This window comes from Megalops cyprinoides, chromosome 4 (assembly GCF_013368585.1).
Source record: "Megalops cyprinoides isolate fMegCyp1 chromosome 4, fMegCyp1.pri, whole genome shotgun sequence".
Classification (NCBI taxonomy): Eukaryota; Metazoa; Chordata; class Actinopteri; order Elopiformes; family Megalopidae; genus Megalops; species Megalops cyprinoides.
Window position 1 is genome coordinate 10,628,217 of NC_050586.1, and position 144,179 is coordinate 10,772,395.

The window sequence follows — 144,179 nt, forward strand, 5'->3', positions numbered from 1 at the left end:
CTTATGTTCTGTTTTTCTTATGTGGAATAATAAACAAATGTATACAATGCCAAATTCCGATTTCAGATCCCTTGTGATCACTGAAGTTCCACACGAAAACTCTGAAGGAGAATTTGCAGACAATCCCTATGCAATTAACAAAAACTAGACAGACGGGACACGATTATAAAAAAATTGTACTTTTGACTTCCTTTCTGCGTTAGCTGTTTTATGGCATCCCTCCTCCACCCCATCTACCCCTTTGTTTTCCCTATTTCTGATGTCCACACACAGAGGGTCAACAACCGCAGCCCACACCCAGGTCCAACCCCTTCACTGGATTACAAGCCAAATAATGTTCCACTATAGCCACATCTACCGCGACCTTCATACTTTGATTGTATGGAAATTTGTGTCTTCTGAATAAACAATTTTCTGTTGTTTTATTTTTTTTCTTTTTGTGGGGGGTGGGGGGGTGTTTTTTATCAGAAGCCCTGAATGCGGGGAACAAAGAGTAAGTATTGATGCACTTATCACTATGTAGCGAGCTGAAAATCAAAAATCTTTCTCTGCCAGAGTCTAATAGGCCTAGTCAGGCCTACCACAGCTGTTCCGAACTGATTATTTTCCCTCTGGTTGAGATTGGTTTCCCACTGAGCTCAAGGCAGGTAGTTACTGACAATTTTGTTTTATGGAGAAAAAAAGATAACCATCCCCTCTCTCCAGGACAACTCACTGTCTGATACTACAGTTATTTCCCTATCACTTGTGCTGCACCTCATCATAGCTCCGTGACCAGTTAAGGAGGCAAATGTACTGTCACCATTAAGTTATATAAAATATGATCATGATATTATTTATTGATAGGCAGGCTGGGCAGACTTGCAGTCTACAGGAATGTGGCTGTTAGATTTTGTACAGTCACCATATTTTATAATTGATTTAAGACACTGATCTTCCCTCATACTCTGCACAGAGCATAATGAATCCACTTGTCACATCCACACTCTCTGTAGACATCATCTTACTGTCTTATTTTGTTGAACCGTGGAGCAAAAGTTTCATCCCCAAATGTCTCCTTTGAAAGGAAAGCCTTATACAAGGCTTTTTCCCTATTTGTTCTGTAACAGGTAGTGTCAGTGTTTTCATTTGCTTTTCATTTTCCATCAGTAATAGATCACTGTTGCTATCTAATTACTATTTGATTTGATTCTGTTCATTTTATGTTAAAATTCCTTTCGCATCCGTGCAGAACTATTCAATTTTTCAGTGGAAAATAACCCTCAATAAATGACTGTTATTGAAACTGTATTGGAGAGAGGTCGATCAATAATACTGTCATGATTTCAGATACTTTTATGCATGATTGTTTCTTCTTTTAATCAATACAAATGATTGAATAAAGGAATAACTATTTTAATCTGTAACATTTATTTGAAGTTAATAATTTGCTGACTGTTACAGGCAACCAATGTCCATCATTTTCCTGATGTGCCTCCCTGAAAGCTTTATGATTCAGAGCAGACCTTTGTCTTTTTTTATTTGGAAAAGCCAGATGTGTGTGCAAAGAAACAGTTGGAGAAGACTTTTAGATTCAAACAGCTTGCTCAGCCAGTGGCCCAGTCGTGAACAAAAAGCTTGCGCTAACCACCATTTGCCAAGAATACACACATGGAGGAAGACATGTAAGAATTGCCCATGTGACAGGCACAAACGGGCAGGTTAATAGCTGTTTGTTTGTGTGTGAAGGAAAGGGGGGGGGTGAGGGGGGGGGAGGTGGGGGTGACAGGTGCCAGCAGTGAGATCTGGCTAATGCTGGGTGCTGTCAGGAGATGGCTGAGATGAGATGTCAGCCCCTGGGGGGGGGGGGGGGTGGTTCTTCTACTTGACTGCCTTGTCACAGTGATATAAAAAGCTTTCCAGAGAGCCCGCCCCCGCACCTTTCTCCCAGGAAGTGTGTCCCGTCTATGGGGGCCAGGAGCAGTCTGTGTTCCATCAGCTCAGAGGGTCCTGGCTGCCCTGTCAGCTCTGGTAAGCAGAGAGAGAGATTCCAGGTGTCTGTCAGCCCAGAGCAATGACTCTCCAGACTGTCTGTTCATCCTCTTTAGACAGCCCCTGCCCCGACCCACTTTAATTACCGCTCTTATCCATTATATTTCTGGATAGTGCCTAACATAACCTGGCAGGTTTTTCAATTGAGTAGTGCGCTACACGGCTGAAAGACACCAAACCCAAACTCGGCCCAGCACCACAGCATGTGGACGCCCTAAAGGGAGTCAGGAATAGAATGCTGTCCCATGACAATCAGGCCACTGTAACTCCCAAGGGCTCATTGTAAGATGTACACAATGCTTTTTTTTTTTTAAAGGCATTTGCTTTGCAACGTAAGCAGTTCATATCCCCAGACTGTCTGTATCACTTTTATACAGGTGTTCCCCCACTTTTACCATGCAATGCGTTCCTGGGCTTCCTGTCATAAAACAGATGGTGCGAATTGAATCCTATTTTCCCATAGCTGCAAAATTAGAAGAGGGGTTTGTATTCCTGAACACAGGCTGCAAATCTAATTTTTCATGAAAAAGGTTAGGAAAATATTGGATTAAATCAACAATTCATAAGATATAAATAGTGTACAAATATGTGTATTTTAAACTGAAGTGTATTTGCACATATTGTATATCAAGTACAGTATAAATACTCAAGATTTTGATAAAAACTGCATGACAATTTGAAAATGACAGGACACTGAACGATAACAAGAAAAAAACACAGTCTTCAAACTAGTGTGTATTTACAGCGCAACTGAGCAAGCATGCACACATATAAAAGAAAAAATCTCCAGCTTCCCTCCACAGGCTCACTGAATGAAAATAACAGATTAAGAGAGACAATGCAAGCCGAATTCCTTTCATCTGTCATTTTACCAGGTTTATTTCATATATAAGATTAAGTTAAAAGAGAGAATTAGAGAATTATCTTATAAGACAGCAATGTCAAGATGAAGTTCAGTCTAATCTGAATGACTGCAAAACTTATTCAGACTTCCATTAAAAGATGTGTCATGCTTGTATGTGTTATGTATGGCATTTGCATTGTACATGTTGACATATATTTCATTGACATGAGATCAATACTCTGGATGGCAAAAGCATAGACAGAGCTAGTATATTCTTTTCTAAACAGTACCAGGATTATATACCTGCAAGTGAACTCATAAATGTGTGTGTGTGTATGCGTGCGTGCGTGTGTGCGTGTGTGTGCATGCAGATGTAATAGATGAGCAGACCACTCCAGCAAATAAACAAATGAAAACAACTTTTCCAGGGAAGATTTTTTTTTTCTTTATCATTATTGTAACGACTTGAGAGTCAAAAAGAGACCATACTGCATGAGTTCAAAGCTGCAAAGCCAGCTCAAGGTATTGCATGACTAATTTTATGTGCTAAGATTCAATTTCTGCAAAATACTGTTTTATCAATAATCTGCAGTGGAGACATCTTCAGATTGATTGTGGCAATTTGCAGGCTGAAAGTTTTCAAAGCCCGAAACAAAAAGGGCAGCCGTTTCGCAGCCGTTTGTGTAATACCAGTCAAAAACAATATGCAGCTGCAAACGCACCTCACCCAGCACGGTATACGAGGACAAGCGGCCTTGAAAGCGTTGACTCAGCTCTTTAGAACAATGTTTTCTGGGGAGGCAGCCAGGTTATGAATGTAAGTCACTTCCACTTCGTCAAGCTGCACCACTGAGGTATTGACAAGGTGAAAGGCTTGGACCCACTTTTGACGAAATGAAAGAAAATTGTTGATCGTCCTTTCAGAAAATATGACTTTTATGCATTCAGCCCAGCAGCCTGGTTATTAATCTTTTATCCAAGGAAGGCTCACACAGCTTGTACCACAGAAAGTTGTCTGGTCACCTCCATTCTTTTTCTGTTTGTTTCTTTTAACATTTTGAAGTATCTTTTCCTTTCCTATGGGTTCTGGAAAACGCTGAAAGGGGCACTGTGCCAATTCAGAAAAGAAGGGGAGAACACTGATACATAAAAAACATAGGAGCATCTGTGAATAAATGTTTCAAAGGAGCAAAGGAAGTGATGGACAAAAAGAATGCAGCCAAACCAAGAAGTTTAGGATAGCTCTTATCCCATAAATCCGATGCAGGTAAGAATGGCTGGGGTCATGAGGGGACTCATTTCCAATACAGTTACAGTGTCAATCTGAAAAATGCTTCATGGACAGCGGCTACAGCAATGAAAACACAGTGAGTGAAAATGTGATTTTAATAATTCGATCAGTTGTATTTCTGGGGAAAGAAAATACCTTGTGTGTTTAATGAGCAGAGCTCCAAAATGTTCCAACTTTTTTTACTACTGCTTTCAAGGTGTAATTTCAGGGGTCCAAATGCTGCATCGTGAAAAATCTACAGTTAACCCCAGTTTTATGATTGACACAGAATGGATGGCAACATTTAATCAGAGCGCAGGGTGTGATGGAGGAACATTGTCAGCTGTGCAGGAGTCGCAGAGAGGGCTGTAAATCTCTGCAGTGCACCGCGGCTCTGTCTGGCAGGCCAGCTGGAGGGAAGTGGAGTCAGTGGGCAATCAATGCAGCACAGATGCAGAATGAATCCGGTGTCAGTGTGGAATCAATTCAGAGTGGATGTGAACGGAGCGCTGGGTGAGACAGAGAGGGAAACGTGCAGGAATCTACTATGCTCAATTTGTGTCGCCTGCTCAGATTTAGGAGATTGTGTTGTGTCTGCAGTTCAGCATCATCATGGCAGACATTCTTGTTATAGTTCTTGTTATAGACTCCCTCCTGATATAAATGGTTCAAATATTCAAATGCCATTAATTTACAGATTATTTGATGCTTTTTTCACAGGTGCCAAACCAAGAACAAGCTGTGAGCTTGCCAGAAATTGAAATGTGTTTTTCTTATGAAATGTAGTTTAGAACAGATAAGACCATGATGTAGCTTCAACTGCAAAACAAGTACTCATGGGGAATTCTAACAGTGCTAAAAAGTTAATTACTCATAAGACAATCTCAGCAACACTATGACAGTAGTACTTCACTTATGTGTTTCAAAGACTGCATTAATGAAGGGCATGGTGGCACTTTTTATGGTCTTTTTATCTTGTTTATGGCAGGTGAGATGGCTGGCTGCATTTATGAGTTCAGTGTCATAAATGGACAGTTCTGAAGTCCTGGAGAGTGGATGGTTGGCCCACATTCTGAGGAGATTAACTGAGATTAAAAATGCTTAGTCTCTGGCAGTTCTTTGTTGGGCTCCTAGCCACAAAGGATGGGGGGAGGGGGTGGCACAAAAGGTCACCTTGAGTGAAAGTGTATTGCTGTCTGGACTTTTGTCATCTGTGAGTACTTTTCTCTACGTAACAAGCAATCATTGATAAGACCAGACACTCAGTCCTTTCTGTTACCTGCCACTAATGGAGCACTTTATTCCCACAAAAAATGACTGTGAAAATTATTACCTTGTACCTCTGTACCTCTTGTTGAAAAATTGAGCTCCTGAAACAAACTGCAGGAGATGTTATCTGCCATCAACTGATCTCCAAAATTTTTTGTCATGGAGAAACATAACCAAGTTGCTTGTCTGGCTGTTTTGGACAAACTCTGTTCAGTCCATTTTGAAAATGTGAGGAAAAATATCAAACCATCTTGAAAAAAACAAATAAATAAAGCTTTTGATGCTTTAGAAGTTGTACAGTAACAGCAAAGTTTCTGTACACTTCTAAGTGATTTCTTGAAAGAGAGGGAAAAAATCAATAGTATTCCTCTTGTGTTTCCTCCGAGCTGATGAAGGTAGCGGGAGAACAAATACGCAGATAGATCAAGTTTGAAATCAGTCGAATCAAATCCGATCCAATCCATCCGAGGTGATTGAAACTGGAGCACAAATCCTGCTCGAAAGTTCATCTTAAATGTCAGGAAAAACCCAAAAGTGCACTGAGGTTAGATAAGGCATATTTTGCAGTTGTAGCCATTCTGCAAATTCTTTGCACAGTTCTGGTATTGTTATTTTTCAGTGCTTTGGAGGATGATTCCAGTTGCCAAGGCAATGCCATGAAATGAATCATTTCCCTTAACTGAAGTTACTAAGTTATCTCTGAGCCATTTACTACAATGTCATGTTGAGATATGTGACTCTAGAGTGCACAGCCAGTGCCCTCAACAAGAAGTCCTATGAGTGATGTGGGATAAGTAAATAATATTGTTTAAACAAATAATACAGGTAATTGACATCAAGCCAATATTTTAATAGAATACACCTTCTGGTAAAATATTGTGCATTCATGTTAAAAATGCAATATTGCTCCCACTTACAGCTGTCATTTTGACTTTAAATATTTGGTGTAATGGCACCAAGCATCAACCAGGAACCCAGGCTCCCTATTAAAATCTATGAGAAAGATGGATTTCAATTGAAGTCAATGAGATGATTTGTTTGGTTCTGACAGGACGATAACAACATTATGGCAAGAAAATAGCCCCTTCTTCTCTATTTGTACAGAGCTCATCCTGCTGGGGCCTCAGGACCCTATGATGACCAGTGGATTGTAGTTCAGACACCTTATAGACAACCAATCATTTTTTATAAATACTAGCCCCATCACTTAACCCCTAGTGCCTTGTATGTGTATGGTGAATTGAGGCAACCACTGGCAGCTGGTTTGTGATAGGACAGCAGTATGGCGTAGTGATACAGAGTAGGGCCCATTATCAAAGGCTGCAGGTTCAATTTCCTGCTAGGGCACTGCTGTTGTACCCTTGGGGTGGGTACTAACCCCAAAATTACCTCAGTAAATATCCAGGTGTACACATGGATAATGTGTAAAATTGTAACCTATGTAAGTCACTCTGGATAAGAGCATCTGCTACGTGACAATTTTTGAGAGTTGGTCTTGAATAATTTTTTTAAGTTTTATTCATGTTATATTGGAAGATCAACAAATTAGTATGTATTGTCTAGGGTTTGATTTTTCCTTATTTTTTGTACTGTTGCATTTATCAAGATAACTTAACTGCTGGTTTTGTTACTTATTGCCTTATAGCTATTTTGGTTAGCAGACTAATGACAGTTACATGACTGAAAAAGGATTGTGGGTTGGATTTTATGTGAACTGTTTGAATCCACTGGTTACAGAGAGAAAATCGTATTAAATCAGGGAGCAGCCCAAAATCTGTTATTCATTTAATTCAAAGCCCGGGTGTAGAAATTGGTCTTTTCATTCTTGTTGGGGTAAAAAGGTGGAGTAGTTTACTGGTGGAATGGCTGCTAAGCAAATGTACTGTTGGCCCACTCAGCTGAAAAGGTCAAGAACAGGATTTCAGCATGCAGTAGCATTGCCAAAGGTGATTATCTCTAAGCAGCAAAACACCACTGAAGGCGAGGAAGAATAGTGCTGTTTTGAAACATTTGATCAGTGCATCCTACTTGTCACTCTCTTAGAGAGTACGATGAGGGCATAGATCTTAACAATAAAGACAACTACAAGGAGTTATTCAAAGTAATTGCCCAGTATGATGAAGTTGTGGCAGGGCATTTTTGAATTTTGTAAATTGTTGGTTTACGGTATGTCCAAACAACTCAGAATGATCTAATTGGCTCTACTTTGCTACGGTGAAAGAGAGGCCAAAGTTATTGCAGTTCCTTTTTGTCCTTTTGACAGATAGATGAAATTACTGGCATGGCCTGTCATGCCCAGCTCTCCATTATCCTACATTTTTGTAGACAGGAATCGTTAAAGGAATCATTCAAGAATGTTTTTTCATGTTTCAGATGGTCATGATGCTTATTCATTTTCATGCCTTTTTTGTGGTATTTGTTTTCACAGGCAGCGGACAGTTGGCAGCGAGAGGGAAGCATTCAGTTCAGGAGAGAGACAATACACAGGAGCATGAGACAGACAGTTTTTCCATATCAAGAGCACAACATGGGGGACTCCAGAAAGCTACATTGTCCTCAGATGGTAAAAACTTTGAATTCTTATCAAATTATCTGATTGCAGCAGTTAAGGAATATGAGATATGTTGTGTTCAATTGAAGTGTTCTACTGTCCTCCTCCGTCCTTGTTTTAATGCCTCTATTGCATTGACAGTAAGGATTTCATTAAGTATGGGATGATGTTTATGGATTTTTTTTAATTGAGGCAATTTGCCTGTATTACGTCATTTGTCATGGCAGTAAAGTCAGATGGATCATATAAACACTGGCATTTTCCCTGCAACTCAATAAACTCAATGTTTCTGTCCAATGTGTGTTTTTACCTCTGTGTTTATGTCTTGTAGCCACTGTGTCTTTCTACTTCCACAACTTTCTCACTGCATCTTGAGATAAACGGCGGCTGCTGCTGAATGGTTAAATGCTATTGGTTGTGGCAAGTCCATCTTTTCAGTTTTGCTCATAAAACTCGACAGTAACCTGATTCTGGTGTAAATTTCTAAAAGTGAAAGAAAGTAGCTATGCTGATATCCATAGTTATTATCCTGAATATAAATAAGAATAGCAATGAGGTGTGCTAAAATGTGAAATATGATATTGTATATAAATGATTTCAAATTCCTGTAGAAATACAGTTACCTAGGTGAGGCTATAAACTGTTCATTCTGTCCTTGTTATGTAAATTGATAAGTAGGTATGCCAATAAGGCATGTCACAGAAAATTGCTTTGTTTAGTGTAGTTGTATTGTATGTTGGGGCCCAGTCTCACAAATTGACGAAAACCTCCTGTTGCATTTGGATTTTATAAAAACATGGCCAGTGAGTTTTGTTCTGTGGCTGGTAACAAGGTCTAGCTCTACCCCCCCCCCCCCCCCCCCCCCCCCCCCAGCCACAGCTGTGACCTATGGTCTGTGCTGCCGACCCTCAATGATGCTGCTACCAGATGGGTCCCCCCCCCCCCCACCATAATGCACTCCGAAACCTGTGTCAGAGAGCAGCCCCCGTTGCCAGGAGTCCGCCGCCAGCTCCGCTTAAACAGGCACAGCACGAGAGAAATGAAGGGCTGTGGCCGCCCGTGGACGTAATTGCGTGGATACACGCCATTACCTGTTCTTCCCAGGTCAGCTCTCATTATTAACCTAATGGTCTTGAACAAACGAGCTGAACAACATGCCTGGGCCATGACTGAGCACACTATAGCCTGATTACGCCACACATCACTGTGGCAGTTACCTGCAGGCAATTGGGGCCTGAAGTGCAGGGTTTCCTGAACTGTACAGATTTACGATTGACCAAGGAACTAATATACTTTTTGTGACCTGGTAGTCATAATTGTATGCCTTTTTTCCCTAAAATCATTAAGAACAACATGGTCACGTCACCCACTTGTAAATATGACCATGGTCACCTCAAAAATATTGTTCCCTTTCAGTTCTGACACTGATGTTAAATGTATTTTCCGTAAATGTTGAATGTTTTATAATATCAGGGCTTGTATCCCAAAGCATTCCTGGTTCAATTCCCAGGTGGGCCACTACTATTGTACCCCTAGGCAAGCTTCCAAGGGTCAGTTAATTAAATTATTTTAATTAAATGCAAGGTTCAATGAATATTGTGTCTTAGCAATGTAAGTACTGGAATCAAAGCACATTGTAAAACATATCCAAGTATTATTTAAGTAAGAAATGAAAACGCCTCCAATAAAAACATAATAATACTGCGATTTTGATCATCATAGACAAATTATTCAAATATGTGACATTTACCACCTTATTTATTTATCCATGCTGTCAAGGTGCACCTGGTAGTTACATTGGCTGTGATGCTCTGATGACTCATCTGGATTTCACTATGGATTGGCTACAAACAGAGTTATATCTCTGGTCCTTTTTTCCTGAGAAACTCACAAGTCTTGTACATGCAATTCATCATCATCATCATCATCATCCTCTTACAGTTTTATTACTTATACATTCAGTAACTCATTTAGACAGGTTTTCAGGGCTACCGAGGCGCAGTACATGTGGTATGTAATCACATGTAAGTGTAGTTTCCCATTTGAGTCATTTGAAATGTATAACAAACGCCCAAGGTGAAACCGATTCCTTACACTTTCATCCCTTGCACAGTAATCACCAGCAGTTCCCACCTTTGGGCCCAACACACTAATCACCCTTTTTTCACTATGAAGCTGGAAGCAGGTAATACTTCTACCTAGTTCTGGTGGTTTGCTGTGAGTGGAAATGAGGCTTAGAGTCTGGTGCTGACTCCGACCAATGTAATTATTCTGACTCAGTTGTTTGTTGTCAGTAATTAGTTATCCTAAGGTGTCTGAGCTCACACAGATCATCAAGGTAAAAAAAAAAGATCATGGAAACCACCTGAATCAGTCTGGCTCCAGTTCTACAGTGGTAACTGGAGTGGCCTGTGCAGGATAACTGGTCCACCTTCTGATGCCGCAGCTGTTGCACTGGGAAACGTATCTCAATGTTCAGACACTGCAGTGCTAGAGATGTGATGCGCCCTTCAGGTTTTTTTTTTTTTTCCACCACCTGTGTTTCTGCACGTGGCCCTTGCTCCCAATGATCTCACAATAAATGCAACTGCTTAAAAGCAGACCTGCTGCATTTGCGGCAGCTCTAAATGGCCCAACCGGGCCTCGCTCTTTTTTTTAAAAGGTGTCCAATTTAATTTGCTGCCACCGTTGTTAGATTTGGGTGCATCCCAGCGTATAGGAACACATTAACCCACCTGGCATCTCCCAGACAGAGGAATGTGTTTTATTTGTATTAAACAATGCAATTTCTTTTGATGCATCAGCCCAGGATGTCTCGGTGCTTTTAAATCCTTTTAATAGCTTTGCGGTGCTTCCTGTTGAGGAGGGAGATGCATCCAGGATGACTTGAACTTGTCAGTGTGGAGTACCACTTTGTTAGTTCAATGCTGTGAACAATTATAACCATTAGTCTAATAGCACTGTGCTCATCTGGTATGAAAGATACTTGTGCTGTATAGTGTCCTCACATTCACATGTCTCAGATGTATCAGTGTTTGTGTTGTACCCTGACACTCTGAATGTAAATTGGTCCAACACTAATGCAGACACTCAGACACTACAGAACTGGCAGCCGTGATGGTCTGATGTCTGTATTCTCTCTCACAGACTGAAAACAGCAGGACAGCAAGCTTAATCAACTCAGTTGTCAAATTGCTCCTCAATGCAAGCCGCAAACCTTCCAGATCCAGCTACACTCACCCCCTTTACTTACAGGATAAAAACTCCATTTCACTCGCTCTCTCTTTCTCTCTCTCTCTCGCTCTCCCTCACTTCCCATCCATAACTGGCTGATTAAAACACCCACTGTCCAGCAACCTGATTGCAGCACAGGGGAATGCAGACGCTGGGGGAGAGCAAACCCTCACAGCTGCATAGCTGAAGGGACCGTTTCCCATCTCCCGGGCAAAGGCTCATTAGGCCGCAGGAGCATCTGGGTACCCATCCGGAGGGCATACTCCCCCCTCATCCTCTCCCTCTTCTGCAATTCCAGCCCTTCTGAGCTCACTCTCTGCACATACACAAACAATGGACTCGACCCTGGCTGCTAGCGCCAAAGTCTCTGTCGTGTCTTCTCCTCATAAGTGCTCAGACTACTGGAGGAATGAATGTGGAATGGTTTACATGTGCACAGCTGGTGACATGACACATCCAGATGCCCTGATACTTCAAACTGGGATGACAGAAATCCCATTGCACAGCTCTTTGGGTCCATTTCAGGCTTTATTGGGCACACAGAAACCCCTGACGATGTGCGAAAAAAAGCAGCGGTTGTATACGGTAGTTCTTTGATACCACACACATCTTATTCGCCACCAAAATAAGTGCAAAGGAATAATCTCACACCTGCCACAGGCTGGTGCACAGGAGGCTGCAGCTGGCAAACGCGAGATGGATCGCAAGTGCCGCTGCAGGCATGCCAGGCACAGAGGCGCACTTTTCTGCCTTCTGGCCACCTGGGATAACTGCTTGTGGAAGGGTCTTCATTTATTTTGTTATTAGCCTTCCCCCAAACATCTCTATTCAAGGCGGGGGTGGTGGTGGTGGGGTGTGGGGGAGCTGCAGGTTGGGGTGGGGGGGGGGGGGGGGGATGATGGGGGGGTGGAGTGAGATGTTCTTCACGCGGAAGCAGCAGCACATGAAATATGCAGCTGTCCCAGTTTTTCGGAGCCCACAATTAATATAATGTTCCCCGACAATCCTGTTAGCTCCTTCTAATCCGGCTCAGAGTGGCAGACTTCCCAGATCAGCCTCAGCGACAGGCCGAGGATTACCGCACCACAGAAGATATAGCTGCGCCCCGACTACCCTGCCTCACCCACCTCCGGGCCTCTGTCCCCATCCAGCCTGGAGACGGAGGGAATTGACCCCACAAACTTCTGGTGTGGTGGCGTATACTCTGACCCTCTGGTCCCTGACAGTCTCCGTGGGCTAATTACTCCATGTGATGGAGACCCTATGTGCGTATCCCATGATAAGTGACTGGAATTAGTTCATTGAAGTCAATGTATCACATGTACTGATAAGTCAGTTGAAAGCCACTGCTAGGGGTTCAGTCAAATTTTGCAATTAAACTCCTGTCACACTCATGTTTCATTGGCATATTTAGATTTTTTGCCCGGTGACCTGAACAGCAAGGAAATCTTGGATGAAATTAGCAACACAGTGCTGCCCTTTGTCTACATTCCTATGTGTATGTAGCCCATTTGGCACTCAGTACACACCCTGGGTTTTACCTGGCACGGCACCCACTGTGATGTGCCCTCACGCTAAACGTAGGTGAAATATAACGTATGTGACGTGTTGCAGATAAGCTGTGTTGCCCTGCTTTGCATTAGCACCATAGGGGTGAGAGGGCTGTGGGCTGTGTGGATATGCACTGCTGTGTCCAATGGTGTCTTTATCAGCTGCCCACAGCTGAACTGTGCATGCTGAGACTCGGCTGTTGTGCCCTGAATGGGCGAAGAGTTCTGTGCTTTAGTTCGGCACAAGAAAGAGAGGCACCCAGACGCAAGGACTCACAGGCTAACAGAAGCAGGGCTCTGTGGCACACAATCCCCGATAACCCTGTCTGGAGGTCTGCAGTCACAAATGGTGAAAAAAAAATAAATCTTCCAGTGCCTTTTTTTTTTATTTTATTTTATTATTTATTATTAGATTCACATCTGTTGGGGAGATGTATACGCGCTGGAACTTTTTCCGTCTGGCTGCTGTTCCTGTCTTCATCTGTTTTGCTTTGTTGGCGGTTCCTGCTTTTATGCCTTACACAGCCATTCCCCAGGGGCTGCTTCAACTGTTCCAGACCATCCATCTAACTGTCCACGGCTGATGCAGACACCAACAAAAAAGGTACATATTTATATTACAAAAGCAAAGGAGTTGCGGGAGGAAAAATAATGGACAATACTACCGGAAAAAAAGCCCATTGTAACCTAACAGGTTATTGTGTACCTGTGAAGTGAATATTCACCACACGTATGCCGGGGAATGCAGCGCGTACAATTAAAGCTAACTGTACAAATTGGCCATTTAGGCAGTGCCGACCTTACGCCCGATGACCATATTAACTGCATGCACTTTGCCTGATACCCTACTCGATTCAAAAGTGCTTGGGGAGCTTTTAGTGAGCTCTTAGCCGCACTAGGGCTCACCTGAGAGTCGTTGCAAATGTGTGTGTAGGTGGTTCGGGTTGAAGTCACAGCAAAGGGCGTTCGTCGCTGCGAGCACCTCGCTTGACAGCCGACTGATGGATTTGTCACTTAATTTATTTTTTAGTAATGTCTGTACCCTTTGGGGTGTGGGGGGGGCGGGGGGGGCGGGGGTGGTGGTGTTCGGCCACCAACCCAGGGACACCTCTTTGTGCCATCACACGCATAATAGAAAAGCACAGGATAAAGGAGCAGAGTCTGTCTTATCCGGGGAATTAGGTTTTTTATTTTATTATTTTTTTTTAAGGGCTGGGGCACACAAGCAGACCAGACTCATTGCATGTATCCCTCTTCTCCTTACCTCTGACTTCAGACTCCCTTCTCTGTATCCCATCTGCCCCCTTATTTCTCCCTCCTTGCTCTCCCTCTTCGGCAGTTTCTCCGCTTGCACTTTAAATGCAGGCAGAGGCAGCCCTGGGAATAAAAATGCAGATTTCTGTCTCTTTCCCTCCTTTTTTCACTCGCTCATGCTCGCTTATATGCAGTGCAGTGCTTGTAAGATGACAGCAGTGCTTAATTTTAACATAAAGGTATTTGCCAGAGTATTCAAGAAATGAGTTATAGATTTTTCCTTGCGTGAAGTGGTAAAGTGCTAATAAGGCAACTGGTTTCTGAGTTTATTAAGGGGGGCTGGTAAATGCCGGGTCTGAAACATGAGGGCCATCTTCTCATGCGGTGCTTCAATTTAGAGGAAAAAAAGGTGAAATTGCTTTGATTTAGTCTGGAGGGGGAGACGGGAAACTGACATAATTTAGATGGATTAACCAGAAGTTGCCGGGCTTGATATTGTGGTGTTTTATCCATCTCTGTCACTTCTCATATAATTGATGAACTTATCAAAGTCACCAAAGGTGATGTAACATAATGAAAAAAACTGAGCTGAGGGACGTTTAGTACCGCGTGAGGATAGTGTTCACTTAAAGAAACGCAGTGTTCTTTTTCTCCTGCCCAAGATGATTCATTCACTGTGGTGGGGGGGATTGTGCAAGGTTTAAAGTACATTTTCCCCACCAATTCTGCACGCCTCTGGGAATTCAATAGCTGTTTGACAGTATGTGACAGAGTGTATGGGCATTCTGATGCAGATCTAAGCCTCTGCCACAATTTGGCACCCTTCAGAATGCGTGACAAAATGCGTTTCGTGAAAAGGTCCGCTGGCACGGGGGGACTTAATCATGTAGAATGCTAACCCCCCTAGTGGGTTGCAATCAATATCACTGGAACTGGAAGTCCTCTCGTGTTATTACAAGTCTAGATTCCTCTAAAGTTTATTTTTTTTCGGAGCACACATAAAGGTTGTGAGTGTAGGTATTTCTGTAGGCTTATTAGCATTGGCTGCTATCAGGTCTGCATGGACTTTCTCTGGTGTTGCTTTCTGTCTCGCTGGGCCTGTACTCCTTGGGGGACGGGATTCGAGGCAGCTGAATTGCTGGCATTCTGAGCGATCGCTGGTTTCCCCTGGGATGCAACGGCAAAGGCTCATTTTCAGCTTTAGAGAGCACCTTGCCTCCTTCGGCATCAGTCCATGCCCACCTACTCCTCTCCCCTTCCCTCAGTGCATCTCTCTGGTGTCTGTCCTTTTCATATTTTCTGCCTCTATATTCCTTTTGTTTCTCCCTGCTTGAGCGCGGCTGGTGAGAATGAATCAGCTTAGTGGTTTGCAGTTTGTGATTGACACAGCTTTGGCCTTTGACTTTAATCTAAACCTGCCTCTAGTGGTCATTGTTGCTCTAAAACACCATTTCTGAGCCATCGCCTGTGGATTTCATGAGTGCAATAATTTCCAGTGGTTTCCAGGCTTACTTTTCTTGATAAAACACAGTACCTCTCACCCCCATGTTTTTTATTTTTACTTTTCTTGATAATTAGCCTATAGAATTCAGCGCCTTGGGGAGAAGTGTTTTTTCTTGTTTTTCCGGGGGGGGGGGGGGGCGGGGGGGGGGGGGGGGGGGGCTTCCCCTAGTTTCAAAAAACCCTGCAGGCAAATTAAGCAACCAAAAAGAACAAATAAAAAAACATCCCAATAAATTCAAGGCACAAAAGAGTGACACTCAACAGAGATATAACCTTGAAAAAATCCCATGGCTGTGATGGCAACGGTAGTCATGGTAGCACGCTGGAATTGAGGGAGGTCTTCTGAATTTCCATGGCAGGGTTTCTGTCTTCGCTGAACTTAAATAAGAAAACTCCCAAAAAAATCTGTGGAGCGCAGTTGAGGATCAGCCCAGGAGAGCCCTCAGCTTCTGTTGGAAGTAGGTCACTATAACCCAGATAACATTCCCCTCAAGACATGCATCTTAATTAAACCACACTGCGCTTAGCAACAACTGGATGAGCTTGGTCTCCAGACGCCAATAAAGGCGGATGAACGCCAGCGCTTTGGAGAGCGAGGCAAAGTTGCGGCACTTAACCCCACCCCTTCGCCGTTCCCGCCTCCCCCACCTGAGGGGTCACGTGCCTCTCGCCTTGCGTCCATTCGAACACTCATTCCTTAGAGAGCACAATTAAAGGGGATGGATGGCTTTGTTAGCCATGTTAATGTGGCCAATTAAACACTCCAAGTTAAAAAGGCAGCCGTGGCGCTCTTCAGGCCAAGCGCTCGAGCAAGTTGCCCACAGAGAGAGAGAGAGATGGGAGAGAGATCGAGCACAGGAACAGAGTAGACCTGTGAGTCCACTCCACTGCAGGCAGAGGCCCTCTGTCTCTCTGCTCTACAGACCTACTATGGATGATACGGCATGGATGGTATGGATGATTATTGCACTTGTCTTGTATGATGGTGAATCTGCTGGTTAACTGCTATTTTGTTCAACCTTCATGGCGGCGCAAGAGAGGGTGGAAGTCTTTTTGTTGACTCATTAGCTTTCACAGGTTAACTATCATCTATTTTCACACACAAGACGGCAGAACTGCAAATAAGAGCCAGCAATTAAATGACTTCCAGATACTCCCCTGAGTGTCCCAGGCGGAGCTGACTGGAGACAATGTAAATGACCATCCCCAAAGCTGTCTGGAAATTGAATCTTGACCTGCCAGTTATCGGGAACTGTACAGCTGCTTCGCAAACATTCATTTCCCAGTCAAAATACATTCATTTTGAAGAAATTTGTTCAGCCACATGATGTGAATGTAGTCACAATAAATTTAGGTCCTCATCTCCAGACTAATAAAGTATATTGCTTTGAACATAAGGATGCTAAATTGACTATCATAAACTATAAAACAGCTTCTGATTCATTTCTGATTGATTATCAGATAACTAACAGACAGCAGCAAAACCTGAAACCAATTACCTTGTGTTCATCAAGGTGTGACCATGCCGTTGAACACCCTCTCTTCCCTTATACTGTTGTGGTGGATAAATTAGCACCAGTTCACCCATGCAGCCGAACTGCAAAGATTGTGTTTTAAAACTCCATTAAGGAGCAGCATATTGCTAATTTTCTCCAATTTGAATACTCTCACTCTCTCTGTTTCCTTTGACAATGAGCACGGCGAAAATAGCTGACTTCTCCTAACCAGCATGCAAAGTCATTAACATTGCTCTGTCGAGCCAGTATGAGATATTTCATGCAGCTTGCCACAGTTCCTTCCCATTAGTATTCAGACAGACGTAAAGAACAAATGAATACGTATTCTCTTCAACGGAAGCCCTTTGTTTACACATGTAAAATTTGAGATAGATTAAAGGTGTAATAGAGTGTGAGTGTCTCCATGCCTGAGCTGGGATTCCTTGCTATGCCGCTTAAAGATCTAAACAGAAACTATAATATGAATCCCTCATGATCAAACCCTTACACAGTGGGAGCCTACCCTCCTTCAATCAAGCCCCCCTGACATCTTTGCTCCAGTGTGCGCATTCATCATTTATCTGGATGTGGCTGAAGGATATGTGTCATCTGCCTGACTGCTCCATTCTGCACCCACCGGTGCATCCGCAGAAGCATCACTGCGGTTCGTTGTGAGAAATCCGTTGCCTATTGTCATGCCAAAATCCAGGCCAATCCTTGTTTAGTGCAAGTGGGTGGAACGCTAATCAATCACGTCTGCTCGTCAGCAGGAGTTGACATGCCTTGAGTTCAGCTTCACATGGCCAAACGCAACCAGTCTGAAGGGTCTGGATCCTTAAACATACAGCGACAGCATGGGTTAAAGTCCCAGTTTTACTTTTCTCTTGCTCTCCTGGGACATTACAGCACAGCTTGTTAAGATTTCTAATAAGCACGAACAGACTCCGTTTGGCCATTAAACACACTTTGCTCAGTGCAAGGATGCCTGGAGTCAATCATGCCCATCAAAGTTGAAAGATTAATTTAATTTAAAAGAAATGTTTAAAAAGAGATACAAAGAAACACTGTATTCAGTTTTTCAAAAAAAAAAATCATTTTACAGCTAGAGAACCCAAAAGCTTTGCCAGTGTCATCCTAAAATTAGAAGGCCTGCAGAAGATCTCAGTGCTCCTGTTGTCCTATGACAGGGGACCAGTACAGGGGACCAGTTTTAGCCAGATGTTGGATATATTTAGGTCTACAGCTGTTGATGCCATTAATATGTCTCTAGACGATGCCCATTAATTATAGCGATTGTTTGGGCCATGCTGTATTAGCAGGTGCTCATCCTCTTTGTGTTCATCAAGGTTGAAGCAAAATGAAAGTGTTGATGCAAGGGCAGAAACTTTAAAATTATCTGTTTTATACAGCAGGTGTCATAATAATGGGTCTTTCAGATATGTACTGGAGTATAATGACATATGAAAACTGCAAGGTAGCGATTAACTGGTAATATACATGTCAGATTTAATCTTGAGATAGAAGGATAATCTGTGTGATTGACAAACTATACATCCTTTGTGATTTGTGAAACTCCACACAAAAATCCTACAAGCAGAACAAGTGTTTTAGAAGTATTGTGATGATTGGGTGTGATTCAGAGGGTATGTAGCCAATCAGGCATCAGCATTGATTAATGTTTAGTCTTTTTGTATGTCTGCATTGTCCCAGATATTGCCAAGCTAGCCATGCACTGTATGCTCTTATGAACTTGGTGTAAATTATTACTGTGGAATACAGTATAAACCTTCAGTTGGAGTTCAAGCAGCCAGTGAAAGCTCAAGCAGCCAGTGAAATAATGATAAATTATGAATACATGTATATGCCATTATAAATGAAATATTCCCATAAAGTAGTCACCCAGAACAAAATTCAGAGGTGAATGAAAATAAGTCCCTTAGCGGTTCTGACATCACAAACAAAACAAGTTTTTTGACAGTATTTAAGATTCTACTTCCAGTTGGCATTTGCTTTGGCTAAAATAATTTCCTTTGTAATTACAGAACCACACACAGCCTGAACATCTGAAAATAGTCTGAAACCAATGATGTAATCACAACAGTGCACACGCTTCCTGCAGTGTCACAGTGCTTAGCAGCTAAACTACTGCAGGGAAATCTGGACTCTGTGGAGATGCGCCTAATTTGGAGGGGCTGATGGCTTCTGTTGGATAGGGTTCTGTTTGGATCTTCTCCTGTTTCTCATCGCCTAAGGAAAATAGGCTCTCTCTCGGTCTCTCTCCCTCTCTCTCTCTGTCTCTCTCTCTCCCTCTCTCGTTTGATTTCTCTCCTGTTGATATGGCTGTCTTGTGAGCCCCATCAATTTGACAGTCTTACCTGAGTGAGCAGAACATTTTGGTATGTGTATGTCAGTGTTCCCGCCCCCTAGCCGTTGTGTTTTGGGTTTTTTTCCCATGTGCTTTTGTTTTTCCCCTTGTATTTCAGCCCTGCCCTGCTCTCCGCCCTGTCTCCGCCTGATTACCTGCACACCTGCATCTCATCCCCTCATCAGACTGTCCCTATATATACCCTGTTTCTTGTGTAGTTGTTGCTAGTTCGTAGCAGTAGTTTCCAACTGTTTCGTCCCCGCCGTTTTTCGTCTTTTGCTGTTTTCCGATTTCGACCTGCCTGTTTTTTGATCTGTTTTTGCCTGCCGCTCTGTTTTGTTCGCCCAATTGTGCCTGCCCGTTGTCCGACCCTGCCTATTCCGACTTTCCCGTACCTGGATTTTCCCTTGGACTGCCTCTCTGGTTTTGACCCTGCCTGTGAACTGGTTTTTCGATCTGCCTTGTGATTTCGTTAAATCTGCCCGGAAACCAACGCACTTTTGGGTCTGCGATTGAGTCCTAGCCTGAGCTCCCTGACAGTGTAACTGTGTGTTGAATCATGTGATAATACAATAACCCTTTTCCAATTTCACAGACTAATGACAGGTATTAAATACTTGAATTTAATAATTACATTTATCTAACTGAATATAGCATTTTGCTTTCATAGTCTGACAGATTACTAAATTCAAAAGAATAAAAATGCAATTCCATTGGGGCTCACTTTCATTTGACAGCAATATTATTATTATTAATTAATTATTATTTATTATTAATTATTATTTGGACAGCATATAATTAGTACTCGGTACAGTGGAAATTTCCCAGAAAGAAACTCAGATTCAGTCTCCCTGCAATTTTATTCTACAAGTGCTACCTCTTTTCTTTTGTTTTACACTTTTGTTGGCTTCATTCACTGACAAACTCATGATATTGTATAAGTACAAGCCTGGTACATGCTTAAATTTGCTCTCAATGTTCAGGACATAGCACACCTGTACACATAGCATAAAAATTTTAATGGCTGAATTTGGGCCTGAATAAAAACATGAGAGAGACTTGAGGTGTGTGGTGGTCAATGTGTGAACTTCTCTAGGCCTTGTGATGTACTGGATGTATATTGCAAACAGCAAAATTTCTGGTGAGATCATGTACTCTGCTTGAATAAAGTGAAACATATTTCTTCTGGTGTGGAGAATGAAAACATTCTCCCTGACCTTGTCCTCTGCTTCTATACTTCACTTCAACCTCTTTGCAATTGGTGGAGTCACCCCACCTGTTTCCTTGTTATTATTCCTATACTATAAACAGTAACCTTGTTGCTTTTCTGAAGGCCCTGTATTATGTTGGTCCACTATTTGGCATGGTCCAGATCATGTTATGAGTTATACACTCACAGCAGTGCTGGACTGAAAATAAAGTTAAACAGAGGAAGATCATGTTTGCCTAAATGCCAGAGTATATATATACATAGGTTTGTATGTTGGACCAATGGATTTGCAATATAATCACATTGCTATACCCATTGTCAATCATAACCAATTTAACTGAAAAAATTAAAGACTGGTCTGGCAAGCATAAAAAGGTAAAAGTCACAAAACTTTTACATTCATAAAATTGCTGAAATGTAGATATATAGTGATCTTCATCCAAGAATAACAAAGATCAGACTATTCCATATTGTGATTAGCACCATCTATGAGTGTGGGGACACTCATTTAGTAATGAAGGTATTGGAAAATATTAAATATTTAGCAGTTGTTCAGCTTTTGGATTGCTTACCATAACAAAGGCATCCAATCTTTATGTTGATCACTCAAATGAAAGTTTATTTATAGGCAAACAGAAGTAAAATAATTAGCTCTGGTGGTTGTCAAATATTTAAAAATGATGCTGGAGTGTTTATTTCATTGTTAATGGCATTTCAGTTAACCAAGCATCCACGATACAATCAAAACTAATTTCTGCAGTCCCTAGAAAGACCAAGATTTTGTCAAAAGGCAAATTAAGTTAGAATTGTGTATTATGTGTTGAAGATCTGGCTGATGAAAGCAGACATTCCTTTTTTAAGAGATAATAATGTGTTAAAAACTGAATAGTATATATTTTGATATATGTCTTAAGATGTACCATAGGCCATACTGATAATGTGTATTTTAAGCCATTAAAATCACAAAAGACTTTCAAAAAATTCTGAACATGTAATTTATTAGAGAAAAAAATTGACTGCAGATATTTTTGGAACACTTAGCGTTCAAACCCATATTCAAATTGAAATAGTTTAACCATTAAGGCAGCCCATTTTCTGCGATTAGTTCAAATCACATGTGCCTTCAACTTGCAGCTAGTAATGCTCACACCCAACATGACAACTCTCAGAGAAATCATCTTCCACTCAACAACAAGTGCTGGATGCAACTCAGCAAATATGCATTTCTGATATTTCACAATTGCCTATAATGGTTTCAATACACCATCCATTCCTCATTTGTTTGAGAAACAGGCAAAAATATCATTACATGCAAATGGAGATGAGGTGTGGTATTGTTTACGTATATTAGCATGACCAAAGGAAATTATAAAGAATTACAATTAATTGCAATTTAAATTAGAACATAATGGTCATTGATGCTAAAATTCACAGTGAGTACATCAGTCTGGACAAAAGATTTCCTAGAATAGTCATTGAGTAACCTGTCCCCACCCCCATGCTATTGAAGTGCTAAATGACTCTTTGTGCGTGTGTGTGCATGTGTGTGTGTGTGTGTGTGTGTGTGTGTGTGTGTGTGACAGAGAGAGAGAGAGTAAGATTTTGTGTTGTTTTGGTGCACAGAGGCTGGATAGAAGGACTCTCTGAAGCATAGGCGTCATTTACGCTGGAGACGCTGGGGACATGTCCCCATCACTTTTTGTCATGGCCCATTTCGTCCCCACCACTTTTTGAAAGCCTTTAGTTAGTTGAAGTTAATCTGTCCCCAGTACTTTTCAAAACAAACTGACACCCTTGCTCTGAAGCCCTGGTTTATGCTGCTATCACAATAAGTTATGCCAAAACCAAAAACTGAAAACCACCGAGAGCTGGCAGTCTCTTCTGGATTGGAGACATTAATGTGATGTGCTCCTCCCTCCAGCTGAGTTCTCAATTGCTTCTCAACCCTTCAATGAACTATATCCATCTGACAACTACCCTAGCAAACAGGATCTAATTAAGAAATTGAGCACTCATTAAGGCTTCTCTTCAGTAATTGAAAACTTGGTAGGAACTGAAATCGGCAAGAGGCAGGGGTCCATCTTCATCTTTGAGTTCCCTGCTGTTAACTTTAGACAGTACAGGAAACAGGCTCTTTGTGTTGTTAGATGTGAAGGTCCCAGCCTCCCACACAAACAGCAGAATTTAGAAACCTGAGAGATTCCAAGACCCCTTTATTAATTTTGTCTCGATGGAAAACAACAAGTAATTATTGGTTAAAACTTCTATGCAGAGTTTTACTAACTTACATTGTGTATTCAGTGATATGCACAATAAGCACAGGAGGATTCGAATGCCTTTTCATTTATTTTAAATTATGTCCATCAGGGCTGATCATTTCATGCAAATTATCATCATTAGGTCGCAAGAATGGTTTAAGTGTATTGTCATCTTATGAGGATGAATATTTTGAAAATATAAATACTTTAGAAGATGAAACTGCATTATAACCATGGCCATTATTTGTGGGAATAGCTGGTTTGATTGAAAGGAGCTCTTTCAAGGGGAGACATAGCAAAGTGGAAGGGGTGGCCAGTATGCCAGTCAGTAATTAGACAACAAAGGCAACCAGCAGAAGGTTGACTCAGCCAAAGGTGGTGAATTTGACCTGGTCGGGGGTAAAGGGACCTGTGAAACTAAATACAATTTATCAAACCAAAAAGGCAAACCCAAGACCGTTGGCATAGCAATGAGCCATGCAATGGTTGCATTTCCAGCCCTCTTCCAAAAGTCAATGGAGCCCTCATACAGGTAAATTTACCCTTTCGTGGGTACAGTGGCATCGGTGTGATTAGCCCTTTAGCATGTCCGGTCAAACCCGTGTGATAATAATGCTAATAACACGCACGCTACATAGCATAAAATAAGTCACATATGAAAGGTTTAAAGGTCTTGATTATTAGCAATCAGTATCTAAGTTATCAGTGAAGAGCTACCGCTGCTGGCATGCTTGTGAGCAGTGTTGGCACTGTCCATGGTCCTGCAGCACCCCTGTGAGTAGGCCGCCACATTCCATGGTCCTGAAGTGCAATGGGTGTGCCCTAGATACAGACATCTCTCCTCAGTGTTCCCAAGGCACCCCCTCCTGGTGTCATGAAAGGGTGAATGGATGAAGTAATGTGTTACTGAACAGGGTCATGTGTACACTGAATGCAAACATTGAAAATGAGATCATTTTGGGAGCAAAATGTAATTTCAACATTGTAATCAGCTTCTTTATGACACAGACAAGTAAAATAATATGGGGAGAGTTTATTGGCTTGGAAAGCATTCTATCGTTTTGATCATTTTTTCATAATTTCCTCTACTCACACCTTTAGAATACACTGATAAGACCTCATGTCATCATTTCTTAGATGTGTTGCCAGTGGATCCACACAAAATGTTTCATCAGACAGCTTTTTTGTCATTTCAGCTTAAAAGTTGAGCAAAGGAAATTAAACACACCGTGGGTGCAAAGGGGTGTTTGCAGGGAAGACAGTTCTATTACTGAATTGAAGTTTCTTTATATGGGTTCGTCTGTAGTTTCTGTTTAGGATTTTTTTTATCATTTTCTACCAAATGGCATGCTGTAAATATGAATTCCTAAACACACAAAATTATGTTAATCCAAAATATGTTTCAGTAATGTTTTCACTGATGTTCCATTTTAATGTTCTATTTCCTTTCCCTTAACTTGCCTACAAAATTAATAAAACATCTTAAATTACATTTAAATCAGAGATTTATGAATCTAGTTTAGGTTCGTCCGTGAAAAGTACTGTTTACACTAATAGAAAAAAATGAAGGGCACACTTATACCAGATGTTTGGATGTATTCCTATGTCATAAGAAGTTGTTGTTTCTGTGACTGTTGCTAAAAGAAAACCACTTCATACAACAAACATTACCATACAAAAGCCCTTTACCAGTGTATAAATATAGCCACTTGGACATTTTGTTTTTGCTATCAGCCTCAAGGCCCTACCCTTGAGGTAATCTGCATTGTGCTGTGATTACTTGGACACACACACACACACATACCTGACACAGACAAAGTCAAAGCATGTACATACAAATTTGGATAAAAATTTTGTCTTTATCTTAAATGTTTTTCTGTTGTTAAAATGGAATTCATGCTTAGGAAAGACATCCCTTTTATTACTTGGAAATTCAATCATATATACTGTAGAATGCAAAGAAATACCACTTCAGCTTAGGAGTTGCAGTTGCTTCTGATGTATTTATCATTATTGTTTGCCGTAAACATTTTAAACTATTTTTAGACCTATGTAAAAACCTATGATTAATGTGCATACAGGTTTTTGTTGAGATTTTTAGACGTTAATGTCTGTGTGCCAGGTTGCAATAAATCTTATTGGATTCTTGCACCTTTTGAATCTTAACCTTGTTGTAATTGCATTCACTTGACAGCACCTCATCAAATAACATCAAATCAGAGATGATGTATTCTAAATACAGGAGTTCAGCATGGTTTCATTCACTATTCAGGCAGGCTATCTCGGTGAGTCTAGTCCCCATCATATCAGTATTCCTTTATTTAAATTATATTGTCATGTACTGTATGCGTGCCTGCGTGCGTGTGTGCACGCGTGCGTGTGCGTGTTGAAAAACAGTCAAATGCTTTTGGGGACGTTCCTCCTGGGGAGAGATGTGACAGTTGCTCTGCGCTGCGGCAAACAGAAGGCGAGAGTGGGTGACGGTACCCCACGGTTATTAATCATTGAGAGGCTGCTCGTCCTCAAGGCCTGCTTACCGTGCGTGGCGGAGAGAAGGAGGCTGGGGCGCATCGTACCCCTGCAGCGTTGGACAGAGCCAGCACTTTTTAAATGTAGTTAAAAATCCCCTCTACAGAGTCGAGGGAACATACAGGCAGTGTACAAAAAAAAAAAAAAAACAAGCCGCCCTTCTGTCTTTTACGGTGGCGGCAAGCTGACTTGCGCCATGCCCAGCGGGAGGCGCACTGTTTAATGATGCTTAGCGCGAGACAGCCGTATACCATAATCACTTGATCTGTGACCATTGCTGTGTCCCGCTCGCAACCTCTCTCTAATGATTAAGCTTCACCCCTGTAAGGTGTCGCGGAAGGGGGAAAAGGCCTCGCACTCACCGCCCGCCCCAGGAACTCACCTTGGCTGAGTTGAAATCCACTCACGTTCCCCTGCCTCTGTCTTCTGGCAAAGTGCCGTTTCCGAAACCTCTAGATATTCAGTCTCTCGCTGTGTGGAAACAGCAGTTTAAAAAAAAAAAAAAGAGGCGCCTGTTGAGCAAACCAGCGCTGCCTCTGCGCTTTTGGGAGGCATTGTTAATTCTGCGCTCTTTTTGTGTTTTTGACTAATGAAGACTAATGAATGCCTAATACGTCAGCAGCATGGAGCGATTGCGATAAAAAGCCTGCCGTGTTGTGATCAGACGCTCCCAGCAGGCTCCACAAGGAAACCCGCCAGGCCGCGTAAGCCCTGAGCGAGCTCAGTTGACGTTTCACAGCTTGTCAACACCATTTTGACCTGCTTATTTCCTAGGTGATTCCTAAAAAAAAACATTCACTGTGCATTGTTCACATTGCTGGGTTTTGTGACATTTCGGCAGTCCTCAGCAGTCTTGCTTTGGAGCTATGACCATTTCCAGCACAGGTCCAACAATTAGATTATGTAGTGTGATGGCAATATGATTCAGATAGCATTTTTCAAATAATCTACGCATGAGTTAAAAAAAGGCCATATTGCTATAGCCATAGCCCAGGTACATCTTGGACATTCTGTACTGTGCCCTCAACCTAGTTTGTGGTTTAGTAATGGTTTGTAATAGCCCCCACATAAAGCCATCATTTGAGTCAAGGTCTCAGAGTGTATTTGTGTGGGTGTTGTGCATTTGTATATGAATATGCCCCTCTTTGCATCACCCTCCCATTGGCTGGTGATTCAGAGACAGTAGCCACAGAAACGGATTAGTGCAACTGGAAAGAGACCTCATTTGTTATTTGCAGGAAGTGTGGGTGGGGGTTATTTTAGATATCTAGCTATCAACAGTTGTTTCATTTTGTACGTTACAATGCAGACTGTCCCTTTAGTCAATCAAAGCAGTCTTGAAATACTGAGAGCCAGAATTACATATGAACCACCCCGGAGCCAGTGGAAAACCACTCATATGTTACCTCATAATTGCCACAGTAGAGTGCCACAGGAAAAACCCAGAGTATTCTGAGATTCTGAGAAATCTAGTCTAACACTGCCGAGGATGAGTCATTTTTATTGTGCACTTTCAAGTGCTCCTTTGACCTCAGGATGTTATTAGCTGCCTGAGTTCTTCACTTGTACGGCTTGTTGAAGCCCTGCCAGGCCTCCTCCAAACAGCTTATTTAAGCATGCTATTGGACAAATGCAGGTATCTCAGGGGTCTGTTTACAATCCTAAAATGTCTGGCCAATAAATCATGATGGTCATGAGGAAATGATTGATTTGATTTGTAGCGTAACGAGGACATGGCCTCTGGGAAAAGAGACTGAAGGCGTGATTCAATTCTCCTGCTTAGAGTTTACCGCTAGTGGCTCATTGCTCTTTGCTGCTGCCATGTTGTTTTATAAGGAATGCAGAATGTTCCTGAAAATCAAGCAAAGGAAATCAGTGAAGTGATGCTACGACTGAAGAGGAAAGACACCTGCCCAACTGCCACAAGCTCATGGAGCAGAACCATATCAAAATGTACCAAAAAGAGAGACTGGTGAGAGAGTCAGGAAAGAATTCACGTTTTACTCCCAGACTTAAAGCTGGACTCACTTTCAGGATGGTTTGAGAGTTGGAATTTTGTTGTTGGTTTTACGGTTAGGGAACACATACTAATTGTGCATTTGTTGTTAAGTAGTTTAGGCTTAAGAGTTGTTAAGTATTTAGGCTGGGTCAGTTGATATGAATTCCTTCTCACTGCCCATCTGTTAGCCCAAGACCTTATTTAAGCCCCCATAGTTGGTGCCAGCAATAAATAGCTATGTTACAATGCATTCACCATAACAGGTTTGAAGTACTCCCATAGGTATTCATATACAATGTCACGCAATTCACTCTCAAACACGCACACATCATTACTGACTGAGTTTGGCAGTGTCTCTTTCAAAAACCAATTGTCTTGGGCCTCTTTGGAAGTGGAAGTGCCCCATTAATTTTCCTTTGGAAACGACAACCTTTCTGTTGGCAGAGCAAGTTAATTATCGATAATTAGCCATGTAGTTCAAGCCACTCTACTGACTGCTTGGAAGAGTTTTTGATAGTGAGGGGAGGAGCTGTTGTTAGTGCATGAATCCAGTCTGTGCTGACATGTAGCTCTGTCTACTGAAGTATTGTTTTAAGTTTTTTTTTTTTTTTTATTATTAAATTGGACCCAGTCTGATGAGGTCCTCATGGGATATGTAGTTCTTCCGGGCAATAGGAGTGTAATGTACACACAAGTAAATTACACTGTCCAGAGTGCATTACAAGATCTGTGTGCATAAGAGTGTGCATAATTGTGCATCAGCAAAAAAGTGGAACCTTATCCAGTTTTTCATGTAAAATTATAAGCTCATTTTATGCATCTTACTGGCTAGATTAGATTTAAATAAAATTTATGTGACTACGTACGTGACTACTTAAAAAAAAAAAATCAACATGAATGACTATTCTCCAGCAAAAAAGTACACATAATTCTCAAATTTAAAATAAATTCTACTTTGGTCCTTAAAATAATTCTCCTCAAAGAGAAAAGCATTTTGTCTCAGTGTTCACAAATACAGTATACTGTTTGTATTTTGAAAGCGAGGGTTCCAGTGGTCAATTTGCTTGCATTTGAAACCACTTTCCTGCCAAAACCATCTGCCGTGTTCTGAGCTGATCTCTGCTGGGAAAGAAGACAATTCCATTAACTCCACAATGCTGCTTGTTCTGCTGTAGGGCATAATGCAAATTTCTGACACACATACGGCAGAATTCCTGGAATATGTCAGACATTTACATTTAGATTCAATTACAGAACCCAGCCCAGTAAAAGATGATATTATAATTGTCATGCTAAATTTGTCTCTTCCGAGGCAGGTGCCTTCAATTTTTAAATCCACCTCAAGTAGGAAAAAAAAACAACATTGGGGAAGAAGGCTTCAGAAACAGGTAAAAGTGAAGGCTTTGTGGGAATGCAGTTGCTAACTATAAATACCTCAGAGAACAGCAAGTCTGGGCTGTGCATCCTTTGTTATTTCTCCCCAGGTCTGTCTGCTGAGAGGAGGGAAACCCAGAAGTGCTTTTTTTTTTTTTACAGGCAATTTTATTAACCGTCAAGATTCAGCCGGACATCCTGTTGTTTAATGACATGTGGGAGAAAGTCCATCAGAGCAGGCCTTTTAGTAGTGGGGACTGCAGAAGCCAAATTGGGTGAGTAATAACAGTGTAGGGGGTGGAAATAAATGAGGGCTTTGTGTGAGGCATGCAGTAAGTGATGCCATTTACTTTTCAAAGTCAAACAATGGAAGGAAAATTGAAAGTTGTACTTTCAGGGGTTTATTTTTATCGGGAATGGTTGATTTTGTGGTTGTGAGTGCATGCATTTGTGTGTGTGTATTCCAGACAGCCCTGACAAGCTGTTTTGAAGGCTGAGCTGATCGCCTTCACCTGCATATAAGCAACATTCAGCGCCTGTGACAAACAAATAGAGGTATTCTGTTCTTGAGCCTGTCTTTGAGGGCGAGTTTGCTTGTCCCAAATTGATTTTGTGGCTTTTGTCTGCTAATGCGAATGCATGAAGGCCTTCTCCTGTGGGAGTGTTATTGGAGTACAAGTGATGATGAACAGTTTATCCCATGGCATTATCAATCAATCAATCAATACACTGTTATTTGTTACAGCACATTTTTACAGTCAAGGTTGTCACAAAGCCTACTGTACATAGCGCATTTTCCAGAGGGAATAAAAAGAAAACAGAAAACCCAGGCTAATTGGCAAAAAAACAGGGAAATGATTCCCTGACCCCAGGAAAAGGTGGTCAAGAGACATTTACATTTATTCATTTGGCAGACGCTTTTATCCAAAGCGACTTACATAGGTTATAGTTCTTTACAATGTTATCCATTTATACAGCTGGATATTTACTGAGGCAACTGTGGGTTAAGTACGTTGCCCAAGGGTACAGCAGCAGTGTCCCAGCAGGGATCGAACCGGCAACGAGTCCTGCTCCTTAACCACTATGCTACACTGCCGCCCTGAGACTCCTGAATAATAATAATAATAGAAGAAGGTAACATTTGTGTATCACAAGGCATCAGTTCATCTCAACACTTCATCAGAATAGTTCCATTCTATAGGTAATGAGGTGGACGGGGATAGAAATATTGGCCTCAGGCGGGTTATGAGTTAGGAACCCTTCTTTTTTGAGTGGATAGTGCAGCAATGGTCCTGGCATCCTACTCAGTATGGCCGGTCAACATGCACTATATGGACAAAAGTATTTGGCCACACCTGCTAATTATTGAATTCAGGTGTTTCAATCAGACCCGTTGCCACAGGTGTATAAAATCAAGCACCTAGCCATGCAGTCTCCATTTGCAAACATTTGTGATACAAAATGGGTCTTTTGTGAAGAGCTCAGTGACTTCAAGCGTGGTACTGTGATAGGATGACACCTTTGCAATAAGACGGTCCGTGAAATTTCATCCCTGCTGGATATTCCACGGTCAACTGTAAGTGATATTATTAGAAAGTGGAAGCGTTTAGGAACAACAGCAACTCAGCCACGAAGCGGAAGACCACGTAAAATCACAGAGCAGGGTCAACAACTGCTAAGGCACATGGTGCGTAAAAGTCACCAACGCTCTGCTGATTCCATAGCTGAAGAGTTCCGAACTTCCACTGGCATTAATGTAAGCACAAAAACTGTGCGGCAGGAGCTTCATGGAATGGGTTTCCATGGCCGAGCAGCTGCATGCAAGCCTCACATCACCAAGTCCAATGCCAAGCGTCAGATGGAGTGGTGTAAAGCACACCGACACTGCACTGTGGAGCAGTGGAAACGTGTTCTGTGGAGTGACGAATCATGCTTCTCTGTTTGGCAGTCAGATGGGCAAGTCTGGGTTTGGCGGATGCCGGGAGAACGTTACCTGCCTGACTGCATTGTGCCAACTGTGAAGTTTGGTGGAGGAGGGATAATGGTATGGGGCTGTTTTTCAGGGTTACCTAGGCCCCTTATCTCCCGTGAAGGGCAATCTTAATGCTTCAGCATACCAAGACATTTTGGACAATGCTATGCTTCCAACTTTGTGGCAACAGTTTGAGGAAGGCCCTTTTCTATTCCAACATGACTGTGCACAAAGCAAGGACATGGTTTGATGAGTTGGGTGTGGAAGAACTTGACTACCGCACAGAGCCCAGACCTCAACCCCATCGAGCACCTTTGGGATGAACTGGAACGGAGATTGTGAGCCAGGCCTTCTCGTCCAAAATCAGGGCCTGACCTCATAAATGCTCTACAGAATGAATGGGCACAAATTCCCACAGAAACACTCCAAAATCTTGGGGAAAGCCTTCCAAGAACAGTGGAAGCTGTTATAGCTGCAAAAGGGGGACCAACTCCATATTAAAGTATATGTATTTGAATAAAATGTCATTACAGTCCCTGTTGGTGTAATGGTCAAGCGTCCGAATACTTTTGTCCATATAGTGTAGCTATTAGTGGTGCTGTAGAGGTGCTTGTTGCTCAGATGGGTGGAGGAGAGAAAAAGGGGGAGGGAGAGAGAGGGAGAGAATGTAGTGGTTAGAATGGGAAAACCAGTGAATTTGGGTGAGGAAAGTTATGTTCAGCAGACATAAACTACAGCAGTGTGCAAAGGAGTGGCAAGCAGAAAGGTAAGGACCCATGGCCATGAAGCTGATTTGAGAGTGTCCCACCCCTTTGAGAGCAGGAACCAGATCGGTACATTCTAGCTCAAAATGTGGTGATAGCAAAGACAAGTTCACAACACCAAGTTTTCTATAGCTACAGGCCACCCTCCTCCACAGTACCCAGATGACTAGAAGACTTACTTTAAAGGTAAGATTTCATTAGGGATTCACATTTAAGGGAGGAGCTTCCTTTGCCAATAGTGTCCACCAGCAGATAGAGGGGGGGTGAGCTGTGGTGCGGCGTTCTTTCTGATCCTTAAGCCCAGTTCATGCTGGCAGACTGACCCCTCCCCCAACCCTCGGTATGAAGACCTGTTGCAAACCATTGCAAAACTGCCAATGTGACTTCTAGTGGTTCGGTATGTAGGACAGAGTCAGCAATGGAAGAGACCCTGGGCATCATGGGCCATGTTTTCTTTCCCTGGGTATGACGTGACAAGGTCATTTCATCTCCTGTGTGAGGGTGCGGCAAAACGGAGGCAAACATTTCATTATTCGGGCCCTGCAGGAACGATTGAATTAAAAAATAAAAAGATGAAATGACTCGCCGAAGATTTTTTTTTTTTTTTTTGCAGTACCACGCTGAGGTGAATTTCCATTAGTGGCTGAGGAGGCGGATTAGGACAGGAAAAGAGCCCAGGGTGATACGGCAATGAAGCTGTCTCCTCAACTCTGACAGCCTGACAGCAAATCTCTCTCCAACAGCCGTTGTTCTTTACCACTCATTTTTGCAATGTCACGCAAAGGGGTCGCCGTTCTGTTCAAAGAGCCAGCCCCAAAACTGATAGCAAGCTCCTGTTTCTAAGGGACACAATGTCGCAACATGGATTGGAACTTTCTTTTTCCACCAGCAGTCTGGTAGCTGTACTCATTTAAACTCTTAAACAGCAAATAAATGATATCATCTCTTTTTCCTTTGAAGCAGTCCTGTGAGCATTAAACTGAATGGCATTTAAAGCACCATTTTTTTCCTTTTGAGTTGCTTGGCTGTTGCACTGTTTTGCACAACTGCATATTGCTGTGTAATATTGTAAGGGGTCCTCTGCTTATGTGCCGTTATTATTTCAGATGACTTCCATTAATTCGTCAGCTGAATGAATGGATGATAAAAATGCTTTTGCTGCTGATAATGACGGTAAGAGATGCTGGCACAGCGGAAAAAAAAGCCTCCCAATCAAAGCCATGCAATGGAGAATGAAAGCCAAGTGGTATCTCACATTCACCACGTAATTGCATTTAGTAGCTTGTGATGAGACAAAATAAAGCTGTTTGCCTGAAGGAGAATGTGGGAAAGCCATTGTAAGAAACATAGAGTAACGCTTTTGCCTGATCAGTTGGCATAACACTGATGGCTTCTCGCTGCAACCAAATTACCCTGTGTCTGTCTGTTTTTGTGTGTGTGTGTGTTTGTGTGTGTGTGAGAAAGAGAGTGAGAGAGAGAGTGTGCATGTGTGAATGCATAATTTGTGACTATTTCTGTGTGTGGGAGAATACATATATGTGCGTGTGTGTTTTTGTGTGTGTGTGCACATACATTTTGCACATGCATGTACATGTGTGTGCGTATGCATATGCACATGTATGTGTGTGTGTTTTGGTAGTGTTAATGAATGGGTTGCAGGATCTTGGTGTCAGACAGACCTGTGCTCAGTGATGGGGCTGTCAGCTGAATAGGTAGGGGGGATGGGATGATGTATGGCCATTGCAGTAATCACCCACTCAGTGACATCAATTACACTCACTAGTGACAAGCAATACTTCAGTCACCCCTAATGGTTTTTTAAATGAGTGAAGTTGAGATAAACTCCACCATTCTGCCGTAACAAAATTCTAGCAAGGAGCAAAAAGGATGATTGATTGACTATTGAATTCCTCATGACCCAACAGCACTTGTTTAGTGGCTTTGTTTTAATAAATCCCCTGAAGTTTAAGAAAATTTCCTCCCTCTGTGCTGGAAGCATTAATTCATTTTCTGTGGCTCCACAAATCACCACCAGGCGCTTTAGCATGACTGCCGTCAAGTGGTTTGAGTAAGACCACATAAAGGATGGAAATGTATTGTAGGATGTCTGTGGTCACCCAGCCTACCTTTGTCCTTCGTCTAAGGCTGCTGTGTCTGAAACATTTCTCACTAACAAGGAAATGGCAGCAGGAGTCCAGCATTCATCTGAGTCCAGCCTCCTTGTCATGTTCCCCTTGCAGTTCAAAAGCCCTGGGATCAGTCTGGCTGGAAGGCAGGTTCAGAGGGCCCGCGAAACAGCTAAAAAGATAAACAGATCTGCATAGTTAGGACAGCGGCCCAGCTGGGCAATGAGCGGGAATGAAGAAATGAAAATGCATTGAAATGCAAATGCAAATGGGAGCAATGCCTTCGCCATAGTCAGGGAAACAAGAGGGACCAAGAAGTGTGCCGTTGCAGAGCCTGTCCTAATCTGCAGTCTTGACTGATGCACGGTATGACTGCAGGGGACTTTGCGGCTTTGTGTGCTGATTACTGACTGTCAAAAAGTGTGTGTGTGTGTGTGTGTGTGTGCGCGCAACAGATCAAGACACGTGTGTACATCCTGCCTTTATGACAGTAGCAGGATTATATATATATATATATTTTAAAAATAATCAAAAATGCACAACCCGTATACAGCACATTGTCCTCTGAGCCTTGTCACAAAATTCCGTGCCAACAATTTCTCAGTGTCCGGGAAAGGAAAAGGACATGATCTGAGAGAACAGGCCCTGCAGTGATCACGTGTGAATCCACGCCAACCTTGACGCTTTGTTCTGACCACCTACCGGAGAGGAGGAGGGGAGCAGGGAACCCTGGGATGTGGGGACATCACTCTTCTGTCACTGGGCACATGAGTTGCAAAGTGCCAGCTTTTCCCCCCCATAATGCAAAGGGATGGGGATTTTGCCGACAATGATTTATTGCAACACGATGTACCCTTAGAGCGCAGCATGTGTGAGAGGCTGTGGCAAGGTCTACAGTTGACCTGAACCTCTACTCCCCCTTTCTGCCAATCTTTGTTGCATTCTCTTCAGGTTCTGGTCCTTACTTCAAAGAAAAGGCGTAGGCTTGCATAGTGCCGAATGGCTTTGAATTCAGTGGTCCAGCATGCGGCAAGCATTAAATAAGTGAAATGATGAAACTCCACAGGGCATGGGTGGATTTTAAAAGGACTTCAAAGCTGTCTTCTGATTTTCATCCCACCTCCTCTCTAAATTAACAGTCAATTAAGGATTCCCTTAATTGGGCATCATTAACCCTCTCTTCATTTGTCTTAAGCTCCCAGTGACTTCAGAAAGACCTTTGAAAACACTCTGGGTGGTTAAACCCCTGAGCAATTTCTCTCAGGAAGTTTGGCCTGGGTCAAAGATATATGAAAGTGTATTTTTAATGTTTCCTCCTCAAATTCACTCTGAAATTTATTTATTCATGTATTTATTTTCCCCCAATTTAAATCAAAATCCCATTTAATTGAAAAACTAATTAATCAAAGTCAAGAATTGCTTGTTAGGTAGAATGTCTCTCACTCTGTCTCACTCACACACATACACTCACTTGTCCTCAAACAAAGCAAGGCAACCACCAATGAAACCGTGTGTGTAATTGCTGTGCAGAAACTATGTTTACAGGGACAAAAGTGGAATTATCCACATAACTGTATGCATAAATGTATCAGGACATTGAATTACACACTGCCAGCACCCCCTGCAGTGATTGTTACCGCAGCATAAAATACCAGAGCAAAAATCTTGCTCCGTTGTGCATTGTCGACAGTGACACATGCTGTCTGTTTAACATGCAGCGTACCTATCGCATTGTAATTTGTGCTCTGCAATCTCCTTTAAGCGGTCGGCCCCGATCCCCAGCTGTTCCATAGGACCAATTTGTCTGAAATGACCAGGTCTCTCATTAAACTCCCATGATGGATCGATCTGGGACGTCTCGCTGTTGCGCTGTAATTTCCGGGGTGGCGGCTGGGGGTCCGAAGGACTCCTTTTCATCGTCTGCATCCCATCTTCACGCCGCCAGAGGCAAGGAGTGCGAGGAGCCGATCTGAAGGAGCGGCCATCAGTTTGGGCCCTGTTTAATTTGCATAAAGACGCCTCGGCTCCTAATGAATCTCGCGGCTTCAGCTCCCTGCTTTGTTCCTGTCACTTCCCAAAAATGAAACATGGCTGGTAATTTGTTAAATCAATTATTCCAGAGAGGGGAGAGGGCCACTGAGAGGCAAGAGGGGAAGGCGAAAAAGAAAAGGGGGGTGAGAGACAGGGAGGAGGGTGGAACGACACAGGGAGCGAGAGAGTAGGAGTGTAGGAGGAATGGGCGTCCCTGGGGCTTTTTTCTTTTTTTTAACAAAATGAACACAAAAACAAGCGTTGAAAAAACAAAGAGAGCAGCAAGCTCAGGTACACTAAGTCTCTCCCAGCTTTGCTCCACTCTTCCATATTACCTGTGCTCCCCGGGAGGCAGAGAGGCCGTGTCCTTTACCACTCTTTGCTGAACCGCAGAATGGCTTCCTGTGTATCGGTTTCAACTTCTTCGAGCCTCCTTTTCTTTTACGTACATCACAGAGGCCAGCAATTAGTTTGTTTTGAGGAACGTTTTTCTCTATCCATTTGTTTTCAAGTGAGCAACCTGAGAGGGAGCCATTTTTCTCAGATTTGATTGACATGTGCCTATAGCGAGGGAGCCCTTCCGTCCGTCCCTTCCGTTAACAACACACACGCTGCTTTGCGGGCCAGAGAGCTAAAGAGAACCAGCAAGTGGGGAGGAATATGTAAACAGGGGATTTCACCAAACAAAACGCTCCTCTGGTGGCAAGTTCAGAACTTTCATGGCTTGTTTCAACCCAGAATTCTCGAAACTGTGCAGTATTCGTAGACTGAAATCAATACGGTTGCTCTGTTATCTGTCAATATTGAACTCAGTTATGCTTTTAGATCAATCAACATATTTAAAATATGTAAATTATTACCATTTTGGTACTGTGCATTTATATATAAATTCCAATATATATTTTTGATTTGCATTAATATATTTTAATTACATTCACATTCTTGGGATTCACAATATATTATATTATAATATATTTCATTACTTCATATGGGCGGCAACCCAGGCAAGAGAGGATGTGAGCTCACTTGAACATATCAGTGCACACCTTTGAGGGAGAGTATCCTGACTTTACCTGGCTTTTCGAGACCTGTCACGCAGCCCAAAAAAACCTATTCTAAGCTGTTTGAACACTGTGCTAACAATTGGTGCCCTGTAACAACTGCTACAACAGCTTGTAGCTAGTCCCATCTCAAAGAGATCCTTGGCAAAAGGGAGCATCCCTCTGTGGTTTGTCTGAGACAGCACTAATCCAAATTACAGCCAGGACAGGGGGGAGCTGGGGTGAAGGTGGGGAGGGGGGGAGTGCAAGGTTGGGGATATGAGGGTTATGAAAGAAAAGCACAAATATTTCGGAATCTTTCTTATTTTACTCCAGGTGGGGTTAATGACATGCATGGAGGGAAAGAGCCAGCTCCATTTAAATTTGCCTGTGCGATCTTGTAGCGAAGCATATTTCTCATTAAGTTGAGCAGCTGGAGTGGTGGCTTCGTATAACCACTCATTCATCACACAGCCATATCAGTGGTCTCTCTTGCTCTCCCTCTTTCCCTCTCTCTTCTCATTCTCTCTCTTATTTCTTGACGAAGAGTGCAAAGTAATTCCAGCCACGGTTTAGCTGCTGTCCTCCCAGTTCTGGCCCTGCTGTTGAGCAGATTGATTCTCCGCTCTCCGATACACCCTTTCCTCTCAGGTTGCCTCCCTTTTAACTGTCTTATTATTTTTTATCACCTTCATTTCTCTCCATTAATGAAAGCTACCCACGGCTTTTGTAGCTGTTTAATGTTGGCGTTATTGATATTGGAGGGAAGCAAGGACCAATTAAGGCTTTAAAGCCTTATTTTGATCTGCAGGGGTGAAAGATCGAGGGGGGAAGAGAGAAAGAGAGAGAAGGAAAAGAGGGGAATACAAAAGCAAGTGTGATTGAATAATTGTGATATGGCATCATTAGGAGAGCCGTCCTGCAACTTCGGGCTGAAATATTCTCATTATTAGCCACCCGATGCTTAGTGTCAGCCACAGCAGGGATCTGATTCGCTATGCCAACACTGAAGTCGTTCCACTGTAGATTGCAAAACCTGTGTAATGTAAGTTCCCAGCTCACATGTACAGTATCCTCCCGTCACCAATCAACGGAAGTTCATGTCCCTACTGTGTCCACCAGGGGGAGCAGTGTACCCATGTTCATGCCCATGCCCATCAAAGGGTGAAGTATGGCATAAGTATTATATAACTGAGCTTTTTAATCAGTAGGCTGTAAGTTTGTATCCCCTGGAGAGTACTGGTATTATGCCTCCTGTTCTCTTCTCAAATTGCTTCAGTAAATATTCAACTGTAAAAATGCATAATATGTGAGATGCGTGGATAAGGCTGTCTGCCAAGCAAATGAATGCAATGTGATAATGTAATGTGAAAATAAATACATTATTCTCGCTTCATTCTGTCTGAGCCGATTCAATTACATTCAAGGGAGCAACAGTTTGTATTGTAATGATTGCCGGACTCACCATCCCTCACCAAAACAAGGGATGGGGAGAGAAAGGGAACCAGGCGAGGGAAAGAAACAGAAAGAGGGAGGGAGGGAGGGAGAGAAAGTGAAAGAGATAGAAGGCAAAAGTAAATGCGTAATTTAATCTGGAGGGAGAGCGGTGTCATGAACAAGGAGGAGGCATGGAAGGAGATGAGAAGGAATGAAATTGAAGTAAATCCCTGCTCTGTCTGGCCTGGCAATGGTCAACCGTCTCTGGCTGGATATTAAAACTCTGAGACGTTCCGCTGTCCAGCTGACATATTAATCCGTTTAGAGCCGTCGAGCGAAGAATTACATTGAACTGCGCCTGGGTCAGTGTGTGGAAAGAGCTTTCCCACACGCCGCAATAGTCTCAGTGATACACAATTGAGGCTTGATCTTTGCGGACATGTAATCCCTTTTTTATCATTCTTCTGTTTCAGGTGGTCAAGATCTCCTTCGGGGCTTCGGCTGTGACGCCTTTGTGGTGGTGCCAGATCGATAGAGAAGAGATGCGCTGCAAACCAAACCTGCACAGCAGGTGTCATTTGGCAACATGCATGTTTTTCACACTGTTACAAGTGGGCCTGAAGGACCTGGTCTGGACAGAGTTGGAATAAAACTGTAATGAGACAAAACAAAGTTGTTTGCCTGAAGGGATGGCCATTGGAGAAAACAAACAGAAAAAAAAAAATCTTTGATGTGATGAGTTGATACCCCTGTGATGGTCAAAGGACTATTTGTGTGTGTGTGTGTGTGTGTGTGTGTGTAACAGTAGGCATACACACACACACTGCAAATGCATGACAGCCTGTTGTTTTTTGTTTTGTTTTGTTCTGGTTTTTCCCCTAAAAAACGTATATTCCTGTATACATATGGATCATGGAACATGGAATGGGCTTGTCTTGTCCAAATACTATGCAGATTATGGTATATGGACAGATAGATTATTAAACAGAGACTGCATCAGGAACCTTTTATTTACTTCATAAAACAGATTGTGGCTTCTGATGACTACAGCAGTCTTCAGGGAGAATAAACTAAAGAGATAACAGTGGGAATAGCCCACATCACAAGTGGCAGTTTCAGTCATGCAAAGAGGCAAATCCCTTTTTAAATTGGGTTGCTACGGCAAGGTTGCATTTACTCTCGCAATTGTCTCGCAATAATCTGGATATCACCCACTCCTTGAGTCTGCATGAATCCCTCCGACTGTGCATTTCTCAGACTCCGAAACAACCTTGCAGCTCTTTACTCTCAGAATACGTGACTGTAACTGAATAATTCAGGCATTGCCAAATGGCCTATTTTACTCTTTTTTACCTCATTGTAAGAATTCGCTGTCATACTGCTCTGGGTGTGATCTCTCTGTAGGCCTCAGTGTTGAGTCTTGAGTGTTAAGATTAGATTTGTATTTATGGACAGATTGAAACTTGTCAGATTGCTACTGGAACAGTTTAATCCCACGTTCAGACACTGATTGATTTGCTGAATGAGAGTGAGGAGATAAGGCGCTGACAGACTTAATGCTGAGGTGACCTTCACAAATGTTGAACGGAATATTTGATTCTGAAGTATCAAAACTGATATAATTGCTATTCGAATATTGCCTCAGTGACTTGTTTGCATCACTTTGGCCGAGGTATTACTGCAGATGTAAATGATGGAGTCTCAGTTGTAGAGTTCTGATGGAAGGTAGCATCCTGATTTGTTTTAAAATAATTCTTAAATTTGTATCCATTGCTTTGGAGGGAAAAAAAAGTTTCTGCAGCAGGGCAAAACCTGTGTAGGAGAAAAGGGAACAATTCTACATCAGACAGACAAAGAAACAAAGGACATCATTTATGAGAAATGGAGGAATCCAATTTCGATGTGAATGAAACAGAGGTTGTACGGATCTAGATGAAAGTTTGGCAACTCCGAAGAGTGATCGAAGACTTTTTAGCATTTTATTTGCATAGAGATTGGCACGTCTGTCCTGAAAAATGGATAGTACCACCCCTGCAAAGCTGGGGCGGGGGGGACGTTTGCTGCAGGCTGTATCTTTTCAAGGAGTGCCAGTTCGACTCTGCAGTTTCGAATAAATCCACCCACTTTTGTTCTGAAGCTATGGATGGAAAAGAATTTACAATGACCATGTGATTTTACTGGATTCTTGTAAACAGCTACTCCTCGGCAGCTGTATACAGCATAGCTTGAGCCTTGATGTTGTGAAATAGCCTCCATAAATTGAGAGTAAAAAAAAAATTTCAGTCCATTTTAGGCTGTCTTCTCCGAGCAATAACAGAGGTCATCTAACGACCCCCCCTCCCATCCTCCCCATTTCCCCCATCCCCCTTACGAGTCTGAAATACTCTGCAAAGGAAAGTTCTCTGGAGAAAGGGACAGAGGAGGATCAGATTTGAAAGACGGAATGTTTAAATAGGGTAATTAAAGAGGACGCATTTTAATGTCGGACATGGAGGATTGGCTGGGGGCAAGGGATGTCTCAGTGACACTGAGAATCTTTGAAGACAAGAAAGGTGACTTTGCTCCAGCTAGTTAGTGCCTCGCGTCCGCATTAAGCCAGCAAAGGAGGACTGCTCGACAGCTAACTTAATGGCAGGCAATTTAGAGCCAAAGCCGCCTCCCTTCAGGAGAGAAGTGTTTGCATCCCGCTGTTTTCATACACAGAAAGCCCGCAGTCTGACTTTCACCAGGGCAGTCTGGTAAACACTCTCCCAAGGAACAGTCTTTTCCTTTCCTTTCAGCACCCATCATCTTCCACTCATGGTTCCCTGTGCCTGTGATTTTACTCTCGAACTGAGGTTTCTATTTTTGGAGCACTGAAAAAGACTTGTCGACCACCTTAAAGAAGTTTCTTTCGCTCCTCAATAATTTCAAGAGCTGTGCCACTCAGTCAGTCTTTGCTCCATGTAGCATCTAAGGTCAAAGATTCAAAATGTTACAACCTCACACTTGCATGAATTAGTTAGTGCTATTATTATTATGTGTTATTCTTTCTTTCGTGTAATGAGATCATTCTGTCTTGTTTCATTAGTGTGCATCTATCACAACTGCATGGCAGTGTTATGCATGAAACGGATACATGAACGGATTTCTAGGTGTGTTTGCAGAACCATGCTAAACCATGTGGCCATCTGTGGAGTTTTTACACGGTGATAAGAGAAGCCAGGACAGCCAACATGACTTTCTTGTCATTGCAAGGATCCTTGTTCCAATGTGAACATTTTTTTGAATTTCCTGCGGTTCTGCCTCTTAAAGGAGCCTCAAATCTCCAGAGCAGCTGACAGCTCAGAAAACAGCTGGTGTCATTGCATTTCATCATTTAGTCCACTTAGACTCTGTCTGTTATCACTGGCAGAAGACAACAAGGTTACTCTTCTGTAGATCTTCATTTTCAGCTCCATAATGTGCTCGTACAGTGTTAATTAAATTGTTAATATTGAGTGTATCAACGAGAATTAAAACTGAACGCACAAAACCTGATAGCTTTTATATGGGCATCCCCTTGAGATCTATTCCATTATAATTAGTTCTGAAGCAATTACTTGAGTTTTAAGGCCAGGCTTGATATCTGTCATGCTTTTATTGAGCTCTGTTTTTTGTTTTATGATTTTTTTGTTTGTCATCCCTGAGAAACACTGCTAATGCCATTAAGCACGCTTCTGACCTTAGCCGAAGTCAGAGATTACTTTATTCCCCTTTTAATTTTTTTTTAATCAAAGCATCTTTTTATGTAATTCTTTTTTTCATTATGGAGAGAAGACGGCTTCATTCTGAGAGTCTGGAGGTAGACTGAGAGCCCTTGAAATTACTGTTGCAGATGGAAGAGCAGGAGCCTTGGGGCGACCAGAATGAGTTGAAATGTCTGTGGGAAGCAAGAATTTGTGAGGTTTTTTTTTTTTTGGTCCCGAAACACCCGCCCAACAGGCATCCCTACCCTTTTCTCTGCTGCGTAGCAATGATTAAAATTCAGTTGCGGAAAAGCCACTTAATTGAATAAGCCAAACAGCAGCTATCAATACAGAGTGTTCTAAGAGAACTCCTTCACAGTGCAGTGCAGTGAAGTGGTTTGGGGAACTGTCCTTGTAACGAGAAGACTGCACATTCAAATCATTATCTGGGCACTGGTGTTGCAGCTATTGAGAAGTAACCTGCTTCACGTAGTGTAACTAGCTGCCTGAATGGATAATACATAACCTGTTATCTATGGACATTGATGTGATTCAGGGCACCTGATGTGATTCAGCTACTAAGCAAATAATGAACATAAATGACAGCACAGATATTAGAAACACAATTTTCATAACAGTAAAATGAATCTTTAGGGGCATCATCATCCTTTAGTAAAAAATCAAATACTGTTTACAGTTTTCTGTTTTGTAAAACCAATCATGAGCTGATTAGTTTAACGTATTACAAAACCCATTCACACAATATATATTTTGAGCCACATGGCTGTGATTACACATCAACAATTTTAGCTCTAATTATGTTTGCGTTCTCAGCATTCAGTACTTTCATTATTTTCCCCACTGTGTTTCAGCAAATGGAGAGGTCTATGAGACACTGATTCGGTGGGTGTTTAAGGCATGGCATTGTGAGAAATGAGAAACAGGTGGCACTGATGAACAACACCCAGCCATGTCAACGCATGGCGTCTTATTAGCCCACGCTTTTTTCCACCTGTAGCCCGCTGTAGCCAGGCATGACGTCTTCTGAAAAGGAAGCAAGAGGCAGGAAATTGGATGAAAATGTACATCCGGCCTTGCCAGCTGTACATTTCTCCTTTACCGAGTGCCGTTTCAGTGAGGATAATTTGCAGTGATGTCATCCCCTTCAAAAATGTCAAAATTACCGCTTGCTTTCTTGTGACAGGGGTGGCATGCTGCAATCAGCATTAAAAAAGTAGGAAAAACAGCCAGTGACTCACACATGAAATGAAGACCATATCTCTCCTTCTTTATTTTTTCCTTTTCTTTTCTCTTTCGTTCCTCATGGTCTTAAAGTTTGCCATTGACAGGTTACATCCAGCCACATCAATTATATATATATATTATATTCTCATTCTTTGCACCCCACAGAGTTACATTCTAACTGAGTTTCTTAGCTAAACAGCACAAAAACCCCATGCCAGGTATGATTCAATAGTGATTAATTATGGCAAAATTCAGTGTCAGTTTATGGCTTCAATATAGTTCAATGCACTGTGTGGCCTTTCTGTTAAGCACAGATCTGTATATATACATTTACTTACTTTACTGTCATTTGTTTTGCATCACAACAGACAGGCTGGTATATAAAAGACAGGCAGATGTACACAGTACACCTGTGCATTTAAAAAAAAAACCTTCCCTTTCTTGTGCTCTGTATGACCACCCCTACAATATTAAGAACTGAATTATTTAAAATGAGGAATTAGATTTTTTATTTTTGATGGGATTTTCCAAAGTCAATTTCAAGCAGGAGGTCCTGACAGTTTTTTGGCAATTTTGGGTTGATCAAATATTTATGGAGGGCTCAAATGTTAAGACATTAGTGTTTTTGCAAGGAAGTTCAACTGATGCTAATGCTACAGTAATGAAAAGGTGAGGTGAGTGATTTTCCAAGTGCCCATGCTCATTGTATTCTTCTTGAAATTACCCGTCAATAATGTTTTCTGCAACATTATTATAGACAGAAAATATACAAAATAATGGAAACACCAAAGAATATATGAATATTCATTAACTATTATTAAGTAAGGAGTTGGGCTGCTCTTGAAATGTTGTTATAGAAGAATTGAATTGTTCTTAGTGCAGTATTGGACTATTTCTCGAGAAGGAATGCCTCCAGATCTTTGAGAAATGAAGGAGATACTTCGCAGTCTATGTTCCAGGAATTCCTACAGAGGTTCGATGATGTTTAGATCTGATGGTTGGGGGCAGCCATGGAAGGCGTTTGACTACATCCTGGTGTTCATGAAACCACTCTTGAATCAGTTTAGCAGTGTGTACAGGGCTGTTATTGTCTTGGAATATGGGAATGTCCTGAGGACATGTTTACAGCTTGGGGTGCACGCAGTCGCCTAAAATGGTCTTGTGTTTCTTGGCAGTAATCTTATCATGCAGAGTAATAATGGGACCCAATGACTCCCACGAGATGGCCACACACAGCATAACAGATCCACCACCATGTTTAACAGTTAGGAACAGGAAATGTGCCTTTCTCGAAATCTAAAACCATCCCCATAAACCCAGCCCAGGGAAAAGAGTAAAGGATGACTCATCAGAATATATATTTGTTTCACTGCTCAGAAGTCCAGGTTTTGTGGTTATTATACCAAGTTATGTATTGTTGCACATTGGCCTTGGTTACAATTGCTTTCAGAATGGCAGTCCTTCCATAACTATCAGATTTATGAAGCTTATGATGTACATGATGTTTTTGTTGAGTCTAGGCTATTGAGGTGTAGAATCAGCTCTGTGGCAGTTTTTGAGGCTGTTATTGTGTGGAGTTCAGCAACTATTCTGTTAAGTGTGCATCTATCCCTTTGACTTGTGACCACTATCCCTCTCTCCTGATGTAGTTTTTCCTTGTTTGGTGTATGCCGTCATGATTTTTGACTCAGTCCCCCTTGACACATTAAGTAATTCTGCCATTTCTGTGACTGATGCACCTGCAATTCAGGCACTTGAACTATCTAACCTTTTTCAAAATCCTCAAAATCTAGATGTCTCATGTTGTTTTAGATTTCAAACATCTTTTATAGCAAAAACATACTGGTAATTAGTACTGATGTTAATATGAAACATGTGTCGACTCCTTTTTAATTATGATGTAGTTACCTCAAATCGATCACACAAAAAATGCTGAGGTTTACTGTAGATAAAAGTATAAGTAACATAACCAATTATTACATTTACATTTAGTCATTTGGCAAATGCTATTATTCAAAGTAACAAAAGTTACAAAAACTTACATTATTATATGACAGCAAAGCACAACACTTTGGGTGCAGAGAAACATACTTTACAAAGCCTTTTATATTTACAGAGTCTGTGGAGTAACAAGGTTCTAACTCATCCAATCAAACAACTGGTTATTTTATTCCATAATTAGGCAATTAAGGGCCTAGGCTGGTTGAGCTCTTCTGGCTTCTTCTGACCTTTTGCCACTGGATCTGAGCAGAAGAGATATGCCTTTTTATTACAAGACTGTTTGAAGCAGAGCGCATGCACAACCATAATCTGGGCACATTGTGCATAAACGTAATGAACAAATCCATTGTTTTGCTTTTTAAAATTGACTCTACACTGTAGAAAAATGAAATAGTTGTTAATTAAATAAGAAATTAAACACTAAGGAACTGAATACACATTTCCAGTACTGATATTTTGTAATGCTGTGCATTTCAATGTACATCAGAGACTAGTATTAAGCAAGAACAAGATTTTGTCAGTGAGGTACGCAAAACTATTTTAGGAAATAAAATGCTTTAAATCAAGCTTTAAATAAGCATGGCATAATTTTTATGCCCATCTTTGCTACAGTAGCATTCTACCCTGAAAGCTATTGACAGGCATTGTCCAATAAAGATTGTTAATACTAATTACAAAGAGACAAAATATAAAGCTGAGTTTCACTGAAAAACTTTCCATTTGAAATAAGAAGTCAGCCCACTTCAATAGTGCAGGGCAGCTGGTTGACTGACTCACCTCCCCCCATTATTGAATCATGTCTTTATTATTAGCAAACAAGGCCAGAATATAGCATTCCCTTTCAACTGCCAGCTGCAGGATGGAACGGGCCTGTTTAAAGGGATCAAAGTCCGGTCTTAATTTCTTCAGAGATTCCAGAAGTCAGACCCTGAGAAATAAAAATAGAAAATCAAACAATGAATTAGCAGTGATCGGGAGATGGAGATTTGATTTCCCAATACACTGCTGGGGAGCTGCCTAATGAACAGTCCCCCCGGATGAAGGGTCAGTTTAGGTCGTGCTTTGTGTTTCTTAAGGGCCAGGCTTGGAATTAGTAAAAAAAAAAAAAAATCAAATTAACTGAATTGTGAAACAATGAATACAATTCCACAAAATTTTCAGGCTTCAAACCATTCTCTCTCTCTCCCCCACTCCTTGCGCTGGAATGCGTTTTGCGAGTTACGCAACGTGAAAAGACGGAGCAATTGATCCAGTCGGTTTAAATCTTTCATCCAAAAAGACTTGTGACTGACACACTGGGCAGAGTACTGTGTCACCCCAACAGCGACATCTGAGCATGACCCTGAGAAGTTCATGAACTGCGGCTCAGCTCCGGTTGATGCTTCTCGCCGATGGGGAACATCATTGCTCAGTTCAGAGGCATCAGCCATTTCTCTCTAGCCCAGGCTAGGCATTTAACGCAGGGCACAATCAGCACTGAACACAACACACTGCTTTGTTGTACCTGCTTCATCCCAGGCTTCCAGCTTTGGAGGGGAAACTGTACAGGTTTCACATAGTTTCCGCATTTAGGAGTCTGTTTATTATTATTATTATTATTATTATTATTATTATTATTATTATTATTATTATTTCTCTCCCGCTATTTCTATCCCCTCTCTCTTAACGTTAATCTTTTGGTCTGATTTAGTGTAAACTTTCACCCTCACCACAATTAGAACCTAAACGTAGATACATATTATCCTTTTCTGTTCATTGTACCATCTGTTCCATGTTAAAGGGCTTTAACAGTTATTTTTTATGTGTATGTATGGGGGAGGGGGGGGGGAGTTAGATTTGTCCGTGTCTCAGTCAGGCTATCAATTCATCAAGTTTCTTCTACCTGTTTCTATATGTCTGCATTTGAGTCACTTATTTCCCAATTTCTTCATTTACGTTTCCCGCCTGACTCCTTCTGTATCAACCTTGATGAAATTGAATCCACGGCCAGCGCATACATTATGATTTATATTTTAATCAGGTGAAAGCATGCTGAGTTTATATTTAAGATCGTATGACATATGGATACACACTGGCAGTCGTCCACGTTGGCACAGAGCTGCAATTTTATTTACCAAGGGAAAGCAGAACTGCAGACATCTGTTTCCCTGTGTCAATTCTGCAGCTCACCAACGAGCACACTGAGCACTGCAGCGTAATACCAAAATTAGTTATATTACAGCGCCATCTTGTGGTTATTTTGGGGTTTACTAATATTTTTCAGCCTGATCTGGAGGTAGTCTGCCCAGCAGACGGGGTTCACAGAACAGGATGCTTCACTTTCAGTCTGGAGAGGGTCACCTTATTTCAGCTTTGCCAACTATGTCATGAATTAAATATTCATGCTTCAGCCAGAGGGTGTTCCTTACTCTTGATAAGATGACAAAACACACACTCATAAAAAGGAATGCATTTCTGCTGCAAAGCTATTGCCTAGAGGTGTGTGTGACTGACAGGAAAGCAAGCAGTAAGAAACCTCCCTCAAACTTTGTATCATCTATTGGTGACCTGTGTGTGTGTGTGTGTGTGTGTGTGTGTGTTGGGGGGGTGGGGGGGGGGGGGGGGGGCACAGCAGCAAAATAACCACTAGGGGTCAGGGTTTACTCAAAATGAGAAGGGTCCGCAACCTGAAATTGCTGGTGTTTACATGTCATTAGTGGCCAAATTCCCTTGTTGAATCTTGATATACTCTCTTGTTCTGCTCTGCTTAACTGAGTCTTTTATTCTTATAACATTAAGCAAAAAAATATGTTTTTTTAACAAGTCTTGTCTAATATTTTAAAATCTTAATTCATACTTGTTTGTTCATTGCATGTATTTTAGAGAAATTAGCTGAAACTGGTGCTAGGCAAATTGCCCTATATTTTTGGAAAAGTCCGAGTTTCTGCTCGTGAATTTGACATGTGGCACCATGGGCTAAAATAACAGCACTGAATGGAGTATGATTTCAGCAGCTGCAGTATGCAGCCAGTACAGTAGGAAAATGGATGAGCAGTGACCATATCAAAAAAGTGGATATAAATCTTGGCAAGTACCCCTGGGATTGAGAATAATATCTGATGGCATCAAACAACTGTTGGGGATGCTCAAAAATATAGTGTCATGTTTTGAGAAATTCTATGGCACTTTTTTGCAGTTTATAAGGCAAATTGACCTTATATTTTTGAAAACACGTAAACCATTTTTGCAGCACATATCAGACACAAGCTCTGCCAAAATTTCACCCATTGATGGTTAAATTTGTATTATGTTATTGGTTTGATTAAGTGACATTCTGTCATTCTTTTATTCTCTTAATTGAAAAGGGGGTGGGGGTGCCTAATATTTAGTTCCATGTTATATTAAGAACAATGTGTACAGTGTGAAAAACTGTAAGAATTTACTTACCTATATACAGCTCAAATTTTACTGGATCAGAACAGAGTGATACATTTTAGTTTTTTACCTTATTTATCTTACCCTACGAATCAGTTGAAGCTCTGCGTGAAATTATTTTGCCAGTCAATAAATCATATGCTGGTTTTATCCACTTTCTCCCGTGGCCTGGCATTATTTAGAATTCATGAAAGCTAGAGATCTAAGGTGTTTGTTGAACAGCGGCCACGAGATTGGAGTTCAGGAAAGGATGAAGTGAAAACAAACCTCATAAAGACATAAAGAAGGGGAAATTGTTGGTGTTAAGAATCAACAGCTCGGTGCGAAGCTAAGAATAGAAACATAAATGTTATAAAATCGCAAGGCACCAAGTGGCTGGCACAAACGCAGCTGAAACTGTTGGTTTCCTGAGCAGCAAACACGTTCGCCTCCTACAAGCAACAAGCAGTTCACAAGCGGAGCTAAATGAAAAGGCGAGTTCTACAATGAAAAGAGATGAGTCGCCGGGGTTCTCTCGTTCACTTTATTAACTTAGACCCTTAGCCCCTCACGAAATGTGAACTGAGATTTATCGTTGCATATTTCTACCACTAGAGGTCAGCCAACACCATAAAATCCAAATTGCGCAGCAGCACTGTAAGTTGAAAAGGAGAAAAAGTCAGATTTTAATAACATGGTTTTATTTCATTGATTTGTGTAATTATTTGTTTATTTGTAAATCATCCAAACCTTTACAAGTTACAATAAAAATACTGCCATACAACAATCTGTCAGAGTTAATCACCCATTATTCAGTTGTGCTTTTCTCCTTAATTCAGCTGAAAAAGTGAAATAAAGGCAGCTCCACTCATAAAAACGTTTTTCCCCCTTTAAAATGTTGTCATTTTAGAATTTATTCGAATCTGTAAAACGTTCAGTTCATGTGTGACGGAAAGTTTGGAATTAAAGAACTCTATTTCCTCTCATTGAACACATTGAAAACTGACAAAACCAGCGAATCCTACTGTTCAGCTGGTACGCCCCGCCCCCCCCCCCCCCCCCCCCCCCCCCCCCCCCCCCCCCCCCCCCCCCCCCCCCCCCCCCCCCCCCCCCCCCCCCCCCCCCCCCCTCCTCCCATAAATGTATCTCTGTAGATAGAGAGATAGATAGATAGATAGATAGATAGATAGATAGATAGATAGATAGATAGATAGATAGATATCTGTGGGATGTGTGGGTTAATACACCATAGCCTGTCAGTAGAACAACTGGTACAACTGTTGGTGTGTAGGCTGGCCTCACTGAAGGTAGCTACTAAATTGTCACCTGTCCTACGGTAAAGCAATTCTATAAATTATGTCTGCATTACCGTAGGTCGGATATATTCTGACAACAAAGTTCCTGCGCATCTATGTGGCGCTATAAGGTCGGTACGTATTTAAAATGCGTCAATATTTGTTGACGAGAAAAGAGGGAACGATATTCAAAGTCCACTCAACGCACTGGGATTTGTTTGGACCAGATCCATTACGGTCGAGTTGGAAGCCATGCTCAAACGTATTGAGGCTGCGTGAGAAAATAATAGTAATAATTGCTATCTTTGCCATAGCTTCCCTCCTCCCTCCCATGGGGGTACGTCGATCTTACTGACGTCAGTGCGGGAGGAGGTTGCGCCATTTTGAAAGTGTTGGGGAGAGAGAGAGGAATTGAGAGGGAGAGTGCTGAGAGGGTAAGCGAGCGAGAAAGAGTGTGAGAGGAGGTAGCCAGTCAAGCAGAGAGCCCCATACTTTTTTAAACTTCACGATCCACCTCCATCCTCAGCGAGCGTCCGCTTGCATACACTGAAGGCCGGCAAAATTGACAAGACCAGGGCCCGAGCCCGCGACAGAGATTCCCTCTCACCATGGCAGGTAAACCGTAAAAAAATGAAAAGGGCAAGTCTGTCGCTGCTGAAAGAGGTGGCCGGTCTTTTTCCGGTGTTGCTAACTAGCTAGCTAGCTAGCTTCCCAGCTAGCCACAGTTTAACCTCCCCTTTTAACGATGGGTTAAGGAAACAGTGTGAGAAATCGATCGCTCTCTGTGTAAAAGTCGCCTTCATGTCTTCCAGTCATCCGCCTCCCGGTCTCCCCCACCTTTCCTTCCGTAGCTCCCCACGTGAAATCTGGGCGAGATGGTGCTAAAACCTCTAGCTGTTAGCTAGCTACTTACTCTTGGAGCGTGTGCTTACACAGCTCGGAAGAACTAGCAGTATGTCTATTTAGAATCGATGTGAAAGAATTTAATTGCACCGCTTTCTTCACAACTACCTATTATGTCCATCATAATTACCTAGAGTTAATTCGGTGCAGTATTTTAATAACGTTTGTGCGCTTATGAATTACCTTACCACCTCGTTGCATTTTTGGATTCCGGCTGCATAAAGTTTTTCTCCATTCGTTTCAGCTAGCTAGCTTGTTTTATGTCATTGGTCTGATTACATTAGTAACAGATTTCCATGATGGTAAACTACTGGTACTCGCTAGTATGGTTTGGGGAAAATAATTCGCTCAAAGTTAGCTAATGCATTTTATTTCAGTGATGGGTACTTGGCTAACTTCTGGCTAACGTGATAATGTAGCACGCTAGCAGGGTTTGCTGCTTATCTGTCCTAGAATTTAAATGCATGACATAATATTTAAATATTTTGGGCGAATGCAGGAAAAGGAGGATTTAGAAGTGAAGTCGGGGCTGGCTGAACTCACCAAGAGACAAGAGGACCATTTTAACTGGAGAGACAGTTACACCTTACGCCCTGAAGCTAGTTAGCATGCTAGCCTCTTGCGATGGCGATCTTTTTTCCTCATGTCCCCAAGTGCACGCTTGGGGGCTAGCTCCCTGGCTAGTTTAGGCGGGGTGTGCTTTGATCTCTTCATTTGTTGCTCACGTATAAAGCATCTGGCATGAAGGTGCTTAGGTACTTAATTGAGCTGAAAGTTTTACGCTTTCCTATCATAAATTCCTACACCATCTGACGACAAACAGCCAGCTAACGCTAGCTGCTTACTTATTTTTGTTGTATCACTGTATTTACCATATTTGAGGTCACAATTTAGTATTAGGGAAAAGCTTTACCTCTTTGGTCTTGTGCCGTTAAAACAAGACCTAATGAAAATATTATAAAGAGGCTGTAGGCATGATCGTGGCTGGACATGGTGAGATTATAACACCATTCTCCGTAAGCCTTCAGCAGAGCTGCTCTCAGTGCCATAATTTTATACCTTAAAATACATTTGCATGATTTATTTTTTTCCACTAGATTTACATGTTTACTTTTTAATTTGATTTGCCTGGTTCATAATTTAGTTCTCTTCTGCACAAGTTGCTTCTTTAAAATGAGAGGAACTGTTATTTTCCATTGTAGAATTTAAGACAATCGCTTGGGCCTCCCAGGTTCAACTAACCTGTTGTATTGTGCCGCGTGAAAACAATCCGTTGGTTGAGTCAACAGGGCGTGGACTTACGTCTATACTGCAGGTATTAAAAATATGCAACGGTATTGTGCCCACAGTGCACGTCACGTGTCCAAACTGTTCATTGACAAAGCATTGAACGGTAGTGTCACGAAATTTAGTTCTTGTTGCTTCTGTTGTTGCAGATGTACTCATTCGAGCTAATATGTGAAGAATGGCTCATAGCCGTAATGGCACAGAACAAGTAAGATCTAGCCGAAGTGAATATTGGAGCATTTTGCTTGCAGGAACATGTTCTTGTCACGACAAGTTAATATTTGGGTCATATGTGCATACTTTTTCCTGATGTGGACTTCACTTTTGTTAAATTTGCCGGGAGATATGAGCCAATGAAACAAAAATGAGAGGAGTGAATGTGTGGAATGGAATTCTGTACTCTTTTTTTTCCTGAGTGTGCAACTGTTACATTTGTATAATAATTGTGTTGGTTCAGTGCGTGGGATCACTTGTTGCAGAGAGTGGAAGATATCAGTTTTTATACTGTTGCTGGTGATAGTTGTGAAATCGCCATCTTCTCCATTAAATTTTCGTGCCAGCTAGTCAGAGGACAGTGAGTGGGGTTTGGTGTTCTGGGATTATTATTTTTTTTTTCATTCTTAGCTCAGTGTCCTTACCCTCCATTAGTCTAAAAACCGCAAATCATACAAGGGTTAGAGCACTCCCTAAACAACTGACTCGCATGCCATTTAAAATATGTTCAACATGAAGACTTGTACCAGGGAATGCCCTCATCTAAGCCATGTGGTGTCATGTTTTTAAATGGGGAGCGTTAATCGCCTTGAAAGTTAAAGCTATTTTTTATGGTTTCAGGAGCCGGAGGTGGGAGCAACGATGTGCAGTGGTGCTTCTCTCAAGTCAAAGGAGCCATCGACGACGAAGTCGCTGAAGGTAAGCGTTCACCTCGGCGCTGAGGTCGCAGACTTTAACACAGTCACTGTTTGGCATTACTCCCTTCCTGTACTGTCCACTCATGACCCAAATGCACAGCAGAATGGTTACAAACTAGAAAGGTTTTTATTACGATCACCTTCGTAAACAAGCTTTAAAGATGGGCGTGCCTCAACGTCTGAAAATGCCATCCTCCCAGAACAGGCCTGTGAAGGTACTCTGACACAGGTAATCGCAGCTCCAGCAGGGTGTCGCGGGGGAGGTGCGCTTGAATTTTTTTTTTTTTTTTTTTGGGCACGGACAGAGGCAGGAGCAGCAGGTTGCGCAGGTACCCGCTAACCTCTGCCTCAGATCTCTTAAAGCTGGTGCAGGGAGCTAGCAGCCTGGCAGGGATTCGATATTGGCATGTAATCCCAAGTCTGGAGTTATCACCCAGTCAATCCGGGATTATAGTGCTATGTTACACTCTAACTTGGATTTTAATCAGGAACGTCCTGCTCCCTCTGAACTCTCTGTAGGGGTGCACTTCCTATACTCGCAGGTAAGCTCCAGGAGATCCTCCTAAAACCATGCATCTTGTATCTCAGTGCAGTCTCGAGCTGGTTCATGCAAGCTTCGACAGGAAGTGAAACTAAGGTAATGGGCACAAATGTTCCACTGCCATGTGTCGGAATAATTTTCGCTGTCTTAGGCTATTTTAGAAACGTGCGCAGGGTGATGGCGTATCATGAGAAATGGACCTACTATAAAGGCAGAGCACTGCGCTCCCTCACAGCCCTGGGAAGGCATGGTTATTTAATGTGCCATGTATTAAGTTTTTGCGGCCTTCAGGCGCTGTCATTAATCTGAAGAATATTTCCGTGTTTAACTTAACACGCTTCCTCACAGTGACTGAACTGAGCGAGCACCTATCACCGGGAGTTGATGCGAGCTGTGTGCCCCTCCATAAACTGTGAGGGGGAGTAAACAGCTTTGCAGTGAGCGAAGGGTTTGTCAGAGATGCTTTCCCAAAAGTTTCTCTTGTCATTTTTATGTACTTCATCTTTGAATATTAGTTAAGCACAGTTGGCTAGTAAATTAGTGCAGAGTACAAGACCAAAGTTAAGCATATCGCATATTGAAATTGTATGCAGGTGCTGGTGTGACTAATGCCTTGTGATGCGTTGATTAGGAACTGGACAGGTGTTAATCCTACATTTTGCACTGCTGCTGTACCCAATAACATGCTGAACCTGAGCCGGTTTCATCTGTGGAAGCGAGTAGTATTTCAAAGTTAACATATGACACCTTGGACCAAGAGATCTGCTGAACAAATGTCAAGTAGGCTATATCAATTCATTGAGCTAGGGTGGCATTGCACAAGCTTGTAACCACAATCAGAAGAGTCCCTACAGGAAGTAGTAAAGATGCTTTTTTTCAGAGTCTGAAATGAACACCCACCAGCCTGCAGACAGGGGTAGAACCCTTCAGAATGTTTGTTGTGATTAGTCTTATAGTGTATTCAGGTTGCATTGAACTGCACTTATAGTTTTGCTCCCAAGTACCATTTTAGTATGAACCGGCCTTAGCCTGACTATAACATGTCTAAACCCATCCCACAGCAGTGAATTTCAGCAGTGAATTAACAAATCAGAGACTGGTATCTTGTGATATATTATCACACTTGCTAATGGTTGTAGTCACTGGCTGTCAGACATGAGAGCAGAGAGGTTAGTGGGACCTTACAGAGAGAGGGGGTTTGGGGTTAAAGGGCAGCAGTGACCAGAGGAAAGGGACCAGTGGGAGTGTGCAGAATCCAATCCAAACAAGGGCTATAGGAAGGTTTGAGGCTTGTATTTTTTATTTTTTCTGTCAGAATTGTGTCCTCAGCAGTACAGTCAGCATATTACCCAGAAGCTGTGTTGTAAACCATTGAACAGGAGAGAAATTCATGCAAAAGCTTTCACAGCTGTGATATTCAGAGTCCTGAAATGGTCCGTATAGCAAGCAAAATATATTGTAACAGGTATTTTGCTTTTCACTGGCAGCTGATATTTGTCCCATGCCTCAGTCCTTCTTTAAAAGCCAACCATAAACCCCTCCACAGTCCACAACTGCCTGTTACCTCTGCAGTATCCACAAAATTTCTCTCTTTCTCACTACATAAGCTGCCTAGCTCATTGCTGAGGGACTTGCACTGCCCATACTGAACTATTGAAACTACTGGTTTCCCTAAATGTGCCATCAGGCCCCTCCAGCTCATCCAGAATGCTCCTGCTTGTCTTGTCCATAAGTAGTCAAAATGTTAGCATGTCACACCTTTCATCTCCCTCCATTGGTTACCAGTTGGGGTCAGAATAAAAAAACTGGTTCTAGCCCAAGGAATAGTAAGAGGAGCAGCACCCTCTTACCTTCAGTCCATTACCAAACCTTACATTCTTGCCAGATTACTATCCTCAGCAACCTTTGGTCAACTTGTCAACTCTCTCCCAAAGATTCCATTGTGTCGGTCATGTCTGTTCTCTACTCTCTGGCCCCCCAGTGGTGGAATTAGTTCCCCAGAACAGTCATAAATGCCGAATCACTGCCCATCTTCCCACTGCAAACTGAAAACTCATCTGTTCACACTACATTTTCGTTCAACTCACACTGAACTCTAAGCACACATGCTGTGTCCTGGAATATGACAAGTTGTGTGATCCCTAATATCAGTTTGAGATATTTTGTTTAGTATCAATTCCTCTTGACTGTTTTTAGCCTAACCTTCTTGTGTGTACTTTTGTAAGGTTGTAAGGTCTGGGTCTGTAACAACAACCCTCTAAATCTTTTTTCCCCACATCTTCTGAACTGTTATACAAAATACTGTATAAAGCAGCTGATGCAGAATTTCAGCACCGTAGACCATTTTAATTTAACACCAGGGCATCACAGATGACCTGCAGCTAAAAACGGCAACATTGCATGAAGTGGAAAATGATGTCCATGCATCTGCAATCAGGCTGGATAATGGTTGTTTTTTTTACTGCAAGAGGGAACCCACAAACAAAAATTCCATTGTAATGTTATGAATGCGCTTCTCCCATTAAATAATAGAAGCATTCAGAAAGAAGCATGCTTTGTGGCTGTATTCATGACTGTGGTTATATGTGTGATGGTGCCCAGTTGCCGTCAAAATAATCGTGTTCAGAGGAGATTGAAGTCGGAAGAGTTAAATCAATGCACCCTCGTGTTGTTCAGTGCACACATTTGAAACAATCCGAAAGGGAACGAGTGTGGGTAGCAGGTAGCCTGCATATTGCGTGAGCGTGCAGGTGTTTATATGTCACGGTTGGGACGTCTCTGTAGGCATGTTTGTCTGGAGCAGAATAATGTCGTCCTCTGTGGCACGTGCACGACATTGGGGACGTCTCTACCCGACACCAGGCCTCTGCCAGGGAAGCGATGAGAGCAGGATTGTTGGCAGGCCGAGGGACGCAGGGGAACAGCACCGGCAGTAGGCTGGAGATGACACTGCAACCGCCCACGCCTGCGCCAAGTCATCTCTCACATGCGGCCAGCTTTAGACCTGGAGTGATGACACGGATATGCGCACATCCCTCTAGCAGAGCGAGAAGAGGGTAGTCATGCACAAGATGTGGCTTTTCTGTTGTACATACCACAACAAAGGGGGGTTCTCAAGCAGAGGTTTGCTCTCAGAGCTATTTATACCGCTAGGTGCAGAGGCAGCGCAGAGCTATTTGTGAGTTGATGGTAATGTTCTGTAGATCTAAGAGGAAGAGGATGTTACCTCTGTGTGATGTGGCCTGACTCATTATTTCTGACAGCCTCTGGCAGCTATCAGACACCACTGTGGTTTTTTTTTTTCCTGTGTAAAGGATTTCCTAATAGTGCTGTGTGTGTGTCTGTCTCTGTCTGTCTGTCTGTCTGTCTGTATGCGAGAGGAAGGTAGTTCTTTGGCTGTGTGTTAGTCATGCTGAATTTGGGTCTCCCTGGAACATGGATCTAAGTGCTACAGAAGCATTACTGCCCTAGATCTACAAAGTTGACCTCATTATTGAAGTGCAGTATTAAGAATTCTACCTGGCTGATCGCTCTGAGATTTCACTTGTTTCAAGAGCTAACCTGTCACTGCTGTGGCAAAAGTAGTTTGCCTGACATCTTTCTGTCCCTGTGTGTGCTTTTTGTCCTTTGTGAACAGCCGACATTATCTCCACGGTGGAGTTCAATCACTCTGGGGAGCTGCTAGCCACGGGGGATAAAGGTGGCCGTGTGGTCATCTTCCAGCAGGAGCTAGAGGTAAGCGTGAAGTGTGGGGGGGCCCCAACTGATCACTACGACTTTTGGAATCGCCCAGAGCCTGTAGCGGCAATATATGAATTGGCTCTTATTGAAGCTGAGGGAGTTGCTGCCATTTCCTCGCAACAGAACAAGTGCCAGCCACAGTGCCGAGGCGAGTACAACGTTTACAGCACCTTCCAGAGCCACGAGCCCGAGTTCGACTACCTGAAGAGCTTGGAGATCGAGGAGAAGATCAACAAGATCCGCTGGCTGCCCCAGAAGAACGCAGCGCAGTTCCTGTTGTCCACAAACGGTCAGTGCGGTCGCGTGTCCGAGCGTCACCTCGCTGTGGCCGAGACGGCGCTCAGCACTTCAGTCTCGTGGTGTCTGATCTGTAGCCTTCGTCTGGACTCTCACGTTCTGAGTGCAGAGATACATTGCCCCAAATGAGTCAATGTGCTGTTTCCAATGTGTTTAGAAAAAGGTAAACATCATATGGTGCAGTGATTGGAGCGCTTGGAGTTCTGGGCCTGGGGTCCGTGGGTTTGTCAGATTGGATACTGTCATTTAATCATTCTCTAAGGGTGAAGGGCTGCTCAGCAAATGGGTCAGAACCCAAGTCTTGGTCAGGACAGTCAGGGCCAATTCAGCAAATGTCAGAGAAAGCATTGGGAATTATTTCTCATCAGAGTAATGATGATGAGGAATGTTGTAACACACACACACACCCTGACTCACCCACACCACTGCCTAGCTATAAGGCTGTTAGCAGTATTTTGACCAATATTGTGATTCACAGTTGCACAGTTTGCAGTCAGATTTTTGGTTTTGGAACTTGAACCCAGAATTTCACAGTTACACTAAACTGCATAGTATTGTAAATTTAATAGTGCCAACATTTGTAGGAGGCATTCCAAATCTGCTTTTATTGTTGAAACTTTATTAGTTTCATTTTTAGAGAACTGTGCTTCACCAAATTGGCTGGCACCATTGTAGTCTACATTTAAGTGGGTCTTTGACTGCTAAAGATTCCATCTTTATTAATGAGTCTCAAAAATAGAAGTCAAATTATAAACGTTAAAGATTAATAATGTACCAGGTCTTGGTTCAGTAGAAAATGAGATCTAAAAACTGAGAGTGTGCATTGTAACACAGCTTGAAATCGGCAGAGGTCAATCATTGATCAAGCAACAAGCTGGCTGTAAAAGAAAAATAGGTCCAATATGCAGTAGTGGGGGTTGTAATATGTGCACTGTGTCCATTAGCCACTTCATTTCATCTGCGTTGAAAGGAATCCTGCATCCAGGGAGAGGAGGAGCATTTTGTTTGGAATGGCTCTGTAATGAAAGCTGAGGTTCAAGTTGTAACCTTAAAGCACCAGTTGCGAGTTCTTGCTTTTTTGATATTCCCGCAAGTGTACCCAAATGAAATGCTTTACTGAGCTCCAAACACCGCTGCGCTCTTCATGCTAATGACATGACACAGAGCTTAGATGCAGTCAAAACAACATAATGCAGAAAATTGCTAATTAAACTATCATGGCAGGGAAGAGACCTTGGGTCTAATTACAGGTTGTAAAATGATCCCAGCACATGTCCTCCATGTGTTATTCATAGCCTTAAAGGTTTGTTTATACGTGTGTGTAATAGTAAATGCATAATCTCCTCATTGCTCTCCATAAGCTTTCCACAGCAGACTGCTGGCACCATCTGGTATAACTGATGGCACTTGTGCAGCAGTTAACTTTCATCTCTTCAGTGAGGGCAGCACAGCAGGATAAGTGGCAGCCAGGCTGTGAGAGGTTGTGGGGGATCATATCTGTGCTTTGGGAGTATTTTTTTTGCTTGGGGGGGTGGGGGGGCTAGGCCAAGTGGTGGGGACTGATCTCTGTACGATTGTCTGTCTTGTTACCCTCAGATAAAACAATTAAGCTGTGGAAGATCAGTGAACGAGACAAGAGACCAGAGGGCTACAACCTGAAGGAGGAGGACGGACGCTACAGAGACCCCACCACCGTCACAACACTAAGGGTTGGGTTATGCCCTTTCTGGAAACTGTTTCTAGCAGTTGGGCTATAGAAATCCATCTAATGCAGCTGTTATTGAATAAAGCATGAGCTTTAAATATCAGACATTCTTTACAGCTCAGGATTGCGTGCCTTTGTTTTTTTTTCCTTTTTCTTTACTCTTTGATGCTACAGACCTGCTGTTGTGTCAAAGCATTTTGATATCACATTTAGACTTTAAATGGCATTCAGAGTTCCATCGAAACGTCTGCTTTGTGGAGTTTTGTGTATCTGCAGCGTTACAGTCTGCAAGAATGAAAAGACAATGAAAAGTTAAGGTCAAAGTAAGTTGTATAAAGGGACGTTAAACTAATTATGGTGTGTAAATCCTTCAGGTGCCAGTGTTCAGGCCCATGGACTTGATGGTGGAAGCCAGTCCACGGCGAGTGTTTGCCAACGCACACACCTACCACATCAACTCTATCTCGGTCAACAGCGACTATGAGACCTACCTGTCAGCAGACGACCTGCGCATTAACCTCTGGCACCTGGAGATCACCGACCGCAGCTTCAGTATCCTGTGCTTGTGTGTGAATGAAAGGCTGAGTGGTGATACTGGGTTTAGTTAATGGCCAACTGCGACGGCCATAGGAGCTCATTGGTGCGATTCAGGGTCTTGCCTCTACAGCTTTTATATGCCTGAAGTACAGCAGAGGGCACACTCTGTTTTCTTAGTAGCCGGGGGCTTTGACATGGCTATAATCAGGTTCACTGTAGACATCGTTTTAGGGAAATGCGTCCACTCTGATCTCTTGAACCTTTTGAGCGGACGCTTGTCTCTGAACACTAGTGGTGTAGGTGGGTGGTCCCCGTCTGGTAGGGCACTTCTAGGCAGTGTATGCGTGTGTGTGTGTGTGTGTGTGTGTGTGTGTGTGTGTGTGTGTGTGTGTGTGTGTGTGTGTGTGTGTGCGTGCGTGTGCGTGCGTGTGCGCATGTATGTACGAGAGAGAATTTATCCTTGACTCCCCACCCCTCAGACATCGTGGACATCAAACCGGCCAACATGGAGGAGCTGACGGAGGTGATCACAGCTGCGGAGTTCCACCCAAACCAGTGCAACACCTTTGTGTACAGCAGCAGCAAGGGCACCATCCGCCTGTGTGACATGAGGGCGTCCGCGCTGTGTGACAAGCACTCCAAACGTCAGTACCACCCTGGGGCATAGAGGGGGCGGGGTAGCGAGGGGTTGTATCATAGGGAAGGGCGGACGTTGATGAATTCCCCCTCAGGGAGGCTAGAAGGGTTATACCATGTCAGAAAGGAGCAAAGAAGTTAATACTGTCCCAGGAGGGTAAGAGAAAAATGATAACTCTCCAGGAGAGGGTAGAAGGGGGTACTGATAACTGATAAATACCAATAATGTAATGTAGTAATGTAATGTAATCGCCCATTTAGAAGGATGACGTTGGGCAGCAAGGTTTTAATAACGCACTCATTTTTATTCTCTGTACGAATTTGAATATTCCCTTCTAAAATGCATCTCCACCTCTTTTGTATCGGATGACTGTTTAGCATTGGGTAAGGTTATACTTGGTTATAATGACATTATTTCCTGTCAAGTGGAAATTCTAACAGAAGAAAATGTGCGGTCTTGAATCCCCTACTATGAAGAACTTTACACAAGTTTATCATCTGATCATATCTTAAACGATTTGTGTAGGTAAATGTTTGAGTGAGTGTGTTCCTGGTTGCTTTCTGTTGTGTGTCCTGGCACATGAGCACCGAATCATGGTGTTCTCTGTGGTCAGTGTTCGAGGAGCCGGAGGACCCAAGCAATCGCTCTTTCTTCTCCGAGATCATCTCCTCCATCTCCGACGTCAAGTTCAGCCACAGCGGCCGCTACATGATGACCCGGGACTACCTGTCCGTCAAGATCTGGGACCTCAACATGGAGACCCGACCTGTAGAGACCTATCAGGTAAACATGAGGGTAGGGTGATAGGAGCCAAAGTGAGCAAATCAATTTTTGACATGGAAGACTCTGTACACGTTCTTTCAAAGATTTGCCACTAGGTGGAGCTCTTGGATACTGTAAACAGGAAAGCAGAACCATGTATTAATTGTTGAGAAATCCTTTTGAAAAAGCATGGTAAATTTCAACCTGCTATCTGTAATAAACCTGTGCTGTTCATTAACATGAATTGGTTATGGTCAGAGAAAGCAGAATTCATTTTGCTGGTGTAAATTGATTTCATGAAAAATAAAGCATTTCACGTCAACCATATAGGAAAAATAGCATCTATTAACATTGTGTCAAGCACTGTGTGTAACTGGAGTTATTTTTAAAAAATGTTATTAACTTCCAAAGCACAAATTCAGAATTTTGTACACGCTGGGTCACCACTTTAATCATTGGACGGATTGATGTTATACCATCTCAAGTGATGATCAGCCATCGAATTGCAAAACACAATCTCACATAGATGTAAACATGCACTGTCTGTGATGATCTCAATCTTATGTTCGGTATTGGTGCTGAGGATATTAACTATACAGGGCATGGCAAGTAACAGAATGTACGTAAGTCTAACACATGGACGTTGACCTTGACACTGTCATTCGGGCAGGTTCACGAGTACCTCAGGAGTAAGCTGTGCTCGCTCTACGAGAACGACTGCATCTTCGACAAGTTTGAGTGCTGCTGGAACGGGAACGACAGGTGAGCCAGTCTGAGAGCAGGGAACAGGAATGTGGAAATCGTGACCCGTGTGAGAACAGCTGGGTGACCACCGCATCAGTGGCATGGCACACAGACTGTGGCACCATTCAGCTTGTTGGCACAGTGAGACACCCCCCCGCAACCAAAATTCTCAGATTCCCAGCTGATTTCACAATAACTGGTATTAACATGTAAATGGTTCCAATGATTTGTTTTTTTTTTGATGTGTATATGATATTTATAGAAACGTTATTAATATCCAGAGGGGTGCTTTGCAGGTCATTTAGCAAACACTCTTATGCAGAGTGACTTACACCAATTACAATATTTATATGTTCATGCAGCTGGATATTTAGCGAGGCAGTTGTGGGTTATGTACCTGGCCCGAAGGTACAGCAACCAGTGCACCAGCGTGGAATCAAACTAGCAAGCTTTCAGTTACGAGCCCTGCCCCTTACCGCTATGCCACACTGCCACCCCTGTATACATTCACTGCCTTTTAAAGCAGGTTTATGTTACAAATAAAAATACAAGCCAAACAGGGTGTTATACTGGTGGTAGGCCTGTTCCATTTTAGGAAAAGTTGAATGAATGGGCTTAATGCAGTGATTCATTTGGGTGTAGTCTGTGGATCTCAGTATGTGTCATTGTCCTTGTGACTTCATTAAGTACATTTTTGAACTCTGAGATGACAAAATGTAAATGTTGTGAATACAGTTCCTGTAATTTAAAAACGGCACATAAATGTGATAAATTTGTGGTAAAAGAAAGATTATTTGAAATAGAAGGGGGTTTTTAGAAATGTGAAATGGATGAAAAGGCCAAAGCCGTTGGAGGTGTGCAGAATTTCCAGCATAACTGAAACTTCTGCTGTGTTGTCTGAAAGTGATAGTTTGATACTTTAGGGCAAAAGCATAAAAGAAGAGAAATTAAGGATTTATTGTCTGTGTATTCAAACAAGTCATTTCAGACACCACTTACTCTAGTGCTACAGTTAACATGAGTATGTTGCATTTTTATTAGGCTAGCTACAGTAGTTGACAACAATGTGTAGTTATATTTAACAAGCTAGCCAACAAGTAACCGGTTTTGTGACGCGAGAGATGTAGATACTTGTTGTGAAAGCAAGATCATTTCTTCAAAGTTTATTTGTAGACTCAACCAATATCATGTTGCTAATTCAGTGTTTATTTTTATGGTGAACTCGCAATACACACATATCTTAACTGGCGCCTCAAAAAATATTTGAAATTGCTCAGTTGAGTATCCAATTGAAAATTAAACTACAGCTAGCATTGTAGTATTGCCCTGCCCTCTTGCTTCCCAAAGAGGTTGGCACTGCCCACACGTCATGATAACCAATGGCTCAGTTGCATTTACTTTGCATTACATAATTGTTATTTAGGAGACGCTCTTATCCAGAGTGACTTGCATTTATGCAGCTGGATATTTACTGAGGCATTCCTGGGTTAAGTTCCCGAGTGGGGAATTGAACCAGCAGCTTTCTGGTTACAAGCCCAGCTCCTTACCACTATGCTACACTGCATTTCTGTTCATAAAGGTTTTTTGTGATCTTGGCTGGAGTTTATTTTTCAGTTTTTTCAGTCTCACTTTTTCTTTTTGCCAAGGCATTGTGAAAATGCTAAGACGCAGAACATGGACAGTAAGCCTGCAGGAAGCACTGCAGGGGGAGACTCCCATTATGGCATAGGCATAGTCCCATTTCCCTTTGTGGGTCTTAGTAGCTTTACAGCATTTTGGTGGCAGGCCTGTGACCAGCAGGATACAGGGACGTGCTCAGGAACGTCCACTGCATGTATCAGAAGTGAACACTGGGTGGCTTTATCAAGAGCAGCCCTTATCACAGTGAGTCAGAGGGAACGAGGGCGAGCTTGAGTCACCAGCAGAGCACATATGTCGTGGGTTACACTAGGTGGATTTGTCTGATTTGTGTCAGTGACATGTCTGGGGCTTAGGCTCCCTGCTTATGAGTACACAGAGAAATTCCTCCACAAAGCCCCATCCCAGAAGGCACATATGTACACAGAGGAATTCCTGCGTAAACTGGATGGCTCATGTGTGCACAGAGGAATTTCTCCTTAAACTGGTTGGCTTATGTGTGTACAGAGAGATTCCTCATTCCCTCTAATTCCGACACCAGGTTTTGAACACATCTCTTGAGACTTTAAGATGCACATGAGGTAAAATGAGATGCCTTTGAGCCTTCATGCTGCAATAGTTGGTATTCTGTACACTAATAAGCAGATCCATATCGGTGTAAGGGTTAATGAAATTTTCAATAATGTTAGATCAGGAGATTAACATGTTTACAGTCAGATCCGTAATAGGGCAGCCCATAATACATTGTAAAGTGAATGTGAAGGTTTAGCACTCTTAGTCTGTGTGATGCTGAGTGCCCCTCTCCCCTCTTTCTTGCTCTGATTCCTCATCCTGCTCCATGTCGCTCCTCACCCACCCAGCGTGGTGATGACGGGCTCCTACAACAACTTCTTCCGGATGTTCGACCGGAACCACCGGCGGGACGTGACCCTGGAGGCGTCCCGGGAGAGCAGCAAGCCGCGCTCGGTGCTCAAGCCCCGAAAGGTGTGCGCGGGCGGCAAGCGCAAGAAGGATGAGATCAGTGTGGACAGCCTGGACTTTAACAAGAAGATCCTGCACACGGCCTGGCACCCGCAAGAGAACATCATCGCCGTGGCCACCACCAACAACCTGTACATATTCCAGGACAAACAGAACTAGACCTCAATTCTGACAGAACCCTTCATATCCCAAAATCCACCCCTGCCCCATCTCTCTAGTCCTACGCCTGCCTGACCCATATGTACACCACCGCCAGCTCTAGTTTTAATTGCACTCTTTATTTTCTCTCCAGTTCTGTTCACTTCCACATCGCTGGACACCCCAGCACACGCATGCACTTACACACACCGATTAACACACCACACTATACTGCAACTGCTGTTTGTCCCAGCCCAGAGGAAAAATCTTAACACAGTCATCAGTCAAAGTTAGTTTTTGCATTTTTAACCTGTTTCTGTGAAAGGCGTATTGTAGTATCCTTATTTTCATGTTTTTTTTTTTTATTATATCACCAGGTGCCATGACAACTGTTTTTTATTTCATGTACATAATCGTTATTTTGTTTTTATTCCTGTTTCAAATCGGTTACCAGAGTAGATATTCAATACTTTTTTTCCTTTTTTGGTCACTATGAGATGCTGTCCGTGGCTAGTTCTATTCTTCGTTTGTAATGTTTTGGGGAGAGAGTTTCTTGATTGAATTGCCAAGTTTGTTTGCCCACCTCAGCCACGCATGACACATGCGCAAACCTCTACACTTTGTTGGTGGGTTGCTTTTTTTTTTTATTGTTCTTTTTTTCAGAGTTCAGGGCAGTTGAGGAGAGTTAATTGGGTAGGAATGCTCAGGCATTAACCGACTGGTCTTTAGGTTCCAGAGGCAGGGTTGCCTCTGCTGGTTCAGCATCCCCTTTCAGAGGCATTGTTGCGTAGACTACTGTACTAGGTTATCCTAAAGAGCACGACCGTCTGTGCTGGTCTTAACAGCCAACCCTGTATTAAGTCCCTCCCCAAGTGGATGAGGTGTATTGCCAAGCACAACACAGTCCAGGGGTCTGTCACTGCACCAGTACCCCGAGGCAGGGGCCTGGAGTATGCTATCGTGTTGATCAGCAGGCCATGTCTGTGGCATTAGCTGTGGTTTAAAGAACTGGATCGCTGCTCCATGTATGGCCACGCATTTTCATACAGCTGAAAAAGACAAGGAAAGGTGTTGAAAGATTATCATATTTATGAATTGTACAAATGTCTAGAATCTTTTTTTTTTTTGTTGTTCATTTAGTTTTTTTTTTTAATCACTGCATTATTTGTACAGGAGTAAAAGAATGATCACTATAGTTAGTTTATTTTTGTATGAATAGTACACAAAATCACCCATAATCCCTGGCAACTATCATCACCTGGTGTGGGCTGACCACTGTTCTGTGTGTGACTGTACCTGTAGTTTTCTACTCGGCTTTGTTCAGTTCGTCAAAGATAGCCCAAGTGGATTTTTTCTATATAATATTGACACTGGGGTGCATTGTAAAGATGGAACAGAAGTATGGCACAACCAAAAATCAGGGAGAAGGACAATAAAGCCAGTTAATGAATAATGCCTAGGATCTGGTAATGCAGGCAAAACAGGTTGCATATCCAAGATGTGCATGTATTAGACCCCCCTGATATGTAACCACCTAGTAAGTATTTACCTGGTTGAGTATTGGCCTGATCTCAGTGACCAGGGATCATCAAATCGTATTCGTAGGTCGTCTTAAACAGATGTGGTGAAATTTTGATTGTGTGGCTGAAGTTCTATCATAAGCATTGACTCCTATTGATTGCCATTGCTGGCCTCCCCCCTGACTGATGATGGCTGGAGAGCTTTCAGGTTTACATTATAACTGCAGTTACTTGGTGTATGAATAATGAAGTGTAATAGTTATGTCTGAGTGCGGGGGTTGTGTGTGTATGTGTGACAGAGAGTGAGTATGGGACCGTGTGCATGTCTGAAGGGGTTAAGGTGGATTGAAAAATATTTGATCAGAGTAAAATAAATCATAGTCTAGTAGAATGGGAAGCATTCTGGTCAGTTGTGTCTGTATTTTCTATCAGTCCACATTGGTGGGCTTTTGTCCTTGTCTTGAAAAGTTCACTTACTATATCGAATCAAAGACCAAAAAATACATTGTGCACTGGCAGTATGAAATGATCATTGATGTTAACTTGTTTTCAGTTTTTTTTTTTTTTAAGTGGAATTTTTTTTTAAGCATTTGTTTATGAGAAGTTCCTAATTGCTACCTGGAAGCTTTGTAAAGGAGCTTGCAGTCTGGCACATGTAAGATTTCATCTCCTTTTTTCCTTTTTCACACATGAGCTGTGATTAAATTCTTTTCACAGTTTTTGGGTGTTGGAGACAGTATTTGAGGCATTAAGTGTTTTTGACTGTATGTACTTTAAACATGTAGGACTGACATGCGGCACTGACTCCAGTACTTCTGAAATATCAGTGAACATTTTGTCTGCAGTCTTAAACTATGTTCTTTTATTTTTTGCTTCATTAACAGTAATGGTATGAGAAATCCTGATGCCATTTGTGTGGTCATTCTCTTATTGGCACTTGGAGGGAAATGGGCAGAGAGAGGGATTGCAGTGCTTTGGGTGGTTTATGGAGCCATGACTGATGAGACCAAAACTTTAAAGAGTTGCCTTCTGGTAACTTGAAAAATACAATCGATATGGAAGTGAAGCTTGAGAATCGCACTTCCTCCTCCAATTTGATGCTGTCACTGTACATGTCAAAAAAAAGATTTTTTCCAAACTAAAGCTCTGGGACAACTTAAGACCTGTGAAGTAAGTGTGTGTATGCGTGTGTGTGGTTGTGGAAACAATGTTGGAAGTATGGCTGTACATGTTGTCTTTTGTGTGCTACAATACAGTAATATTGGGTTGGGGCAGAGCACCATGAAGTAATTGGTGCTCAGTGTGTAATGTAACTGCAGTTTTGTGTTTTGATGAAAGGTTTTGTCAAAGTGTCTTACACATGAAAAGACTTCAGGTCTTCAGACAGGAATTTTACACCAAAACTTCACCAAGCTCAGTTAATGTGATTCTTTTTCTCTCTTTCTTTCTTCTTTTTTTTCTTTTATTTACCAAGGCCCATTGCAACTGCGAAGTGTCAGGTTTTTTGGAACTGCTCCTACATGGTGGATGCAGTGTTCACAGGATTTATCAGTGTAAACGGTTGACTCCACAACAGAACTGGACCTTAAAGTTTCTTATTAAAATGCTTGGGAGATTCCCCCCCAGCCCCCCCTCCCCCATTATATTTACATTCTGGAAAAGTGGTTGTTGTTTAAAATAGGTGGGTTGGTTGTGTGAAATAGGTGGTGGAACACAGGTTATCATGCTGCACTCCAAGCCTTTGCCACAGCCAACATGTAACTAGGTTGTTTGGCGTTTTATTTGGCTGTTTGATTAAGCTGGGGTTAGGCTCATTTTCATAGGAATTTAACCGTTCTGTTTGCTGCAGCCTTCCCTCGTAATAATCCACTACACCCTCCTCTTCCAAAACCTACAAAACCTTTTTGGATATCAGTTTGTCCAAGCCTCAATCTACCTTGCCACCCCTCCTTTCAGTGTGACGGGAGTACATCAGCAGTGGCTGGCCCACACAATCTGTTCTGAGGCGTCTCCATTTTGGTTTCGCCCAGGGGGTCTGATCCATATGGGATCACTAGCACCAGTATGTATGTCCAGTCCTAGTTCTGGAGAGCACAGTCTTCAGTATATTGTACCATTCTTTTCACAACCTTAGTAGTGGTTTGAGTTCAGCAAGTGTGGAAACCAAGGCCAGAACACCTCCCACATATACACACCCGTTCTCATGTACACACGCAAATGCAAACAAAGTCTGCTCATCCTCTCCAACTTGGACTTTGGAGCCTCCATGCAACTTTCAAAGGATCCACCGGTAGGGAATCCTAATGGCCCATAGTCCAGTGATATTATTGTGAATTATTGCCTTTTTTTCACAGCCAGGGAGAAGTATTAATGAGATAATCGAGTACATTTCCACAGGATTCTCAACAGGATGCACTTTTTGTGTTCATTAACTTCATAGACTTGTGCTTTTTGTTTCGTTTTATTTTTAGGGGTCTTGAAAATGAAAGGCTCTTGAAAATGTTAGGTGATCTGTTTCAGTAAATATACAGGTGTTTTAACAAGTTCACTGTAATCTGTTTGCCGATGGCAGCCAGAAAAGGTTGGAACATTGAAAGGTTAAATAAATCATAAAATGAGTACAGCACTGAACTACTGAATAAAATGAAATTATATAAACCGGTCTACGTGTTGTCATTCGCTTTTCAGCATAAGTGTAGTTTTGGCTTGTGTCCGATTTTGTGCTATGCACATTAGTGACCTGACCTTTCAATTTGCACAGTTGCTAGTGTCTTTAGTATTAACGCATGTTGGCAAGCACAACTCCGTCAGCTGCAAAACGTAATGAACTGCTGGATGCTAGTCGTCAGATGTAACAATATGCACCGTGTTGCACGTGTGTATTCAATATCAAATTATTACGTGGTACACTGCTTAGTGACGTTAGCTCAGTCCAGGTGGGGCATTAGATGGCGGACGCGGGTGCGCGCACGTCCCAATCGTGTGAGAGTGCGCGTCATGTTGGCAGTCGAAAGCGACCCGCACAGGCAACATGTCGGCTGCTGCCGCTGCACAGCAAAACAACAACGAAGAACCGGGACTAAACGGTAGGTATCCTCGAATTCATGCCAGTAATTAATACTGAACTAATTGCATTCCTGAATTTATAAATGCGTGCGTGGTTACTTTTCTATAGCGCGTATCAGAAACTAACAAAATTGCCGTTGTTTTAGTTGGCCCAGCGGACGGAATTTCCTCTGTTTTTACATGGGGAGGGGTTGGAGGCGGTGTCTCAGTCTTACGTAGTAAAAGTTTGAAGAGTATGACACCGGAGCACCAATGCATTTGTTCGGCGTGTGAGAAGGCGGGTAATAGTTTTTGCTGACGAATTAAATCTTTTGATTGACTGCAGATCGGCCAATCATACATTGACAAAATCTGTCCTCATGCGTCGAAGAGGCGGGGTTTCTGTCGATAGGAAAACAAGGCGAGAATGGAACCCAGAAAAATTGAAGTGGGGGCGGGGTGGCTTATGTTAGCTATATACATCAAGTTCTTTTTTTATAGTTATTTCAAGCAGTGATGGGAATGATTTTTCTAAAGACATTGGTTAGATACCCACAATATTCAGTCTTATTGCACGAAATTTAGTCGACATATCGGTGTTCTTCTATTTGCAAGGGGTTATGTAACTTAGCTAGCCACCAAGCTAACCCTTTGTGTTCTAGCTGCTAGACGATTCAGTCCTCGAAGATGTAGCTTTAGCTTATCATCCATGTTTTGTATAGAACAGTTTCTTTCGCACTTCCACAAAAGAACCTGTTTTGTCCGGTATAAGCATACATTCTTTCGAGTGGTTGTGATGGAATGTGGTACAGCAAATCACATGAAATGAAATATAGCTAGCTAACGTTAGGTTTCTTCTGTTAACTAACATGCACGCTAGCTACGGACCTCCGAGATTTGCTTGTTGATTCTGATATCACCTCAGACTAGCTGACTGTGTCACCAGCAGCGAATATTTGTTTACCTGCTGTTAATTAGCCAGTGCACATTTTGTTTTGGCAATATGACAGAGGAGTGTCTGCTGATGAAACGCCCAGCAAGCAGGCTTGTATAGCAGTAGTATTGATAGTTACAGTATACCACAGATGAACCATGTCTTACAAATTCCTTTTTAAGGTGGCTAAACTTGCATTACTGTACTTACATTAAAATGCTCAGGTTTGACAGTCAATTTACAGTAGGCTGCCAAAGTCTCACAATGTCTCTGTGCGGATGATCAAAAATAAGAACACCAGTCTGAAGATCCAGTCTGTTAGACTTTAGAGCAAGCTCAGTATGATTAAGACTGTTTAGGTCTTGTAAAAAGTGACAGATGGGCTGACAATAAATGCATAAGTTTGCCTATATACAAAGTGGCAATGTCTAATCAGAAGGTTTCTCTGCTCGATATGTGTAACATTGTTGATTTATTCATTCAGTAACTGGTAACAGCCTTCCTCTTTAATAGGTCCAATGTACACTGGAATTGATACTTATGAGGAAATTTATCAAAGTCAAAGTCAACTTTATTGTGAATTCTCCAATATGCACAGGACATATGGAGGATTGAAATTGCGTTTCTCTCTGGCCCACGGTGACAATACAACAGTTCGACATAACACAGTGACACTGAGAGACAAGAACAAGAATTTTCACAGAAAAGTAAATGTATAACACAATGTCTACTTTTTACACTCTAAGGTGATGTGATTATGTAGAGTTTTTTGGGTGGGATAGCTATTTGGCCTCATTGTGGACAATGAAGAAGACTCAACAACCAGAAGAGTCAACAACCAGTAGTATAGTCTGCGAAGCTGACGCCTGATTGTCCTGTAAGTGGAAGTTCCAGAAGGCATTAGCATTGTAATCATGCAGCCCTATCTTGATGTCGCACGCAATGCTCATTATATATGGAGCAGGTGAGACATGGGGAAGTGCAGTCCAAGTGCGTTTAGAAAGTTTTCCAGAGCATAGGGTCAGTGTAGGAGGAGGGGTGAGCACCACAGGTTTGATTTACCACCAAGCTCCAGCATTTACACTGTGAAGTCTCTCACGCATCTCTGCCTGGAGGCTGTGTATCTGCAGACAACTAGCTGGCAGTCCTCAGTGACAGACTGGAACTAATCCACCATTGTTACGTAAATAGAGCTGCTCAGGAATGGTGAGCAATAGTATGTAGTTTGACAATAATGGAGCATCATATAATAAGTGGTGCTGGGAAAAGCTGTTCAAAAATACACCATATTTAAAATGACACCCCACCCCCACTGGTTTCAGTTATCAGAACTGACTTTTCTCCATTTCCTCTGTGGATCAGTCAGGATCGCACCAGATTGTATCCAATGTATGGAAACCAATCCCAAGGTGTCTTCTCACTGAGGCCAAACGGGGCCAGGTCACTTATCTAGACAGCGCTTGGAGTTGTTCACTTTGATTGAATTTCCACAGCAGGGCATTGACTCCAGCAGTGGGGACTCAGCAAGTGTTACATAACAGTCCAGCAGGTTGGTAAATAATGGCACGTGACTCTGTGTCACTCTCAGCGCCTACGCCTGGTGCTGTTCTTTTACTCTTGAGATTCTTGTACTGCCTTTAGCGAGCTACCTCTGGTTATATCCCCAAACATAAATTTGAAAAAAAGTATCCCATTCGTGATACACTCAGGCAACGTTGCTGCTGAAGTGGTCAATTAATGTTTTATCATCGTTATGCAGTCACTGTAGTTGGCTGTCTCAGCTCTGGGTTTTCTGGTTCAGGGCATTATCCACTCAGTCACCCCACCATCTCATTTTCTTTTGTTGAAGAGTGATTAGTCTTTGTAGTCAAAACAGTGTTAGTGCTCATATGAATTACCCTCCACACGGTGTTTGTCTTCTACACTGTTCATTTTTGTTATTGTGTCCAATGAGCTCATCACATTTTTTGACCGAAGAAAGACCATTTCCAATGTAAAAAATGAATTGACATACATTGGTTCTGAGAAGAACCACATGAAAGTAGGGTAGAGACCATATAAAATACCTAGGTACCCAAGCAGTTTGTTTCGTACTTTGGGTCGACAACTCTATGCATGTTCTTATGAAACAGTGGGTGTCTGTGACACTTCTCTCAGAGCTATAGGAAAATGGCAATGAGTGCAGTTCACACAGCCTCGCAAAAGGCTTACTGGATAGTTTTTTTCATGTTATGTAGCTTCTCATGCTCACAGACTTCAGTAATCAAGACTTGTTACGATTATGTTCTTCTGTGGCAACATCCCTCAGAACTATGGCTGTGCTGCGTGCGTTTGCACACACTTCTAGAAACTGCCTTTGTGGCCTTTTCCAGGGTCCTTTATCCCTGATGACAAACGATGACCCCCGTGCTGAAAGGCTAGTGGAATGCCGAGCCCGGGCAGTGTCATGGCAACTTGTTTATGACTGTGAGCAAAGACAAAGAGTGCCTGCAGTATTGCAGAGGCTCTGTCTGAAAGCAGGGCGGGGGTGATGCTGGGGCCACTGTTTAATATGACGGGTGCGATTGGATGTTAAAACGGGGGAATGTCAGTTCATGCCTTGTCAGAAACCTTTCAAAAACTCTGAAAGCCTGTTCACTCTCAAATGCACTGTCATTTCTTTGTTCCTCTTTCTGGTTGTTGTCTTGAATTTTTACTTCATGCATTCATAGGTTTTTTGTTTTTTTTGTCTTGGATGTTAACAAATCGGATGGAACTTCTTCCGTTTGCTCGGACATTTCAAATAAAGAGATGTTTATTTTTCCCTGCGGGGAATATCATGGATGCTCTTTGGTTAAAATAGACAACATTCAAGACAATTTAAGATATATATTACATCTTAAATTTATTTATGGAATAAATGAGATTAACGTAGGGGATGTCCACATTTTAAGTTGTTTTGTATAATTAGGCTGTTGTTCATTCTGGAAACTTAAGGGGGGGGGGGGGGGGGGCAAAGATAGACAGGACTTTTTACATTGGAAATTAGGACCCTCAAGGAAGCCAAACATATTGGTATTAAAAAAAATAGTCAGATGCAATTTTACAACCTTTCTAGCATGACGGTTCAAAAATACACTCACAGAATGTGTTGACTGACACTACAGTGGCCTTGCGGTAGCGTGTGTCAGACCATCCACTGTAAACCCCTTTTGTGTCTGCTATATTCACCAGCGCTGCCGGGGTCAGACCTAACACAGACGCGGGCCATATATCTGAGCAGCCGTAAACAGCCGAAGGATTTATGGCTGGATCATTACAGCTGGAGGCTAGACCATGCAGTAAATGCAGACCCCACCCCCTGGTACAGATCCGTTCCTGCGGCAGAATGTCTCCTCTCTTCTCTGTGCCTGACGACTCGTCTTCTGGATTGACTGTATTTTCTGAGAAGAGAGCACATTTTCATTTTTAGTCAATGGCATATTTGTTCTCCAATGACTGTAACATAAATTAGTAATTCATTAATCCACTCATAATTTAGAATTTCGTGAATAAATAGATATGCTTGTAAGCTCTCTATTTGGGAGAATTTATTCAGTGAAAAAAGAAAATCATGCATGTTGCCACTGAAGTAATCAAATGAAGAATTAAAATATGAATATTATTAATTAGTTGGAATGTTTGGTGAGGAACGAGCCCATCCTGCCAGAGTTGGCTATGCTCTGTGATTTCATGTCTTATGACAGATACTCTGTAAGTCCAGCTGAGCTTTAGTTTCTGTAAATAAAATGGTATTCCTGCTCACCGGGAAGTAAAACATTGTAGACGTCTGTGTTCCATACTCAGTGGTTGTCACTCTGTACCCTGTCCCTGTTGTAAATCTATAAAGATTATAGTATAATAGTGTAGTATAGGATAGTATAGTATAATACTGAATACTATAGTATTAATTTGATCCAGCTGCAGAGGGGTGAGGAAAGTAATGAAAGTAGCCCTGGCTGGTTGCTGGTCAAGCTAGCCAGGTACATCTGAATATCCACATGGCACTAAAAATGGTGATGGGCATAACAGCATTTTTTTCATATGGTCGTGTTCCTCAGGGTCCTGGGTTGAGCTGGAGATGAATGGTAACACGGGACCCCCCTCGCAGCTGGCACCATCGACCGCTCCCCCCTCGGGCCCAAGCAACGGGAACGAGGGCGAGAGCCAGGCCGTCCACGCCCTGGCCGTGGTGGCGGAGGAGGAGGAGGAGAACATGACGGGGGGCCTGGAGCACGTGCCCTCCTCCTCCTCCATCCACAACGGAGACATGGAGAAGATCCTGCTGGACGCCCAGCACGAGTCGAGCCAGAGCAGCTCCTCCTGCGACAGGTCAGAGCAAGAACGGTGAAGGAGAGAACGAACGAGAGAGATGGGAGGAGAAGGAGGGAGCAAGGGGATGAGAAGAGGAGAGAAATGGTGGAGAGAGGGAGGTTGTCAGTAAGTGGGGTGAAGATAAGATAAGAGAGTACTTTTTTAATCCAAAAAGGAAATTGCAGTCAAGCATGTGGGAAAACAGAAGCACACAGCATAAAACAATAGAACAATAAAAATATAGATACCAGGTATTCGTACTTGTAAGAATAACATTACAGTAGTGCACCAATAAAATAACATACTGCAAGATTGCACTAAGTGAGCTTATTGCATTTATATAGTTAGCACTTATATAGATAGCACCAAACCTCAGAGCAAAGAGAGAAAGGAAAGAGGAGGGCAGAGATTATACGTGAGTGAGAAGGGTGACTGAAGGAGTAAATGGTGAAATATATAAAGAACACATAAAGGACCATGTACACTGTTCACAATAATGGCATTAATAAGTGGTAGAACTGTAGCTCTGGCTGTTAAATCTGCTAAAATCAGCTTTGTAAGTCTGTTGGTCGAGGGCAGGAAATCTCAACAAGCTCTCAGGATTGTCAGTCTTTAAACAGTCATATTTTTAGTTCTTTGTATACACTGGGCTTTCGCCATCTCTCTTCCACAAAGCAAATTTTGCCTCGATCTAAGTGTAGACAGACTGCTCCTCACCTGGGCTTTAATGTTAGAAATCCTCGTGTGTACCTACAGTGGTTATCAGCGTGTTTGCTAACCCAACCTGTAACAGCTGCAGCTGCAAAGCCATACAGGAATGTAAGGTGACCTACATTCATGTACCTCTTGGTAGAAACATTTGAGGTGTTTCAGTGTTCCCTGATTGGCAGTCATCCAGGATTAAATCAAATTTAGTCATGGTTGCAAAATAAAGAGGTTGGGGTGAGACCGAATATTCGATTTGACCACGAGTCACTAATTAATACCTTAACTGTATTCATTCAGTATTCATGCTTGTTGTTTAGCACTTAAAAATGAATAAAAATCCTCCAACTTTTATTATTGCTCATCAATATTCATGAAGGAGACCCATAAGAAGGCTGCATAAACAGGAAATATTTAACTATTACTGATAGTCCTGCCTGAAAGTGTGAGTGAATGCAGATTTTGTTGCAGTGAGTCATTATTTACACAGAACTAGAGTATCATACACTGCTTGGGGAAATAAAAGTGGGGTTTATATCATCCAAATATTCAGTGTTTGGAGCCAGAGGACATTAGAATGTGAAATTGTTTGAAATGCACATCCCTAGTTTAAAATGTCCCTTAACTTTAATGATTCCCAACAGATGTAATTAAATTGACTGATAGGTTACAGAGCCCAGAGCCTCACGTATGTGACAATTTCCATATTTCTGGAGAACCTGTTTTAAGTGATGTGAAATGGAGCTTTTCCATAGGGCACTTCTTTAGCAAACGCTGTATCAGATATCTCTGCTTTGAAGCATCTTATACCGGTTGTGCAGGTTTTGGTTGCCATGGTTTCTGTTTATTGGCATTTTTCTGAAGGAAAAATCTGGGTTTGTATTGGATAGTATTAACAAAATGTTTTTAGGTTGCACTTTACCATTGAGCTTGTCCAAACCAGGGTTTAGACTACAACAGAATTGTCATTGGCATGTCCAATCAGTTGCTTCATCCGATACCCAACCATTTCAGACACAGATTAAACTTGTTTAGTGTCTTAATTGTTTACTGATTTGTAAAGAGTCTCATTTGTGTGTCTTGATTTTTACTGGCATTTAGCAGTATTTAGCAGCATTTAAATTCGAACACTCTGCTTAATACGGTTAAATACCAACATGAACTGGCCTGGTGCAGTTCCGTCACACCGTGCATCCTCAGTTTTGAAATGTTACTGTAAATGGTGTTTCTGGCCATTTATCAAATTGTTGGGACATAGAGGTGCAAGAATGTCCCTCTTATTGTGTGTTGTCTTGTTTTGCCTGATGGCGCGGGAGGCGTTGGTTATTAATCATGTCACCGGCCTCATGGCACAGTTCTTGGCCCTCTTTTTGAGACGGCACTTGTCTGCCGGCCCAGGGCTGAACCCATCCGCACAGACCGCACTCTGGCTCAAAGGACAGAGTGGCCCGCCAGCCACTGTCTGCAGCCAAACCTTGCCTGAGGTTAGCTAGCTTCAAATAGGCTGTTCTTTACAAGACCTTACTCAGCCTTGCCAGAGAGTGAAAGGCTGCCTAGCACCCTTTACAGCTAGTCAGGCCTTGTTTTTTTGCATCTCTGTTTTTGTACGTGAGGGGCGGACTGAGTGGGTTAGATTCACATCGGGGGGGGGGGGTATCTAGGTTCAGGTCACATGTCCCATCTCTGCTTCTTCCTGCGCTTCATTGACATGTACTCTTTTTGTCCACCATCTCTGCAGTCCTCCCAGGCCCCACAGTCCAGATCAGGACGAGGGTCAGATCACCTTTGACGTGGAGATGCCCAGCAGGAGAGACAGCCAGGTGAAGCCTAGGATTCCTTACCTAGTACACACAGCAGCATCACTCCCCACAGATAATGGTCTCCTGTGTATCTGAACATGCTCTATCCCTCTCTGCTCACACAGTCAGAAGAAGAGGGGTCAGAAAAGGAGAGAGAGGAGGATATCCTGATGAACAAGGGTACAGACTGGGTGGCGGACTGGTCCAGTCGGCCAGAAAACATTCCCCCAAAGTGAGTTTCGGTTCCTCACCAGCTAACAGCAGACAGCTCTGACAGTTGGAGCAGGAAGTCAAGAGGTCAAGATCACACTTAGTTTGCCATCAGGTTTCCACACTGGGACTGACTGGCCTCATATCACTCTGACGTTCATTGCTGAGTTCAGTGTATAAATGGCCTCTTAGGGCCCATTCTGAAAGACATATGATTCCTGCTGCCTTTCAACATCAACATTGTTTAATCATGTTAGTCTAGCTGTTCTGAAAAGTTTTTGTACTTCTCTGTTTTTACAGAAATAAATTGATTTAGATTTTTTCAGTCTCTTTCTTTAGATTGTTCTGTTTGATGCCATAGGTCCTTCTTAGTGTGTTGTGTAGGAAGAGAGCAGCTAATGTTAGTTGGCTAAGGCTGCCAGTGCAACGACGGTAACATGTGCAGTGATGATGTGACATTTGACGATCGCTAGGGAGTTTCACTTCCGGCACCCCCGGCGCTCAGTGACACTCAGCATGAGGAAGACGGGGGCCATGAAAAAAGGGGGCGTCTTCTCTGCGGAGTTCCTCAAAGTCTTCATCCCATCACTGCTTCTGTCCCACATCCTAGCTCTTGGTTTGGGGTGAGTCTACAGCTAGAACTACATGCGCACATGCTCCCGAACACACAGACACCAAACACACACACACTAACACACATGCACACACAGACACATACAGTAGATGTGCACACACAGGCACAGACACACACAGAGAAAGACAAAACTGTGACATATAGATACAGGCAAGTGATAAGCAGACACTGAAAACAATTTTACACAGGGTGCTGTAGGTGTGCACAATCACATGTGCTCACTTTTGGCGTGTTATCTAGGTGAGAGTTGCAGGCTATACAGCAGAGGGCATCAGAGAGTTCCAGAAGCCGAATCACTATGGCAAACCCCACCCTCTTTGCTTCCTGCTGCACCTGCTGCCTCATACAGACTCTAACCACCTGCTCTCTATGGCCTTAATCCAGCACAGAACAGATAAAATCCATTTTTACATCTATCCAGTCCGTCTGTAATCTCATTACTCCCGTCAGAAGTTCAGGAAATTCATGTTTAACTGATACAGTGCATTTGTGGACAGATCCATTGGAAAGCTCTTCATAACTGCCCTGCTGCAAATCTGCAGCCTGATATATATATTCTTAAGTGTGTATAAAAAGTGTACACAAACATGTGTGTGTACATCCTATTATGTATTTTATCCTCTCTCCTCAGGGTCTACATTGGGAAAAGGCTGACTACGCCCTCCACCAGTTCTTTCTAAACACAAACAAAAAAAGTGCCTGGGATCAGTTATGGCGAAACGTCACCACTTGTCAAATGATGATGAATGCGGTCTCTCCTTCTGTCCCCCCAATACACACACAACACACACACACACACTTTCTTTTTTTTTCCCTGCTTTATATATTCAGTCTTCCTTTTTTTCTTCTGTCTCATAAGATCATTCTCATTTTAAGCCTAGTCCATTTCTCCCCAGCACTGTGCACCAGGTTTGGATGAAATGCACTGTGTTTTAAGAATTAGGAATCCCACACCCACACACACACACCCACACACACACACACATATACATACATACATTTGTTACATGTACTGTTTTTTGTTTTGTTTTGTTTTTTGCTTTTGCATGATTTCACTGTTATCACTCACTGGTTTCAGGTGTAGGGAGGACATCAGTCAGGAGCGCCTGGCTTCCTCTACTCTCTGAAACTGGACCGGAGTGTAATGAACTGTGGATCCTTCCACAACCACCATGACATGACAGAACACTCTTTGTACTGGTACCTCAATGGGCCTGACAAATTTATGGGCAACTTGCATTACCAGTACATCATAGACTCAAAGGATGAATTTAAGGTATCCGTAGGGGTGTGGAATGGAAAGTCAGGGTTGGTTGTGTTATGGGATAAAAAGTTAGATATCTTCTGGGGGTTTCCATAGAAAAAAAATAGGACAGGGAAATTATTTGAAGGCACGTGGCCATAGGAGTAATGCCATCTGTGAAGTGAAACCTTTTTTTCCTCAATCGAAGTTCATTCCTCATTCACTTGTATGTTCATGGAATCACATCACAAGTTATTGAAGGATATCTGTCCCCCCTTTTTCAGTCTATCAAGGGAAGGGGGCATCAAGTTAAAATCCGGGGGAATTATTATGCGTAATAATGTTTAAGTTTTGTTTCTCCTTTATCTGGAAGGTGTACACAATGGCGCGAAAGCATAGGGCAGACATTAGGAGCTGGACTTAACTGTAGCCTGACCCCTGACCTGCACAGACGTAAACTATTATGGGTAAAGTACCCTGCCAAATATGAGCACACTCTGATTATTACTACTATAATACTACTATAATCTGTTCTTAGACTTCAAGGAACTGTCTCTGCTCCTATTTTACTGATGTTACTATAGAGGAGAGTTCCCCACAGCACATGTTAATGCCCCCACCCTACCTGTTACCTGTAACCTGACTGACCCATAGTGGACTGGGACTGTGGCTTTTTAAGATGTGGTGTTGGTGAAAAGCCAGGGGTGGATGACCTCTGAACTAGCAGACAGTAAAGTCGAGCAGTGTCAAGTAGACCAAGTGAGAGAGGGTGGTTATTGAGTAGGTCCAGCATGTCCAATAGGTGGTATGCTGTTTTGTCTATAGCGGCACACCGTATTTGATGTCTAGTTTCTTGTTCTCTTGGGATTTTTTTTTTAAATCCAGCTTTCTTCTCCATTAAATGAAGTGCTGGAGATTCCAAGCGCGTTAACTCAAACTTGCATTCATCTTCTGTCTCATCCCGGTCTATGTTTTCGCGATTCAGAATGGGGTGTCGACCTTTTGATTTGTTGTCCAGCTGATTGGCTTTCTTCACTTTTAAGCATGGCCACATTTTGGAGACCTGGGTTCTTTCCATGACTGAGGGGTTCGGACCTGATGGCCCTGTTATTGTGGTGGCCAATCAAATATTGTGGTCACCACTCTGTCTATCACTACTCTATTGCTTTAGATATTCTTCTTTAAGTATGCTTCTGGGTCACTGCGGTCACTGTCTGTCTTGACCTTTCTCCCATGGTCTGTCGTTAGTGTAGAGCGCTCGCTTTGGTGCATATCGTAGTTGTAGATTAAGCTCATGTGGTCATGTCCATGATAGTGCCAAAGGTTTTTGTTTTTACATTTTTGTCACTGCTGATTTTAAACACCCCTAAAATGACCCTTTTCACATGTTTTTTTAGCGGATATTTAAAAAATACCTAGATTGCCCCAAAAAAGATTGTGGCACAATCAGCCACCTAATCTTCTTCAGAGATGTTTTGCTGTGGGTGACACTAAGCTAAGAGTCCTATTTTGAAACAACCCTATGTTTATGATTTAAGGGTATACATTTCGATTTGCGTTATAAAATGTTTTGGTTTAACACCTACAGCATTGTTTCTTTGTGTTCTCTTTGGCAGATGATTGGATTCTTTTTTTTTTCCTTTAATTTCCTCTGTGTGCTTGCCAGGTACACCATGGCACCGAGACACAACAGCATGCTTGTATTAGTACAGTATCGGTACTATAGGTATAATCAGAAATGCACCGATCCTTTTATTGCACGAAGCAAGCTGTCTGACTGGGAATAAAACTGGGAATTCTCAACCGAACCTAGTATCTTTACTGAGAGCATGTGTCAGTGCTGCGCAGAGCAGCCATTTCATTTGACTGGTTCTCAACTGTTCATCCTTACAACGTGTGTTTTATTGTGCCTCGAGCTTTGTTTTGCACAATTTCGGCCCAGTTTAATGCATGCCTTTCGGCAGCCTCTTGCTGGCATCTGTTCCCAAGCAGCAATGGGCTATAACTAGACTGTGAACGCACAGAAGAAGAGGTGTAGCTATCAGCAAAATAAACTAAACCCTGGCTTCCAGGGAGATGAAAATGACATGTATTATTGTTTTTTGTTACCATTTTCTTTTTATTTAGTTTTTTTTTTTCCATCATCATGCTCACTGGAAAGAAGGACAAAAATATACTTTTTTTTTTGAGGGCAGGGCCCATGTGAAATAAAGTACATGCAAAAGTTTTCTTTCAGACAATAATAATAGTAACAATACATGTCATCTCTGTTTTTATTTTGTTCTTCTCAAAATTGGAAAAAAATATAATTGCATTAAATTTCTCAAATGTCACACAAATGTCTGAAGGATATGTCTTTGTTTTGTTTTATTTTGTTGTTTACTCAATGCACCCAAACCATTTGTCTGTCTTGTCTTGTTTCATTCGAATATCAAAACAACAGGTACTTTTTGTTGCCAATTATAAAGCTCTTCGGCAGTGGTAACGGGGCTTGCGATTAAGACATTTTCTTGGCGCTGAATCAGATTTACCCACGTGCAGATTTACAGCTTTCATGAATCGCTTCACTAGGAGGCACAATAGTGTGGTATAAACTGTATTTTGCATTGGGTTTGTAATTTTATATTTGTTGGTTTGTCTAAACTCCCTCACACACATACACACACACACACACACACACACAATCTTCAATCTTTGTAACGTTCACATACCATATCTAGCCTGAAAGTAGGTCCATATGGGGGGGGGGGGGGGGGGAATACTGTGGCTATTTTGTTTTAAATGAGAATGTAATCCTGCAAGGGGGGGTGTAGGCTGACTGCATGTGAGAGTGGTGTGTGGAGTTGCTGTTTGTGACAGACATGAGCCTGTTGTCAAAGTGAACGCATGCCTTTGGAAGGGGGGGCGGGGGTGGGGTGATGTGATGGGGTGGGGGGGGTGTTTGGGGAAGGACGAGAGGGGGGTTGGTGTCTTTCTGGACCCCTAGTCGAGCAGAAAGGGGACCATGCGCCCTCCCTGCGCTGATGCATGGACTGCACGGGGAACTGCATGGCTTGGGGGACAAGCTTCCGTTCTGTAATGAAAACGTCCTGCCATCTTTCTGATCCTGCTATTTGGAGCAAAAAGTTCTAATTGGATGAGTTCTTTTTTTTTTTACACTGCTGGAAGCACTCCTAAATGTTCGGATACATGTTTTTGCAGTAGTGTTATTTCTACTCATACAGCAGTGCATAAGCTGAAATTGTAGTGAAGGCCTTTTTTTTACCATGGTGAACAAGTTTCATGCAAAAGACAGTGTACGTTTCCAACTGGCCAAGTGAATGGAGGTCGATTTGTTTCTGGGTGTTTTGTTTCTGGGTATTTTACATTCACTCTGGGGCACATTCATCCTGTCCCTTCGCAGCACAGCTCTATTGTGGTTTTACTTTGCTTTTCAGTCTGAAAAGAGTGATGTAAGCTTAACGGTGTTTTTTTTTTTTTTCCGCCCACAGCATCACTGTTCGCCAATGACATTGTTTGCTTTGTGCCAAAGCTGAGCAGACAGGCACTTCAGAAACAATGCATCCCTCTTTAGTGTCATTAAACTTGGCTAACTGCCTTAACTTTAGCATGCTGAAAATGTTTGCTGTGACTTTTAAAAAAAAAAAAAAAAAACAATAAATGTTTTCTAGAATGTCAGGACCCCTTTGTGTGATCGTACCAGTAATGAAGTGTAAAGTGTCAATCCAGTCTAGTGATTTGTATTTACATGAACAGCTCACGTGGACTCACAACTGTCTGACCTGTGAAATGCTTTTGATTCTACCAGTCAGCCTTCACACTTAACCGATACTTTTACTAATCCAAAGTCTCTCACCTTGAAACAACAAAACCAAATAGCAATCATTCTGTTTATACATACTAAATGTATGTTGCATTACATTTTCTAGGAGGTAATTTGTGAGGGGCAGGAGTGCAACTTGTCCCTAAGCAGTCCTGGGGAGGGGGCATTTCTGTGGGTACCTGTTGACGTCTCTGGAGGATTGTGGGAACTCTGCAAAAAGAGCGTGTTACAGTGCTGACTGGTGGAATGGAGGTTTAAAATCTCACTGTGTTAAAAGGGGCACGAATCCCCCTCTGTCTCAGTGGGGAAAAATTCAAATCTTCTGAAAAGAGCTCACGTAGCTTTAGGTATTTCTACTGTGAATATGGGTGGATTTACTGCACAAAGGTCAACTGTACTTTGCTTCTGTTTTGTTATCTGTTCTTTTTCTCTTCCTTTCTTCTTTCCAAAAAGCTGCATTTTTGATGGAATTCTCAGCAAAAGCAAGGAGTGCCCTGAGCCAAAGCAATGTTTATGTTCATCCTTTTGTAAAATGTGTAATGAGTCATGCAGCGTGTAAAGGTAGCACCCTTCGTTTTGTGCCATTAAAAATAGTCTCTATGACTACTTGATTTTCTGTTGGTTTGTACCACGTATATGTGTGGGTGTAGACGCATGTGGATTTTCGCTCCCATTTGATGATGTACAGACTGCTGAAAGACCATTATGAAATGATTGTTCCACCTAGTGCTAGACCCTGACATTTAGTGATATTTATTGTCCCAGTAATTAACCTGGCAGTAGTCTTGTCATTTTTCTTAAGATTAATTCACAATTTCAGTATGCTTCTTGTAGCTAATAATTAGTGCTTGGTACCACATGGTACATTTCACATAAGCCAGAGGTAGCACGTCTTACTGACTGGATCAATGGTGAGATCTGGTTCCCTTAACTGCAGGTCCTCCAAAGGTCCATTTGACTCAGAACCTCAGAATTCATTCTCTCAGCATCTTTTTAGTACCAGCCTACCTTTGTGTGTTTTTTTCTCATCTCTCACATTCAGGAAATTATGGGTTTTTCCTGGGTACAGGATAGTGGTACATGGGCTCCGAAAGCTAAGCACAGTATCGATTAACTATGAAATTCAAAGGCTGCTACTCGTTTGTGGAAATCAATGATGCTTTTATGATGCACATTTCCCATGATATATTGCTTGTTTTTATGGATGTGACTTGTGTCATCCTGGCAACTGTCCACTGCCGGACTTAAGCATAGTTTTTAATAATTGTTTGGAAACGTCACTTACAAATTAAGATTCAAGAAGATAGGAACAATACTGATCCAGGTGTGTTCATCAAAATGCCTGTCCTAGTTGGAACATGAATTGTCTGTACTGTACTGCCTCCTTGTGGTGAGTGTTATGCTGCAGGGTGTGCCTGCTTTTATGTTTCTCAGGGCACACAGGGAGGCCACCCTTTGCATAGAGTTTGTAACATTAGCTTGCATGTGTCCATTTGTGCAGAAGTGGGTATGCTTCGCCTTGACTGTCAGCAGTTTGAGAGAGTAAATCAGCAGACAGTTTCACTGTGTTTGTGTGTGTGTGTGTGTGTTTGTGCATACACACCTCGGCGTCCCTGTGTCTGTGTGCCTGCATGAACAAACAACGGTAAACATGTAGGGCACAGATCAATATCGGTGTAGTTTTGTCCCTGTAGCTCTGTGCATTGGCTCACCAGTGATCGTCACTGACAGTGTCCGAAGCCCTACAGGAAGGGACTCATTCTGTCTCCACTAGCTGAACCAAATTAGCCAATTCAACAGTGCTTCTCTTCTTCCAAGCCATATTGACTGGCAGACAGGGATTGCGTTGCAACAGTGAAGTATCAGTAAGCAACATATGAGCAATTTGCTTCAGCTATCAGTTGATTTCTGATTTGTGGACTGAAGAACTTGGAGTTGTAGGTATAATACTAAATATCCTATCATGCATGAGCTGAAAGTGAATATATTTGATATTTCAGGATCCATCCCCTTGACAGAAAAGGTATAGAGATGATATGACTGCTTTGAGGTAAACCCAAAGACTGGTGCATATGAGAGCACAAGTTAATACTGGAATATGTAAACTAAATCCAAGAGGCTAAATCCATTTGGTAGTGTAAGAAAGACGTTTAACACCTACTCCTGCTCCACTCTTCTGAAATAAAATATCATTTATTTTAGTCTTACAGTAGTTGCTTTTGGGGTGGTAACACAAACTGGTGTCATTGCTCCACACTGTAATAGCTGACCATCTGATTTGTAAAAGCAAATCAAATCACCCCTGTCTTAGAATCCTATGCTGATCAGCTAATGGGGTCTGGATGTGATTTGAGAGGAAAGGGTAAGACATGGGTCACACTGTAATCCAATGAGAAAGACATTATTTATAACAATGTAAAGCCCCTATGCCTGGTCTCTGTGCTTACTGATAGCCTGATCTGAGTGGAAAAGAGTACGCTGAACCATTTGCCATGAACAGTTAATTCAGCTAAGGAATCTACATTAGTGGAGTTTATATTGATCTAGGTGCTAAGCGGTCTCTCTTTCCATTTTCCAAAACAGTGTTGGCCAGATAGTTTACTATGGCAAAAAGGTGGCATCAAACAATTTCACAATATGTTTCATATGGAAAACATATTTCAATAAAACAATTTATGAAATAATCATTTTGTACATTAAAATGTATTTTTGTGTTTTTGTTCATGGGTGCTGAAGAAAAGGTGTACAAATATACTGGATTAGTATTAGCATCTTGTTACTGTGTCTTCATGGATATAATAATATGGCCATTGTTATTGTTTCCATTGGTGGGGACATGAATTCCTGTCAGAGGCAGACAGCACAGCTGCCACCCTGTAACCCATAGCAACATCACAAGCTGCATTGGGAGGAGTCAGTGGACTGCAGCCCTGCAATTGGCTGGCAGCAGGTGTTCTGAGGTACTGTGGTGGGGAGGGGTTGAGCAGGGGAAGGGGGATTTTAAAAGGGTATCCACCCTGAACAGAGTGTAAGGTTCTTGGGGATTCCCATTGTGGTTAGCCCATGCTGTAAAGACTATTATGTTTAAAATAACTCATTCGGATTGAGGTATGCTATCCTTACTTTTACTCAAGCAAATAGCTGTAGCTTGAGCACCTCTTTGGGAATAAAAAAGCTGTGCAAAGCACTATGTTAGGGCTATAGCATTTTTTTTTGTCAAAATCCTTGTTTGACTCCATAAGTCTCTTGTCTAAAATAACATCAGAGAAAATGCAAACATGTCTGCAATCATCATTTATATTGAGTGGAGTTAACTATTGGAGATGAATCTGCTCAGACTTTATATGAAAATACTCCTTAAGCATCCATTAGCATTTTGTCGTGTAATTATTCAGAGTGTAAATCATTATTGAGTGGTGATACAACTGGCTGGCTTTATCAAATGCACAATGCTATTGTCATTGTGTATAAGGAAGTCTGTGCCTCATGGTTTGTCTCTTTGTTTCCATTGTACCCCAGCAGAATGTGGCCATCATAATGCAACAACGCAATGTAGTCCAAAATGTAAAAGGGGGGTGCGTGAAATGACATGGGTGATGTAACGCCTATTGTGTGGTCTACTCAACTTTCACTGCTTGCATTCTGACTGCATGCATGCACACACGCACTCTTCCCGACCCCCAGTCCTCTGTCGAGGAGAGACCGACGTCGGGGGGCGGGGATTCAGGTTCCATAATAACCCCGTTGTTATGGAAACAGTTCCTTGGATTTAGTAATTACGACGAGACTACTTCAGAGAAGCGAACGAAATGGCTACAGTCTGGAGCACATAAGTGAGCCCCAAATAGCGCTCCACTGTGTCAACCTCTCATGCTTAGGCAAAACAAATTTGGACCCACTTGCCCCAGTGGTAAAACAGAGTACCCTTACATACCCCAGAGGCACGTATATCAGGATATTTTCTTCATATGATAAGAAAAAGTGGCATGTCCTCCCAGTCCTGCCAGGAACCACTCCCTAGTTTTATTCAATTGCATGCATTTTCCTGATCTTGCTCATCATGACACAGTCCGTTGTCACAGTTACATGCCTGGTGGAAGTCTACGGTTTTCGACTGTGATTGAAAATTATTTGACACCTTGAATCACTGTCACTGACGGGCAAAAAGTTAAGTAGTGTAAGTGTGATTATAATGAATCAGAGAGCCGCGCGAACTCGCTCGATCACGTGTGCACGTGGTGCTGAAAGGATAGCGCCATGTAGACTGGAGGATGACAATGCAAATGTCAAACATAGACCGTAGGCTACGGGAAAAACGTAACGTGAACCTACTGCACGGATGCCGTTTCACCACACGTCATCAGTTCTTCAATCGTAACCTTATCTTATGAAATCCATACAGTACCGGATGATACAGGAATTACATTTCATACTATTAAATTCGTGATAAATGAAGCTAGTGGTATTTTGGTATTTTGGATGGATTTCATCCAATCAGCTGATCATTTATTATACGATCTGGCCAAACTAAACATATGTAGGCTACAGCTACATATGTAACCAAAATATTAGAACGTTTGTATCAATAAAACAACGCTGAATCTTGTCAGAAACAATGTGCAGAAATATATTGATTCAGGCTTATTCTAAGGATATTACCCTGACACACCTGGAAAAAAAATGTGCAAGTACCATCACCATTACTATAATCTGGACATGTGCACATAAATGATTTCACTGTGTATATTGCTAGTTCAAGTGTGGGAACCGCACGTTGTTACTTAATCGCCACTCTCTTATGAGCAGTACAACACCTTTAACAGTTGCGCGATTTGTGGTGGCCACCGTAACACACATACCACCAATACTGCATCACCTCCGGGCGGAAGTATCACCGCCTCTCTCTCCTGCTCCTCTGTCGGAGTTACTTTGCAGATTCTCTCCTCCGCCTCTCGTCGTTCTCCTATTGCTCAGCGCCAATCGTAGCTGCCTGCCGGTGATTTATACTTTTTAATTGTTCAAAGGAAAACAATAAGAAGCGTTTTCTCAGTTGAAGGGGGTAAAAACGGAACTGGTATCCTATGAGTGAACGATTTACAGGATTTAATGTATTTTAACATGTGTGCATGCAAGGATAGAGTGCAACAGCCTGTATTTATGTTTTATGATTGTGTCACTGAAAATAACATAATGTTAACACAGTCGAACAATGTACGTTACGAAAATGTCCCTATCCATGTTGCCAATGATTTTATGAAAATATGCATATCTGTATAATTCATTGCTTGAAGGTTTATTTTGAAACGTTGACACATTTTAAGTGAGTTTGATTTCATTGTTGTATTGCCCTTCTTGTGTCTGGCTTTCCATGGTAGAACCGAACATATGAAGCTATGATTTAGTCTAACGTTGGCTGACTAACACCTGCACTTTCAATGCAAGGCGTTTTCTCCTTTTCTGGCAGGTTTTTTTTTTTTTCATACAGATTAGCTGCAGCAGCTGAGGACGTCTGCAGTCCCATTTTAACCATGTCGACCACCGAAGAAATCCCTGCTTTTTTCAAGAGCATGGGCTCTGGGAGCCCCAAGCCCCGGCAGAAATTCTGTGGCATGTTCTGTCCGGTGGAGGACTCGACCGAAAACAAGACTCTGGATTTCGACTCTCTGTCAGTGGGTAGGGCTGGTGGCAGGACTGACAACCGAGTCATTGACAAGCAGAGGGACATCTCCCAGCCCGCCGCGAGGAAGGTGGAGATACGGAAAAGCACCGGTAAAGAAGCGCTCCAGAATCTCAACGATGAGGTAAGATATTGGTTATTGTGCATAGTCACGCTGGAAGACTCGTTACCTTTTTAATGCTATCGGCTTATGCTGATGATGAGGGAAGCGATACACATATGAGTACTTCTTGTCCATATGAGCGATTTGTTTTATTATCAGGAAAATGTATTGTTTTATCAGCCATTTTCTGTGTGCACAATCTCTTCCAATAAACCACTTTTGCTTTGTCACCTTTGAGATTGATTCAGAAGTAAATCAATTTATTTTGGACCAGAAAGTGAAGAAAACTTATTTTACATCATTGACCTGCAGCGTCTTTTTCTTGCCAATATGCATGAAAAGACACACCCAAGGAAACATGTAGATCAGATTTGGTTTTAAAAATGTGTCAAAATTTTTAAAATTATATGTTGTTTTGATTTTTTTGATCCTTCCTGTTGTCTGGTATATGCCATATAATGATATTTCATCAGTTAGTCTTACACAAACATCTTCTGTATGGCTATGCAATCAGTGATTCCTGTTTTTCACGGTATGACTGAGGCCCACCCTTGGCAGGGCACAAATCCAAGCGCAAATCCACCATCAAGTGTCCGCCAAAGCTGCAGTCAGCAAATCTCAAAAGTTATAAGTTGAAGTTAATGTAATGGCCATTATGCAGCAGCTATATGTATTCAGCGCAAATTTAGATTTATATAAATGAAGTCCGTCTTAAGTTGAGGCTCAAATTCAACCTGCTACATTTTCTTGCCAAATGGTTTATGACAAATTGGGTGGGGCTGGAAGAGTCTGTGAATGGAAGGCCTAATGTATAAAAACCAGATGGAAAAGGTATTCAAAGGCCAACAGGAGGCTCCACGGTAAAGCAAGCAGGACATAATGCATTACCCCTTTTGTGTATTAGTTTATACTCCAGCCAATGTCTTGCTAAATTAAGTTTAATGTAAATATGCACTTATGTGCTTCCATGGTTATGACTTTGAATTGAGTTTGTGATTGATTGCATGATTAACCTGAGCACTCTCTGAACACACCATTAATCAGATGTCCTTGCTATCAACAAGTATGATTACAGTCAATCAAGCAAATACAATCTCTTTTTAAAAACCTTCCTGTTTACAGATAATGATAGCATTTGTTAACTGTGTGTAAATACATTTTGAACATTATTTCTTCATGGCTTATACAATTTATTCCTCAGTAGGTAACACCTGGGGCTCATAACCAAAAGGTTGGTGGTTTGATTCCCATCTGGGACACTGCTGTTATACCCTTGGGCAAGGTATTTAACCCAGAACTTCCTTAGAAAGAATCAAAATGTAAAATGTAATGTAATGTAAGGTAAGGTAGATCACTATAAATGACTGAGTCAGATCAATGAAAAGGTCATTGTACTTACGAATTGCAGCGTCAGCTTGAATGAAAACCCGCACACCAAACAACAGGTGGGCTTTGTACCAAGTCGTGGAAACCCAGCTGTAGGAGATGTCGTCTTTCCAATTACACTGTTGCCGAGGCCCCGACACCCTATGGGCATTGAAGATTCCATGGCAGTTACTGGAAATAGTGCCAGTATGTCCTGACCAAATTCCAAGGCTGGTTCAATCAAATTGGGTATCTAACATCCCCTCCTCCATTGATGTCTGGTACATTGATGACACATTAGGATTTTGAAAGGTGCTGTATTAGTACATATGTTACTTTTATTCATAGTTATTTAATAAGTACTTCTAATGCTAACTTTTGAGATAATACTTTAAGTTCTGAGGTCAAGAGAAGAAATTTTAGCCCGGTGAGTGTTGCTTTACTCCTGACATGCAAAATTAAACTCAATATTTAATAAGTGTTGTCAATATCTGCAGTGTAAATGTTCCAAAGGAAATGGATGACAGGATAAATAAACATATTAAAACTAAAGAAGCTGCTCAGAATTATCCACCACCATCTGTGTCTGCCAGTCAACAGCTCTTGACTGGATCGTGTCCTGTGGACATGTTGGCTGGGCTCAACCAAACAGCTACAGGAGAAGCCAGCTTTCCTTGAGAAACAGGAAGGTCAATTTTTCCACTTGTAAACAAGACATTACTAATGCCTGAATGGATGCAAGATTATTGTTTTTAGGATGTGATGACTTCCTGAGTGTACTCAGTTCTTTGATACAATTTGTTGCATGTTATGTGTTGTCCCGCAGAAGCCAGTCTTTCATGGGTCAGAATGTTTAGCTTTGGTTGCTAAGCTCTCACAGTTATAATACAACCAATAAGTGTGAGTCCTAAAATTAAAAGTTATCAAGACTTTATTAGAAGTTATCAATGTGAATTCACTGTCTACCAAACCAGAACTTCTGGGGCCAGCTACAGAAATCTCAATTGCTCCAGATTCTGAGACAATCTTTGTCCATTATTAGCATCCATTATTCTACCTAGTGTTATTATAATTATTATTTATAGCATCATTATATTTAATGTTAGTATTTGTTTTGGTTTATCAAATGCATTTTCATAATTTGCATGTCTGACGTCAGTTACATGTTTTTCTCAGTTTGTACACTGTGAATTCAATGAAATAATAATTTACAAAAAAAAAACAAAACATACACTTGAGCCAGAGTAGAACAGGAGTGCCATATATTTTGTTCATCGTTACACTGAGTTCCAAGTCAGTTGGAACTCAATCTTTCAGGTCTAATTTCTGACAAAGAGTAAACTACTGTAGATCACAGGAACCTCGCAGCCAACAAGAAGTACACCCTTACAAAAGCTTGCATTATATTCATCTTTGCATCATGCTTTTCGCTATATACGTAACCATGGTATATTTGAAAACTGGAGCAAGATGCATGGAAACCTTGGCTGTGTTGCAAGTTTTCCAATTGTTTTTCATGCCCCACCCACCTGTAAGAACTGTATAAAGACTGTGGTGACTAAATATTTAAAACATTTCCTGCTTCTTTAGTATGAAGAATGGGGGAGGGGCACTGATACCTGTGGGCCTCTGTGCGTCTGCATTTGTGCTGCTCCGGAGTCTTTACTGACTGTGAATTCCCATCTGATGCCCAGGCATATAGGTTTGCAAGCAGGTGCTTAAGGTGTGGTCTAAGTACACCTGCAAGATGTCATGACATGCTGGCTAGCAGAGCTGTCCTTACTGGCCACAACAATGTAAATATGCCCGCTCATCTAGCCGTCTGTGTTTAATCCCAGTGGTCTGAGGGGAAACTGCTGCTATTACACATTTTTTGATCACAGCTACAGATACCACCATGTTGCTGAGGTGTAAGGATATTATTATTAAAGAGCACCCATGTTGTATAGCTAAAGTTCATTTTGCTTTTTTGTTATATTCCTGATGACTCCTGATGTTAGCCTAAATTGCACCCCAATTGACTGAAGCCCAATCAGTCAAATTTTAAATGTTAAATTCTGCAGTCTTTACAAAGGAATTGTCAAAGAGTGTATTTCAGCATGTCTTGGCTAAATTTCCATCTCAATATAAACAGGCTTGCATGTACGAATGCAGCTCTCTCTTGCTTTTCATTTGGCAGCATAGCATACTATGTTGTTTCAAGATGCATATGACTGGTCCGTAATGCTTTATAACAGTTTCTATTATGTTTCTATCAGAACTATTATAATAATACTAATCAAAGCACGCAAAAATATTTAACTATTTAGAACTGATGTCGGTAGAGAATAAATAGCCCCTGTTATCTACTTAACTGTCCAAATAAATTGCTGAAAAAGGAAGAGAAAGTACACATAGAAAGGACTAATTATACTGACCAATGAGATTGTATGAGGACCAACTGGTGAAAAGCATGTGCGCGTTGCGTTTTTCATAGATACATGTTCGGTATCCCCTTTTCCCCCTCTCAGCTCTTAGTCTGGGTTCAGAAAAAAAAAAATTATAATGGAGTGAGGATGGCCCTCCATTGGAATAGGGCGGGGCACTGCGCATGCACGCTGGCCTTCGCTGTGCAAATCTCTCCTGTCTGGGTCTGTCTGAGCAGGCTTGCTGCAGCGCTAAGGAAAAACGTTTGCGTTATTGCCGAGGGAGATTTTTTTCTGCCAACAAATCTGCCAACACTGACCTCTTCAGAGGGAGTGACCGCAACTGCCACTCGGATTGTGTCCCTCATCTTGGTCATATACCTGGTTGGCGGCGATTGTGACAGTGTTTTGCGGGGCGTCGATTCTCAAAAAAAAAAAAAAAAAAAATCGAGCGCACTTCTCTTTTGAGAGCGCAGCAGAGCAAGCATCCATTCCTTTGATAGCGATTCACAGCTAACCAGTGAGGTGACGAACAATATCCACCGAGAAGCTCTGAAGTCTCAGCTGTGAAGATGTCCGGGTATCAGGGAAAGAAAAATATCCCTCGAATTACAGTGAGTATCGGAATTTCCTTTTCTTATTTCTGTATTGGAAAAATAAACATCGATTGCTTGTGGTCACTGGAGCCACCTAGTTTACTGGCCGAATAGCTAAAGACGTGGGATTAAGCACAACCAGTAGGCTACAGTGTAGCCAGCTAGTTGATGGGGAACGAATAGTAGAAGGTATAAAACATGCTCATTGTTTTACCCGTCATTCTGTACATGTCTGTTGCAGTTGTTGAAATAATAGCGAAAAAGTGCACGTTAGTAGCATTTTGAAGGTGTTTCCAGATTATCTTTAACATAACGGTATATGCAGCTTCCCCGTAATGCTGTCTGGTAGCAAGGTGTTTTCATTGACAGGAAGTCAGGGAGTGACCGTCACTGTAGAGACTTAATTCATTATATATGTGGATTTTAACTGAGATTTTTACATCAGCGTTTCTTATAGTGGATCGTTTCAAGTTGTATGACGCGTGTGGCGATGGTAGGAGAAATTAAGAGTGACGTAAACTAGCTTGTTTAAGCAGAAATCCGCTGGCTAACCAGCAATAACTGGTGATCAATGTGAAGACGCACAGGCGGAATGAATAATGTGTTGATGGCTAGTGACACGCCGATGTTTTTTGTGCGGTTTAGCTGATTGAGCTAATGCAATAGATTGCTGGAATCCGCCCAAGCGCTCCATTGTGAGCGTAAATGGGGTCTCTCCTTTTCCATGGTTTAATGCGGTTCACATTTGAGTTCGTTGGTTCAGCCTTAGGTGGGGTGCTGTTGCGGGTGCGCTGCTTTTTTGTCGCCGTGGTGGCCGTGGGACTTTTAATGTCCGCGCAGAAACCACAGGATATGATGGCGACCGGAGAGCGTAGCGGGACAGGATAAAGGAAAGAAACAGATGCACTGGTTCTTTTCTCTTCCCCCAACGTGCAAACGAACGCGCGGCGAGTTGGAGTCCTGGGGAAACGATAATCAGAATTCTATGTGCCTCCGATATTTCTTGCAGGAAGATGTTCGCATTTCTTTCTCCTCGCAAGTTCTACCGTAAAGAACACCTTCTTCTCTCACAATGGACTCTACAGCGGTCCCCGCCCAGCTGTAATGAACTGATGTAACTAACCATGTCATTGTACTGGAATGAGGAAAATAATTAGCGTATTAGCATATCTGAGTGAATAAGATACTAAGGAAATTAGACCAGACAATACCCTTCTCGTCTAATGGTAGCTGTAGATTTATGATGTGTAACATTTGCGAAGATTGTTCATTCAAGGTTGTGCCTGTCTTACTCTAAATTATACTCATGGCTACGCATTTGTGTGTTCAAGTTTTTTCCCCACACTTTCAAGGAACTAGGGTTGGGGCCGTTTCACCAATGGTTGGTGCTTTTGTCTTGACAAAGGGAGCATCTTTGAAGTGGGCTTGGGCGGACAGATGGGGCGGGATTCCTAAGGCAGCTGTCAGATCTCCCTCACAACTGGAGGAGGGTCAGCTAAGCCCCTGTCATCTCAGGCACGTCATGCAGATATCTCAGTCAGGAGCACCCGGCGGGTCTCCAACCCACACAGGCCTGAACCGGGGGGAAAACGGGGCCGCGTGACACGGTCGGTCACCTCACGGGTGACTGGGAATGGGGACGCGGTGAGGACTCGGTTTTTTCCTTTCCTGCCGGTGCGGTGCCACTCTCTCAGTCAGACTGCAGCATCAGTGACAAACGGAGCATGCAGGCTTTGTTGCAAGGTTTACCCCCGCTCTCCCTGTGGTTGCTCCAGTTTTCCAGTTTCCCTGCCTTGAAGCGGAAAGGGGGGAGCCGCTGTCCATCTACAACCATTTTGGCAGCCTGCACGTGCTGCTGTACTGCTATGTTGCCACCTGGGACTGTGAACAAGCAGCATCTGATGCACACACACAAACACACAAAAACACACAAACATGCAAAAGCACACACTCACACACGCACACACACAAACACACACACAGGCAAGATGACTTGTAGTTGGAACCACTCAGTGGATTCCTTTGTGAAAACACAAATTACTGTGCTTCAGAAACTAAGTGATACCTTTTCTGACACTATTGGTACAGCGTGGCTTTTATAATCTAGTCAAAAGAATAGCTACCATAATGACAAGTTAGAATGTAATGTCCAGCATAGCATTAAGGTCATATGGGTTCATTACACCAGTCAGTGCATGTATGTGTAAATGTATGTGCATATACATACATGTGTAATATTCATCAGTCTGACTACATTTGGATGCTTACAACTGTAGTGATTAGGTTGTGACCATTGCAGTGAAAATGTTTTGGGAATGATTGTGCTTCATCATTGTAAGAAGGGCTAGCATAGTGAGACACAGCTGAAAAGTTTCACAATATGAAGTGTTGTCATCACATGCATGAAAAAGTGTCTCACTCTGAGTACATTTCTGTTTGCCAGTTTTTATGTTTGTGTTCTTTCAAGCCTTTTTGGTTGTTGGATGTGTGCTGTTACTGTACCTGGCAACATGAAGCAAGAGAAAGAGGCTGTCCAACATATGTCATGTTTGCACTTAAAAACAGATGAAGAAAAGGTTATGTCTCCCAGAATTTGGACTAGAAAGACAGTATGAGAGGGCCAAGGATGTCCTTCTTTGTCCCACAGGTGTGATGTGTGCGTCTTTCTCACATTTAAATGCTCGGGGGGGAAAGTTGTGCAAGGCTGTGTTTTTCCAGCCTCTCCTGGAGACAGAGAGACCAACATCTGCCCCTGGTTTTTCTGACTGACATACGTCTCTCTCGGGGGCCGTCTTGTGATGATCATGCAGATTGCTGGAATCGACCTCTGCGAGGGAAGTCTGTGCAGTCTGTGATGGAAGCCTAGTTACGAGTTTTTTACGGAATGATTTACCGCCACGTCCAAGACTTGCCAAAACAACAGAGGTTCTGTTGAGAGAAGGAAGCAGCATCAGGAAGCCATCCCAGCATGCTGTGCTGATGATGATAAAAGTCACTTCACAGTCTCCAGCACCACTACGGTGACTCGTAATAACAATATAACAACAGCACAAGCAATTTTATAGTCTGGTGGATTTTGGTAAACATTTCTGGATTGTAAGAGGATTTCGTCAACAGTGCTTCTACCTGCACCCATGGCCAACCATTTGCGGCAAATCTAATAAAGAATCAGAAGTTTGTAGTGGGGAAACAACAAAGGCAAGGTCTGGAGACTTTCCCGGCAAGAAACAAGCTGCTTTCGGCAGCAGTGTAGAACTTCATTATGTATCAAATGACATTAGAGGTGAATCAGTTGTCCTTGTCTGAGTTTTTGTGTGCACAAACAGTGTGCCAGGAAGCTTTATGAATCGCATATTTCATTTGTGCAGACCTCTTTCGGGGGAAGCTGGTTTTGATTGTTATGTGTTCAGCACATGGCTGTCTGTGCAGTTGGGTGGCGGGACTAAATCCGAACTTTAGCGAGCATAACGAACACGATGTGGCCTTGTTCCCCACAATTTGTCAAAGAGTAAAGTGCTTGTACAAAACCAAAAACCAAACAACAGAATCCATATCTCTGTGGCAGAGGGACATCTCTTTTTCTTACTATAAGATTACGGAAATAGGATGTGGACCTTAAGTCACTGCAAAAGATGGGGCCTCCCCATGGCATTGGCTCTCACTCATAAAATGCAGCTTCTGATGTGTATGAAGACCACTGTGTCCTGCTTTATCTTCTGTATAGTTTTAGCGCTTTCTCTTTGAGGATGAAGCTATGAAAATAAATTGAAGGGGGAGCTGGAAACTATTAAAATTGACCTACTTAAAAGAATGTTAAATATCCAGCACAAATCTCTCAAAAGTCCTGCATTTCGAATGGCATCGTGTATAATTCGGCCCGTTTAACCTCCGGTTAATTCCTAGCAGGACCCTTTAATGACGGTTGATTTTCTGAAACCACTCGGGTCATTGTGCTGGGGGATATAAACACCGCACTTCCTGTAGGTCATAACGTCAGTGGGATCTAGAGGGAGCCTCTGTGCTCCTCATTAGCTTCTCCCCTACCCAGGAGCGCTCCTGGAAGAGTCCACGGAAATTAAGCCAATTTTGCTACACTCATCTTAGATGTAGTGGTTTGTCCTTAAAGTGCCCCCTTGCCTCCTGTTTTTTTTTTTTTTCCACGACAGCGCAACACAAAGAACGGTCTTAGTTCTTAGGGCCTGGAGCCTCTCCGGTGAAGAGCGAATTCCTCAACAGCAAGGATTTCTCATTTGCGGTGAGGAACCGCTCAGAGTGCAGCAACAGAACCTTGTTCAGAAACCTGCAGGAGAGTAGACCAGTGTGACCTCTCCCTTTGAAGACGTGAGATGGTTTGCGGAACCTGTCAAGATAGGAACCAGCAAGATTAACTGCCCCCAAAGCATATTTTTAAATTCTTAAGTATATGAGAGGATGAAAAGTCAAAATCTCAACCAGATTGTTCGACAAATCTGTCTGTAGCGAGATTAAGCTAACGGGCAGAAGGAATGGGGCTGAAACTGTTGCGAACGTGCTGAGACCAGCAAGGGTTGTGCAGAAGCTGATTCCCTGGCATCCTGGGAGGAGCTGCTTGGATTAATAAGATTAACCAAAAGGACAAGAATGAACCTCTTTTCTTAGCCCTTCATATGTCCCTCACTGTGTATTGATGGAATGATTGAAAGAGCAGGAAGAGAACAGAAGTGCATTGATTAATTTAAATGGACGTTAAAATTTTTCATCAAAAGATATTTCTTTAATGATGTACATAGATGAAGAGTCACTGTAGCATCCCTTCACACTTACCTGTTCCACTGTGACATTGAGGAGTCACACTGAACACTGGAATGAAATTCCGGAATTGCAGCGCAATGCACGTCGATAGCGTAGCACTGAAAAACCCTTAGTTTGCTTTCAGTTTTTAAGTGTTGCCATGGCTAGTTGAGTGGGAGGTCCACTGTGGCGCATGAATGAAGCACAGTGGGCTGGCACAAAACAGCTGAACATCCCAAGTCAACACTCTGCTTAATGGAAGCCTGCATTCCACGGGTGTAATTTCCGGTACACTCGGCATATTGTGACCTCAGCAGTCATGCATGCTTGTCTGGAGTGACCACAGCTGCTGCTAAAAGGGTAGTGATTAATACCTAGGTCTCTTAGAGAAGGAGGCAAACAGGAATGAAGAAAAATGACCATGCTTACTGCACGAGGAAAAAAACATGTGGCTATTTGCGGTTTTCTGCTGAGCCTCTAATTAAAGTATGCCTGGACTGTGGGGTTTGCGCATGCTATGAAGAAAACTGGCATATTATGAAGTGAATCAAGCCATCCTTGAAGCTAATAAATTAGGAACATATAGCATGCTAGTATAATACACAACTTTGTGTTGTAGATTGTGAGGCTATGTATTTATGCCTTACTTTTTTCCTCATTAAATGATGGATTTGGAGTTGAATGCTGTATTGTTCCAGTTCACGTTTAACCCTCTGATTGGCCAATGTTCACAAGTATGCATTAGAACAATAAACAAGGGCTGAATAAACTAAAGGCTTTTCATGTGCAGTTCTAGCCTAGCGATCCAATGAACCTCAGTGTAGTATTGTGGCAAGGGTCCAGTTTAGTCTGAGCCGGGATATTTTTCCCTAACGTTGTTACCAAAAAGTCAATATGCCGGATCCTGTTGGTGCCCAGCAGCTCCATGAATAAGTGGCCCTGTCAGAGTAGGGCAGTGCTGGGCAGTGACATCTGGCATACCGCCTCTCCTCCACCAATTTTGTGCATTTAGCCCCTCTTGGAAAGATACAGCTCAAAATTGAACAGGGGTGTGAGTGCTCTCGGTATATGTATGTTTTGGCAATATTTACAGTGCACCTATAAAAGGAGCAAAGAGATTGTGTGTGTGTCTGTGTGTGTGTGTGTGTGTGTGTGTGTGTGTGTGTGTGTGTGTGTGTGTGTGTGTATATGTCAAAAGTACTTAATTAGTGTAAGGAGATATTTCCTCTTGGGATTTGAAGGGAAAAAATTATTTGAAGAAAACCCGGGGCAGGAATGTGAAGCGCTCTGTTCTGCTGGTGGGATTTTGACAGGGCGACTAACAGAATTAGGATGATGTGGATGTTACCAAGATGCTTTTCTGCTAACCACATTAGTGGCGATGCACACAAGCACCCAGTGCACCAGCCTCATTGCTATATAAGGGCCAGGGTTGGATGCTGCCGTGTGTGTGAGGAGTCAAAACAGAAAACAGAGGGCCTTTGTTAGCTCAAACTGGAGGCCTCACGGACCAATCTGTTCCCTTCCCGGGGCAACTGGGGCTGGGGACTGACCCATCTTTCAGTCCTGCAGGCAGACGACCCCATAGTTATAGATTATTCATAGCAGGATGCTTTCACAAATCTATGTTAGATTTATATTGGAGAGCAAAGGACGGCTTAATTCATGCTATCTGGTGTCCATGAAACCAGTACGAGTATCCTTGAGTGAAAAATCATGGAGTGCTGTAGAGTTTCGCTACATTTGCTCTGGTACACTTGGACAGGAGTGTTCTCATCCCATGAGTTATATTGTTGGTCTGTCATTGTAAGCAGCAAGTGAAACGGCTTGGATGAAAAAAAAAAAAAAAAACGGGAAAAGGGAACAGGGGATCAACATGGAGTGAAAGAGAAGCTGAATGCCTTTCAGCTGTTTAGGGAGATGAAAGAATGAAAGAGCAATTGGCAGCCGTGCTCAAAAATGCTAAGACTGGATCAGAGAACAGCCTCATGCAAGCTGTTCATTTTGCGGAATTCACATCACGTACCACATGCCCTCTAACTCAGTTCTGCAAGGGAGGGATTTTCCTCTCAGGAAAAAGTGTTACCAGCCTGTCACCTCTAGACCTCATCTAGGGTGCCATACCAGAAAAGGCATTGTAAAGTGAGAGCACTTTTTAAACGGTAGACAAATTATTTAAATGGATGTGCGAAATGATGCATTTTTATTAAAATGAGAAATTTCTAAAGAAAAAATCTTCAAACATGGAGCAAAACATATTTGAGTGTACAGTGTTTTTATGCTGTACTTCATTAAATAAAACAAAAGCAACGTGGAAATCTTAGTAATTATTTGAATGCCACTGTGCAAATGGCTCAATGTGGTCTACAAGGCTGTGTTGCAGATAACCATGCATTGGCTATGGAATCTGAGTTAGCATATTGTTCATAAATTGTGATATTTTCAGGGAACAGCTCATCATCTCCATCCTGGCCGCAGCTCTGATGCAGGAGAAACTCACCTGACAAAGCATTCCAGGTCCCAACAGAATTGTTATTGACAGATTGTTTTACAATGCACTGGCAGAAAGCAGATAGATTTCATAAAGCTGCGTCAACCTTATTGCAGTAGGTCACTTGCTTGATTCAGAATCGATGCCTCTGAAAAGCAGACTGGGTCATCTTGCATTTTTAAAGACTTTGGTGGTTCTGAAAGCCAGATGTAGCAAAATGTGAAAGCACTGAGGAGCCTACAGTCTCCTGACCTACTTTTACATACGTTCATGCTATGGTTGGACTTGCGGGAGTCAATGATTGAACTGAGAGAAATAAGAATCAACATAAAAAATTTATTTGCTGTGTGCTTCTGGAACACAGTGACATAAATATAAATTGTTACTTAGCCAGCTAGTAGAATGTTATAAGATCACAGAGTCATTTATGTAGCTTGCTTACACAACTTGTTTATTAGTGGTATTATGGTAATAATTGATGGTATTTTTTTGCCTGCTGTCAATAATTTCTTATTTTCCAAAAATGTACACCTAGATAGCCTGCACTTCAAGAGAAGTCAAGTGAAAGCACTTTAGATTGCCAGCTAACAAAATGTTGTGCTAATCCATTTTTCATGTAATCGGCTGAAGTAAAGTATGCCCAGATATTTTGGCTAGATACCAAATAATTCTGACCATTTGGTAGAAAACACGAAGTCATGCACAAAAGTGCCTTTACTTTTTGATTTAGAAACTACATATATTTCCATGCTGTTACGTCCTTGAACTTAAGTTCTCTTGTTAGGGACGTTCCAATGCTTTGTTGGTCATGAGTCTGGATTGACAGTTCTTGACTGTGAACTGTTGGGATTTTGGTTCAATTCCCTGGAGGGACACAGCTTTTGTACCCTTCTTATTCAGACGCTTTAGAATAAATATGGATATACTAATGTATCTAAACTCCTTTTGCAGGAAGTTCTGCTGAGGTCATAATTAATAATCGAAAATTACACATGCAGGACACAGAATTTGCAGATACTGGGCTACTGACTGAGTAATAATTAAGGGGCAGTTGATGCTCATGATAATAAGCAAAAAAGTTTACATTTGGAGGTGCCTCTTGTTTTGTTTTCATTTGATTTTATTGACATTGTTGGATGATCTCATATACAGTTTTATATGATATGTAGTTGAATAACTGATCTCTGTTGGAAATCCAGGTTGCTAAGGAAACAAGTGAGTATTAGGGTAAAACAAGTTTCAATGATATGAGAATACTTGAGAAATGGACACATCCTTTTATTATCATTTAATTCAAGGGCAGCTTGAATAGTTCAATTTTTCATCCACTTACACATTGCTGCATGTTTGGCAATGTCTGTGTATAAATGCAAGGGATGTTTTTGTTCTCTTCCGTTAGATTTTCACTGCATCAATAATAGAGGATTCTGAATTCATATGACCACTGCTTTATGTGAATTCATGTGACCACTGCTGAATGTTTCTGAAATTGCTTTCATTCACTGTTTTCATTCAGAATTAAGGCGGAATAAATGCTACAGGCTCACTTGTATGTGGCAAGAGTCCTCAATCACGTAATGTCATTGATTTGTTTGCCCTATGACCTGGCTCTGCCCCAGTGATTGAGTAATAACAGTAGGCACAGTAATTTCAATGCATTAATATTAGCAGGATCCTTTTGTTTAGTCAAAGAAAATGAACACTTCCTTGCAAATGTAAGACATCACTAAACTGGAATTCAGGGTGGAAATAATGACCTATTTTTTTCTTCAAGATGACTGACCCTACCATGAAATACTGTAATTCCAGTTTCTTGGCCCCAGATGTACTGTATGTCCCTGTGTCCCCCCCCCCTCCTCTTCTACTTCCCTTTGTGCTCACTTTCTGTCTTCCTCTGTCTCTCCCTCACTCTCTTTCTCTCCCTCTCTCCTTCAGTGAAATGTGTTTATATTCTGATAAGGCCTGCAGCAGCTGAACTGTGGGGATTTTCTTGGCAGGCTCTTGGCCGGGCCTTGCCCAGCTCTGCTGCTGTTCTAAACAGGAATGCGTGCCGAGGATTCTCTCTCCCTGTGTGGGGTTTATAACCCCTCTTACAGCACTCCTCTGCTATTCTTTTATTTGGTGTCTTTGGAGGGAGAAAGAGGCTCCAGACTTGAAACCATTCTATTGGAGTAATACACCTAAATCTCCCTTGCACTTGGAAGCTCTGCCCTGGGTATTCCGACGGGGTGGGAAACCAAAGTTATTGCTGTGGCTTTTGGTGCTGTAATTGTGAGCACCGGTGAATGGTGCAACATTAATTGATGTGTCTTATAAAAATGTGGTGGATGCTGTTATTGTGCCAAGAACAATAGGCAGTCTCATAAGCTGACTTCACTAGGCCTGTAAAATTTATTTCGCGGTGCACGCATTGTGTATCGGTGTCTGTGTTATACAGCCTGAGAACTCATTGTGAAGAAAGATTTTGTTACAGCCGAAGAGGCAGAAAGCCTTATATAGACACGTTTGGTTATTGATCTGCAATAAAGTTTTATACCAAGTATGGGAAAGCATTTAGTTCCAGAACTTACTTTCACTGTTTCATACTGCGAAAAATGTATTTAGTTTGGCAGGTAGGGCTAATTGTAGGTTTTGTAAGCCACTGTGCAGCTGTTGCATAAATCTTGGAAAGGAACAGGTGTGAGTAGCTGTGAGGAAACATGAAATAAAATGTAATTTTACTTCTTCCACCAGAGTGACCGTCTGCTGATCAAAGGGGGAAAAATCGTGAATGATGACCAGTCTTTCCACGCTGATATCTATATGGAAGATGGCGTCATCAAGTAAGTGTGTTCATTTGAGGTTGTTTAATGCACGTGTATAGTACCTGAGTCCCTGAGCCTCAGTGACTGTCTCTTAGGTGACATTAGCCTATCTAATGTCTAACAAAGGCAGAGTGGAATCAAGCCATTCACCACCAAGCAAATGATTTACTTTATTTTATATAATGACTTACTTTAAAATCACTCCCAAGTTTTAACTCTAAGTTAGAACTTCCCTTGATTGGATGGCTTTTCTCAGCCTGGCTCAATCACACACAGTCACCTGGTTACTTGTTGGTGCATACTTGAGAAACCCAAATAATTAATGCCATACAGTAATACAATGGTTCCCTGGAGGAGTCTGGTCTCCTTGCTAAGACTTTGGTATGAGGAAAACGACATTTTACTCACTAAAAAATAGCTGCAGTGTTGTTCTCACAACAGAAGCCAATTTTGCCATGTCATCTGTTGTTACAAGCCACTGAGTTGGCTTGTTCACGCCAGTTCATTTCCCTCCCCTAGTACACCAGACAGCTTATGTTTAGTCATAGGCATGCCACTCCATCAATTTCTGTTGGTCAGTACCCAATCAGTATGACCGCACAAAATCTAAGTGAATATAAGGTAAACTGTTGCCTTCACTGTCTGCTACCCGAAAGTCTAATGTCAGCTAACAAACTGGCATCCAGAAATTCCTGACCACAGGAGAGCCAGGGGCAAGTTTTGAACTGGTGCTCCTGTTTTCCGCACGGATAGACCCCATTCAGCCTGACCTTTCACAAAGAAAGAAGTCTCCCTGAGGCACTCACTCCTTTTTTCCCCGCTTTCACGCAGACAAATTGGGGAAAATCTCATTGTGCCCGGTGGGGTGAAGATAATCGACGCCCATGGGCGCATGGTGATGCCAGGGGGCATCGATGTGCACACACGCTTCCAGATGCCCGACCGGGGAATGACGGCGGCCGATGACTTCTTCCAGGGGACTCGTGCCGCTCTGGCTGGAGGAACCACCATGATCAGTATGTACTGCCGCGCGTCAATCGGTGGTGCAGAGTAAGCCATTAGAGCGAAGGAGAGGCGCTTTGAAGTTCCCTCTGTGAGATTTTTAGTTTTAACCTGTTATTCCAGGCCTCTAATCTGTGTTATGTCTAGGATTAGCAGGTTGAAAAAACAATGTCTAGACAAGGACCTCAGTGGTTGAATAGTTGTTTTTTGTTCATAAAACACCTGGAAGCCTCAGTTTGAGGGTGATCACTGTTTACTCATCATTATTTACCAGCAGCTGTGAAGTTCCAATCAATGTGCTTACGTAGCATTTTGTAACACACATGATTAGCAGGACCAGTTTTTTAGCTAGTGATCATTGGACATTGATTTACTTTCTTATTCCAGAAATTATTTGTTTGGTGTGCCTAGAGCATATGCAGTCTCTGCAGTGCTTTTCCATATGTCACTCAGAGTAATTATATTCATATAAATCTTGAGAAATATCCTTAGTAAGAACCAATGTTTTCTTGCCATGCTGCTAAAAGGTGAAACTGCAACCCAGCAAAATTGATTGTGGAATATCACGTGGCTGACCCTGTATTTTACTCTAGAACCTATGTGGAATACGTGACAGACCTGTCGTATTTAATACTTCCCATGCAATGGCATAATGACATGGAATTGAATTGCATCCATTTTAATGAACATTCCACATTTCATTTTATTTTATAGTCCTGACTCTTTTGTACTGATGTAGGAGTAAAAAAAAATCAGGTTTAAAAATATAAATATATCTGCAAATTATGTTCAACTGTGTGATAACTTTCTTAGAGGATGCAAATCATCAGGAAACATACAGCAAAATATCACCTTTTAGCAGAATAATCATAAGCATTGATAATTAAAGACGTAGCTTCATGGTGTATCATTTAGAAATGTTTGAGCCTCCCCGCCCTCCACCTGCTTAGCCTCCCCGGCCCTTTTTCAGCTTGTCTGCGCTCTCCATGCTCAAACACATGTCACGTCATCTGCTTAGGTTGTGAAATCATATGAAACACCCTCACCAGCTGACACAGCCGTAGCATGAACATCGCAAATTATTCGCACCACAGGGTCAGGATTGTCATTTCAGCCATCTGTAATATGCGAAGCAAATTGTAAGCTGAGATGAGTGTGGCTCGTGCAGCGGGGTATGTTATCTGTTCAGTTTCCTTGTTATTCTTGTAAGCCTTAACAGTTATACACAGTGTGACATTGTGTATAATTGTGACATTTATTAACTGACAGCAGTTTTGGCCTTCTGTGGTAGGGCCATTTGAACACAGCCTTGGACCAGTGTATGACATTTTATATAGTCATTGCCAATATGTATGATGTTAGTGGGAATTGTGAACGCAAGACGGTATTTCTTTGTGAAATAATCCTTTTGATGATGCCTCTGTTGATCTAGCTGTTCTGTGGTTGTGCTTTGGCCTGATGTGCTCTGAAGGAACCCTGTAAACTGTATGGGCAGTTTCACAGTTCTCACGGTGCTCTTGTGTGCCGTGCGCAGTTGATCACGTGGTCCCGGAGCCCGGGGCGAGCCTGGTGGCGGCGTTCAACCAGTGGCGGGAGTGGGCGGACAGCAAGTCCTGCTGCGACTACTCCCTGCATGTGGACATCACTGAGTGGCACAAGGGCGTGCAGGAGGAGATGGAGACTCTGGTGAAGGATCACGGTACGACATTAAATTTTGATTTAGTCGTGTATGTCGCAGAAAGCCTCAGTTTATTATTGATGTTGGAATTCCTTTGCCTAAACTCTTGGGAGTAAAGCAGTTAAGCCTGTAATTCTCTGATGTATGCAGGTTTTTATGCCCATCTCCTTTGTTCCCACTACCTGATGGGATATTTCTGTCCAGTAGCTTCCATGTCCTCCATACATTGCATGTGTCTATCACTCTTTCTGTCTCTGATGTGCTGTTGCTCTCTCATTTTCTGTCTTTAGGTGTCAACTCTTTCCTGGTCTATTTGGCTTATAAGGATGTCTTCCAGCTTTCTGATTCTCAGGTATGGTGTGGAGAATTCCTGTGTTGATTTTTGCCATTAGTGAACTGAATAAAGTTTTTTTTTTACCTGGTCTGATCTAATATGATACCAGTAGTCTGGTGAGCAAAAACAATGACATCTGAAAGAGCTTACTCCTAAAGCAGTCTACCATCTGTGGGAAAACAAAGGGCAGTTTCTGTGGGAAGAGCTGCTCTTCCATCCAGTCAGCTTTATGTACGTGTGTTATTTTTGAGGGTAGCTTATGAAAGGCATTACAGTCAGCGTCCCATGCAGACCGGCACAGTGACTAAGACAGATTGTTGCTGGCGGCTGTTCCTGATACAAGCACTGAAGTACTTCCTGTTTCCTGCGACCTGCTGCAGCTGCAAATTCCTGCAGGCTCCACAGCCACACAGCGGCCCTCCAAAGACAATCAGGCCCAAAAAGAACAGCCAGCTGGAGGCGAACCCAATGAATTAATGAATAAATCAGAGTGTTTGACTCATTCGAAAATGTGCGGCATCCAGAACGATGTTTGTGGATACCCGCACCTGGGCGAGGAATGCTCGGAGGTCTCCGGTGCAGTTTCGCGCCAGAAGCCAGAAACATGGTTTGAGTTCATTTTCAGGAAAGCTTTTGACTTGTTTGACTTGCCGTACAAAGAATGCCTCATGAGAGCAAAGGGCTGGCGCAGTCTCCCTCCTTGCGTTCTGATTGGCTGATGTCTCTCCCTGCAGATGTACGAGGTGTTCAGCGTGATCAGGGACCTGGGTGCCATCGCGCAGGTCCATGCGGAGAATGGAGACATCATTGCAGAGGTAACTCGCACTGAATCAGTGTCACAATCGCAGTCTCTCTATGAACTGTGAATCGATTAAAGCAGCGATTAAAGCCACTGTCCACGTCCTTTTATGTTTTTCTCCTCTCATTCACACCATCTGCCTTGTCCATTCAGGAGCAGCGCAGGATTCTGGAACTTGGCATCACTGGGCCTGAGGGTCATGTGCTGAGCCGCCCTGAGGAGGTCAGAGCCCCACTCACCCTCCCATAGCCACACCCACACAGATATTTGCTGCAGCTTTACGCAGTTTCCCAAATCCTAGTCCTGTTTGGAGTTGCATTTTTGTTCCAGATAATTAATTAGGTTTGATTTGAGCTGATGCTCTGGGTGATGGATTTGACATCATCGGACAGTTACGTGATTTAATCCTTACAAGCAAACAGTTCTAACATGAAGAGATAGTTGAAGGTGTTTTTTACAGTCAATTATCCTTAATATGTGGCCCTTAAACAAAGTTGGTCTGACTTGATTAGGCTTAATTAGTTGTTCAGTTAATTGTTCAATGCAGGAAAACTGCTCTTTGAAATACTACCTAATTAAATGAGTTGGGTAATAATGGATATCACTAAAGGGTCAAGGGACAGGCATCCTGCCTGTGAAATTTAGGAGACAAAATGTAAAAAGTTGCATCTTTCAGCCAGATGTTTATTAGGCATTCTGCAGTACCTTAACTTTTTAAAACCTTGGTGATATCAAACTGTACTGCATCGGGATGCATCCATTTTTGGGGTAGTTTCTAAGACTGTTTGTCAGTGGCTGGGTCTTCATTACCACAAAATAGCATTATGACCACAGGAGTCACTGAAATGAATGAAAAATGAAACTGTTACAAATACAGTACTTGATGAAATTACTTACCTCAAAAAGGTAGGAGGAGCTACAAACATTTTTGAGGGATACTTTATTGGTGACAACAAATTTTTTTGTTGTATTTTTTCTAATAGAGCTATACATATCAAAGAAATTGCTAGCAAGAAATAAAGTCTTTACCTGCAAAAGAGTACAGCTGCTTCTGTGCAAGCACTGAATGCCATGCAGTTTGTGTCTTCTTGAGGCAGTGCTTTAAAACGTTAGTTAAATATTCAGGGTTGCTCCCTCCTTTGTTTCGATCGTTTGGTTTGTCTTTTTTAGCACATTTTCTAAGTCTTGACCAGTGCTGCTCTCCCTCCTCTCTCCAGGTGGAGGCGGAGGCAGTCAACCGCTCAGTTACGGTGGCCAATCAGACCAACTGTCCACTCTACATCACCAAGGTGATGAGCAAAAGTGCCGCTGATGTCATAGCCCTGGCCAGGAAGAAAGGTGATGAACCTCTGCTGAACTGCTGCTGAATTTTTATCAAGTTAATCCAGACAGAATTTTATTTGCTGAGCAGACACCCTTAATCAGCAGGACTTGCATTGGCAACATACTGTCATTTCCACAGCAGGATTTTTGCTGTAGCTTCAGGTTAAACACCTTGGTAGGCACTTTCTTCTTAAGAGCAGTGCCGCTTGGATTTGAACCTACATCCTTCTGGTTACAAGTTCAGCTCCATAACTGTCATAGCACTGTGTTGTAATGCGGTTTTGTAACTGCCAGCCTGTTATTACAGTATATAGTAGTCCTTGGTTTGCTTTATTTGTCGGAAGCAAGCCTTTTGCCGTCAATAAATCCTGCCGTCAGATTATGTCGTAAATTTCCCCTGCGGCATGAAGCACTCAGAAGCAGCTGGGTCAGCGCTTTTCATGGAGAGGACTTGAGTGAAGTGCTCTCAGGAGCCTTTCACTGCTGTCCCTGACGCAGAGCCATTGGTTTTAATTATGGGGCGGGTCTCCTCTCATAGGCACTGTTGTGTATGGAGAGCCCATTTCAGCCAGTCTCGGCACGGACGGCTCTCACTACTGGAGCAAGAACTGGGCCAAAGCTGCCGCCTACATCACGTCTCCGCCCCTGAGCCCCGACCCCACCACCCCCGACTATCTCAACTCGCTGCTGTCTTGGTAAGGGGTCATTATCACACCGGTCGGACTGTGGTATGTGAGACAGAATATTGACAGTTCTGGTAAAGGTTCAGGAGTTCATTTGCTACAAGGCAGATTATATAAAGTAATTTTAATTTCCAACCCCTGCTCTTTATCTGTCTGTCTCTCTATCTATCTATCTATCTATCTATTGATCTATCTATCTATCTGTCTATCTGTCCCTATCTCTTTCTCTTTTCTCTCTGCAGTGGTGATCTGCAGGTGACCGGCAGTGCCCACTGCACATTCAACACAGCTCAGCGTGCTGTGGGGAAGGACAACTTTACACTCATTCCAGAGGGCACCAATGGCACTGAGGAGCGGCTGTCCATTATCTGGGACAAGTGTGTGGTGAGGGAGATGTGCACACACAAACACACACACACACACACACACACTCATACTCACACGTACACACAAATACATACGCAGACAGAGCCATACAAACACTCACCAAACCACGTGCTCACACTCAACCAGCCACATATACTCATACAGACGCACACACAGAGAACCACTTACATACACTCAAGCTAGACGCACAATCACACATACACAGTGCTGCCTACGCACATAATCATATACTCGCCTGTCCAACATCGCCACCATCACCTCTATTGTGGCCAGAACTGATATATATCTCTTGGTGTCCATTGCAAGGATTACCTCAGCCTCTTAAGGTTAGAGTGTAGGGATTGTGCCAGGAGCTTTCCTTTGTATTGTGGGCTGTGAAAATGCTGTGGGTCTGCCAAGAGTGTTGGACGTAACACACTCTCCTCCTCTCCCGTCAGGTGACAGGGAAGATGGACGAGAACCAGTTTGTGGCCGTCACCAGCACCAACGCTGCCAAAATCTTCAACCTTTACCCGCGCAAGGGCCGCATCGCCGTGGGTTCTGACGCTGATCTGCTGCTCTGGGACCCCGATGTCACCAAGATCATCTCAGCCAAGAGCCACAACCTGGTGAGGGTGCAGCAGAGGGGGGACGGTGTCACAGCCTCTAATCACCACATGCCACCACCTGCACTCTCTTGAGCACGAGTATTATAACATTGACTCACTGAGATGAAGTAATGAAAAACACTGCCTGGAGTGTAATCTGATCTAATTGGATATAGAAGTAAACCACAATTTGTGTAGCATTACAGCACATCAGCCCTACAAACAGACATCACTTATGTGAGTCAGTTTCAGTAATGATGTGTGATCATCAGGCTAGGCTACCGCTGTACGAAATAATTAAAGTCTGTGATTGTGTGAGGCCAGTCCAAGATGAAGCAGTACATCATGTTCATTTGGACTCCTTGTAACATAAGAGTGTACACACTACCCAACGGATCCACCCTTGCTGCTCTCTGGCCTTTTGCCTCGTCCTGTCAATTTCTCACAGTGCTCTCAGTAACAATGGCCCCTTCTCTCAGCTCTGAGTGACTTACATCACATGCTGACAGGCCAGGAGTGGCTTGCCCTACTGCCAATTCATTTCAAGGGGCCACGTGTGCCACTGCCTCTTACAGCTGAAGAGGCCAAACCCGAGAGTGACTCACACTGGAGTGAACATGTCTTTCCATTTTGTTTGTTTGGTTTGTTTGGGTATATGTTCTTGACAACAGTTTTTTTTATGCCCCAGTTCCTAAATACAATGAAATGAATATATTACATTATTGTCATTTAGCAGATGCTCTTATCCATAACGACTTACATAGGGTTACAATTTTTTACATGTTATCCATTTATACAGATGGATATTTACTGAGGCAGTTCTGGGTTCAGTACCTCGCCCAACGGCAGTACCCGAACCAGCAACCTTTCGGTTACAAGCCCTGCTCCTTACCACTATGCTACACTGTCACCCCAGTTTAGTGTATAGCTCTGAATTATAGAATTGTTATATAGAATAGTGTAAATCTGAGTTAGAATGGAGGCTTGTTATGTGCTTATTTGTGATTGGTTAGTAGATTGAATGAAGACAAAATAATGTTGCAGTGGCTATAATGTAGCCATATAATGAGCATGTATATGTATAATATATATAATGAGCATGCATAGGTGTGTGAATGCAATCCACCTGCTCTGTTTTGGTTAGGGTAGATACATATATCGACCATTTTGAATGATCTTCAATCTAGATTTGATTTGTCTCAATCTCCTCCCCTTCCCAGGCTGTGGAGTACAACATCTTTGAGGGGACAGAGGTGCGTGGCGCCCCCCTGGTGGTGATTAGCCAGGGCAAGATCGTGCTGGAGGATGGCAACCTGCACACTACTGAGGGTTCAGGGCGCTACGTGCCCAGGAAACCCTTCCCTGACTACGTCTACAAGAGAATAAAGGCCCGCAGCAGGGTGAGTGTATTTGTGTGCACGTGGGCACTTGTGCATGCATATACTGTGTGTGTGTGTGTATGTGTGTACCTAAACGAGTGTGTGTGTGTGTACATGAATATGTCTCTGTTTGTGCTTCCCCTTTCACAATGTACAGTCTCTCCTCTGGTCCAATGACCGCTACCACAGAAAGATGATTTTGGCAGAACAAACTTTGTGTTGATGGGCCTAATAAAGATCTTGTGATTTTAAATAGTTCCGCATTGCACTGGGAATTTTTGGAGACAGAGAGATTGAGAGATTGTTGCTGACTGTATTGATGATGGCTAGAGTTCAGAGGTGCAGATGAATACTTATTTCAGACGGACGTCTGGATGAGCAGACAGAGATATAAATAAGATGGGCACATGGTTATGTAAGCAGAGCGGCGGGGGAGAAGAGGCAGTCGGGCCGGTCTCAGACAGCGGAGACACCGGCGTTTGCTTTGTCTGACGGTGCCTTTTCTCGTCTGCCTGCAGCTGGCGGAACTGCGGGGGGTCCCGCGGGGGCTCTACGACGGGCCTGTGTGTGAGGTGTCAGTGACACCCAAGACTATCACCCCTGCCTCCTCTGCCAAGACATCTCCAGCCAAGCAGCCCATCCAGCCAGTCCGCAACCTGCACCAGTCTGGGTTCAGCCTGTCGGGTGAGTATAGCTTGGCCCGTGGTCCGCGTTCATACATATATGTGTGCCTATGAACTTTTCAGAGGTATTGGAGTGTTTCAGTGAATGTTTTAATGTATTCCTTAGTTATGTGCTGTTAGAGATTTTTCATGTAGCTCTCTTGATTTGCTTTCTTACTACTCACAAGAACAATTATGGATACATGCTAAATATTATTAAATGTCTGTACTGATTTGCGACTTATGGTTTGCCCGTGATTCATGGTTTAGGTGCTCAGATCGATGACAACATCCCTCGACGCACCACCCAGCGCATTGTGGCGCCCCCTGGTGGGAGGGCCAACATTACCAGTTTGGGTTAAGCTCTCCCATCGGCTGATTAGGGGAGGGGGATGCCAGGAAGCAGGGTCCCAGCCCAGAGACCACGCCCACCACAGGAGCTGCACCCAAGAAGGTCCCTGCGATATTCCCCCCCCTCCCCTGTCCCTTAACCACTCCCCCTCATTCAGCACACTCCGCCCACTGTCCCACATGGAGCCACCCACAGAAACATAATAAAAAAAAAAATCAATCGCCTCGTTTAAAGAAAAAAAGCACTCCGTGTTTGAGCACTCTAGACTGTATTATTTAGTGTTTTATACTGTACCTACCTACCTGCCATACGCCATTTTGAGTTTTTAAAAGGAAGAGTCAAGTGAATTGAGACTGAGCAGTTTTAATTGTTTACTACTTGTACGAAGAAATGGTATAGACGATTCTAGGATGTAGTGTTCACGTCTTAGGATAACAGACACAAAGGCTGTCTTTGCATTGTGGTCCAATGCTGTGTTTTTGAACATCTGAACTGAGACCAGTAGTGTGACATAAGCTCTGAAAAAGAAGCCTCAGAATGAACAGGGGATACTTCTTGTATTTTTTTTTTCACCACAGAAAAGGAAAAAAATATATCCTGTGTAGCTTTCAGCAGCCAGAATGCTGTGAATGAGGGAGGTGCTCAAGAATAACTGGTTATTCTATTCAGCTCTTCAGATCATGCAAGCGTCCAACCCAAGCAGAATTCCTGCTCCGCATTTGGAAGCTGCTTTAGAACTTGTGAGGTGGGAGAGCTTGGAAGGGGGCCGCCTTTGGCTCGCAGTGAATAATGTGTTTTGTTGTGTCTGAGTACGTTCTCTTGGCACTGACTTTGTGTATGAGTCTGTGCGGTTGTGGGAGAAGTGACTGGAAGCCGTTTTGAAGGAGCTGGAAGTATGAATCCAGGCCTGTCACTCTTGTACAATGACCTAGACTGTAGGGACAGAAAGGAAAAAAGGAAGGGGAGATATTGCCCCAACTGCTCGCTCTAGTTATTCAGTTTTCATTTGCCTCACCTTTTCTCTCAGTGCCCACTGTTAATGTGTGACCAGAATGAGCAGAAAAGCTGAGGTGAGTGTCAAGAGCCCCCTCCTCTGTCAAACGCAGAGTCTGGGCCTTGTCATCTCACACTGGAATCCACACAGCCCCTCTTAACTGCAGTGCAGTAGCAGGGTTTTAGATTATCTCTGCATAACATTTCGTGAATAGGACTGTGGCAGTGACCAGGCATCAAATTGCGCCCCTATGTTTCTGAGGAAAACAGTCCTGCTCCAGACTCCCTGTTCTAGAGGTGTGTTTACCAAAGTGTGCACTGAAACAGCCGAATGTTTCGCCCAGTTTTCCTCTCACCAATTTATCTGTGCTTACAGTGTGCCTCATCTGTCTCTTCAGAACCCATGCAATCCATCCAAGTGTTGATATCAGACTCTTGAGTGTTACTGACGTCAGAAAAACATGCAGTATGAACTATAGAATAATAACTGTTATTAACCAGTGCTAAAGTGCCAGAATTTCTTTCTATTCCTAATGCAGAGCTTTGAAAGTATCATTTTGTACATTACATTTTTCAACCAATGCTGTTGTTATTGTGTTTTTGAGGAATTCCCGCTGGGCTACATTTTCCTTTGTTCATTGTGGCAGCAAAGAGGACCATAGTGTACAGGTTCCGAAAGCAACAAGTGTTGCTTTTGAGGAGAACACTCGCGTTATGCACCAGTCTGAATTTAGCTTTCGATTGGTCTCTCAGAGGGCCTTAAACCTGGTAGAAATCGCTCGATCAATAGCTGTGTTGAACAATCTGTTTTCCATTTCACAAAGCCATTTTCCAGTTGTGATTTTTTCCCCCTGCTCTCCATGTTAGAGAAAACTTGGCATCTGTAACTAAACGGTCCCTCCCATGCAGAGACCTCGCCATAGCTCTGCTAATACACATGCAACAGTAGTGTAGTCTGTCTTTTCTCATCTCGATCGGTGTTTGCACTATTCTGGAACTGCACTGCATGCAGAATATTTGAAGGATGTTTTTTGTTCACATTGAAGGCAGCTGCAGGTTTGTGAGAAAGCCCTTTTGGCATGTGTGTGGTATTCACGTCCCGAGGATCCACAGAGGTCAGTAACCCCTCCCCAGAGGTCTGTTTTAGTATTCAAATTTTCATTCACATTGTAGGCTCTGTCAAGTTTTGGCGCAAATGACTGTTTCAGAAAGTGATTCTGGCCAGTTTTTTCACGGCTCAGCGGTCTATGAAAATGAATTCACTTTAGTCTTCCTTTTTTTCCTCATGTTGATGCACTTGATCTTTCCATTTTTTATATTTCTTTTTATTGTTTTTGACTCAACAGTTGTTGTTTTTTAGAGCAAAAGTCGTACTGAAAACATTGGCTAGTACATTGGCTGTTAGAGTTCAGCATGAGTCTCCTGTTCGCTTGCTCGGTGTTGGAATGTGCAAATCTCCGAGGAGAGGGCAGCAGAGGGTTAAAACGAGTCATCTCCCCACCTTCATCAGCTGGAAAACTGTACTGCACAGTTTGGCAGAGGGGAAGGCCTTTGCAGTCCTGTGACCCAAAGTATTTAACTCGCCTTTTCATCCTTTCCCTTCCCTCCCTCCCTTTTTTCTCTGGCCTCCCCATTGTTGCAGTCAGTGCGTTGCCTGGACGACAGGCCCGCGAGTCGCCCTGGCCCCGCTCTTTGTTTGTCATGACAACCGAGCTGCAATCGGAAGTTGCCCCTAGCAACCCCCTCCGGTTCTGGTGCTATTAGAACAACAGTGTCTACGGAAATGCTGCAGCACTCTCGCCCCGCCATCTCCCGGCCACGCCCAGCGCACTGAAACCCCATCATTCGGTTAGCCAGCTGCAGGCGCGATCCCCTCCCCGTCCAATCACTCATAGCCGTGCGCTCTCTGTCACCTGCACCACCAGCCTTCACAGTTAGGACCTGCTAGGACAGAAGCAGTATTGTCTAAAAGGAGTTCTGTCAAATTTTAGAGTCTAATTTGTTAAAATGAAATTCTTTTTTTTTTTTTAATTTGTATGTATATTTGTTTTTTTTTTCAGGGTATCTTTTTTCTGTTATTAAACACACCTCCCTGTCTGAAACTAGACTGCATTTACTGATGGCACGGCGTGTGCTTGTTTTCCTGTTTTGGTACATGTAACGCTGCCACTCCCGCTCTCGCTGTTTGTTGGATGGGATTCCTGGCCGCTTTCCGCCTAGTTTGTCATGGTGACAGCTATCGTAACCATGGAATCGGGGGCCTTCGAGGAGCCCCTCCCGGGATTCCTGCGGGCGTGGAAGTGAACCGTCTCACCAGTTACACAGCACTGCTGTCCTCCCTCAGTGATTCACCCCTCCGCTGTTTACCCAAACTTATCCCAGAGTCCAGTCTGATCTGAAGGCCCGGCCCCAGTATGACACGACAGAACACGACCCACAATTATACGTACATATGTACATACAGCCCCTCCTCAATACGCCGTACTGCTGTGCACCTCCCCTCCCCTCCTCGCCAGCTCTGGTTCTCTATTCCACACTAGTACGTGATGTAAACAAAATGCAGATCGAAAAGGTTTTTTTTTTTTTGTGTCCATTTTTACCTTTAATTTTCTGATTCCTCTTCTCATCCCCTTCCCCTCCCACCGCCCCGACCGTTGTAAAAGTGAATCTGTTGATGGTGTATGTTTTGTAGGTGATGGGATTTGAAGGCGCTTGTCTCTCTGAAAGCAGCAAATCCCAGTGATGGTTACGTAAAATGATTTTGAAAAATTAAAAACGAACAAAAAAAAAAATTACAGCTCTGTGACTGATTTATTTTGGGGCAGCAACAGTTGTGGCTGTCTCATGTTCAATCCTGCTCAAGCTTAAATAAAATTGATTGTTCTGGTGTGTGGTGCCAACTTTCTCTGATTATGAAACACAATTTCTGTCCTAGGAAAGTGTGCCATTTCTGTCCTGTGAAATGTTTTGAGAATGACATGTTTTTAGCGTTAGTGTCTGCTCCTTTACCTCTTGTTAAGTCAGTACACTCAGATGAAAATTATTATTCAGAATATTCACTATTATTCATTATTTGCTTGGCAGATAACTCTGTCCAGAGGGATGTGCGTAACTTACGCTTGTGCATATATGCATATACTGATGAGTAGTTATAGTTAAGGTTTTCAGTAATACAGCAGCAGTGGGTCTCATAATGAATGAACATGGTTACATGTGGGAACATGGGAACATGTGGTTACAAATGCAGTTACCCAACCACAATCACAAATTTGTGTCACCAGTTGTACCTGTAAAACAATTAATTTTTAAAATTAGTTTTATGTGTCATATGTGTGTGCTGGATGAAATTGTATCCGAAGTATACAATTCAGTCCCTATCAAAAGGGACTGAAATGATTATGCTCACCAGTTGAAGGAAAAAGACTGGTTTCCTTGGATCAATAAAACCCTATCTAATCCCAGGGGATCCAGAACTCAACTTCCCAGAGTCCTCCACAACTATGAAGCACCGCCCCAGTGAGTGAAGGAGCTGGTGACAGGAGATGAGGGCATCAACACTCACTTTTAGGATTGGAGAGACAACCTCTTGCCATTTCCCAGGGTAATACTGTAGCGTTAATGATTTCATACTGAGGTAGAACAGAGTACTATACTGCATTTTCACTTAAAGAAGAAAAATTATGCATATAAACATGAATTAACCCATCCTCCTACCAATACCTGTAGTGTTGTAGTGTCACATTCATCCATTGTTTACATTAGCAGACAGCCAGCAGTGGGCTGATCATGACAGTTTGACAGGCAGTGTAAAGAACACAAAGTTGCCAAGTGGTTCCTGGTGTCTTTATGTTAATATTCTAAAACTGTGGTCTTGGTTATTCATTATTTCTATTCTACATATATACACCTTTAAAATGAGAGAAGGAGAGTAGGATGGGATGACCAGGCAGTGTGGGTGCAGTAACTTATGGGGCAGCGCAACATTAGGTAGCCTCATCTTGGATCCATAGACCTTCATAGATTTTTTTTGTAGCAACACATAACCACTTCACAGTTGCTTACATGGCTATGCACAAAGACTAACCTCAGTTGTTATCTTTTGTTAAGTACACACCCTAATTCAGCTCAACCTATAAAGCTTATAATATGTACTGTCATAGCGGTATATAATTACACAGCTGAATGTTTATTGAAGCAATTCAGGCCAGGTACCTTTCTTGGGCGTTGATAAAGCTGGGTCACAGGCTCAGCTCCCTAACCGCTTTATCATGCTGCTGAACTGACTTCCTCGGGTACTGTGGTCATAAAGACCATTGCGACAGCAGCCATTAATATCCTCTGCCAATTTTGCGCGCACTATTGATTTTTGCAGCCTCTTACCCACACACCTCCAAAACCTCACAAAGGCCTGTCTCCTTCCAGAATTATCCTTTTAACTGAAGTTTATCCATGTTTCTTTTTCAGGTAAGTGATTCACTAGTGTGTGTCCTTGGATAATACACTTATTTGACATATTTAACATGTGCTGATACGACGTATGATATAGAATAGCAGCATAGCACTAGAGGTGGAATATGCAAAACAGGCAAGTCTGTGGATTGTTTAATTGTGGGTGTCTGATCAGCAGTGCTGAGGTCCTTCATATCATCCTTGTAAATCTTCACATGATGTTATCAAAAGCACGAGAAGGACGTGTCTGATGTCAAGCTGGCGTGTAGCAGGTGGTTGGTTCAGACAGGCATTGTTGCATCCAAGACAGACAATCTCTGCTCCAGTCAGATATTTCAATACCATACGGGAATGATCCGGACAGGACAATAAAGAGAAGATGACACAATTGATCCTCCTCAGGGAACATGGAACAGTAGGAAATGGAAGCATGTTATTCATTTACCATTTGAAACATTATTTCAATATTCCTCTGCATTAAAAGCCTGTATTGACACTACATGGCATACATGTGTGTGCATGTGCGTGCGCATGTCTGAGTGAGTGTGTGTGCTTGCAAGCACTTAATTTAAACTGACAGTAAAACTGCTGTCAACTTCAATGTGCCAGGCTTAGCAGATGTCTTGCATAGTCGTAGACACATAATCAGTAATGAATAACAGAATGTGTCTACTTAAAGTGAGTAAACAAACCTCTCAATCAAACTTCTCTATGACATGGATTAGTCAACTGGAATTACGAAATGAGTGGGTTTGTGCCAAATTTCAAAAAGTATCTGCATGCAACTACACTTTAATGACACTAGGTGGCGACATATCGCCTCTAGCCTGCGACCTGTTTGAAAGAAGCCTCAGGTCTTTGTTCTGTGATGTTGACTAGCTGTTTGAATGAGGCTCCATGTGGAGGGCATGATTGATCAGTCTTCATTTAAAAAAATTGTATTAGTCTTCTAAAAATGTCTTTCTTTAGAATTGGCTCACAGCAATTTTAGTTATGAATGTGGAGGCCCAATTAGTGCTCATCATATTGTAAGGTGAATTTTAGAGCACTGATGAGGAGAGCTTGAAGCGTACTGCAGGGGTCTGTCTTTTCACCCACACACTCAAGTGCTACTTAAAACAAGCCATCCTAAGGGGAAATATGCTTCTGAGTTTCAGCTGTGCATAGCAATGATTCTCCTTTTGCATGTGATGATAGCAAACATTGTTAGGTTGGGGAAAAAAACCCTGCTTCATTGCACATTCTGTCACTAGCAGCTCACATGGCTATATTACATTACATTACGTTATTGGCATTTAGTAGACGCTCTTATCCTGAGCCTTACATAGGTTACAGTTTTTTACATGTTTCCCATTTATACAGCTGGATATTTACTGAGGCAATTCTGAGTTAAATACCTTGCCCGAGGATACAACAGCAGTGACCCTGCGGGAAATCAAACGAGCAACCTTTCAGTTATGAGTCCTGGTCCTTACCACTATGCTACACTGCCACCCCATCATCTTTGAAATACATTTGACTTAATAAATTGTACAAGCATAACAACAATAATCATACTATTAATGTTACTTATTATTAGAATTATGTAAGTAGCTGTATTAGTATTGTTGCTGTTATGTGAAAAGCACTATTCATTTGTACATGGAAATATGTACCGGAAGTGTGTTCAGTGCTGCCAGTGGCTGTGAGTTATGACGTCCCATGTTGCAACACAAAGTTTTTGAGGGACAGATGTACTGGTGGGGGGATATGGATGACCAGGTCACACTCATACTCCAAATGGAAATTTAATCAAGGAATGTTTTCCCTCAGATACGACATGCTCGGGAAAGTTCCACACTTGAATCCCAGACTTACCCTCTGTCCCGGGCCAGGGCCGAGCGTCTTGCCTCGGGGGTGCCTTTTCTCAACCACCGCCTTGGCTGGGAAACTCGAGCAGGACGGTCCTGGGCTCAACTTTATTAACAGTTTTCCCATCCCGTGAGAACTCCGGACTCGTAGTGACCCAGCTGAGGCCTGGCCTTGATATGTCACTGAATTGACGAGTTTGGGAACGACACAAGAATCTTGTGTGCCACTGCAGCGGAGGGGTTTCCTTATCCATACAACCAAAGCCAAGCGTCACTTGTTTTCTACTCTCCAAAATCACATTACATTCAATGATTGGTTCACTCAGAAGAAACCCTTAGCCAGGGTAATATGTATGTCTTGTATGTATGTATGACCCTTGTCTACGTTTTATATTTACTTCATCCATTCATGCACACATTCATACCAGAAGTCATGGGACGTCCATCTCTTAGCAGGAGAAAGGGTGTGACTATGCACAGATAATTACATTGGAACATTGCCATAGCCAGCACAGAGCCCCGACCTCAATCCAACAGAACAGTTTTTGGATGAATTGGAACACAGAATTAGTGCAAGACCAAGGTCTTTGGTAGTGTAGCTTACAAATGATTTAGAGGAGTGGAACACCATATCAACCGGCTTTCTACTAGAAATTAGTAGACAGTTTTTCCACAACACACAGACACACTGAAGCAGACATTAAAGACAAACATCGGCCAAGATTCTATTAATTTCTTGGAATTCACAAATACCCACATTCAATGATCTTTAACAGGATAGTGTGTATGAATGCTTGTTGATTAAGGTTCAGGTTAGGTACTTGATCAAGCGTACCATCCATGTCATGGTAGTAACGGGTCTACTTGGCTTATAGCTACTCTCCGTTTCTCATATATGTTAATACCTATATTACTCACCCTTCGGAGGAAGGTCTCCTCTCCTCTCCTTTCACTGAGGATTTCTAGTTTCCAGCCGAGTTCCCAAACCCCAAAGGCACACTGCTGCCTTGTACTGCATTTCTCTTACATCCCTCAGTCAGCCAGGTGCTCTGCAGTCATTAAGGTTGTCAGAGCGTGGCACTGTGTTATAGTATTTCCCCACCCACTCCTGCCTCCCTTTCAGAGGAAGTGAAAAACAAGGAGTCTGGGTCTATATCAAAGTTTATATGGCTTGCGTCTTTCCGCATCTACCTTTGTAGATGCCACAGTGTGGAGCCAGTCAGAACACCGGGCTGTACCTTTTACCTTTGTGCTTTACATCAGAACCTCCAGCTACAGAATGCGTAAGAATAAACTGTCCCGAAGGGTTGCCGCTAGGCAAGTCAAGGATTCCTGAGCTTGTGTCAGCAATTCAGCAACCGACCTCCCCCCTAGCGTGAGAGAGACCAGGAGAGGAAGTGCGTGCCAGGATGTCTGCTGAGCACCACAGCCAGCAATCGACCTCCCAGTGACATCATTCCTGGGGGAGGGGGGGGGGGGGGGGGGGGGGGGTGTGAGTCACGGGGACAGTGGCGGCACTTTGTGTCACTTGGAACAGAACTTGCGCCAGGTGAGGCGTCACATTTCCCCCTCCAGTGAAACAGGATTTGCAGTTACCTTTTTGGATGGTGATATGGATCCGAGGGCGGGCAGGATGACAGATGGATCGGCTATGCGTGATGGCGTGACCCAGCACCGCTGATCCGCGTGGTGGGAACGCTGCCCACGGCATACCAGCAAAAAATGACCTCTAGCGCTACCACTCAGTGAGAGCTGCTTTCCGTAAGCCATAAACCATTTTCTCCCCCCGGTGCGAGTCACAGGCATGCACATGCTGAGATTTACTGCTCTCCCACAGACCCCGGTGCATTTCCATGCATTATGTTTTATTAGCGTGTCTGCGTGTTTGTGCGTTTGTGTGCGGGCCATCTGCGTGACACCCACCCCTCCCCCCAGAGGAGAATGCCGGAGCTCACTGAGAAGTGCCCTGCATGCTTCGGAGGCTCAGGGACTTGGGGGGGGGATTTGGGGGGTTTGGTCTGAAGGACGGTCGTTAAGTCTAAACATGAACCATGCACCTCCTTTTAATGCTTCCTCACTTGCATGCAGCTCACTCCCACCGCAGTGCCAGGAGCCGGAACAGAGAACCGTGGGAATTTTGGGAATCGCCACACGAGATGTATGAGCCCTCTGTACTTTCAGAGCGTGTGCAGAACTGATTGATTGGTTTCCGTAGCAGCAAGCAGGACTCCAGACTGACCTTGGGACTCCAAAAGCTTTTAAAACCTCTCATACTCTTTATTATGTTATTTGACATGGAGCGACGCCGTTGCCCTGTCTTCCCACTGCTGCCAAGACTGCACAGACAGGGCGCTGTAATTAAAAAGAGCTCGGCTGCTTGCCTACACTCTGACCCTGGTGAGAGACTAGGGAGACATCACGTCAGTCAAACAGTTCTCACAGCAGTGAGAGACAGCTTGGCAGCTCCACAGGGTGGGAGGGGGAGAGGGAGACCTGTTTTTAGGAATTGTTCCTAACACATTCCTACACCATCCTGGTTTTAACATTCTTTTACTGAAGGGCTTCACTTACAGTGATGTTCACAGACTTTTACACACATTTATATAATTCAACATCACACTGGGAACATGGTCCTTTAAGGAATGCATACTTCAGTGTTTTGTGCATCATACAACAGGATTAAAAGGATGCTCTTGGTGAGGTGTTCTCTTGCATCAGTCTTCATAATTAAGACCAGAAAACTGGAAAAGAACTGTAATTTTGAATACCTAAACTGAAACAAAACACAGTTCCATCTGAAGTCTTCAATGTGAAATTATGAAGGGTGTTGATATCACATCAAGGGTTGAGCCACTGTCTTGTACGAAGCAATGTGCCTTTGATTCGGTTTACCTGCTTATCCATCTCCGACAGACTGAAAAGAGCCAACTCTTGGCTGGCAACAACCTTCTCATGTTCACAGTGGTCCACAGACAGTCATTAAATTGCACAAAATTCCATTTCTACATAAGCACACAGAGCACACTGACCCCAGAGGGATTGTCATTCAGATTCCCACATACAAGCGTTCACACAGCTCAGATTTACACAGCCATTACTCTGTATAGTTTCTGGATTAATCAGTAGGCACTCTCTCAGTGAGACCAGGACTAAGCAATAGCTTTTATGAAACTAATCCACTTAGCAACCGCAGTCTTTCACTTTGAGTCTGCGCTGTTTTCATTGAATTTACAGGGCAGGCGGTGGCTTCCAAGGCTGTCAAGAGAGCAAAATGACACACGCACGTGCTAGGATTGTAAAACCAGGGCACATGACTTTGTTCAGCGATTCTTACGTTGGCCTGGTGATTCTTGTTGTGCGTAGCTATCGTCTTGTCTGTAGCAACCTTTTATCTGTATTGGTTTGAAAAAGCAAAGACAAAAAAAATCCTTAGGGTCTTCGCCAGAGTTAAAAGTTCATCATTGGTGGTGCAGTCAGATATGTTTTCTTTTCCCAAGCATGAAAGCCCGTTGAGGTCTTGTATTATAACTGATATCATCAAGTTATCTGTCCCCCAAAGCATAAAATCCTTCACATGGGGCCCTGATGACTGGAATCATACAGGAGATTCTGATGTGTGAAATTTGAGGACTAAAGCATAGCTGCATAATGATATGGTACATTTTGAAAGCTTGTCTTAGCTTCTTTTACGGTTTTTGAAGGGGTTCTAAAAATTTTAAAATGTCCCCTCTGAGCTCCTCTCTCTGTCTCACGTCCGTAACATATTTGATGTAACACAGAATCATAAGTCATGCAGTGACATAATGCAGTGTGCCAGCTTCTGATGTCAAGGAAAATGTAATTTCTTGTTTAAATTACATTACAAAGCAGAACTTATTTACCACACAGACAGAAAAGAAGCTTTATACAGTAAAGCAAAGACTTGCTTTTCAGCCTGGATTAGGAGACAAGACTGGAAAATGAGAAACTCTTGTACTAACATATTTGCAGTGCTGTGTATCAGGCCTTGCTGTTACAAAGGACAGTCACTGTTTGTTGCTTACATATTGACGAATGCCTTCAGTTATTTTGGAGTTATTCAGGAGCCACAAACCTTTGGCACACATAGCTGGCATTCCAACAAGCTTGTCAAATGTCTGACTGGTGATCTGCAGTGCCCTGCAATGTTTTACTGGAACCACTGGGAAAGTACAAGGACTGAACTATGGAAAAAACCCCAGTTTTGTCTCCAGACCCTTTTCAGGCAAAGGCAAATTTAACTGAAGCATTTATACCATTTCAATCACTTTACAGTGAGGCCCAGTGAAATGAGTGGTTGCATCCTAGAAAACCTGCTATCTCCAACCCAGTCAGATAGCGTAGCTTTACCCATTTGTCCATCATACTTGACCTGTCTGGTGTTCTGGTGTTTTGATAAACTTCTACATCAGAATTTTTAAAGCTTACAATCTTACAGAAGCAATACAGGAATGCCATCATCGCCACTGTATTAGCATTCATAAATGGCAATGCCACCTGACATAGAGTATGATATGAGAGATTACCATAATAAATGATAAAGTAATGGTAATGTCCCATAAGACACAGGACACAGCACATTCTATGAAGTCTATGTCAGTTGATATATGTGCTTGTGAATGTATTGTGTAGGGCAGGGTTTATGAAGGATCTACATAATTCTTATGCAGAAACCTACACTTAAATTGTTACCAAAGGCTCTAACTCCCAGGGTGGAGTTATGGATAAAACCCCATACAAATGCTCCTCTTTGTGCCTGTCCTCAAAGTAACAGAGAAAATATTTTTCTCATAAACCGGTGGCTTTTTTGATATCACCCAGAACCTGTAGAGTGTGCCACTGCACCTTGCCATTCCAATAACAAGGATTTGATCTCCCTGAGGTCTTCTATGTGCAGCTAGCTACACAGCCTCCCCATTCTCACACAGAGAGAGCTGGTGGATCTTGATGACAGGCAAGGTGCCGGGGCCGGGCAGCTGGGAGGGGGCGGCTCCCTGGGTAGGCCCCTCCCTGCCAACACAACAGCAGGCCCTGAGGAGGTTCTTGCTGCGAACCCGGGCGACCTCGGCCCTGCCTGGCGCCGCCCCCATAGACCCTGCCCCCGAAGCCGCCGAAAAGGCCCGCCATTCCCTGCCGGCGCTGGAGGAAGGGGTGCGGGACAGGGCGATGCTGGAGGAGGGGCTGAGCCGAGAGGCCCCGCCGTGGACCTCCAGCCCCAGCGTGTGGAAGTGGCCCTGGCCCTGGCCGTGGCCCTGCGGCTTGGCAGTCCGGGCGTGGTAGCTCAGGCAGCCCACGGCCAGCACGTTCTGGAAGGCCTTCTTGAACTCCTGGCTGGAGCAGGGGTAGATGATGGGGTTGATGCAGCTGTTGAAGTAGCCCAGCCAGAACGTGATCTTGAAGACCATGTCTGAGGGCCTGTAGGCAGGGAAGATGGAGCCTGCGGCCACAGCACAACAAAAAGAAACACATGAGACACCTGAGACTGATGAGGTTTGATTTTGGAGTTTGGATTGCATTCATTCAAGCAATTTCTTATATCATAAACTTCGTTTTCCATTAAAGAATACTGTTTGGTTTCATGCACTTTTAATTCTACCAGCTAGTACATTGTACACTGTCTGGCAAAATATTGAAACTTGGTCATGCTATGCTTCTTATTTTGTTGACTCCTTATATGGCTTTTTGCTTGTGATGTACTGTGCCTCTGCCTTGTAAGTGGCTTTGAATAAAAGCTTCTGCCAAATGAATAAATTTAATGTAAATGTAATGTAAATTTTGCAATCACTTTTTTTTATGGCTGCTCAATATGTCAATCTGGTCTCTGATATTGTAGCAAGATAAACTCGTGCATCCGACCAAACAATATCAATATCAAGAATCTGGTATCACCATAACCACTTGATAAAACACTTACAACAGGACTTATGACACTGTATAATTTAATGTCTCTGAATGCATAAGTATGCCACTTTCTAAGCTTATCGTAAATTCTGACACAAAAGACCTGTGTGGGAGTCAGCCCCCTATTTAGACACAATATACATAATTTTATAGGTCAAGCACACACAGATATGTACATATGCACACATGCATACATACACATACATTCTGTACATGGAAGCATATTTGAGTCTGTTTACTGAATCCATAAGTGAAACAGTGAAAGGTCCTTCATGGTCGAACTGATGATGACAGTTTTGGAATCAACTGCGCAATGAAGCCAGTGAAGGAGTCTAGGCATCAAAACGCCCAATTAGCATTTAATTGTCTGTGAAGTGCAAAATGAAAATTGTCCTGACAGGGTGCTGCATAATGATGGTATTCTTCTCAAGGGCACCACGATCAATTCAGGTACAGCAAATCAAAGCACGTGAATAGGGCCGGAAATATCTTGTTAAACTGGGCCACATGACCAAAACCACACCCACTCTGGAATGTATTGTTGCAAAGGTTGCAAAGAGAAATAATTCATACAGCTTCTTGCTGACAATTTTTATAGCATTCAAAATGCAAGGGAGAGAACAGGACAAACACCCCACTAGGAGCAGGGGCAGTGTTTTTGATAGGTACTGTTTTCCTCAGGCATCGCTTGAGAAACAATGCGTTAAACTACAGTGCCTGGTGCAGTGACCCTTGAAGTAGAGGTGAGGTGAGCATTTTTTATGTGTGTATGTGTATATATATATATATATATATATATATATATATATATACATAAAAATACTCACCTCATGTACCATCATGTACCTCATGTATTAATATTAATATTAGACTATATAATATCTATAATATCTATCAATATTGTATATCATTATTTATCCTACACATGTGGTATGTAACTATAGATAGATAGAATTCTGTGTGTACAAATTGCAAATACCGGGATTCCATCAGTCATTATGAATGATATGTGTGATTTTAAATCAAGAGCAGAAGTTCTGCCACGTGTTCCTCATTGCATCAGGGTGACCTTTAAATGTGACTCTGCATAATGAATTTAAATCTTCCCATTATTAAAGGCAGTTTTTATCTGAGAGACTGCCGATATTCATGAGGGAATAAAACCGTGAGTCATTCATAAGTTCAAATTTAGCAATCTCCAGGAATAAAGGAAGTGGGCCAGATTGCGTGGCTCCCTTATTAGCCCGATGCGTTCGCCTCGTTGTTTCCGATTTCCCTGCCAACGAGCCCGCTCCTGACCAAGGTTAACAGTTCTATTTAAATTGCCCTCATAAATCCCGCCCCTACCGACTAGGGGAAGGACGCAACACAGAGAGAACAGCACAAATCACGGCGGGGGAGAACAAACGGTGACTGCTTGCACAGTAGAACTACAATGCCACCTTAAGCGTAGGTGACTTTTAACACCCAATGGCTGGCGCATTAAAATAATTAAAAGCCCAGAATGCTGGACGGCCTTCAAATGATCTGTCTTCAAAGGAGAGAGAGGGGGGGGAAAGCTGTCTCATCAAATATTTTATTGCATGAGCTGAAAGGTTTGTTAATGAAAGGCTTTTGAAAAATGAAGGTGTGACAGAGAGAGGCCGTGGCGGTGGAGGGCACTGTCGGGGCAGTTTTAGAGAAAGCAGATCTCTGGCAGACGGGACAATGCCGTCCTTTCTTTTCCCCACAGTTCTGCAAGGGGGTGAAATCCCAGAAACGCAGCAGCCAAACTCTGCAATTCTATTATTCTGCTCACGATCAAGTCAACGTAATCTGGCGCCTTGGAAAGCCGACGAGCGCCTCAGACTGAATGCAGTGATTATGCCTTTTGTGTTATGCGGAATACAAACACCATGTTTTTAACCCCCGAAATGAGAGTCATTAAGAACCTCTACAGCAGTAGAATCTGCAGTCATCTGTAATTTCCTTGTCTGTGTTCCAGATGAAGTGAAGCATCACTGATTTCCTTTTGCACCAGACAACTCAGATCCTGGTCAGAGATCAGGAGAGGTGGAGAAGTGGCTGGTTTTGCCATGCTGAAAATGACTGATAAATGGCTTCTCATGGCTCTGTGTTTTTACAAGTGACTATGAAGGGCAAGTACATAGCAAAAGAGACAAGCCTGGAAAAATGCATAAACAGTCAGCGGGGTCACTTCATGGCAGAGACATTTCTCATCAAGCTTTTTAACTGGTCAAAGTCCTACATATGTTATTTCCTGGCCTTGATGAAGCTGTCAAGCCAGCTTCCCTGCCCCATAGTGGAATGAGCTAAATAAACACCACAAAGCAGGTTCATTTAATCTTGAAAGTGACAAGGGCTGTAACAAATTATTACTTTATTACTTCAGCCATACATAACTGTAATTACAGCTTGTCCTTGTGTCATGGGCTTGTTTAGACAGGGTGGCTATTAATGGCTTAAGTCTCAACGAATGTTCCTCACCCTACACTTACACGTAGTGCAGAAGTGCTAAAGTAAGAGCGCTAAGTGCATGAATTGCTACTGAGGACAGGGAAGGACATTTCAAGTCATGCAAAGTCAGCTTGTGCATTTTCCCTGCTTGATCTTCCGTTTGTAATGTCAATTAAAGCAAGGGCAGCATTGTTGGTATCTCCTCTACATTGTCTCTCTCCCCTACAGAAGTCATTCTGTGGGCTGGCCTAACTCTTGAACTGTAAAATAAAAGAGAAGAACGAGAAGATCATCCATTGACACCACCACTGTGACATCACATCCGACGTCACCCTGCATTAGTGGTCAGCGTGCATGCTGCATGGAGAGGGTGTTCCTGTTTGAAAGAGCCAGCTCGCAGCTGTCACCGGCCAAGATGATGAACCGATGCAGGCGTGGGCCCAGCGGCGGCGCATGAAATACGACGAGCCGACGGGTCTGCCAGCGTGTGCTGCGCCACTTGTGTTTTCACCAGGAGGGAGGGAGGCATGATGGGAATGCAATACTAAGGGAGGAGGGCGACGACGGTGTTTGTTATCAAAGGGGCAGCTCGCCAAACAGGTGCAGGCCTGGCCAGCAGCGGTGTCTGTGGAGGTCTCCGTCACCCACTGACCCTCCTTAGAGAGTGTGTCTTTCTACACAGACTATTAATATACGACCGTAAATCAGACTCTTTAATGCACGAGCTGTGTTGCCATTACAAAGAATCTCACATTTTATCAGTAAGCGTGAATGTGCATGAGTGTGAATGTGAATGCTCCACATGCAGAATGCTAGAATGTTCAACATTCCAGGGCTTCTGCTTGTTTTATTACCTGCCTTGCTACATTACATAGCACTGGTAATGGTTCTATGGCTTGTTCCTCTAGAATTCAGCTTACTGTGCACTTAGCGGGATAAGGATGCAATAATGGTCACAGAGGTGGGTGAATTTTCTGTGACTGATGGCAATGTTTTGCCATTTTTCTCTTTTGACAAGGTTATTGAAAATGCCCTGGCAGAAAACCAGATGGCCTCATGAAATATTAACCATTTGCCTGAATGCAATGGAACCGTCGACAGCAGCTAAGAAATGAGGGTTTGTCACCTGTGTTTTGTTGTTTTCCTTTCTAAATCTGCTTATCAAATTCAAAACACCTGCATTTTCTCAGAGTAGTGGGTGTGTGAGGCATTTTAAATAACTACATGTGCATCAGTCAATCCGTGGCCTTTTCATAACTCTTATGAATACACCTCAATTACATCCATTATTTGTTCACATTTACATTTGGATTGCATTCACTTATTAATTAAATCAAAATCAGACACAGCTAATGCATAAATACATTACTATTTCTATTACCAGTCTTGAGCCGGAAGGAAAACTCATCAAATATGCATATGAATACAAATATATACATGGGCAGATGTTCCCTTTGGGGGTAATTTATTGCACCAATATTGCACTGAAGGATGCTACACAAGTGATAGATCTCTTTGGTTCTCCGCTGTGCTTGCATAATACACGTGTTGACTGAAGGAAAGATCACTGAGGAAAGGAAAAGGAAAAGGAAAAGAAGAAAGAAATTATATCGGTTTGATAGGTATATATAGAATAGATCCCTGGTTTTCTATTTTCTGTCTGACAGTTGTGTTTGTGTTTGGTTTCAGGAAATACTCTCCTCCATTGAAAAAGGGAGGATTTCTATTTCAAAGTTCAAGAGCGGTCAACCTTGAAACACAAATGCCTTAGGTTTGGTAATGGAAATGTTCTATTGCAGGGGAATGAAACAATGGTAAAATGCCAACAAACCCCCTCTCTCAACAGGTCCTTGTTACAGCCCTGCATGGAGACGCATGGCATCGCATCAGGAAAGGCTGCCCCAGAAAAGCCAAAAAAGAAAATTGCGACAACAGATGTGACCCCGGGTCAATGCCTTTTGGCTCCTGGCTAAAAATAGTAAATGACATTGGAGAACCTTGCCCTGGATTCAATCAAAACTGCAAATACATCTCAAGCTAGAGTACTATTCAATCATAAAACATTCAGATTCCCCACATTAACTCAATCAACTCACCATTAGTTACGAAAGTATGTTCACTACACGCTCATTTGGAGTGAAAATCCAGAAAACACAAAAGAGTGTGGACTGTGTTTTACTGTCTCCAAATTTACAATCCCCATTGTAATAGCAATAAATGTACTACTATAATAAATCATAGCAGTGTATGTAAAATACACTAATGAGTCATGAACACTGAGAAGACTTGCCCTCCGGTTTCAATCAAAATGGCAAGGTTCTCTTAAGGAAAATTCCTGTACAAAAAGAGAAAAAATAACAAACCTTCACAGGTACAGCAATATTATACTGAGCTGACCTTTTTGCTAGCTTCAGTTTTCAAAGTTTTCACAAGGATCACTATATTGTACTATGCTGCTGGATTATCCTTGGAGATTTCAGTTGAATAACACTACCCATTCAAAATGTATTTTATACAATATATTTTTTAGCTCAATCAATATATTGAAAAATGCAAATCATTGCCCTTTAGGTATACTGCAGTATATTTCTGCTATGCATTGACATATTTCAAATGTAAAAATATATTAAATGTATGAATACATTCCAAATACTCTTGACCTAAACAAGATATTTCTTAATATATTACAACCTATTTCATTTTCATGTGGGTGTCCCCAAGTCCTTGATTGCATTCATTGAAGTCCCAAACCCAGAAAACACCCCTGGAGTTCAAAGGGGCAGGCATGTCTAATACTGTGTATCTAGTAGAGTTCAGTGTAAATGAATGGTGTCAATAACCCTGTGGAAAAACATTTATGCCTCACAAAGACTGCTTTCTGTGCCATAATTCTGTGTTGCTCAAAAAAGTCAATTCATTCTAATTTGGCATCATATTGATTTAGGATAATTTGTTTTTTTTTCTGTTTGATTGAAATGCAGTTGCTCATAAGATTACTCACTGCTTTTGATTTTGATCCAACCCGTTCTGTCCCTTCCACAGCTGTCACCGTCATTCTTGTTCCGTTTCATGAATGTGTTGGAGCCCCGTCACACCCCCCCCACCACCACCACCACTACTCCCCCCCCCCCCCCCCCCAGGTGATTTCACTGAAGTCAAGCAGTGGATCTATAGTGTTTTTGATTTACAAACCCTCAAGGGCATTTGTAATGATTTTAATCAAACATTCTGCATTGTTATGATAATTCATTCCACTTTATTGCATATATTTTTCCCCCTTTTTTGTGCCAAACACTTTTTATAAACATAATTATATAAAGTTGAAAATTGAGAAATCAAGTGTTGTTTGTTCAGCAGACCAATCAAAATTTGCAAATCACAGGAGGGAAAAGATTACAATACAGCAGTATAGCTGAACACTTTCTCAAGCTCCCATTCATGTGAAAATTATTAAAATAAAAAGCTTGACGCATCCCATTTGAAATGATTTGACTCATTTTCTAAATGCCCTTGATGGGAAACACCCATATTGTCACACTAGTAATTAGTTTCATTATCTTTAAATGACTGAGAGGATTGTAAATAAAGTTACCCCCTACTGCTACACAGAAATGCAAACTCCACAATTCAAGTTGCCAGTATCACTAATTTCTTCCGTAATTACTAAGCACAGTATCACTGATATACTGCTATCAGGTCCCTCCAGCTAGGCCAATTCTGGGAAAAGGTACTTGGCAAACTGTCTTGTCTCATTATACAGAACAGAGCTCTGAAGAGGGTGAACTGAGATATTTTGTTAAGCTTCTCCTATGCTGGAGAATATTATTAGATCATAATCATGGATTTAGACAACGGTGAAATGACAGGTGCAATAAAGCAGAGGAAATTATCATTTGGTTTTAATAATGGCTATTTGATTAAAACTGTAACAGAAGCTCTTGGCACATATACCACCTCCACAAGTGACTAAAAACTATTTTTACCAAACTATAATAGGGTTGTCCTGCTTTAATGAGCTGATGTTGCATATCATAATTAACTGTCATCCCCTGATATGCAACTATCTCTTAGTCATCAAAAAGAAATTGCTTCTCTGAGGGTCCAAGTTAATCTTCCATAAAAAAACCTTACAAAGCATTGTAAGTAGCTCCTAGTTCAAGCCCTGGTCGTCTCACTCCTGGACTACTGACTGTATCTCAGTTCCACCTCAATCCCCGCCCCATAACACCTGCTACCTCTAGGATTTGATGTCTATTTCACATGTACTATTGTGACATATTTTGCATTCTGTGTACTAGTGACTGATGTATCATAATGTACTTAGCTTCTGTTGCCTAGTCAGGTTGCACAGGTTAACTCTGGTAGGGCTTGAGTGGTTTTATGCTCACACTTAATGGTCTGGGAGTGTTTTTTTTTTCAGTGTTTGACTGAAAAAGCTTAGGCTACGCAACTGCAAGAGGGGGAGAGAGGGGCAGCAAGTATAAACTGTGATTGTAAGGGATGGACTCACCTATGGGCAGCACCAGGAAGAAAGGAAGCCAGCAGAGGACGAAGCAGCCCACCACGATGCCCAGGGTCTTGGCAGCCTTCTTCTCGCGAGAGAACTTGAGCAGGCGCAGGGCGAAATGCCTGCGGCTGTGCAGCGTCTCGTCCTCCGAGACGGGGGTGTTGCCGCGGTGCATCCGCAGCGTCACGCCCTCCGAGTCCGACTTGTCCGTCTTGCGCCCCTCCCTCAGGCCCCTGGTCTCCCGCCGGGCCACCACGTACACCCGGCAGTACATGGAGAGGATGACCGCCAGAGGGAGGTAGAAGGAGCCCACGGCCGAGAAGATGGCGTAGCCCGGCTCCTCGGTGATCTTGCAGACCGTGTCGTCCTCCGGCGCGGGCTCCTTCCAGCCGAACAGGGGCCCGATGGAGATGGTGACCGAGAGGACCCAGAGGCCCACCAGCGCCAGCAGCCCGCGTCGCTCCGTCACAATAGCCGGGTATCGCAGCGGGTAGCTCACCCCGATGTAGCGGTCCACCGAGATCACGCACAGGCTCATGATGGAGGCCGTGCAGCACAGTACGTCCATGGCCGCCCACACATTGCAGAAGGGCCGGCCGAACACCCAGCGGCCCAGGATCTCAAAGATGGCTGAGAAGGGCAGCACTGTGGAGCTCAGAAGCAGGTCGGCCACCGCCAGGTTGACGATGAAGAAGTGGGTGACGGTCCGCAGGTGCCTGTGACAGGCTACTGACAGGATGACCAGTATGTTGCCCAGCACCCCAAACACGATGAAGACCCCCAGGACCAGTCCCAATGCCACAGCCTTGGTGACATTGACCTCTGGGTGAGATACCTGACTGCAGTTGGAGCAGTTCTGGGGCAGAGAAACTGAGGTCATGTTCTCTTCAGGAGGAAACACTTGAACTCTAAACTCTGACATTCGTTACTGAGCTGATCCAGGTTTGCTTATATTAAAAAGTACATTGGTTGATTTTCCTCATGTTGAATGCGGCTCGGTTTTTCACAAACAAGACAACATATCTCAAACTCAGTGGTGGCAGAGAGCAAATACATCAATCAATTTTCTACATTACTCTGATGGAAATTAATATTTCTATTTATCTGAGCCTGTCCAGCAGTATATGATGTGACTGATGATACTTCAGTCTAGATGACTATCACATTAACCATACAGCAACAGAGCTGCTTACACATATTACGGCATAACAAATGTATGTCTTTTAGCAATCCTATGCTATTGTTGAAAAAACACCAAATATGTAATCTTGGAGAGATACTGTGATCTTAGATGTATGTGCTTTAAGGCCAGTGTGCAACTGGTGACCTAACCAGAACTGCAGGTGTCGGCTCTCCTCATATTGCAATGACATCTGTGACTTCAGGCAAGGCAGCAGTGCGACCTGTCCTTCTCTGAGGTTTCTGACCTCTGATTCATCTGAGACTTGGCTGCACAAGTTGGGAGTTACGTCAGGCGCTGTGTCGTGCTGCTATTTCGTGTGCAAAACAAAACCAGGCTGGTCACCATTCTTCATGAATCTGGCAGCGTCCTCATCAGAATGCACCAACTCAAACACAGGCCACAACTCAGACACTGGCACCACTCAGTGTACGTAATCAGACATTGAGGGATTGTGGGACTACTGCTGTCCCCTTTGGCAAGGCGATTATATCGTGTCCTTGAGGTTAAACGATAAAAACCGTGTAATTACACTAAAAAAAGGCCTTGGCACAATCTGGACAGAGGAATATTTTGGAGGAAGGGCAGGTTGATGTCAGCATCTGTCTCAGTAGTGTGGGAACATCTCTGCCTTGATTGTGGCTGGAGATGCAGGAATGACCATGATGCACTGGTGCCACAAACGCCCCTGAAACACAGATGTAAAGATCTTAGTGAGCCCTTTACCATGATTGTAACAATCCATCCGTCCGTCCATCCATCAAAAAATTATACTTTAAAAAAGACATTTAATCTCTGCTCTGCAGGCAGCAGGTCCATGTCAATTCTGTGCTGCCAGCTATGGAGTTCCCTTGCAGACTGGCTGAGTACATCCACCACTCTCAAAACCATAAACATTCCCACCCCGCTCCATATTTCACTGACACAGAAACGCATTTATCTAAATCCATTCCATTTCATATCTTGGCTTGGTGCACACATTCTGAATCCTGGTTTAGTCCTCTTAATTAAAACGGCATTACTGTTGTTCTAGCTGCTTGTTTCCTTTATCTTTGCGAGACTAAGATATGTTTTCCTTCACAATGACTGGAAATTTTTGCTTCCTGAAAGTGAGCGATGAGTAACCCATTCAATTCCTGTGACCATGAAGCCAAATTTAGACGCATTAAACAAGTTACAATGCACATTTGGGTGTGACATTTAGACATTTAAAGAAGATATGCAGTCTTAAAATGAATTTGTGTTTTTTTTACTAAATGATTTTTAATGTTTAGCAAGTAGTGTAAATGTGACAATGTGTTTGGAGATTTTACCAAAGGGGATTGTTAACCAGTTCAATAATTCAATAGTTCAATATATGCATTTCACAGAATCATATTATAAAGCACCTTATGACGCTTTTCACACTCAAATATGGCTTGTTATTCCTTTTTGTTCACTGGTCTATGTCCACAATGGAGCCATCATCATGAACAAAACTCTGACTCTGTGATGGTGACCGGGGGGGAGTATGTGGTGAGTGGAGGTCTTCTCTTATCTATGAAAGCGGCTCATCAACGCCAGGCCATAGCTACTGAAGCTCAGGGAAATTTCCTGTGAGGCCAGATTCTCCAATTCCACTCACATCAGGTCATGTCAATATACCCTTCCCACCACCACCCAATCACTAAAGAGATTAAGACTGCTAGTCATAGAAGCCATGATCAATGTGATTAGATATGGAGATAAAGCCCCTTTTAACTTGGCTTAATTGATTGGAAAGGGGCAGGCCTGGAATTTACAAGAAGCAAAGAAAGAAAACCATAGTGCTTTCTATAATCAGTAAATTAGCTGAAACGGTATTGTTATCTACAGAGTTATCAATTATAAGCAAAGCAAGAAAGGTCTAGGAAGCCCTAGTGGCAATGTGGTCAAACCAGTTTCATGCAAATCTGTTTGCTTTGTTTTGTTCCCCATTAAATCAGAGCTGATATATGTCATTGCCAGAGCTAGTGACCGATTCATGTGCTGGACTCTTTCATTCTCTCCCTCAACTTGACTTTCCTTGTCAGTAGCTGTTGTCACATGGTGTAAACATGAAAGTGACACTGTGAACTGCAACATATATATATATATATATATATATACGTATATACATGTATATAACATACATATTTTATAATATTCACATATATATACATACATGCACACATGGAATGTGTTCTTAATGCTGTCATTTTGTTGATTTATATTTTAAATAAAACGAGAGCTAACAGTAGAAGCAATGTTAAAATGAAGAGGTTTTTCTGTCATGACCGTGAACACACTGTGAACACATATTGCCATGAGGCAGAAATGTATGAATTCTGAGGCAAGATAGTTGATTTGACGCATACCAAACCATACCATACACCTTATCAGAGCTTACTTTTGCACATTTTTGTGTATCCAATCCTTCACACACCATGCTATGAGTACCAAACACACACACACACACACTCACACTTTGCTTGTGCAAGCTTATGTTATCCTTATTACCAAGGATTTTTTTTGAAAAAAGAAACTGTAGGGCAGACTTCATAGTGGGATCTAGGTGAAAAAACCACTGGTCAGAGCTATTTTATTTAACTTGCGTATAAACACTAGCGTCACATGTTTCCTATTGACAGTGATCAACTGTTTTTGCAAAAAGCTCTGGTCACATTCAGATGATTGCCAAAAATACCTCACATATGACCAGTTCAGACAGAAGTGAACATTTATCTTCAGAAAAAAAAAACATTTCAGCTACTTTGTCTTTATTGCTCTGTTACACTTGTTTGCGGGTGTACTAGGGCATTCCAGATAAAGAGGGAGTCATGGTGATGACATCAAATTTGACAAGCAATATTAATCTTTGGACTTCCGATGGTTAAAAGACATTAATGCCTGAGAAGTCAAAAATGCATTACCACCCATAGCAAAATTCCAGTCTTGAAACATTCATCAGGCTACTAGTCTATTAATCAATCTCAGGGACACCAAAATGAGTAGTGAGTGTTTTCCATGTGGACAATTCAAGTCTTGTTCCTTTTGTTCCATCTGGAGTTGTATAAAATGACTAATTGCTCCTATCAATCGTTGCTGTCCCTGGCTGCAGAATGCATATCATAAACCACTGTTGCTGTTTAACTTAGGCATTTGCTGTGACAAACCTAACTTGTGAGGTTCCCCTTGAGAATACAGCCCTGATGGAGTGTTGCAACACATTACCACTGTGTAATCTTTCACAGCTCTGAAGTCTAGTTCAGTAAAAGTCAGTGTGAGGCAGAGTGTTGGCATTTGCCGGTTGACCGCGCCGCAAACCTGACATTTCAGCAGAGTTCTGTCCTGGTTTAAAGCTACCTACCAGCACACATCGCCCACATTTCATAGATGCCATCTGTTGCTGCATTTGACACTCCATTCCGAGAAATTGTAGAACTCACTAAAGCTCAGGTCAGAGAAGTCACGGGCAGACCCACTCCCACTCCTGCTCACCTAATACCTATCAACAGTGCCTGCAATACAAAATCTGTACGATTACTTTTTCCGCTTTCTCTCGTTCTCTTGTGCGTCCATGGTCCTGACCTGTTTAACAATTATTATTTAACATGTATATCTGACTGGTGCTTGAAAGAATTGCAAGTTATAACAGATTAATAACCATAAGAGGGCAATAGCTTAGCATCCTTTTATGATGTGACATGTAATTCTTGCCAGTTATTTTTTTTCTTTTGTCTTAATATATAAAACACGGTAACAAGAGATTTAAGACAAGACATGCCCACATGGAAGAGTGTACTGTGATGCATTAGTAGTAGGCTTTTTATACTAAACCTCTCCTTTGTTCTAAGTTATGCAATTCATCACATTTTGATCCGTTTTCCTCCACACTCCCTCATGCCATACGCAGACCGAGCAGCTGCAAGACACAACTCGGAGTAGAGAGGCTCGACAGTCGATATCCTCATTTACATTTCACACCATCTCCCGTTTTTACTCCGCATCAGCCCTCTTCATCATTACTGCCCACAGCAAGACACAATATTGTGCCTGGCTATGGCTGAAAAACAGAGAATATCAACAACCAAAGTAATATTATGGCTGTTAAGTGGGTTAGCATATGAGGGAGTACAACTGCTTATTATCATACCGTTTTGGAATGAGAAAGGAAATGTTTCACTCGGGCTGCTGTTAAACTGAAAGGTTTCATTGCACATGAAGTGTATTTCCTTCCTAAATGGCTGCCATTTTCTAGTAGGCAATGTATTCAAGATAAAATCAGACTTGTAATGTATTTCTTAAATGTCGAAGCATTTTGAATAATGCCAATGCTTCAAGGCTAAATGAAAATATGACCTTCATAAAAAGAAAAAAGAAAACCTCAAGGACTAACCTCTCTACTCAATCAACATAGCATCCTTAACTTTTACTTATATATGCATATGGAATTTTTTTCCCAGTACACATATCTTTCGTTCATGTTGATGATTCATTGAACTCAGCACTCTGGGTTTGTGAAGGGATATGTAAGACTTGCACAATGTTGACTGAATCCAAGGTTAAATGCAGGATGTAAATCTGGGTGAAATACTGTATCTAACGGCACAATCCTGGAGCAGCAATCACTTCTTGTCAGGCTGAGCGATGCTTTATCGAAATAACAATCATCAGACCTTGTTCAATTTCCAGCCACTGATGCATGATCTGTTCATAAGGCAACCCTCACCGAGGAAGAAGCCCCTGTTGCTTTATTACTCCAATTCAGTATAAATAAATCTGATGGCTGCATACTATTTACTTCTGAGCACAGAAGATATTATTCAGTGGCCCTCATCTTAATGTGCCTGGGATTTTTTTGTCTCTTTAACAAACACATACAAAATTAGTCACAAGTCAGTAAATAACAATCCATAGGAGCTGAAAACGTTTGATAAGTGAGAGCTGGAGGATTCACTTAATCTGCAGTGGCACTAAGGGTGATAGCTGTGTTGCATTGAAGATAAATAAGCCATGCACCAGGTCCCTGTATTCAATATAGCTCAGGCAGCAGTTCAGAAACGCTGCAGTCATGACTGCCCTCAAAGCCACACCCCTTCTGTATGAGATTAAATCACAATTATGACTGCATTTTGCTGAACAGTTATCAAACGCTGACAGCAGTTATGCCTTCACCAGAGAGAATATTTTTATCACTAATCCTATGAAAGGCTGAAATATGTGGAGACTCTGGTGTCTGTAATTACGGAAATAAAAGGCCTTAGGAATGTTTTAAGAGAATTCTGAAAATTAGACGAGTGGACTGCATATTTTAACTAACACAAGGGAATAAATATCTGTTTTTTTTTAATTATTGTGGTTGAGTGTCAAGACTTGTGAAATGGCAGATTATTACCAAGGCATTACAGAATACAGAATTATCTAACAAGCTTTACTGAAAAATTAATCCCACTTTTCTACATGCAAGTGAACTACATCCCATAATGAAACTGCCATCAGGGAAAACTAAATCCTGGCAACAGGTTTTTGGCTGTATGTAAGAGCACTTTATGTATAGTAGTAGAACAAAGAATACACCTTCAATCAGCCATTCACTTAACATTAGTTTAATTTTAATTCAATTTGCAACTTTTTTGGAGCAGAGCAATATGAATAGTTAGCTACAATCTGGAAAATTAGCTGACCATAATTGTTAAATATGTATTCCTCCTTGATTGTGGATGTAGCTACCAGTACCGACAGCTAGTTAGTTCGTCAGTTGGCTAGCAACAGATAATGCATAACCATAACATTACTCCTGGCAGATATCAATGTATCTGAATAGCATGAAATGCAGACTTAAATACTTATTTAAACTAACTGAACTGAGTTTCCTTTCAAAGAAGAGAGAAATCAAAATGCAACAGAAGGCCACAACATTATAATAGATTAAACAGTAGAATCAAGAAATCAAAAACTAATTTTATATTCAGATATGCCATTAGGATGTAAGATGTGTTCACAGGCCAACTGCAAGCAGTCCAAAGAAGGATGGGTCTGATTGGCAGTGCAGGACTAACGGAAACCGCCATCTAAACTGTCAGTTGCCATAAATCTTGACCGAAATGGGAGGACATCTTACGGAAAACATGGTCAGCAAGGTGTTAAATCATCTTCTAATCAGTCTTATGCATGTTGAAGTTATTAATCAACCTAAACACAACTGACTTCCCCACTTCATTTTCATTTTTATGTGCACAGGTCGTTAGCAACCGCTTTTCTTTTTTATCTAATGATTGCACGTGCGGTGACTGTGCGCGTGCATAAAAGGGAGAGAGAGCTTTCATGTCCACCTGTCACTCTGTTGTGCTAAATCTGAGTACGAAGGTTTCACCATAGTCCACACCCGTGGAATAAAAAATATGTCAAAGGCGCATGTTTTTTTTTTTTTTTTCTTAAAAATCACTGGCAAGAACGAAAAAATCTTAACTTCAGTCACGTTTATTGAGAAAGAAGTTGCCGCCAGGCCATTGGCTATTTGCTCTGCCTGACAGATGATAAATCATTCTAGAAATAAAAACAGAGTACGGTTGCGGTAGGTATAAAAAGAACATCTGCTTATGAAACAAGATGTTTATCATTTCTGATTGACTGAGTAATATGTACGGGCTTTTCACAACACCGTTACATCCCTCGTCACTGGTCGCAATCGCATAATAATGAGACCATCTAATCAGTACTGCGAATTAGCATGGTTTTAATTCGACGCCAAAAGCTCCAAAGAGCCCTCTTTTTAAAATCACATAGGATCTCCGCGTTTTCATTTTAGAGAGAATTTCACAGAAGGTGTTACATGAAATGATTCATAAATGAGCAGTAAAATTAGTGATGCAAGAAATATATATGCGCATGGAATAGCTGGATTTAGACTTCAGTAACAAAAACGATCACTTAGCTTTTACATATGACTATATTTTAAATTGATATTTCAATTCAATATTTGTTTCTCAAATATTATTAGATAAAATACGAGAGGCAAATTGTATTGACGTTGTAATTATAATTACATTCATAGACAGATGGTCTGACTGACTTTCCTTATTACCCCGCGTGCGGGTTATTACACCCGGCTCTTAGAACAAGAAACAAAACACTTATTTGGCTTATTTGCACTACATATATCTGTTACAGACAGAAAGTGTTTTAACAGAAAAATAAAATAACCATGACGCTTTGTTTCCAAAATAACACTAATTGCAGGGTGAACTATCACTGTGACATAATCCAGTCGCAACTTTTACTATTAAAGCCGATTATCCAGCCATTTTATCCAAGTTTAAGCTATTTCACCCACCTGAAACACTGTCAATTTCTGTGGCAGAAGGGTGCCACCTTAAAAAATTGAAGCTTTTTTTAATAAAGTGTATCGTTAATTCTTGACAGCGTACACCACGCTGGTCAAAAGCGAGTTCTGCAGTGACACAACACATCAATTAATAGGGAACAGTGTGTAATTCTAAGACCCAGGAGCGCCACCGGTTTAAACTTCCATGAATTTTCTTGAACAATAGCTACAATTTATGACTCGAAGGCGTACATTTTAAATCGACTCACGGCTATACAATTCATTATATCGGTCACTTACCTTCTCCCTTCTTTGCAGCTGGAGCCAAGGATCGAATACATTTTCTCGAGGGGTATTTTGTAACCAACATTCAAATACAACCAGCCAGCACAAATGATTACATGGGAGTATGTTGAAATATCGAATAACAAAAACTGCTACAATGAACACTGTAATCTGAGAAAGTAGTAAATGCTGGCTGCAAAATGTGTGACCGCGGCTGTGTGGTCCTTACGTTTCAGTCCGTGTGTGCTAGTACGCCGAACTCGCTGCGCGCACAGTGGCTGTCGCCAGGACAGCGTGCTTCAATTGGAAACTTGATTTTCTAACAGGGGTCTCGCATTACAGGCGCTCCTCTTCAAGAAAATAAACTCCCTTGGAACGATGACTACAAAGTGATTCATTGCTCCCTCCGTCCCCTCCCTCTACTCTCTCGCGCATATATTTCCTCATCCCCATGTTTTCCCTCTCTCTCACCTGCGCTTTTTCCCCCCACCGCAGATTTCACAGTTTTGCCGCGAAGTACGTGTCATGTCATAAAACATTCATGTGCTCAAAAGGCTGAACTGAGGGGAGGCATGAGTTTTCTGCGAATCTCCGTTTTTCGGTGACCCTTAATTCATCACAAGTCATCTCAGAGCGTAAAACAGTTCATTTCCAGCTTTAGATTAATTGTCTTTTGATTTTATTGACGTAAATGATTTAGCGGGAATGACCCATTTATCTTTTAGCCTCCCTTAGATGTGCATAATCCGTATGCCAGCATCTTGCTGTCTTCACAGAAATGGTTAGAGTGCGGTGGAGACAGTACTGACACAGACAACATTAATCTTGAGAGCAAGTGACAATAACGTTGCTTCTGAAAGCGCAAACATGGATTGAGATGTAATTGAAAAAGTTGCACATGAGAGTCAATGTACCAGCATGATTGTCATGCCATTATTACCGCTATGTAACATCATGTTGGAATGGTTAGTCTGGAAAACCTGGTAAGAGATACTGTTTACAGTCAGCGGTACTGTGTTTTCTCATGAATGCATTTAAATTACATATCCATGAACTATGGGGTGCAATAGTTCATTTACAGTGAATTTCATCTGCTTCTTGTTAGCTTTAATCAAAGTAAGTATGTCAAACATCCTAAAGACTTAGTTTGTAGACATGCAGGTGGACACTATGAAATCCCTTTGCCTTCTTGACCGAAGGCAAATTTGAGTGTTTAAATTAATGCTAAATCAATGAATTGTCTCTTACACGATTTTCCTATTCTAATCCATGTCCCTAGTTTTAACTTTTCTTTCAATCTATAACATCAATAATGGATACTTACTGTGGACGGTTACTAAGTACAACAATAATGCACAATAATTATTCCATAGTTGCCCATAGAATGACCCATGCAAAATAACAAAGTCTTGTGATCCCAGTCTGCCCTGATGTCTCAGGGTTATAAATTCAGTTCCCAGCTGAGTCATACCAAAGGCTTTAACATTGGTATCCATTTCCTCTCTGCTTGGCATTCAGCATTAAACGAGATTGGTTGGGGTAATGGCCTTGGGACAGACCGCTGTCCAGGAGGTGCACTTGGACATTTAGCTACCTTGTGCCACAGAAATTTGGAAATCTGTAGCCCCAAGAGCCATCTAAACTCAGCCGTGGCTTCCATTTTTACCAGCAGTTACCCTGAGTGCGCTAGGGACAAGATCTGGTTCAATTTTACACCCTGAAAATTGATCCATTAACATTCTTTTTTCTCTGGAGTAAAAGCTGAATGTGTTTCTGCTGCTCTCACGACCATAATTCTAAAGCATTTTTCCATGAATACAAGTGAAACATGCCCAAAGGAGTTTTGCAGACTCAAACATGCAATGTGTTTAACCTAACATTTACTGTTACGGACAAGTGGCATGCTCCTGACAAATTAATCACTTTTGCATATGAAAACATTAGCACCTCGCTATTATTCCTTTTTGTATGTGACCTCCTGTGAAAATCACTGTATTACCACAGGCATCTCTCTTGCCGTCTTGCAGAATTTGCATCACAATCATTACCACTGTGTCTTCAGATCAGCCAGATGTTCGCTGTATTACACTCATGACTTTGAAAAGTTGTCATTCATTTCTGCTACTTCTGTCTCCGTTTATGTGTGTGTATGCTAGAGGTTGAATAAGAATTCCACTGTGTGTTCAGAAAGGCTCTTTATTCAGATTCTATCTTTGTGATGACAGATAAGGACATCCTAATCTCTTCCCTCTACCTTTATGTTATTGTTCTCTTTTTCCCCTCTGTTTTGTGTTCTCGGTATTATCTCCCCCCCCCCCCCCCCCTCGATCTATCTATACATATACACACACACACACACAGATCTCCCATTTTTCTCTCCCTCCCCGGTGTCTGCACCAGGGAATGTAAGTCTGCGAACTTCCACAACATGAACTGACAGGAGAGTTGAAGAGACAGTGCTCTCCTGCTCTTTGGAGTCTTTAGGTCTGTCCCAAGCCATGTCAGTTTCACCATTTTCACATTAACTGACAGACCTTGAAAATGGGAGGGTGGTGGGGCGAGGGAAAGCAGAGACATATCTATGTGTAGAGGAATCAAATTGAGCCTCCCCCCACCCACTAAAATGATTATTTCACTCAAATTTTGTGCCAGTGACATGCTCTCTGGGTAAATGCTTGAAGGGCTCAAGCTACCCTGAGATGAGAATTTTATCTGTTTCCCAGCTGGGTATATAAGGGATCCAAGGGATTTCTTCTGTTGCTGGGAACTGTGTGAGACTGGGGCCTCACTGTATGAGGGGACTGCATCCAGGCCCTGGAGGTTAATGCCTTTGTCCATGAAAGATGCTACGGTCTGTGACAGGGCTTTTCATGGCATCTTGAGCTGACTGATTTATTTGATTTAAAACGCAGTCTGTTTTTTTTTTTATCCCAACATACTGCATCTCTCTCCCTCCCACCTGTCACATCACTCATCATCCATTGTTATTTGCTCTGTTTCAGG

The 144,179-nt window shown here is 42.5% G+C and overlaps 4 protein-coding genes across 6 annotated transcripts; 3 read left to right on the forward strand and 1 right to left on the reverse strand.

Annotated features, from left to right (window-relative positions):
• Positions 1-50,122: 50,122 nt before the first annotated feature.
• On the forward strand, positions 50,123-64,949 carry ppp2r2aa (protein phosphatase 2, regulatory subunit B, alpha a). 2 transcript variants are annotated; one of them, XM_036526769.1, is made up of 10 exons: positions 50,123-50,363; positions 52,773-52,850; positions 57,028-57,125; positions 57,255-57,420; positions 59,025-59,137; positions 59,508-59,685; positions 60,150-60,314; positions 60,921-61,090; positions 61,740-61,831; positions 64,312-64,949. In XM_036526769.1, exons 1-10 carry the CDS (start codon positions 50,357-50,359, stop codon positions 64,589-64,591), a joined length of 1,347 nt encoding a protein of 448 aa, XP_036382662.1. In that variant the 5' UTR covers positions 50,123-50,356; the 3' UTR covers positions 64,592-64,949. The 2 variants fall into 2 exon arrangements, with proteins under 2 accessions (XP_036382662.1, XP_036382661.1); XM_036526768.1 differs by lacking the exon at positions 50,123-50,363 and having other exon boundaries at positions 52,763-52,850.
• Positions 64,950-69,085: 4,136 nt separating this feature from the next.
• bnip3la (BCL2 interacting protein 3 like a) lies at positions 69,086-78,728 on the forward strand. Its single transcript, XM_036527631.1, has 6 exons — positions 69,086-69,176; positions 74,149-74,419; positions 76,845-76,926; positions 77,031-77,137; positions 77,589-77,738; positions 78,381-78,728. The coding sequence occupies exons 1-6, from the start codon at positions 69,122-69,124 to the stop codon at positions 78,427-78,429; spliced, it is 714 nt and encodes a 237-aa protein (XP_036383524.1). The 5' UTR covers positions 69,086-69,121; the 3' UTR covers positions 78,430-78,728.
• A 9,456-nt stretch (positions 78,729-88,184) lies between these two features.
• Positions 88,185-114,496, forward strand: dpysl2a (dihydropyrimidinase like 2a). Of its 2 annotated transcripts, none has more exons than XM_036526281.1 (14): positions 88,185-88,616; positions 102,956-103,044; positions 103,858-104,042; positions 105,563-105,727; positions 105,997-106,058; positions 106,775-106,855; positions 106,993-107,061; positions 108,057-108,177; positions 108,701-108,857; positions 109,088-109,229; positions 109,670-109,840; positions 111,040-111,219; positions 111,717-111,882; positions 112,131-114,496. In XM_036526281.1, the coding sequence occupies exons 1-14, from the start codon at positions 88,251-88,253 to the stop codon at positions 112,220-112,222; spliced, it is 2,046 nt and encodes a 681-aa protein (XP_036382174.1). In that variant the 5' UTR covers positions 88,185-88,250; the 3' UTR covers positions 112,223-114,496. The 2 variants fall into 2 exon arrangements, with proteins under 2 accessions (XP_036382174.1, XP_036382175.1); XM_036526282.1 differs by lacking the exon at positions 88,185-88,616 and adding an exon at positions 92,577-92,979.
• Positions 114,497-124,151: 9,655 nt separating this feature from the next.
• On the reverse strand, positions 124,152-133,297 carry adra1aa (adrenoceptor alpha 1Aa). The gene is made up of 2 exons (XM_036527578.1): positions 132,391-133,297; positions 124,152-124,959 (listed from the first exon to the last, which is right to left on the reverse strand). The coding sequence occupies exons 1-2, from the start codon at positions 133,265-133,267 to the stop codon at positions 124,424-124,426; spliced, it is 1,413 nt and encodes a 470-aa protein (XP_036383471.1). The 5' UTR covers positions 133,268-133,297; the 3' UTR covers positions 124,152-124,423.
• Positions 133,298-144,179: the final 10,882 nt, after the last annotated feature.

What these genes read in the sequence shown, in the direction of transcription:
- ppp2r2aa (XM_036526768.1), top strand. Translation starts at nt 52,763, where the DNA reads ATGGTTTCAGGAGCCGGAGGTGGGAGCAACGATGTGCAGTGGTGCTTC. An exon ending in GTGTGACAAGCACTCCAAAC is followed by an intron (nt 60,315 to 60,920) that starts GTCAGTACCACC and finishes CTCTGTGGTCAG; the next exon opens with TGTTCGAGGAGCCGGAGGAC. An exon ending in TGCTGGAACGGGAACGACAG is followed by an intron (nt 61,832 to 64,311) that starts GTGAGCCAGTCT and finishes TCACCCACCCAG; the next exon opens with CGTGGTGATGACGGGCTCCT.
- bnip3la (XM_036527631.1), top strand. Translation starts at nt 69,122, where the DNA reads ATGTCGGCTGCTGCCGCTGCACAGCAAAACAACAACGAAGAACCGGGA. An exon ending in CCAGCAGGAGAGACAGCCAG is followed by an intron (nt 76,927 to 77,030) that starts GTGAAGCCTAGG and finishes CTGCTCACACAG; the next exon opens with TCAGAAGAAGAGGGGTCAGA. An exon ending in CCAGAAAACATTCCCCCAAA is followed by an intron (nt 77,138 to 77,588) that starts GTGAGTTTCGGT and finishes GACGATCGCTAG; the next exon opens with GGAGTTTCACTTCCGGCACC.
- dpysl2a (XM_036526281.1), top strand. Translation starts at nt 88,251, where the DNA reads ATGCAAGGCGTTTTCTCCTTTTCTGGCAGGTTTTTTTTTTTTTCATAC. An exon ending in ATGGAAGATGGCGTCATCAA is followed by an intron (nt 103,045 to 103,857) that starts GTAAGTGTGTTC and finishes GCTTTCACGCAG; the next exon opens with ACAAATTGGGGAAAATCTCA. An exon ending in TGGAGGAACCACCATGATCA is followed by an intron (nt 104,043 to 105,562) that starts GTATGTACTGCC and finishes TGCCGTGCGCAG; the next exon opens with TTGATCACGTGGTCCCGGAG.
- adra1aa (XM_036527578.1), bottom strand. Translation starts at nt 133,267, where the DNA reads ATGACCTCAGTTTCTCTGCCCCAGAACTGCTCCAACTGCAGTCAGGTA. An exon ending in CTTCCTGGTGCTGCCCATAG is followed by an intron (nt 124,960 to 132,390) that starts GTGAGTCCATCC and finishes CTGTGGCCGCAG; the next exon opens with GCTCCATCTTCCCTGCCTAC.